This window comes from Hemitrygon akajei, chromosome 12 (genome assembly GCF_048418815.1).
Source record: "Hemitrygon akajei chromosome 12, sHemAka1.3, whole genome shotgun sequence".
In the NCBI taxonomy this organism is placed as follows: Eukaryota; Metazoa; Chordata; class Chondrichthyes; order Myliobatiformes; family Dasyatidae; genus Hemitrygon; species Hemitrygon akajei.
Genome location: NC_133135.1, coordinates 45,824,045 through 45,952,418, shown reverse-complemented (window position 1 = coordinate 45,952,418; position 128,374 = coordinate 45,824,045). Strand labels below are relative to the sequence as shown.

Sequence of the window (128,374 nt, the reverse complement as noted above, 5' to 3'; positions counted from 1 at the left end):
AAGACTTTTACAGACTGAGTTAAAAGTTAGAAGATACATCTGTAATTAAGGTTGAAAGTGAAAGGGCAAATATGTATAAAATATTTTAAATCATCTAAAGATGCACTCAATTTGTGAATATTTGATTTACAAAAATGTTCGCCGTAACATCATCATCTCTTTGATAGGGTAACTATTTCTGATTTACCAAGGTAATTTTTTCACTCTCCCTATAGAAGTATGTTGTACCAAAATTCCCAATAGGCACTTCAACCAATCTTTGATTCAGAAAATTAACAGATTATTTCCAGGAATTAGTCACTTGTGTAAATTAAGAAATAACTGTATTTTGAATTGTTTATTTAAGGAATTATAATCAATGAGTGGAATAAATCGCATTAGCTGTGGCCCAGCAAGTGGACAGGGAATGCAGGATCTGGGGCTTTGGTAAGTGAATGGGGAAATGTAATAATCACATGGTAAGCCAGATACCCACTCATCAGAATATCCCTATGGTCAGATAGCAAGAGATCAGAATTTACTACACATAGTAATTCTAAAATTTTACGTAATTGTACCACAACACCTGTATTTTAAAATTAAACGTTAAATCTGAACCAGCAGAACAAAGCAACATTTCAAGTATGTAATACAATCATATACTGTGCTGTGATGATTTGACAGCAAAATGGACTTGTTTAGGAAAGTAATGATATCCAGCATTATTTGACACAATAAATTATAGTAATCACAAGATTTGTGGCAAGTCACCTCAGTAATTGAAAACCAGCAGATGCTGGAAATCTGAAATAAAAACAGAAAATGATTGAAGCACTTGGTGACAATCTTCTGCCAAACGGTCTTTGACATGAAATATTAATAATTCTCTTTCTCTTCCTGCTCAATCTGCATTTATTGTTTTCATTTACAGTTTATCGTTTGCCATGCTTATGATAATGTTAACCACAGAAGAAACCACAAAGATGTCTAGGAAAATAATCTCACAGATACACACTTGGAATAACTGAAAGTTTTAATTAAAAAAAACAGTACTCCAATTTGTTCACAGCTGGGAGCTCTAAAAATAAACCACGATTGGAATATAAATGTGATACTGAGTACCTTTCACTGCTTCAGCGTGTTCAGTAGAAAAAATGCAGCCAATAAGAGAGTGAGTTTAAAAAAATATTCTGGCAGCACCTAATTTCTGTTTAGCAAACTCTAGCAAACAGAATAATGATCAAATAATCTATTCAAGTGCTGTTAGTTGATAAATATTGGCCCAAGGCACTGAAGAATTACTCTACTGCTCTTCTTTAAAACAGGTGACTGGATCCCCAACAGAACACTCCCATTGTGTTATACAGAATTGTTAGTCCAAACAATTTTGCTCAAGTATCTGAAGTGGAGATTTAACCCACAAACTCACTGCAGATTGATTTCACTGATCTACAGTTGATGTCCCATTGCTCCTCATAGCTTTGCATAACATTACCTGCACTGTTGAATTATTTTATAAAATGATTTATAAACACTTCAGCAACAGCTATTGATACTTTTTGAAACTCCTTTTTCTAAATTAACCATTTTTATGATTTCCAGTAGTTCCTGAATGTCACTCAGTTTTGTTAGAAATTGATTATCAAGAATTTAGGAATATATGCAATATCAGTCTTTACTATATAGCATGGCATATGGAAAAATGATACATTATCAAGTGATAAATTATCAAATTAAAAGTTGACATTGCAAAAATACTCCAATGACTACAATTTAGAAATAACAAATTAAAACACATTGTATGGCAATTATTTCAAAGTTACTTGCTTAATACTTAATTTGGAAATCTGATATAACTTCACTGACTTAAATAAATCCATTAACTTTTAATTGCATTTTATTTCCTTCTCATTACTCTTTAGAATGGAAAACTATAATACAACAAATTTATAATTGGTCCACAGTGGCGTGTTGAGCTTTTCAGTGAACTATGGTTTCATAAATCTGCAAACAAACATAGGCTGAATTGTAAACACGAGGAAATCTGCAGATGCTGGAAATTCAAGCAACACACACAAAATGCTGGTGGAATGCAGCAGGCCAGGCAGCATCTATAGGAAGAAGTACTGTCAACGTTTCGGGCCGAGACCCTTCATCAGGACTAACTGAAAGAAGAGATAGTAAGAGATTTGAAAGGGGGAGGGGGAAATCCGAAATGATATAGGAGAAGACAGAAGGGGGAGGGATAAAGCTAAGAGCTGGAAAGTTGATTGGCAAAAGGGATACAGAGCTGGAGGAGGGAAAGGATCATGGGACGGGAGGCCTAGGGAGAAAGAAAGGGGGAGGGGAGCACCAGAGGGAGATGGAGAACAGGCAAGGAGAAAAAAAGGGGGGTGAATAATAAATAAATAAGAGATGGGATAAGAAGGGGAGGAGGGGCATTAACAGACATTAGAGAAATCAATGTTCATGCCATCAGGTTGGTGGCTACCCAGACGGAATATCAGGTGTTGTTCCTCCAACCGGAGTTTGGATTCATTTTGACAGTAGAGGAGGCCATGAATAGACATATCAGAATGGGAGTGGGACGTGGAATTAAAATGTGTGGCCACTGGGAGATCCTGCTTTCTCTGGCGGACCGAGCATAGGTGTTCTGCGAAACGGTCTCCCAGTCTGCGTCGGGTCTCACCAATATATAAAAGGCCACACCAGGAGCACCAGACGCAGTATACCACACCAGCCGACTCACAAGTGAAGTGTCGCCTCACCTGGAAGGACTGTCTGGGGCCCTGAATGGTGGTGAGGGAGGAAGTGTAAGGGCAGATGTAGCACTTGTTCTGCTTACAAGGGTAAGTACTGGGAGGGAGATCAGTGGGAAGGGATGGGGGGGGGAAACAAATGGACAAGGGAGTCACGTAGGGAGCGATCCCTGCGGAAAGCAGAAAGGGGGAAGGGAAAGATGTGCTTGGTGGTGGGATCCTGTTGGATGTGGCGGAAGTTACGGAGAATTGAACGTTGGACCCAGAGGCTGGTAGCTGAATTGTGTTTCTCTCTTAGTAGCAAGTTTGCAGTAACCACTGTATTATTCAGCACATTTTATATTTCTGCATTCTCAGTATCAAATATAAGATGCACTTGAGTTCAAATGCAATGGCTGCTGGGCTCAGCCCAATTGCACCTTGTCTCTAGACCCACAGTTTTATTCATAACACTTGGTTGGGACTGCCAATCACAATGGGACTTTTTGTCTGCATTTTAATTAATATTTTTACCTTAATTTTCATAAGAGAAATTCTGCTGTCTGAGGATTAGTTGCTACTCATGAACCACTCCACTACACGAGACAGCCCATGAGTATTGTGTAGGGATGAACAAAACCACCAACTGTGTGAACATTGATCAGGCCTATTACAGTATTGGAAACTAAAATAAAATCTTAGATTGGTAGTGTAGAAACATACTGTCCATGCTGCCCATCCTTCCCACATTAAACCTGGGTCCCGAGCTCTAAGTTCTGCTGCCGTAAAAAAAAAGTCTCTGATCATCTATCCCATATATGCCCCACATAATTTTATAAACCTCAGTAGTGTTAACCCCCAGCCTATTATTTTTTACAGAGAATAAACCCGATCTATCCAATCTCTCATTACTACAGCGTTCTGTCCTGTATTCTTTATTGCTACCACATCTTTCCTGTACCACAGTGACCAGAACTGTATGTAATACTCTCATGTGCGGTCTAATCAATGTTTTGCAATACCACATTTTGACGTAACTCATATCCTCAGCCCAGCCAAATGCCTTCTTTCATTATCTATCCATTTGTAGTGCCACTTTCTTTACATTTCTCATGAGTGCGGTAGAACAAAGGAATCTGAGAATGTGGATCCATAATTGAAAGCAACAACACGGGTAGATAGGGTTGTAAAGAAGGCCTTTGTCATATTGGCCTTTATAAATCAAAGTACTGAGTACAGGAGATGGGATGTTATGCTGAAGTTGTATAAGACATTGGTGAGGCCTGATTTGGAGTATTGTGTGCAGTGTTGGTCATCTGTCTACAGGAAGGATGTTAATAAGGTTGAAAGAGTATAGGGAAAATTTACAAGGATGTTGCTGGGTGTGGAGGTTTAAGTTTAGGGAAAGATTGAATAGGCTAAGACTTTATTTGTTGGAATGTAGAAGACTGAGAAGCGATTTGATAGAGGTCTACAAAATTATAAGGGGAATAGATACAGTAAATGCGAGCAAGCTTTTTCCAACGAGGTTGAGTGGGACTACAACCAGAGGTCATGGGTTAAGTGTGAAAGGTGAAAAGTTTTAAGAGGAACAAGAAGGGAAACTTCTTCACTCAGAGGGTGGTGAGAGTGTGGAATGAGCTGCCAGCCCAAGTGGTGCATGTGAACTCAATTTCAGCATTAAAGTTTGGATAGTTACATGGGATGGTAAGGGTATGGAAGGCAGTGGACCTGGTGCAAGAGGATGGGAGTAGGCAGTTTAAATCTATTGACACAGACGAGATGAGCGAAAGGGCCTGTTTCTGTGCAGTACTTCTCTATGACTCTATATCTAAATAGATTTCAATTATTGAAACTGAATAAAAATTCAATTAATTTGGGATTTTGTTTTTTTTTCAAAGAAGCTTTCAATTGTTAACTTAAAGTAAGTAAGGGTGGCCAGATGGCATAAAGCATCAGATTCTGAGCAACTCAACTGCAGCTAATTGCATTCAATCTTTTCTTAAATGTCAAATTGATGATCTCATTTGAGTTGTTAGGAAGCAGGATCTGGCAAAGAAGAACAGTCTCTCCAAAAAAGGAAAATTTGGCAGGATTTCATTCTGAATTTTTCTGCCCTGTTACAATGTGGTACTGCAAAAAATGCAGGTAAAAAGAACAGAAATAATCTCTTAAACTGAATGCCATTTGGGAGCATCCATATCTAAGAATAAGGATGACTAACATAAAACAAACATACCAATTCGCATACTGTATTAAATTATATCAGTGCAGTTAGAGCTGTATTGCACACAGGACTGATTTTCACACAAGAGGAAAGATAGTGCTGAGCTGATGCTCAGTGTAAGCTATATGTACCAACGCCAGACTTCTTGATGGAAAAACTCTCTATAATTTGAAGAGGTCACTCTCCCAGACTAATTGCTACATTAGATTACCAAGAAACAAGTTATCTCCATTAAAAAATTGAAATATAAAGTTTAACATGTAGTTAACCCTCAGCAAGTGGACTAAAAATTGACAAAATTCTCTAATCCAGTGTATTGTATGAAAGTAGGGGACTCCAACAAAATTTTCAAACCGCTGTGAGCTGACAGGAAGTGCTGAGGAAACTATTAAATAAACTCAAGAGGGGCTACAGGTAGAATGTAATTATATTCTCTGAATCTCTCTGGTGTTACTGTCATTAAGGATTCACAAAAACAAATACCATACATTTCATAAATTATAAAGATGGTGTCGTCATGTCTGATTCTAAAGCCAGCCTTTGGAAATGATAAACATTTATCACTAGTGTAAAATTCATTCAACAACTTTCCTGAATGCTGATAAGCTCAGATATATGAAATTTTAAGAAAAGAAAATTCTAATAATAGTTTGCAGGTTAGATATTCTAAAGTTAAATCGATATTTAATGTATAGCTTGTAAGTTAACCATAGTTTGGGATAATTTGTTATGCAAATGAGGAAACTTCCTTTGAGTGAAATTTGGAATGCGTTGCATTCAGAATTCATGATATCTGTACTCACCATGACACCAAGTTAAAATAACCCATCTGTCTGCATATGATCAATTTCCCTCAATGCTCTGCCTGTTCATGTGCCTGGTTAATGCCTGTTTTTTGTTGCTATCATACATCCTTCATGGAAGTGCATTTCTGCTGCATAACATTCGCTGTGTGAGAAACTTTGCCTCACAAATCTCAGTTAAACTTTCCACTTCTCACCTCAAATCTGTGTCCTCTAGTATCTTACCATTTCCATGTTGGAATAAACGTGGACTAAATACCCCATTTATGCACCTAATTATTATATATACCCTATCAGGTCGCTGCTCAGCCTCTGACACTCCACAGAAAATTGAATCAGAATTTGACCAAACTCTCCCTATAGCTAAAATTGTCTAATCCAGGCTAAGTGCTGGTGAACCTCTTTTTCACTCTCTCCAAAGCCTCTATATCCTTCCTGAAAATATGGCAACCAGAAATATTCAAATTGCGGCCTAACCAAAGTTTTATACAGCTGCAAAATGATCGCCCAGTTTTTCAAATCACTGCCCCAACCAGTAAAGATGAATTTACCATACACCTTCTCTACCACCGTATCTACAATTTTCAGGGAGCTTTAGACTTGCATCTCAAGGTTCCTCTGTTGGAACCTATTGGATGGGGTGGTAAATTGGATTAGTAAGTATGCAGATGATACTAAGGTTGGTAGCATTGTGGATAATGAAGTAGGTTTTCAAAGCTTGCAGAGAGATTTAGGCCAGTTAGAAGAGTGGGCTGAACGATGGCAGATGGAGTTTAATACTGATAAGTGTAAGGTGCCACATTTTGGTAGGAATAATCCAAATAGGACATACATGGTAAATGGTAGATAATTGAAGAATGCAGTAGAACAGAGTGATCTAGGAATAATGGTGCATAGTTCCCTGAAGGTGGAATCTCATGTGGATAGGGTGGTGAAGAAAGCTTTTGGTATGCTGACCTTTATAAATCAGAGCATTGAGTAGAGGAGTTGGGATGTAATGTTAAAATTGTACAAGGCATTGGTAAGGCTAAATTTAGAGTATTGTGTACAGTTCTGGTCACCAAATTATAGGAAAGATGTCAACAAAATAGAGAGAGTACAGAGAAGATTTACTAGAATGTTACCTGGGTTTCAGCACCTAAGTTACAGGGAAAGGTTGAACAAGTTAGGTCTTTATTCATTGGAGCATAGAAGGTTGAGGGGGGACTTGATAGAGGTATTTAAAATTACGAGGGGGATAGATAGAGTTGACATGGATAGGCTTTTTCCATTGAGAGTAAGGGAGATTCAAACAAGAGGACATGAGTTGAGAGGGGGCAAAAGTTTAAGGGTAACACGAGGGGGAATTTGTTTACTCAGAGAGTGGTAGCTGTGTGGAACGAGCTTCCAGTAGAAGTGGTAGAGGCAGGTTCGGTATTGTCATTTAAAGTAAAATTGGATAGGTATATGGACAGGAAAGGAATGGAGGGTTATGGGCTGAGTGCAGGCCAGTGGGACTAGGTGAGAGTAAGCATTCGGCACGGACTAGAATAGCCGAGATGGCCTGTTTCCGTGCTGTAATTGTTATATGGTTATATTATTGGTGAAGCTTGACTTGCTTCAGCACGTTTGGCAGGTTCAGGCAAACCCCAGAAGCCAGGAAGATGCTTGGAAAAATGCATTACCTACTAGGATCTCCTCACAGACTGTACCTGCGGCATTTGTTATTGTTGTTAAAACATTATAATTTATTGTATTACCTTGTACTACCTCAGTACTCTGTTGTAATGAATTGATCTATATGAACAAGACAAGCTTTTCACTGGACCAATTTACCATTTAAAGCCTGAGCTTAGGAAAGCTAATTGATAAGAGTTGCCACTGTGCCAACTTAATTTGATAGCCCTCACAGCAATTTCACGCATATTCTGAATTTCCAGCTTCTGAATTGAATCTCCTGCAGAAACAAACCCTGTATATTTTGCACCAATCAGTCCAACTTCCAAGTATTTCAGATTCAGTTTCTACCAAATAGAATTTGATCACTATATCTACATGGTTAGTACAAGCATAATCATTACCATCTTTACATTGAAGCATTTGAGACAATTATCTAATGTTGTTGCTGGTAAAAAAAGAATGATTTTCCTTCCTAAAAGAAGAATGCATTTTAGATTCAGAATAATACTTCATTAGTTTACATATATAGAGCCTTAGTTATGTATTTTTATTTTGTGCATAGCCTCAATAATATAAATTTGATTGGAATGATTGTGAACATCATTTTAAGTAAACGTACTGCTTTCTTTCGTTAATGGTCTCATCCTTTATTGTAGCTTTTCCTTCTTGAGTATGTCTATTAATCTTTGTTAACATTTACAACAGTTTCTTTTGTCGATTAAATCTTGGGCTTTTTTTAATAGATCACTGAAAAGTATATGACCGATGCTGGCATGTATCACTGGGTACGAGACTATTTTGAGCCTTGCGATGTCAAGGCATTTATATGCTATGGACCAAGTACTGGTAAATAGGACCAAGAGAAAATCTGCAGATGCTGGAAGACCGAGCAACACACATAAAATGCTGGAGGAACTCAGCAGGCCAGACAGTATCTATGTAAAAAAAGTACAGTTGACATTTCAGGCCGAAACCCTTAGGCAGGACTGGAGAAAAAAAAAAGTTGAGGAGTAGATTTGAAAGGTGGAGGGAGGGGAGAGAGAAACACCAGCAATAGGTGAAACTTTGGGGGGGGGGGAGGATAAAGCAAAGTGCTAGGAAGTTGATTGGTGAAAGAGACAGAAGGCCATGGAAGAAAGAAAAAGGGAGGGGTGAAGAAATACCAGAGGGAGGCAATGGGTGGACAAGGAGATAACATGAGAGATGGACAAGGGGATGGGAAATGGTGAAGGGGTGGGAGGAGGCATTACTGGAAGTTTGAGAAATTGAGGGTAGATAGGATTAGTATAGATAGGATTTAATGCCAACATGGATATGGTTACTGTTACTGTGCTGTGATTCTTAGTTTGATAAGAATGAATGGGAGCCAGAAAGCTGGAGCTAGGAATGGGGCTGGGGGAGCTGATCTTGGCTGGAGGCTGAGGGAAGGTAGAGAGGGAGATGATACTGAATTTAGACGTAGGGCTGGCAGAAGGCAGTGGCAGCTGGAAGAGGATAAAAGGTTAACATCTGTGTATACCCATGGGAGAATAGATCAAAGTCTGAGCATACGCAGCATGAGAACAAAAAGGATAAGTTTAGTTGAGGTAGAAATTATTTATGTAAAAGTAGCTGAAGTGTGGTATGGACAGAATTAAGGCAGAATCAGAGTAGACACTGAATGTGACTAGTTCCCCACAATAAACAACAATTACAAGCTTAAAAACAGAAGAATATAACTGAAATCAGAGTCAAGATACCCACACGGGAAAAATTGTTGGAAGAATTTATGTCAACTCTGTGACTTTTTGTCCACTAAACACTTACTTCCTGTGATTTATTTTCTGTTCTGATAATTATTTACCATATAGCTCCAGAAGTAAAATTTCAAACATTAATTGACACATGCCTGTCAATTAAAAAATGTGAGTAGTTTAGGAAATTTGCTGGTTGCTGTTTTGGTAATTATTAAGGACACACAAGGGACTGCAGATGCTGGGGAGAGAGTGGCATGGCAATCATTAACTTTTCTGTTCATGGTTTTTTAAATGAATGCAAAAACTGACATTAATTATTGTTTTTTAAGTAGCTGAGGCTGTTCCCTCCCTTTATATCTAGAAAGATCTGGGTTTTTTTTAAATTAGAGCTATTTATTTCATATACATGCTGGACAATAATTTGTAATTAGAATTGCTTAAGATAAAATAGATTACTGAGAATAGGAATGGCCTGACTGAATCTCATCTTAAGTTTAAGTAGTTCAAAATTCCAAGTAAATTTATGACCAAAGTACATATATGTCATCATATATACCCCTGAAATTCATTTTCTTGCAAGCATGCACCTTAAATACAAGAAACACAAATGAACTAATGAAAGACGCACCCAGCAGGATGGACAAACAGCAATTGTGCTAAAGACAACAAACTGTGCAAATACAAGAATAATAATAATAAATAAGCAATAGATATCAAGAATATGAGAAAGAGAGTCCAAAGGTTGTGGGAACAGTTCAGTGAAGGGGCAAGTGAAGTTATCCTCTCTGGTTCAAGTACCTGACGGTTGAGGGGTAATAAATGTTCTTGAATTTGGTGGCGTGGATCTTAAGGTTCTTGTACCCTCTCTGTGATGGCAGCAACAAAGAAGAAAGCCTGGCCTAGATGATGGGGGTTCTTAATGGTGGATCTGCTTTCCTGCAACAGTGCCCTATTTAGATGTGCTCAGTGGTGGGGAGGGCTTTACCTGTGTTGGACTAGGCCAAATCAACCACTTTTTGTAAGCTTTTCCATTCAAGGGCATTGGTGTGTAAGCCCTAAAATAAATCCTGGTTTGATAAATGAAGAAAATTATTAAGTATATTTGTATATAGATTGCTTAGCAAGGTCAAGTATTTCACATGAAGGATATAACATTTATAGATAATTATTAAAATACCAAAGTCTGATGAAGCCAAAGGAAACAACGGAGGACAGTAGGGACTGATACATTTATGCTAAGTAATAAGACATGTATAATACTGTTGCAGTAGGTGCCAATCTTACCCATTCATTGAAAGCGGTGCTAGCTCGGGATTGGCCCATTTAAGAAGCTTTTCAGCCCTTCCACTGGTTACCATTTGTCACCACAGTGCCAGTAGAGAATAAATCTAGCATACGGAAAACACATGGTCTCTTTTGCTTAAGGGGGCTCAGTCGATGGGCTGGAGGTCACAACCAGTGCCTCAGGAACAGTGGGAGTGTGCTGCAGTGAGAGAAGGCCTGAATGCACATTTTAGGTAAGTATTTAGTCAGAGGGTGGCAAATCTGTGGAATTTGTTACCACAAGCGGCTGTGGAGGCCAAGTCATTGGGTGTATTTAAGGCAGAGATAGATAGGTACTTGATTAGCCAGGGCATCAAAGGGTATGAGGAGAAGGCAGGGAAGTGAAGATGACTGGAAGTATTGGATCAGCCCATGATTGAATGGTGGAGCAGACTCAATGGGCTGAATGGCCTACTTCTGCTCCTATAGCTTATGGTCTTATTTGTAACTGGGTGTAACTTGAAGGGTTTACTGAATGTTTAGTGTCTGTCTTGTCCTGTAAAAAGATAATTAACTAACTTACTGATAGTGTCCTCAGTCCCCACTCAGCCAGTGGGTGGAGACTACCGCTTAACCCGTGCAGCCCTCTTGACCCATAAGGAAATGTTTTTGGCGTTGCTCAGATCCAGATTTCCAAGGAAGCAGGGAGATGAGGTTCCCAAAGAGAGGCAAGGGGGTTTGGTCTTCAGCAGGATTTTGCGCATTCCCTATATTCCTCGTTAGAGACTGCAAAAGGCTCTGGCAGACTTTCAGTGGCAGTAGAGATCAGGTGCTGGGTGGCACCCTCCCACCCCACTCACGTAGGGATGGGGCCCCGGCTCCAGACAGTGGCCCTTTCCCAGCGGGGAACTTAAACCTTGCATACCTATCGCAGTACACTGGGGGAAGGGGAACGTGCAGTGAAGGATGGCATTGTTGGATATCAGTGCCGAGCACACCATCATTCTGGGTAACCCCGACAGCTGGTAGGGTCCCAGGGCTACCATAGAGAAGTTAGGGGGCTCACTTCTCCCTGCTTGGCAGGCTACCTTGCAGCTGGCTGCCTGACCAGGACAACACAGAATCATAAATGTCCTGGCGGCGGCCTCTCCTGAGTACATTCTGGGCATGAATGTGCTGAGGCATAGGTCCCAGCAGACGAGTAGGGATCGTTTTACATTCAGAATGGCCCAGGCAAAGGTACTGGTGGGAGCCTTGTGTGATCCTGCCCATCAAGTTAGTTAACACCCTACAATAGCTTGTGCGGGAGGCATGGTGGCACGTGACCATCATCTATAGACAGGCGCACCGCCCCTCACAGCGGCTGTCCCAGATATGGTGACCCGTATTGAGGACCTGGGGATAGGGAGGGGAAGCCTTGGTATGTGGTAGCAGTCCTTGACATTGCCTTCTTCTCAACACCCCTGAGCCTGGAGTCACAGGACCTGTTTACCTGCGAGAGTAGGCAGTACAGCTTTTGCCCCACCCACGGTGATATGTCCACAGTCCCACCTTGTGCCGTGGTACGATTGCCCGAGACCTGCAGGGAGTACAGTTCGACCCCACTGAGTCTTAATCCCACTACACAGACAATGTGCTGCTACAGGGACTCGAGCAGGAGGTAGTGAGGCAGGCGCTGATGAAGTGGTCATTTCTCTGTGGGAACAGGGTTGATCCAGCAACCCCAGTAAGTCCCCAGCCAGAATGTCATATTCCTTGGCCGTACCATGGCATTCTGGGCAAGAGAAGATACCAGTACTGCAGTCCCTACCTTCAAAAGAGGGGACATGATGCTTTGTGGGGCTCCTGGGGTATAGGCATCAGCACATCCTCCACCTGATGATGAAGCTGCACCCCTTGTACCATGTCCCCCAGAAAAAGACTGCTTTACATGAGGTCCTGAGCACGTGGCCTTTGAAGCCACCAAGCAAGCCTCCTTGGCCCCTAGACAGAGTATCGTGCTGTTGAGCTACCCCCAAGGTTTCTGAGTGGATCATGTGGCATGCGATGAAGGGGCGTTGCGTTCCTTTGGGATTTGGGACAAAATCCCTTCTCACCGATGCACTCCACTCAGGAGCCAGCTGTTGGCCTACTACTGGGCTCTCTTGGCCACAGGTCATCAGACAGCCTCTGAATCAGTCACACCTCCCTATTGGGCAGTGGGTAAAGTCTAACAGTGTAACCCACAGAGAAATTCGTCTTCCATTGTCAAGTGGAAGTGGTAAATTGCACTCAGGGCAAAGAAGAGTTTTGATGAGGCGAGCCAGCTCCATGGCTCTCCCTGATAATGACCACTGCACCCTCAATGAGGTTCCCACCATCGCCCATACAGTGGGATAAGCTCTGCGATGACCCGACCACCAGCCAGATTCAGGAAGTCTGGTGGAGATGTGAACACCAGTGAAAGGCTGCCACTCTCCACCCTGCTCCAGGGAGGGTCGTTACCCAGGAACGCAAGGGAGGAGTCTGGTCAATTGGCTGAGCAGGTGGCTGCAACCCTGCCCCTCTAGGCAGGGAACTCCTGCTGGGAACACATCTGGGAGGATGCACATCAACATCCAGTCACAGTCTACCATGTCGATACCCACCCCTCTCAGGACACTGAGGAGGCCAGACATTATGCCAAGGTCGATCAAGCGGCACAGATTATGATGGCCACAGTGATTTCTGAGAAGGACCACGGGTGCCTGGCGGTATGGGCAGACAAGAAGAGCGGGCACCTGTGGGGTGGGGGGGTAATGGAGCAAGGAAATATGCAAAAGTTCGAGGGGTGGTGTTGATGTTTGATGAGGACTGGACAGCAGCTGCAAGTGCCCTACCTACCAGCAGATTAAGCCCAAAGAGTGGAAGACAGGCCCCATTGGACACATCCGAAGGGGTGCTGGAGCTGGTAAGGTTTAGCAAGTAGATTATGTGAGGCCTCTGCCAACACAGAACGAGAAACAGTATGTGCTCACAATGGTGGACACATATTCAGGGGTCTTGGTGGCAACCAGAAAAACGCAATAAAAGGTATGCAGCAGTTGTCACCCATGTATGGGATCTGCTGAGAGATCCAATCAAATAATGGCTCACATTTTCCAGGAGCCGAAGTCCAGGCGTGAGTTGCTGAGTCCGCCATTTTGTGAGAGTTCCACATCCCATACTACCTACAGGCAGCAGGACTGATTGACTGTATGAACGGCCTGTTGAAACAGCAAATTAACTTATTAACTCCTACTCACACCTTTTAGGGTGGCTGAGTGTGCTACACAGGTAGAGGACAATCTGAACTCTCGGGTTGGTGGGCATCTGGGGATCCCTGATGTCTCAGCACTTGATGGTGTTAGATCCTCCAAAATTGGGGAAGAGATGGAGTTGGAAGAGAAATTTGGGAAGGTTTAGGTGCAGCACCCACTGAGGCCACAAGAGCGGAGGGACACTGTGGCATGGTGTCCGGAGAATACCTGATGGGTGGTGTTACTGGAGGTACAGGGGGTAGTCTGTTTAAAACAGACACCCAGTGACTAACCAGGAGAGTGAGTGTGTGTCTCCCAAAGTGTTGGCAGGGCCGATGGTCGGTGTGAGATCCTACATTACTTTCCTATGGATGACATATGGGTTTGAGAACCACACTAGCACTTCAGACTACCGGATCTGCATGAGGTCGCCAACACTTGCTGCAGAAGGGGTGCCCCGACATTAATCCCCTTTAACAACGAAGAACAGGACACCTTTGGCAGTCTGATTTGGAGAAGGTGAACGAATAGTCCATTCCAGCCAACCTCGTCCCATCGTATGGGATAGCCTTAAAGAACTTGAGTCTCTGTATCCTCTGGCAGAGAAAGTGTTTTAAGGGCTGGTACTTCCCTACTTATATGAACACAATGCTGGAAGAACTCAGCAGGTCAGGCAGCATCTGTGAGAAAAGAGTAGCCAACGTTTCGGGCCAAGACCCTTCATCAGGAATGGGGGGGGGGAAGAAAGGACCGAAGCCCAGTAATAGAGATAGGGGAGGGGGAAGGGCTAGAGGCGCCAGGTGGAGAACCAATCAGAGGAAGGATAAAGGGGGGAGGGGATAAGCATGAAAGAACTGTAGAGATAAAGAAGCAGGAAGTTGAAAGGGGAGAGAGGCAGAGGGGGACCTGGGATAGGGGAAGGGGGAGGGGGAGGGAATTACCAGAAATTGGAGAATTCAATGTTCATACCACCAGGCTGGAGGCTACCCAGACGGTAGATGAGGTGTTGCTCCTCCAACCTGAGTTTGGCCTCATCATGGCAGTAGAGGAGGCCATGTATGGACATATCTAGATGGGATTGAGAGGCAGAGTTGAAGTGGGTGGCAACCAGGAGATCCTGTCTATTGTGACGGATGGAGCATAGGTGCTCGACGAAGCGGTCCCCCAATCTGCGTCGGGTCTCGCTGATGTAGAGGAGGCCGCACCGGGAGCACCTACGCTCCGTCCATCACAATAGACAGGACCTCCCGGTTGCCACCCACTTCAACTCTGCCTCTCAATCCCATCTAGATATGTCCATACATGACCTCCTCTACTGCCATGATGAGGCCAAACTCAGGTTGGAGGAGCAACACCTCATCTACCGTCTGGGTAGCCTCCAGCCTGGTGGTATGAACATTGAATTCTCCAATTTCTGGTAATTCCCTCCCCCTCCCCCTTCCCCTATCCCAGGTCCCCCTCTGCCTCTCTCCCCTTTCAACTTCCTGCTTCTTTATCTCTACAGTTCTTTCATGCTTATCCCCTCCCCCTGCCCCTTTATCTTTCCTCTGATTGGTTTTCTACCTGGTGCCTCTAGGCCCTACCCCCTCCCCTATCTCTATTACTGGGCTTCAGTCCTCTCTTCCCCCCCGTTCCTGATGAAGGGTCTTGGCCCGAAACATTGGCTACTCTTTTCTCACGGAAGCTGCCTGACCTGCTGAGTTCTTCCAGCGTTGTGTTCGTATTCTTTGATCCACAGCATCTGCAGTTGTATTTTTGTGTTTTGACTTCCCTACTTATGACTTGTCTAATCCCAAGGCCCTGACTCAGAGTAATCTGCCTGCCAACAGGGAAGGCCAAGGTGTTGGTGCAGACGGCATGATGAGCAGAGATCCAATCAGTCAGTGGAGCACAGCAAGTCTGAAGAGAAGCAGTCATCTGTGTTGTGAAGGTGGGCCCTCCATAGATGCTAAATGGTATGTACTGGATATGCGACTTTGGACCTACCAATGGCTCCCTACAGGATGGTACAACTGCTGCTGTCAGGAGTACATGATACTGTACATCACCCTAATAGCCTGGATGAGCACCCTACCCCTAAGGGTCAACGCAGTAAGAGGCCTATCGCAGAGGCAGAAAGGTTCTGGACGACTGCCCTTCCCTTGTATGGTGAGGCCAGGCTGCCCTGGGAACTGATTTGTACGGCATCTGTGTTGGAGACACAGACCAACCGGACTGTTGCTGCACTCAAACACACAGAGGGTGCAGTAACTAGAGCATTAGTTGAGGTGATGGCTTTTCGGATGGTGGCCTCACAAAATCGAATGGCCTTGGACTACCTGTTCACAGAGAAAGGTGGCAGCTTACTGTGATTGGTCCGGAATGCAGCACTGACACCCTTGACGAGTCTGAGCATATTATTCACCTGGCTGATCCTGTCCATTAGTCAGTAACTAGGATCAGGAAAGTAGGGGGTCAGCTCCATAATTACTATACCCCAGGGTATGTTGGTGGCCTTTTGGGGCATTAGGAAGTTGGTGGACTAATGTAGCACACTAGGCAGCAACTGGTGGGCTGAGAATTCTGGGTATTGTAGCGTTACATGTGTGTAGTATGGAGGTGCATCTGTGGGGGTTATACTTGCCTGCAGGACAAATGTCACGGCGTTGTGTCTTTCAAGGGGTGGATGCTATAGTAAGTGTCTTATCTTACCTGTTCATTGAAAGCCACTCCCTGTGCTAGCTAGGGACTGGCCTGTTTAAGAAGTATTACAACCCTTCCACAGGTTGCCATTTGACACCACAGCACCGGCTGATGATGTCACGGTGCCAATAGAGTAAAATCTAGCATGCTGAAAGCACCGTCTCTTTTGCTTTGGTGGGCTGGGGGTCATGACCAGTGTCCTGGGAACAGTGGAAGTGTGCTGCAGTGAGAGAAACCCTGAGTATACATTTAGATAAGCATTCGGAACTGGGTGTAACTTGACGTGTTTACTGATGTTTATTGTCTGTCTTGTCCTGTAAATAAATAGTTAGCTTACTTACCGTTAAATCATTGAAGTCACTTTCAATGAAAATCATTGAAAGTGAAGTTGAGATAAATCTGAAAATATCAAAAGATTCAGAGGTAAGCATCAACAAAGTGGCAAGCGAATGATCAGACACATTCTAGAAAAAACAAACTAAAAAATAATAAATGATAGCTGTCAGTATGTTAAGACTGTTGCTGCCCTTATACTTCAAACAAATGTACTTTGCTGACATATTTCCAGAATTATGTTCCCAATGAAGGGTCTCGGCCCGGAACATCAACTGTACCCTTTTCCATTGATGCGGCTTGGCCTCCTGAGTTCCTCCAGCATTTTGTGTGTGTTGCTCGGATTTCCAGCATCTGCAGCTCTTCTCTTGTTTGTGATTATGTTCCATTGTTATTTTTGTCAAAATATGCTCACCATTGTTCCAATGAGCTAAAGTCTGTAATAATCCGTCTTTGTATGCATGCGCAATATCCTAAGATAGGATTTTTGCAGTCAGTAAAACTTTAATAATCTGAAATATTTCTCCAAATTACAGTTCATCATATGTGATGGTCAGTTCAGCTGCAGCTCTTACCTGTATTTCATACCTTTTTGTTGTTCTCTGTCCGTCCTCAATAATCTATAAACCAGATAGCTCTGGGCTCAGGAGATATGGTTTGTAAAGTGAAGTTACCATGAGACGTTGTGATATGCATCAGCCAAACATAAGACAATGGGGCTGTCAATTCGCAAACCACCAGTGACTCAGATCACAGTCCTCACCCAATCTCACTGCAGCCCAGATCGAGAGTTACAAGAGTTTTACAGCACAGATATGCTGACTATTTACACTAATGCAATGTGCTTGCATTAAGCCCAATTTGTTCTACACCAATCCAATCCTAGTACCAAATCCAGTGCCTTTTAAACATTGTAATTGTACCTGTCTCTACCACTTCTCTAGAAGCTGGATCACATAAACAACCATCCTCTTACGTGAAAACCTTAGGCATTAAATTTCTCCCTTCACACCTAAATCCTATGCCCTTAGCTTTAGATTCCCCCACTCTAGGAAAATAGACTTGCTCTACCCCACTTATGCCCCTGATAATTCTATAAACCTCTATATGATCAGCCCTCTATGTTCTATTGAGAATAAACCTATCAAATCATTACTTATAAGTAAAGCCCTCCATTACAAGCAATGAATCTCTTCTGCACTATGTATAATGTTTCCTGTAATGTGGAGACCACAAATGTTCACAATATGACCACACCAATCCTTTATACAGCTGCAGCAAGGCATCCAACCCACTACCCACTCCATCTGCAAATCCACTTTCAGGGAGCTAGGAGCTTAGGCCCAAGGGTCCTCTGTATAACTCTACTCTTGAAATCTCTGACATTTACTGTCCCAAAATGGATTACTTAACACTTGTCTAGATTAAATCCCACCTGCCACTGTTCTGTCTAACTTTTTGTGTCTCTCTGTATCTTTTCACTACTTTCTTCACAATGTACTCGATCAATGTGTGTGTGTGTGTGTGTGTGTTGTCAGTAAGCTTATATTCAGTCACCTTCATTCCCATCCATGTCATTTATATATATATGATAAACAACGAGGACCTCAGTACCAATCCCTGTGGTGTACCGCTAGTTTCAAACATCCAGTGAGGAAAGTGCCCTGACCATCAGCTTCTGCCTCCCATCACCAAACTAGCTCTGGATTTAGCTTGCCAACGTACCTTGGATCCCTTGTGCCTTAACCTTCTGGACCATGTGGTATTCAGTCAAAGGCCTTGTGAAAATCCACATAAACCATGTCTACTGTCCTGCTTTCATTGGTTTTCTTTCATCGCTCTTGGAAATAAAAATAAATAAAGTTGCTATATTGTTTTCTAAAGGCTGTCTGTCACTTTATCTGATGCTTACATAACCGGCTTAGAAGTGGTGGTTTCACAAAGAGATAGTTCATGCAATAGTTTGGTCTGCAAGACTTAGAATAGGTCAGTCCACAGGTAAAGACTTGAAGTCATACTTGGAGCCTTATCAAGCCTACACAAAATCTATAGTAGATTCTAGATCCAACCTAGTGCAGAGTATGACCCAGAATCATTTCCAGAATGGAAGTGGTAATCAGCTCCATAAAAACATGAAAGAATTCAACCATATTGCAGCATCTGATGAGGTTTTAATCGACCTTACGTGTTTTTGGTTTTCAATAGTCTTAACAAGGTTGTTGAACTGATTCTATATATGTTACCTGCTACTATATTTCATTATATATCTGTTTAGAAACTAATCATTCACCGAATAATGACTAGAAAAAAATTCTTGTTTGTTGATTTATAGATCATCCCTTAATGCATCAAATAGAACACATTTATTGCGGTTATGCACACTGTCAAAAGTAAGGAGTCATCAAAAACAGTACAGTTGCAAACTAATATTTGACTTGCATCATTCAATAAATTGACATTTTTTTCTAAGTTCTTCCCTGTTTTTCAAACTCATTAAATCTCCATTTGTTTAGATTGAAATCTGAATAATCCATACTTTGTGTGAGATAACATGAAAAGGTTATTAGTAATAGATAATGTTTCTAGATTTAATTTAAAGGCATTGAGTTAAAATGTTTGCCTTTCAGGTAGAATAAAGGCTTCTTTTAAAACTTCTAGCAGCATTTAAGGAAATTCAAAAACTATCATAGTATTCATGGAATTGGTGACTAAAGTTCCCATTTGACTGAATTAGTTAGACCTTGAGCAGATAGAAGAAAACCAGTGATGAACCTGCCAAAGGGCGGATGAACAAAGCAAACTTCACCTGTCAAGAGTAAGTGACGCACCCACCACTGAATGAGGAGCAAGTTGTGAGGAGGTTGCACTTCAGCCAAGAGCTTGTGACAACTGCACATCATCAATCTTGGCAACTTCTTCATTGTTGCTTCCAAAAGCTTGGGTATCCTAATTTATATAATTTGCTTTGAATGATTAGACCACAGAATCTGACCAGAAAAACTTATGTACTTGCTTAAAGAAATTCAAGTTTATTTTTAATAAATGGTGGGGATACTGGAAATAGGAGATACTATCAGAGACTAACATCTGATGACAACTCACCAAAAAGTTTGCAATGACACCTGACCATCAGAATAATTTGTACCTCAACAGCTAAAGGTGTTGTCTAGTGAAGGTGGCCATGTGCCATCGAGCATTAGCACCAAACTGACCACAGGGAAATGAACCCAACGTGCAAAACAAGATAGATCGTGTAATTCGGAAGGATGGTTTCAAATGTACGTCTAAATGGTTTGGGTTAGAGTTCTCCATCTGCACAGCTGGAAGGCAAGTACACATGTAGAAAAATATTGCTTATTGAAAACTGAACTGCAGAAAGTGAAAACTTGCTAACTTGTTACTTTGTAACATTTGTCAAACTAAATGCAGATTAAACTTTGCACAACCATTAGTTACAGATTCCTGAAATAACAATAATAGATCATATCATCAAACTATATCTTCACTACATATCAAACTAGAAAATAATTAAATGCTGTCAATTAACTTAAATGATAGCATGGAACTTGTGTTAATTTATGTTTATTCATATACCATATAATATTTTCACCTAAATGAAATATTAAATAAACAGCATTTATGTGGTACGGTATTAAAGTTATAATGATTGAAGAAAAAAATAGTAGAAAACAAGAAACAAATTTTCAACAATAAAACTTAACAATTTCCTCACTAATGGACTCTTAACAAAGAACATTGTAGACACACTATGCAAAAATATTTAAGGCAGATAGTGAGAAAAATAGAGCATTTTTGTGAAATACGCACATAAATTAAAGTGTTGTACACATGAACAGTCTCAAGATTCAATGCTGGAGTATCTGAAGTACACAAGTGCCAATAGAACTGTAGGCAATTAAAATCAAATACTTATATAAATCCTCAATGGCTATTACAAGCTACCAAGGGAATAACAGTGCATTTTGTGCTGCCTATTTTATTGCCTGGATGTAAAATACATTAGATTTGGGTAGATTTGCATTAGTGTTGATGCATTTATCGTGTGTCTGCTCTGTCTGCACTCAGAATGACAAGGAGAATAAATGCTACAAGAATATATTTTACAGGCTTTTCTACCAACCTAAAACTTCACTTGTCAAGAGGCTAGAATGGAGAATTAATGTATTAGTGCAGGCATTTATTATTGTTGTCATTCTGACAGCTGGCATATTGGGAGTCTTGAAAAATTTATGTTGTATTAAATTCATCAACCATCTAGAACAAAACAGCACACTTGATTGGCACCCTATCCTCGACTTTAAACACTGAAACCCTCCAACTAGCACAATATCATTGCAATATCTACCGTCTTAAAGACATACCACAGTAATGCCTCATGACTTCTTCAATTGCACCTTGCAACCTACAATCTCTATCAACTAGAAGAGCACTGGCAGCTGCTATACAAGAATACTACCACCTACATGTTTCCCTCCATACCTGGTTCAATTGGACCAAAATCCCCATTCTGTCAGAGTTATTGGATAAAAAATCTGGAATGCCTCCATGATAGTGGCATGGGACACATTTATTTTACAGCCTTTAGTAGAGTATGAAGATGACTCACCACCACATTCCCTCAGAACAAATGATGGCCATATCTAAGGATGAATGAAAAATGTTCTAAGGAGCAAATAAAACTAATTTAGAATTATTGTGTATTTAATACTTAAGTGATGTTTGAGTGATTATATATATAGTTTGATTAAATATTCTTTTTAAGTAATTCATTATGGTTTATACATTAAAATGTTAATTATTATGCTATCACGTGAAACACGCATGTTTCACTTAAAGTAAACAGACTACACCCATATTTTCGGACTTCCATGTTTCCTTGAATTAATTTAATGTTTTGAAGTTACAAAACATAACATTGGCAATGAGGTGTTTTTTAAATGAGTACAAGACGGCTACCAACCTGTTAAAGTGGAGCGAGACATAAGAACTGTAAAAAACGTGCAAGGAGCAGTCGAATTTAAAAGAAACAGCCCAGCACCTGGAGAGCCAGCCTTCAGAAGAGAAGACATAATTGAGTTTTTTTTTTAAATAAAGGCCATAAATGGAAGAAGTCAGGGTCCATAAAGAGTGAGTACTGGGTGATTAAAATCATTTAAAAAATCAGAAATGGCTGGCTACATCAGAAAAGTTGATGAGTTTGATTACACAACAAGTAATTGGCTCATGTATACTGAGCTATTGGAACAGTTTTTGAAGCAAATGAAATAACCAATGAGAAGGGAGTGCCAATTTTGCTAAGTGCATTAGGTTTAAAGGCATACAGTTTGCTTTGAAGTTTGACTGCTCCAACCAAACCATTAGAAATAATCTATGCAGAAGCACTTAGAACTGAAGACATTGCTGATTGCAGAACACTTTAGGTTTCATGAGCAGAACCAAAAAGGGTGTGGAGTCCATTTTGCTGAATTGAAAAGATTGTCTGAGCACTGTCAGTTTGGTAATGGGCTTAACGATACACTGAGAGATTCTTTAGTTTGTGGAATCTTAAAAGGAAGTATTCAAACATGGCACCTAACTGAAGCACAGCTTACTTTCAAAAGAGCAGTAGAAATCACTGTTTCAATGGAAACCGCAGACAGGCAATTGAGTGACAGTCAGGAATGAAAGTGAGTGTGAATAAAGTTGTAATGTCTAAACAGAAATCCCCCTGTGGAAGTTATTGTGGTACTGTGTGGCAGGGGCTCACATTTATCAAACAAATACAGATTTAAAGGTGAAACTTGCAGAAAATGCAACAAAGTAAGTCACATATGAAGATCATGTCAGGCAGACAAAAATAAATGGACTGCATAAAGTAAAGAAAAAGATAGAAAGTCAAGATTCAGTTTTAAAAAGAGCACTAATCTGCACGCTGTTGATTAAAAATCGGATCACGGTGAGTACGACACAGGACTGCGTACTCTAACTAGACAACTCTGGGATGTGGGAAGAAGCTAGAGCACCCAGGTGAAACCCATGAGGTGACAGGGAGGACATACAAACTCTTTACTGACTGAAGTGGGAATCGAACCCTCAATCGTACAGCTGGTGCTGTAAAGCTTTGCTCTAACTGCTACATAATCAGAAATTTGGCAAAAGCAACAATTAGTATTTAATAAAAGTGATCACAAAAATGTAATAAAAACTTATCAGCATCCTTCAGAGGAGGAAATTTGCAATCCTTATCTAGTCTGGCACACGTGTTACTTGAGACCTACCCAATCTGGTCGACTTTTCAATGCCCTGTGAAATGACTCACTCAGCTATACAATCACCATTACATTAACTCAGAGCTAAAATAAAATCAGATATTCCACCTGGCATTGAACTGGACACCAACCTCAGACAGGAAAAAAATAATTCCCTATCCTGTCAACATTGCAATAATCTCACAAACTCCGGGGCTTGGTATTTAAATTGGAAGAACAGTCCCATAGAGTGGTCAAGCAATAGCCCGACGTAATTGTTCTCAAGGAATCACATCTAATAATATGCCACACTCCTCCATCACAATATCTAGAAGCAACTTCCTCTTTTGCAGACCAGATCCTCCGGAGGTGACAGCTTTGGTGGAAGGGATCGCTTGGGATCCTTAATATAGACTCCAGGCCCCAAGATACAATGTGCATCAGGCAAATCTGGGTGTCACCCTATCACAGATATTCTTTATAGCCTATCCATCTCTCCACATCTTAAAAAGAATTTGTTTTCTCACGTTTCTGGTTATAATTAAAGGTCTTTGACTTGGAAGATTATCTCTGTTTCTCTTGCCACAGATGCTGCCTAAACTGCTGACTGTTTTTAGTATTCATTTTTTCCTCGAGGCTTTCAACATTTGCAGTTTTTTAAAAAATATTTAGCATTCATATCATGGTGTGCTGAGTGTAAGCTGCAAGAGTTTTCCAGCACTAGGAAAGGGGAATTTTGTGTAGAAGAGGCCAAAGAAATCAGGTACTTTTCAATCTTTTAATTTTCAGTTTGTGCTAGAAGTGGGAAGATTGTTCCTCTGAGCTCTAGAAGATAAACTTGGCACTTTCCTGTCATCATCTTGTCTCACTTCCCAATTCCAAGACCTCAGTAGAGCAGTGGGAACCAATCCAACTATCATCTTAAGGCAACACAAGTGAATCTGCAGATGCTGGAAATAAATAAAAAAACACGAAATGCTGGCAGAACTCAACAGGCCAGACAGCATCTATTGGAGGAGGCAATAACGACGTTTCGGCCCGAAACATCGTTATTGCCTCCTCCAATAGATGCTGTCTGGCCTGTTGAGTTCTGCCAGCATTTCGTGTTTATTTATCAACTATCATCTCATGTGATTTTGTTTTCAGTTTCTTCCTGATCAGAATAGCTGTGCCTTGGGCATCAGGGGTTTAATAAGACCCGCAATTTGAAATAACTTGGATCACATTTTCAGGTAAGTTTCATGGTTTCTAATACATTCCATATTTATTAAATGAAGAATTGGTTCAAGGTTTAACTGGCTGCATGTTGGATTCACTGTATAGTTGACCCCCTTCATAGGGAGGGTTTGTTATTAGGAAACAATTTATATTGTGACTTTCTGTAATATACTCACATATGTGCCAAGAAGTGTAAGTTGATAAGAAATAAATAAACGTCCCTTTTCTCATTATTCAGGAGGCGAGTTCTAAGTGAAAGCGAATGCTCATCTTCAGCTTGAACTACAAATTGCAGTAGGAACACAGGAACAAACAGGTTTAGCTTGCATATCCTCTATTATTTTACAGTGATGGTTTACTTAAGTGATACAAAAATATATAAATTATACAATGATTCAGTGAGAAGGCGTATTGCGGAATCACAATTTACCGTAAGCATTGATATATTTATAGTAGAACAGTTGAGATTTCCTGTCTGACTTCAAACATGAGCATTGCAGAAACAATTTTTCAGGACAATCTTGTTAGAACAAGGAAAAGATTTTTTGTAGCAGGCTGCCGCAGACTAGATTGAATGGAATGTTCTATATATACACATTCTTCTTAACACATCTAAAATTAACCATCTGATCGAGCTCCAGCGGAACATGGCCATGTAACTGACTTTGTAATAAAGTATAATCATTGAATTAAAGTGTTTGTTTTGCCTTAATAAGAGCTAATCATAACACTCTTCTGCTAATACTTAATTCTATATAGTTGGAAATATTTAAAACATTTAAAATATGTAAATCATCTGGAAGACATTCTGGGCCAGACTTTGTGGTCAGTGGCAATCTGCTTGCTTCCTCTTTGAAAACATCACACTTACCTTAAATGTATTCCCTGCCAGTAACTTCTTGCAAAGCATCAAATGAAGATCTCTTGAGGACAGCATACTGGATGAATGGCTGTAACAGAGCCTACAGAAGCATAGAAACATAGAAAACCTAAAGCACAATACAAGCCATTCGTCCCACAATGCTGTGCGGAACAAATACTTACTTTAGAAATTACTTGGGGTTACCCATAGCCCTCTATTTTTCTAAGCTCCATGTACCGATCCAGGAGTCTCTTAAAAGACCCTATTGTATCCGCCTCCACCACCGTCACCGGCAGCCCATTCCACACACTCACCACTCTCAGCATAAAATCTTACCCCTGACATCTCCTCTGTACCTACTTCCAAGCACCTTAAAACTGTGCACTCTCGTATTAGCCATTTCAGCCCTGAGAAAAAGCCTCTGCCTATCAACACAATCAATGCCTCTCATCATCTTATACCTCTCTATCAACTGTGTAAGTTCCCTCATGTAAAACTGTGTGACTAAAGCCATCCCTCCTGGTTTAGTGGACTAACTAAGCTGTCAAGACAATGATTTTGAATAGTTCTAACTTGCAGGAACATTCAAAAATATTGAAATCTATTTAAAACCTTACAATTCCTGAAAAATTATTTGAATAATTAGAAATTTTGAAAAATTAAACATTACAGGCTAAATAATCTTACGTGTAAATTAAGAGTAGTATGTTTCATATTTCAGTAATATTGCTGTGTGCATACATCTACTGATGCTTCTGGACACATCATCAGTGATGTTCCTGGAATCATCGGGTGTTTCGGGTCTTTCAACATCATACACCCTTCTCCAGGTGACCGAGTTGGGGCTGATCAGACCCCAGCTTGTGTCCCGATGGCTAGCTACACATGACTCCATGGCTCCCCTCTCTTGAGCCACAGCCACCTTGAGGCCCTCTCTGCCGCATCGGTGGTACTGCGGATGGCTCTCCTCTTCCTCTCTCCCTCGATTCCCAAGTTGCTGTAGGCTCTGGCTAAGGAACGGGCCGCGAATCCCCTACAACCAACCTCTACTGGGAGACACCTCGCTCTCCATCCAGCCTGCTGGCAGTTGCTGACCAGTCCTGCATACTTAGATAGCTTCCTTTCAAAGGCCTCTTCCAAGTGATCTTCCCATGGGACTGTCAGCTTCAGCATCACCACCTGCCTCGTAGACTCAGACACAAGGACAATGTCTGGTCGCAGGGTGGTGGCTGCGATATGGTCGGGGAACCTCAGCTGCCTTTCGAGGTCCACCAACAGCTGCATTCATTGCTTGTTCACATAACTCTTTATGGGTTATATATAAGTACGTGAATGGCATACATCATTATGCCACCATGTCATATGTGAGCGCCTCACTGAAGACAAACTGAATATATGTATCCCCACCTCCTGTGTTTTTCTTTGATTAGTTTCTGGGGTTACATTGGTGGCAATGAGGTAGTTGTAAAATGAACCTGAGGTGACTATCTACCTGTTGAAGCACAGCATGTTTTTATTCAAAAGGGACAGATTGTCCTGACGAAGGGTCTCGACCCGAAACTTCGACAGCGCTTCTCCCTATAGATGCTGCCTGGCCTGCTGTGTTCCACCAGCATTTTGTGTGTGTTGTTGTTTGAATTTCCAGCATCTGCAGATTTCCTCGTGATTGTCTAGACTGTCAGGTAGGGCAGGCAGATGATAGGGCAAAATTGTAGCCAGCAGGGTGAGTATCAGTGCATTAGGGATGCAAAATCAGATAGGGTAGAAAGTACAGCACTCAAAGTGTTAGATCTCAATGCACAAAGTGTAAGAAATAAGGTGGATGATCTTGTTGCACTATTACAGATTGTCAGGTATGATGTTGTGGCCATCACTGAATCGTGGCTGAAGGATGGTTGTAGTTGGGAGCTAAATGTCCGAGGTTCCACATTGTATAGGAGGGATAGGAAGGTAGGCAGAGGGGGTGGCGTGGCTCTGCTGGGAAAGAATGGCATCAAATCAGTGGAAAGATGTGATATAGGATTGGAAGATGGTGAATCCTTGTAGGTTGAGTTAAGAAATTGCAAGAGTAAAAGGACTCTGATAGCAGTTATATACAGGCCTCACTACAGTAGTTGGGATGTGGGCCACAGATTACAACAGGAAATAGAAAAGGCATATTAAAAGGGCAATGTTATGATAGTCATGGGAGATTTTAACACGCAGGTCAATTAGCAAAATTGGGTTGGTAATGGATCTCAAGAGAATGAGTTTGTTGAATGTATATCAGATGGTTTTTTAGAACAGTTTGTCGTTGAGCCTACTAGGGATCAACTATACTGGACTGGGTGTTATGTACTGTACCGGAGGCAGCAAGGGAGCTGAAGGTAAAAGAGCCCTTAGGAGCCAGTGATCACAATATGATTGAGTTCAACTTGAAATTTGATAGGGAGAAAGTAAAGTCTGACGTAGCAGTATTTCAGTGGAGTAAAGGAAATTACAGTGGTATGAGAGAGGAGTTGGTCAAAGTAAATTGGAAGGAGCTGCTGGCAGGGATGTCAGCAGAGCAGCAATGGTGTGAGTTTCTGGGAAGAATGAGGAAGGTGCAAGATAGATGTATTCCAAAAATGAAAAAATATTCAAATGTAAAAAATAAAAGAGAGCTGGGAGTGGATACAGGAATGCTAGAAAATGAGGCCAGAGAAATAATAATGGGGGACTGGAGATGGCAGATTAACTAAGTGAGTATTTTGCATTAGTCTTTACTGCAGAGGACACCAGCAGTGTGCCAGATGTTGTCGTGTGTGAAGGAAGAGAAGTGAGTGCAGTTACTATTACAAGGGAGAAGGTGTTCAGAAAGCTGAAAGACCTAAGGGTACACAAGTCACCCGGGTCAGATGAACTGCACCCTAGGGTTCTGAAAGTGGAAGCGTTAGAGATTGTGGAGGTATTAGCAATGATCTTTCAAAAATCATTGGACGCTGACATGTTGCCAGAGGACTGGAAAACTGCAAATGTCACTCCACTCTTTAAGAAAAGAGGAAGGCAGCAGAAAGAAATTTATAGACCAGTTTGACCTCAGTGGTTGGGAAGATGTTGGAGTCAATTGTTAAGGATGAGGTGATGGAGTACTTGGTGACACAGGACAAGATAGAACAAAATCAGCATGGTTTCCTCAAGGAAAACTTGCCTGATGAACCTGCTGGAATTCTTTGAGGACATTACAAGTAGGATAGATAAAGAGGATGCAATGGATGTTGTATATTTGGGCTTTCAGAAGGCCTTTGACAAGGTATCACACACGAGGCTGCTTACCAAAGTAAGAGTCCATGGTATTACAGGAAATTTACTGGCATGGCTAGAGCATTGGCTGATTGGTAGGAGGCAGCAAGTGGGAATAAAAGGATTCTTTTCTGGTTGCCTGCCAGTGACTAGTGGTGTTCCGCAGTAGTCAGTGTTGAGACCATTTTTTTTTTAAATGCTGTATATCAATGATTTCAATGATGGAATAGGTGGCTTTGTTGCCAAGTTTGCTGATGTTACAAACATTGGTGGAGTGGCAGGGTAGCGTTAATGAAACAGGTAGGCTGCAGAAGGACTTAGACAAATTAGGCGAATGAGTTAGAAAGTGGCATATGAAATACAATGTAGGAAAATGCATAGTCATGCATTCTGGTAATAGAAATAAATGTGCAGGCTATTTTCCAAATGGAGAGAAAATCCAAAAATCTGAATGCAAAAGGACTTGGAATTCTTGTGTAGAACGCTCTAAAGGTTAACCCGCAGGTTGAATCAGTAGTGAGGAAGACAAATGCAATGTTAGCATTCATTTCAAGGGGTCTTGAATACAAGAGCAAGGATGTGATGCTGAGGCTTTATAAGGCACTGGTGAGGCTGCAGCTTGAGTATTGTGAACAGTTTTGGTTTCCTCATCTAGGAAAATAATGTGTTGGCATTGGAGAGGGTCCAGAGGCAGTTCTCAAGGATGATTCTGGGAATGAAAGGGTTATCATACAAGGAACATTTGATGGCTCTGGGTCTGTACTTGCTGGAATTTAGAAGGATGAGGGGGGATCTCATTGAATCCTTTCGAATGTTGAAAGGCCTCAAAAGAGTAGATGTGGGAAGGATGTTTCCCATGGTGGGATAGTCTAGGACAAAATGGCACAGCCTCAGAATAGAGGGGTGTCCATTTAACACAGAGATGCAGTGAGATTTCTTTAGACAGAGTGTGGTGAATTTGTGGAATTTATTATCATGGGCAGCTGTGGAAGTTAGGTTGTTGGATTTATTTAAGGCAAAGATTGATAGGTTCTTGATTTGACACAGCATCAAAGGTTACAGAGAGAAGGCCAGGGAATGGGGTTGAGGAGGGGAAAAAAGGACCAGCCATGATTGAATGGCAGAGCAGACTCGATAGGGCAAATGGCATAAATCTACTCCTATGTCTTAATATCTTATATTCTAATGTTTCCGGTTTTTTTTTTAAAGTGCAGCACATATTTCTTTGGAAAGGGAAATATACATGTGAGTTAAAAAAAACAGGCAGAAAATGGACAAAATTCAAGGGTTCATGAACAGTACTGGGTGATAATTAAATTGAATTTGTAAAAGCAGAAATGGCTGGATACATCAGAAAGATAGACATGTTTGATTCCACAACAGATAACTGGATGATGTACACTGAGCAAATAAAGCAGTATTTTGAAGAATACAAAATAGCCAATGAGAAACAAGTGCCAGTTTTGCATAGATGGAAGAGCATGCAGTTTGTTTAGTTTTGTCTGCTCCAACCAAACCATCCAAAATGAGCTTTACTAATATTGCGGATATAATGAAGAAACATTTAGAGCCAAAAGCACTGTTGCATTTCATAAGTGGAATCAAAAAGAAGGGAAGTCTATTACTGCTTATACGGCAGACTTGAAGAAGTTGCCTGAGCATTGTCAGTTCAGTGATGGGCTTAATGATGCAGTGAGAGATCTTTTAGTTTGTGGACTCTTACAAGAAAGCATTCAAAAATGTCTCCTAACTGAAGTGCAACTCACATTTAAAAGAGCAGTTGAAATCTCTGTATCAGCAGCCAGAGATGCAAGTGAGTTGCAGTCTGGAATGAATGTGAGCATGAACAAAATTGCTGTATCCAGATAGAGACCTGCCTGGCCCAACAAATTGTGTTACCATTGTGGCAGTGTCTCACATACACCAGACCAATGCAGGTTTAAAGGTAAAACTTGCAGAAAATACAACAAAGCAGGACCCATACAAAGAACATGTTGGGCAGACAAATGTAAATGGACTCCACAGAGAAGAAAAATAGTAGTAACAGCAAGAGTAAGAAGAGTAGTACGGTGAACGTGAATGGCAAGGAGAGGGAGAATGAGGTGCATTTGGCAGTGGACAGGAATGCAGCAGTAGATTACAGGCTGATGCCGAGCCCAAGGAGAAAGGTCAGTGCTGACAGGGGCAACAGGGCTCACAGCTCGATAACTTGCCTACCTCCACTATCACTTGAAATGTGGACAAGGGGGTGTTCATGGATGCCCTGTATCAGGATGACTTTGAGACATTCAGGGTCTAGACAAGAATGTGATGTTTAACTTCAGCAATCACATTGCTGCAACAGAGGCCATAACTGAGTTTAATGGGAAGAAAATTAAACTGTACAGATCCAGATCAAAGTTTTCAGTAAAGGTAACCCACACCTGACTCCACCCCATCCAGTTCCTCATTTTCCCACCAGCATCTCCACATGTTGGATGGATGCCATTGGTTGGATGGATGCCATTCCTGGAATAAACTATGACCATGTAATTTCCAAGCTGGGACCAGGGCAGAAATAGGAATTGCATGCGGGCCCTGATGTTGTTGTTCATGTCTGTGGAAGTGACCCAGAATTGGAAGAGGAGTAAAAGAGGAAGGATCAACCCAAATCACAAATCATCAAACTATATGTGCAGATTGTACTGCCAGTCATTTGAAGTGAAATTGTACTTATCTACTTCTTTCCATTAGGATTTTTCATACAGTCGATGACCACACTACTACTAATGAGGATACTGGACTGCAGTATAACTTGTGGAAAAGACGAAATTCCAAAATCCATAACTGTGCATGTGCTGATAGGCAGAAATAATGTGGCATAGTTGTTCTGTATCAATGATTTAGTGTTATTTTCTGCTGTAACTGTACTTTAAACTGCAAAGGTATGAAATGGGGACAGCTAGATCAGTTGAATAAGCAGCAGTAGTAATAGCAAGCATTACAATGTAGAGCAAGTGGCTCGCACTGATCTTTTGTTGTTTATCTTATCATCTTGGTGTCTCCCATCTTCTTGCTATTGTACTTTATTTGCATATTGTTGCAAAATTGCAGTTACTTATGGTGTTTAGAGTAGCCAGAAGTGTTCCCAGTAGCCTCAAACAATGCCCACTGTTGATGTATTGAGAAGGACTGGTGTTCCAGGTCACATAGTCAGTAACAATGGATCACAGATTTGTCATTCATGAAAAGGAATGGAATAAGACATATTACTGATCGAGCAGCTTGCCATGCACCATTTGGGATGTCAACACATCCAGAAGATGCCAAGAGCAGTGCCTCTCCATCCCTGGGAATAGCCTAGTAGCAGAGGATTCATGTGGATTTTGCTGAACCATTCATGGGCACAAATTTCTTGGTAGTAGTATATGCAGCTACAAAGTGGCCAGAAGTGTTCCCAATAGCCTCCACTACACCTTGCTCACTGTTGATATGTTCAGAAGCCTTTTCTCAAAGACTGGTGTTCCAGAACACTCAGTCAGTGACAATGGACCAGAGTTTGTTGCAGAACAGTTTCAGACTTTCCTGGAAATGAATGGAATAAGACACATTACATCTGCACCGTTCAACCCAGCTACCAGTCGCTTAGTGGAAAGGTTTGTGGGGAGTCGGAAGAATGCATTGTAAGCAATGTCAGCAGAACACACTACACTGACACTGAATCAGAAGCTCTCCTATTTCCTCCTTGCATATCGCAATGCAGCCCCTCCACAAACAACTCACCATTTATACTGTTCCTGGGTTGTTTCTTGTGCTTACGCTTGGATCTCCTCAATCTCAGACAGAGTATGCAGGACAAACAGCTGAGACAAATTGAGGGCTCCTCAAACTAGGAGGTTTGATGTTTCACTCCTGGACAAGCAGTCTTGGCGAGGGACGACAGAGGTGATCAAAAAGTGGGTGCTTGGAAAGATTAAGGGCAGAACTGGACCACTCTCCTACACAGTGGAGATTGCGTCTGATGTCTTCTGGAGATGACATATCGATCAGCTGAGGACAGCAGAGTCAATTGACAGAGAAGAAAGGTATTCAGAGCTGTCAGAACCACATCTTGCAGTCCCAGAGTCAATTCCTACAGCCACCATGGAGGAGGCCCCAGAACTTGAGATTGTTTCACAGCCACAAGTCTCAACGGCAAAGCAGAGTGATCCCCTTGTCAGGGTAGACATTATCCCACAAGAGCAAAAAAATCCCCACAGCGATGAAATCTTTAGACCTGAATGGGACAATTTAAAACTTACTGTGCTGTGGATGTCTATATAGTAGTTGCACATATAAGATGACTGGAGAGCAACATGTTACATATGTGAGTCTGAGATGCATTCTATATTGAGTTGGAGTTTATAGCTAAGCAGGGAGAGTGTATTTAAAGTACACTCTATGTACTTTAATACTCTATGTATTAAAGTATTTAATATTTTAGTAATATTTGAGTAATATTGTAAATATATTGTTTAATTAAGCATTCTATGTATATTTGCATAATTCATTACAGGTTATATGTCAGAAGTACAAGATTGGCATACGTCATATTGAGTGCCTCACTAAAGAGAAACTGATTATATGCATCCCTGGGCTCCTGTGTTTTTCTTTCAATTAGTTTCTGGAGTTTAAAAATATAAAGTAACCACAAGTCAAAACCATAATAACTAAAACTTACCTTATTTTCTCAATGCTGTGTGAATGGCATTGCTAGTCTAACTTGGTACAGACTGGTCAAGCAGATTTGCTACTGTACATAGTGGTAAGCTGCTGCAATTTTCTCTTCTGTCACGAGGAATCAAACAGCAGAGTCTGGTCCTGAATATACTGTGGAACACTGGCCAGGAAATTCATAACAACCATATTCAAATCTGCATATGAAGGAATCCTGAACTTGCTAAACAGCAGGCTGGAATGGAAAAGAAGACAATTGCTTGAGGCTATTTTAAACAGAATAATGTTTTTTTTTGCAAATTAAAATCATCAACTGCATAGAATTTCCCCACTGTTTATTTCTTAGATAGTAATCTTTCTCACATGAACCCCACCCAACGTCACATAATACCCCCACCTACCGCTAACACCCAAATATTATTCTTTTTAATAAATACACCACTTCTATCTGCCTTCATATTTAATTCATCTTATTATAGCAAAGTAAGTCCTTTTGGATACCAATTAACATTTAGTACTGCTGTTTTCTCTCTGATGAAAACTCAAACGAGCTGACAAAGCAGTACCTGTCAACGGGGCAATGAAAGTCAGCCATCTGTTCTAATTCAAATTTCAAAATCCTCTTAAATATACTCTAGTCACCTATTAATCTGAACCAAGAGTAGGGCAATTTCAAGGAGGTTTTCTTTTTCTTTCACTTAAGGTGAATTATTTGTTGTATCAGCAAGTTTTAATTTCAAATTACATTTATATATGTAGGTGATAACTTTCATTTGATCAAATCTAGTAATAAACAATTTACTAAACCTAGAAATCAGTAATAAGTACAGAACTCGTATGTGCAAGGAATTGAATTTATTCACATTATCAATGACCAGCCCTTTCAGCCCTACATATCTGCACTGACCACGATGCCAGGTTAAACTAATCCTACTGTGATAGAATCAGAGGGACAAGAGGGGGATGTGTTGCATTGCTTGTCAGAGAAAATATTACAGTCGTCCTCTGGCAGGATAGATTAGAGGGGTCATCTAGGGAGACTATTTGGGTGGAATTGAGGAATGGGAAAGGTGTAGTAACACTTATAGGGGTGTATTATAGACCATCTAATGGGGAGTGAGAATTGGAGAAACAAATTTGCAAGGAGATGGCAGATATTTGTAGTAAGCATAGGGTTGTGATTGTGGGAGATTTTAAGCCCATACTGTAAAAGGGACGGATGGTTTGGAGTTTGTAAAATGTGTGCAGGATAGTTTTTTGTAGCAATACATAAAGGTACCAACTGGAGAAGGGGCAGTGTTGGATCTCCATTAGGGAATGAAATAGGTCATGTAACAGAGGTATGTGTTGGGGAGCACTTCGGGTCCAGTGAACACAATGCCATTAGTTTCAATATAATTATGAAAAAGGATAGGACTGGATCCAGGGTTGAGATTTTTGATTGGAGAAAGGCTAACTTTGAGGCGATGCAAAAGGATTTAGAAGGAGTGGATTGGGACAATTTGTTTTATGGGAAGGATGTAATAGAGAAATGGCGGTCATTTAAAGGTGACATTTTGAGGGTACAGAATCTTTATGTTCCTGTTAGGTTGAAAGGAAAGGTTAAAGTTTGAGAGAGCCATGGTTTTCAAGGGATATTGGAAATTTGGTTAGGAAAAAGAGAGATATCTACAATAAATATAGGCAGCATGGAGTAAATGAGGTGCTCGAGGAATATAAAGAATGTAAGAGAAATCTTAGGAAAGAAATTAGAAAAGCTAAAAGAAGATACGAGGTTGCTTTGGCAAGTAAGGTGAAAATTAATCCAAAGGGTTTCTACAGTTATATTAATAGCAAAAGGATAGTGAGGGATAAAATTGGTCCCTTAGAGAATCAGAGTGGACAGCTATGTGTGGAGCCGAAAGAGATGGGGGAGATTTTGAACAATTTCTTTTCTTCGGTATTCACTAAGGAGAAGGATATTGAATTGTGTAAGGTAAGGGAAACAAGTAGGGAAGTTATGGAAACTATGACAATTAAAGAGGAGAAAGTACTGGCACTTTTAAGGAATATAAAAGTGGATAAATCACTGGGTCCTGACAGGAATTCCCTTGGACCTTGAGGGAGGTTAGTGTAGAAATAGCAGGGACTCTGACAGAAATATTTCAAATATCATTAGAAACGCAGGTAGTGCCGGAGGATTAGCATATTGCTCATGTGGTTCCATTGTTTAAAAAGGGTTCTAAGAGTAAACCTAGCAATTATAGGCCTGTCAGTTTGACGTCAGTGGTGGGTAAATTAATGGAAAGTATTCTTAGAGATGGTATATATAATTATCTGGATAGACAGGGTCTGATTAGGAACAGTCAACATGGATTTGTGTGTGGAAGGTCATGTTTGACAAATCTTATTGAATTTTTTGAAGAAGTTACGAGGAAAGTTGACGAGGGTAAAGCAGTGGATGTTGTCTATATGGACTTCAGTAAGGCCTTTGACAAGGTTCCGCATGGAAGGTTAGTTAGGAAGGTTCAATCGTCAGGTATTAATATTGAAGTAGTAAAATGGATTCAACAGTGGCTGGATGGGAGATGCCAGACCGTAGTGGTGGATAACTGTTTGTCAGGTTGGAGGCCGGTGACTAGTGGTGTGCCTCAGGGATCTGTACTGGGTCCAATGTTGTTTGTCATATACATTAATATTCTGGATGACAGGGTGGTAAATTGGATTAGTAAGTATGCAGATGATACTAAGGTAGGTGGTGTTGTGGATAATGAAGTAGGTTTTCAAAGTTTGCAGAGAGATTTAGGCCAGTTAGAAGAGTGGGCTGAGCAATGGCAGATGGAGTTTAATGCTGATAAGTGTGAGGTGCTACATTTTGGTAGGAATAATTCAAATAGGACATTCATGGTAAATAGTAGATAATTGAAGAATGCAGTAGAACAGAGTGATCTAGGAATAATGGTGCATAGTTCCCTGAAGGTGGAATCTCACGTGGATAGGGTGGTGAAGAAAGCTTTTGGTATGTTGGCCTTTATAAATCAGAGCATTGAGTATAGGAGTTGGGATGTAATGTTAAAATTGTACAAGGCATTGGTAAGGCCAAATTTGGAGTATTGTGTACAGTTCTGGTCACCGAATTATAGGAAAGATGTCAACAAAATAGAGAGAGTACAGAGAAGATTTACTAGAATGTTACCTGGGTTTCAGCACCTAAGTTACAGGGAAAGATTGAACAAGTTAGGTCTTTATTCTTTGGAGCGTAGAAGGTTGAGGGGGGACTTGATAGAGGTATTTAAAATTGCTAGGGCGATAGATAGAGTTGACGCAGATAGGCTTTTTCCATTAAAAGTAGGGGAGATTCAAACAAGAGGACATGTTAAGAGTTAGGGGGCAAAAGTTTAAGGGTAACACGAGGGGGAATTTCTTTACTCAGAGAGTGGTAGCTGTGTGGAATGAGCTTCCAGTAGAAGTGGTAGAGGCAGGTTCGGTATTGTCATTTAAAGCAAAATTAGATAGGTATATGGACAGGAAAGGAATGGATGTTTATGGGCAGAGTGCGGGTCAGTGGGATTAGGTGAGAGTAAGCGTTCAGCACGGAATAGAAGGGCCAAGGTGACCTGTTTCCGTGCTGTAATTGTTATATGGTTATATGGTTACTTGCCTGCACATTCTCTGTATCCCTCTTGTCTGTCCATGAGCTTCCATAAATGCCTCTTAAATGTTGGCATTGTATCTGTGTCTACCTATGTGCCATTTCTCTTCCTCTCTATGTTAGCATGCCACCTCCTGCTCTCTATGTAAAAAAAAATTGCCTCACAAATCTCCTTCAAACCCACGCCCACTAGTATTTGGTATTTCCACCCTGAGAAAAATATCTCTATCTATCTTATATCTGCTTCTCATAATCTTACATTTTTCTTTCAGGTTGCCTCTCAGCCTCTGACACTCCAGAGAGAACAATCCAATCTTATACAACCTCTTCTAATAGCTAAAATGCTCCAATCTAGACAACATGCTGGTGAACTTCATCTGCACTCTCTCCAGAGACCCAACATCCTTCCTTTAGTACGGCAACCAGAATTGCATGCAATACACTAAATGTGGCCTAACCACTGTTTTATTCTGCTGTACACTGTTTTATACACAATGCACTGGCAGATGAAGACAAGCATACCATGCACCTTCTTTACTATCCTGTCCATTTGTGTCGCCTCTTTCAGGGAGCAATGGACCTGCACCCAAGATTCCAAGGTGTATATTAAAATCTGAATGGTACTACCATTTACTGTAAACTTTCTGCCTGCATTCAACATCCCAAAATGCATCACCTCATGCTGGTCTGGATTAAACTCTATCTGCTATTTCTCTTCCCAGCTTTCCAACTGATCATTATCCTTCTGTTCCCTTTGACAACTTTCCTCACTATCCATAACTCCTCCGATATGTCTTGTTTTCTTTTTGTTGCCTTTGTTACACTTTCTACCTCACAATCTGTGCAAATCATTTCAGAAAGCATCAACAAATCAGTTCTTTATTCACTTATAGCAAACTGGGTGTTGCTGGTAAAGATAGCATTCATTACTCATCCCTAATTGCTCTTAACCTCCTGTGGTGAACTAGATATACCTGTCTGACTGCTCCTGTGGCTCCTCCCAAGACCCTGCTGACTACCCCTGTGGCTCCTCCCACAGACCCCTGTATAAAGGCGACTGTGGCCTGCTGCTCTCCCTCATTTTCCCCAGGATGTAGTGTTGTTCTTCTGTCAATAAAAGCCGATATCTCACTTCCTAAGTCTTGGCGTGAGTTATTGATGGTGCATCAATTTTATTGACTGAAAGTTACAACATGGAAACCGCTTTACGCCCAGAACGCCTAGACTTGGACCCCCGAGACCCTGGAGCAGCTCTTGCCTTTGAACACTGGCTGGTGTGCTTCCAATCGTACTTAGAGGAGGTTCGTGCCACCGACTCGGCTGTTCGGCACAAACTTCTCTTCTCGAGGGTCGCCCCAAAAGTTTATTCGTTCATCAGGGACATATCCACCTACGAGGAGGCGCTTGCCGCCCTCCGAAGACAGTACCTGCGGCCAGTAAATCCAGTTTATGCACGGCACCGCTTGGCAACGCGAAAACAGCGGCCTACGGAGTCGACTGCTGAATTTCTTCGCGAGTTACAGACACTCGCGCGGGCCTGTGACTGCCAAGCGCTCACAGCGGAACAGCATAAGGAACTCTTGGTCCGAGACGCTTTTGTGACTGGGGTTCGGTCAGTGTGTATCCGCCAGCGACTGCTGGAAAAAGCTGATCTTACCTTACGCTCCGCGATAGAGACGGCCGATTCGATAGAGGCTGCGCAGTTGTACGCCGAAGAAGTCCAGCCGAGCGATTCCCCGGTTCCGAGCGAATTCGCCAACGCCGCTGCCAGTCGCGGTATCTCAAACCCCACGAATTCGCCAGGTATGAAACTCTGTTACTTTTGTGGGCTTCGGAAACATGCCAGGGACAGCTGCCCGGCGCGCGAAGCGACGTGTTCCAGCTGCGGGAAGAAGGGCCATTTCGCCAAGGTCTGTAAATCTAAACCACGCCCGGGGTCGAGCAGCGCTGCGTCTGAGACCTGGGGGCCGCCATTTTGCATGACCGGATGTGGACAACCATCTTTGCCGGCGTCACCAGGCCCCGCCCCCGCCTCGCCATCTTGCATGCCCGGATGTGAGCGGCCAACTTTGCCAGCGTCACCAGGCCCCGCCCCCGACACGCCCCGTTCAACGCTGGCTTCCGTGACCCTCGATCAAAGCGCTCCGCACCAGCTCGCAAGGTCGATGATGGACATCCTGGTGGAGGGGCACAGGACTAGCTGCCTGTTTGACACGGGCAGCACTGAGAGTTTTATTGACCCGGCCACAGTGAAACGCTGCGGACTCGTTACACGGCTGGTCCGTCAGAAGATCACCTTGGCTTCAGGGTCGCATTCCACAGACATCCGGGTGGGTTGTGTAGCGACATTGGTGGTGCAGGGCACAGAGTATCGGAACTTTGCGTTCCTGGTCATGCCTCGGCTGTGCGCACCTGTGCTATTGGGGCTGGACTTCCAGAGCCATCTCGAAAGTGTGACTATGGCATATGACGGGCCCCACCCACCACTCACTGTCAGGAATCCTCAGTTTGGTGGGACTTCGCCATATACTCCGTTACCACACGCACATACACCCCGAACCCCACATCCCGCCCAGCACCATGTCGATAGCTGTGCTGCTGACACTATTTGCAACCTCTCCACCCTCAAGATCCCTCCCCCATCGCTGTTCACCAACCTGACCCCCGACTGTAAACCTGTGGCAACTAAAAGTCGGAGGTACAGTGCGGGGGACAGGGCCTTTATTCATTCAGAGGTGCAGCGGCTGCTCAGGGAGGGGATCATTGAGCCAAGCACAAGCCCATGGCGGTCCCAGGTGGTCGTTGTTCGGACTGGACAGAAAAATAGGATGGTTGTGGACTACAGCCAGACCATCAATAGATTCACGCAGCTTGACGCGTACCCCCTACCCCGCATCGCGGATATGGTCAACCAGATAGCTCAGTACAAGGTGTACTCGACAATTGATCTGAAATCCGCTTATCACCAGCTCCCCATCCGCCCAGAGGACCGCCCCTACACCGCCTTCGAGGCGGGTGGCAGGCTCTATCACTTTCTGCGCGTCCCGTTTGGTGTCACAAATGGGGTCTCGGTCTTCCAGAGGGAGATGGACCGGATGGTGGACCAGTACAAACTGACGGCCACATTTCCCTATCTAGATAACATCACCATCTGTGGTCGCGACGGGTCGGACCATGACGCCAACCTCCAACGTTTTTTCCAGGTGGCCGATGCTTTGAACCTCACTTATAACAAGGACAAGTGTGTGTTCAGAACCACACGGCTCGCTATCCTTGGGTATGTCGTGGAGAACGGGGTCATTGGCCCTGACCCCGACCGTATGCGCCCCCTGTTAGAACTCCCTCTTCCCACTACTCTCAAGGCCCTCCGGCGGTGCCTGGGTTTTTTTTCCTATTACGCCCAATGGGTTCCCCATTACGCAGACAAGGCCCGCCCCCTGGTCAAGTCTACCACCTTTCCCCTCTCTGCCGAGGCCCGCGCGGCCTTCAGCTGCATTAAAGGGGACATTGCCAAAGCAACGATGCATGCGGTAGACGAGACCATTCCCTTCCAAGTAGAGAGTGACGCCTCTGACGTCGCGCTGGCTGCTACCCTCAATCAGGAAGGCAGGCCAGTGGCGTTTTTTTCTCGTACCCTTCAAGGCTCTGAACTTCGGCACTCCACGGTGGAGAAAGAAGCCCAAGCCATAGTGGAAGCTATTCGGCACTGGAGGCACTATCTCGCCGGCAGAAGGTTCACCTTGCTGACCGACCAGCGCTCGGTTGCGTTCATGTTCAGCAGCCAACAGCGGGGCAAAATCAAAAATGATAAAATTTTGCGATGGAGAATGGAACTCTCCACCTATACTTACGATATCCTGTACCGTCCTGGCAGGCTCAATGAACCGTCTGATGCCCTATCCCGGGGACCGTGTGCTAGTGCCCAGCTCGACCAGCTGTATGCCCTTCATGCCCAACTTTGCCACCCGGGGGTCACCCGGTTTTATCACTTCATTAAAGCCCGGAACCTGCCGTACTCCCTGGAGGACATCAGGACGATGACCAGGGACTGCCAGATCTGCGCTGAGTGCAAACCGCACTTCTACCGTCCTGACACTGCGCAGCTTGTCAAGGCCACCCACCCTTTTGAGCGACTGAGTATTGACTTAAAGGGCCCCCTTCCCTCCACCGACCGCAATGTCTACTTTCTCAGTATTATTGACGAGTACTCGCGATTCCCCTTTGCCGTTCCCTGCCCCGACACTACTACCACGTCGGTCATCAAAGTCCTGCGCCAGCTCTTCACACTGTTCGGATATCCCTGCTATGTCCACAGTGATAGAGGGTCCTCCTTTATGAGTGACGAGTTGCGCCGGTTCCTGCTTGCTAGGGGCATAGCTACTAGTCGCACCACGAGTTATAATCCCCGGGGGAATGGCCAGGTGGAGAGGGAGAATGCCACAGTGTGGAAGGCCATACTTTTAGCCCTTAAGTCACAAGGGTTGCCGGTCTCCCGATGGCAGGAGGTCCTCCCTGAGGCACTCCACTCTATCCGCTCCCTGTTGTGTACGTCCACTAATGCCACCCCTCACGAACGCTTATTCTCTTTTCCCAGGAAGTCTGTCACTGGGACCACCCTGCCAGTTTGGCTGACGTCCCCGGGGCCAGTGCTGCTGCGTAAACATGCGAGGAGTAATAAGTACTCACCACTGGTCGAGAAGGTTCACCTCCTGCATGCTAATCCCCAGTATGCCTACGTGGTCTTGCCTGATGGGCGGGAGGACACGGTCTCTGTCCGCGACCTGGCACCCACCGGAGCAGCAGACCACTACCCCGAGCACTCCACGGTAACTTTGCACCCTGTACCCGAAGTGACTCCGCGCGCACCGTGCCCCACACAGACTCCGTATGCGTCTGTTCCAGGGCCCTCGCTCACACGCGAGGGATCCCTGACACCTCCTGTTGGGACAGAATTAACCCACTCTCCGCCTTCGGAGCACACACCACCTCCGGCACCTGTGCCGTCATCACCTCCGGCTCCTGTGCAATTGCAGCCGGAGCTACGTAGATCGCAGCGAACGATTCGACCACCTGATCGACTTAACCTGTAAATATGCTTGGGAATTTTTTTAAACAAAGGGGGGGTGAATGTGGTGAACTAGATATACCTGTCTGACTGCTCCTGTGGCTCCTCCCAAGACCCTGCTGACTACCCCTGTGGCTCCTCCCACAGACCCCTGTATAAAGGTGACTGTGGCCTGCTGCTCTCCCTCATTTTCCCCAGGATGTAGTGTTGTTCTTCAGTCAATAAAAGCCGATATCTCACTTCCTAAGTCTCGGCGTGAGTTATTGATGGTGCATCACCTCCATTACCTGGATCAGCACGTTAAACCTGCGTGCTTCAAGGACTCCATCGGGTGATACCAACACAGGGTCGTCCGTGTTGGAATGGCTGTGGACGAGATGCCAGACGAAGATCGATCCAGCCCCGGCTGCAGAAGGGACAGATTTGCATCTGCTCTCCCAGGCCATGGCATACAAAACAACAATTGCTGTTAAGATGGTCATAATGAGCTGCCTTCTTGAACCGCTGGAGTCCTTCTACCAATACATTAGGAATTCCAGATTTTAGAGTCCATTACAATGAGGGAATAGGGTATTATTTTTGTCAGGATGGACACAGATAGGTGACGACTTTCCATGTATCTAAAGCCCTTCCACTTCTTAATGCTGGAGATCATGAGTTAAGGGGGTGCCTAGAATAGCCTAGACATGTAACTGTAATGTACTTTGTACATGGCATGTGCTGCTGTCACTGTGGAAGGAATGTATGTTGAGGGTAGTAGATGGGGTACAAATCAAGCAGAGTGACTTGCCTTGGATGACATCTGCTTCTCGAAAGTTGTTGAAGCTGCACACATCCAGATTCCTGGAGAGTATTTATGATACTCCTTTGTGGATGCATGGACACTGTTTGGAGTATCTGAAAGTGAGTCACCTATTGCAGAATGCTCAACATTTGATCCGCTCATGTAACAATAGTATTTAATAGAGCTTGTATAAAAGTAGAACAAGAAAACACTAACAAGTGGACCATCCTACCTTTGTCACAATTCCATAAGACCATGGCTAATCTACCTCAGATCTCAATTTCTCATCTGTGCCAGATCTCCAGAACCTCGATCTCCTTACCTTTCAAAAGTTGATCTCCCTTTACTTTAACTACTTCAAATTAACTAGCCTCCATAATCCCCAGGGCAGTGAATTCCAGAGATTTACCATCCTTTGTGAGAATATCCAGCTTATTTCTGGACAATGCTAAATCTTAGGATGCTGATGGTGGGAGATGGGATGATCTTAATGCCATTCAATGTCAAGAGTAGATGGTGAGATTCTTTCTCATTGCAGTTGGTCACATCTTGTCTTTGTGGCATGAATGGTGCTTGTTACTTAGTCTCCCATGCCTGAATATTTTAATGGTCTTGCTGCATGTAGACATGGACTGCTTCATTGGTGAGAAGTTGCAATTGGAACATCTGTTCCACTTGTTCATCACATACAGAGGCAAAAACAAAGATTAAACGGAGAAAAGCGGGGGGGGGGACATCACTTGATGACGTAGGATCAAGACATGGAAATCCAGTTCTCCCGTAAAAAACCAGTAAAATAATGTTTAAGTGAAGAAAAGTTAGTAAATACTTTTTAAAAATTACTTATAAACTATTCAGGATTGTCTTAAGATATGTCTCCTAAACAGAAGCAGAAGAAAACTACTACTTTGAAGACAACACAAGTTGGAAACGAATCAAGGCCGGCCGCCATGAAAGAGCCTCGGGCTCAAGTGCAATTTACCTCCGGCAATACAGAACAGGAAACTGCAGCAACATCAATCATTTCCAAACAAAAAGAGCAACAGGAATTGCACATGTGTGAAGGAAGGGGCATGCGCAAACACGAGCAACCCAAACTACAAATCCCAGCTATGATCGGAACTGAAAGTGAAAGTGAATATGAGGTGGAATCAGATTCTCTGGATAAATCAGACGAAGATGAAGAGAAAAACAAAGAAGAGCAACAGGAAGAGGTTGGAGGTGATATTGGAGACATTAAAAAATCTTTGGTGCAAATAATGCATGAATTAAAAGGATTAAAAGTAATAAAAAAGATATTAAAAATATTAAGATTATGTTTGATAAAATGATGAAAAGCCAAGACAAAATGGACAAGAAAATTAAAAACTTGGAAGAAACAACGGGAGACACCATTGATAGAGTGAATAAAATGGAAGATAATATTTCTGCCTGGACATCAGAAAGAAAACGGTTGTTGGAAAAAGTGGATGTACTCGAAAATTTTAGCAGACAAAATAATATTAAGATTGTTGGACTTAAAGAAGGTATAGAGGGAGAGGATCCAATAATTTTTTTTCAAAAATGGATTCCAGAAATTTTGGAAATGGAAGAAGGAACTCAGTTAATTGAAATTGAAAGGGCTCACAGAGCCTTAAGATCAAGACCTCAAGTTGATCAAAACCCACGCTCAATCTTGATAAAATGCTTAAGATATCAAGATAAAGAAAAGATCCTGAAGGCGGCTGCCCAACGTGCCAGAAAGAGAAACAGGCCATTGATGATAGAAGGGAAAACAGTTCTTTTCTATCCTGATATAAGTTATGACCTTTTGAAGAGAAAGAAGGAATTTAACCCAGCGAAAAAAGTTTTATGGGAAAAGGGTTATAAATTTATATTGCGCCACCCGGCAACCCTGATAATCTTTTTGGATGATGGAAAAAGAAGATTTCTTACTGATTATTGGGATGCGGAAGAATTTGCACAAGAACTCCCAAATATTCGCTAACCACAGCCAAAGATTTAAAAGTGAAACAGATTAAAGATGAAGACAGGGACAGTGAATGGAGTTGATGAATGTTTAAGGACAGAAGAATATTTAAATATATTCTTAATTATATGATAGAGTGGGAGAAAGGTAAAAATTTGAGAAATATTAATCGAGAGTAGTGATATTATTTTGTCTTTTCATATATACTTTTTTATGTTACGGGGGAACTGGGGGAACTTCGGTTCGATTGCTACGGGATTCACGTGTGTAATCATGGCGATTGCCATGACCCGTACAATGGAGGGGGGTCATGGTGTGTTTTTTTTTATTTACAACATTAGTAGGGGGGTATTTTGTTATTTTTTTCTTTATAATCTATTTTTCTTTAATCTTTCTTTCTTTGCCTGGACAATCAGGGGGGAGACACATAGCAACACGGAGAATTTTAAAAAGATTCCCCAAGGTACTACGAAAGTTGAAAAGTTAGGTATTACTATAGACTGGAGTAACCCTGTTAAAAATAATGACTAATTTACTGAATTTTTAAAGTTTTAATATTAATGGGCTTAATGGACCGGTGAAAAGAAAAAGAATTTTAACATACATTAAGAAAATGAAAATAGATATAGCTTTTTTACAAGAAACACACTTAACAGATAGAACATCAGGAATTAAAGAGAGATTGGGTCGGAAATGTTATTGCATCTTCATTTAACTCAAAGGCGAGGGGAGTTGCAATTTTGGTTAATAATACTTTACCAATTAAAATACAAAATGTATTAATTGATTCTGCGGGGAGATATGTAATTATACATTGTCAAATTTTTTCAGAACTATGGACTCTTATGAATATTTATGCACCAAATGAAAATGATGTAAAATTTATACAAGAGGCCTTTTTGAATTTGGCTGACGCACATGACAAAATATTAACAGGTGGAGATTTTAATTTTTGTCTAGACCCAGTTTTAGATAGATCAACAAATGTTGTTACAAAATCAGAAGTAGCAAAATTAACTTTATCATTGATGAAAGATTTAAATTTGATTGATATATGGAGAAAAATTAATCCAATAGAAAGAGATTACTCATTTCATTCAAATAGACATAAAACTTATTCAAGGATAGATTTTTTCCTATTATCAACGAATATTCAAGACAGAGTGAAAAATATGGAATATAAAGCAAGAATATTGTCAGATCATTCCCCCTTGACAATGATAATTATGGATAAAGAGGAATTGATTTACAGATGATTTAATTCATTATTAAAACATCAAGATTTTTGTGATTCCATGAAAAAGCAGATTCAGTTTTTTTTAGATACAAACTTACATTCAGTTGATGATAAATTTATAGTATGGGAAGCAATGAAGGCATATTTGAGAGGCCAGATAATAAGTTATAATTCTAAAATTAAGAAAGAATATATGGTAGAAATAGATCAATTGGAAAAAGAGATTACAAAATTAGAAAAAGAATCTCAAAGATATATGACAGAAGAAAAACAAAGACAACTTGTTAACAAGAAGTTACAAATATAATACACTTCAGACATACCGAACAGAAAAAGCAATTATGAGAACTAAACAGAGATATTATGAACTAGGTGAAAGATCACACAAGATTCTTGCTTGGCAGTTAAAAACAGACCGGATTTCCAAAACGATAAATGCAATTAGAATAAGTGTAAATAAAATTACTTATAAACCTTTAGAAATTAATGAAACTTTTAAGAATTTTTATTCTGAACTGTATCAATCAGAATCACAAAATGATAATGTCGAGATAGAAAGGTTTTTATCACAAATAACTCTTACAAAATTGAATTCAGAAGAACAGAAGGGATTAGATATGCCTTTTACATTAAAAGAGGTTGAAGAAGCTCTAGGATCACTTCAGAGTAATAAATCCCGAGGAGAAGATGGTTTTCCGCCCGAATTTTATATAAAGTTTAAAGATTTACTGATTCCTCCTTTTATGGAGTTAATATACCAAGCGGAAAGAACGCATAAACTTCCAGAATCTTTTTCGACAGCTATTTTAATAGTATTGCCAAAAAAAGATAGAGATCTTTTAAAGCCAACATCATATAGACCTATTTCTTTGTTGAATACCGACTATAAAATAATAGCAAAAATTTTATCTAATAGATTATCTAAATACTTACCAAAATTAATACATATGGATCAAACAGGATTTATCAAAAATAGACAATCGGCAGATAATGTAACTCGGTTACTTAGCATAATTCATTTGGCACAAAAGAGGGAGGAAATGAGTGTGGCAGTTGCCTTAGATGCAGAAAAAGCATTTGATAGATTGGAATGGGATTTTTTATTTAAGGTATTGGAAAAATATGGATTAGGAGTATCTTTTATAAAATGGATTAAAACCTTAAATATTAATCCCAAAGCTAAAGTAGTGACAAATGGTCAAATTTCAACATCATTTCAGTTAACAAGGTCAACTAGACAAGGTTGTCCATTATCACCTGCTTTATTTGTGTTGGCGATAGAACAGTGGTTCCCAACCTTTTTTTGGCCATGCCCCACCTGATCACCTCTAAAATCCTGATGCCCCCTGTGGTGATATATAATTCTTATTATTCAAAAAGTGAACTCCTGTTCACCTGGAGGAAGCCTAAAAGACCATTAACTTGGTTTAAACAAGCTTCCAAAGAACATGGCATTCATGAAAGAGAAAAATAAAAGAACCAAAGGACTGTTAAAGTTCTGAGGAAGAAATTACTAAGAAATTGTAAAAAAAAAAGAACATTAAGTGATATTAAAATAATAATAATAAATAAATAAAACAATGCCGAATCATTTCTACAGCATACAAAGACAGATACACCGTTTAAAAGAGATGACGCAATGTACACACCTTCACACCACCAAGAACCGAAAGCTACTGCAAAAAGCAGCATTGGCGCGACCTCATACGAGTTTCTTACGCGTTTGGACTTGTTCATTCGTTCCTTCCTACATCAGTCAATTCATTAATTTAATTATGAAAGCCATTTGATGGTTGTAATGATGGTGATACACTATATATACAGTACATACGCAATTACACATGTACATACACACAAGTATTTTTACGTATGCATACTGTATATACACATATGTATTAACTCGCACACACACTCATACTCACACAGACTTACTAGAAAAAATTCACTGTTAATAATTCATTCCCGAATTGCCCCCCTTAAAAATCAAATTACCCCCCGTGGGGTGTACGCCCCAAGTTGGGAACCACTGCGATAGAACCATTAGCTGAATTAATTAGAACGGACCCAGATATTATGGGTTTCAGAGTTAACCAGGAGGAATACAAGATTAATTTATTTGCTGACGATGTTTTGCTTTATTTAACAAACCCATTGTATTCGCTGCGTAAATTATCTTCTAGATTGGAAGAATATGGGAAAATATCAGGCTACAAAATAAATTGGGATAAAAGTGAAATTCTGCCCCTTACTAAAGGAGATTACAGTCAATGTCGACTAATAACTCAAATTAGATGGCCGATAAATGGTATAAAATATTTAGGTATAAGAGTTGATAATGATATAAAGAATTTATATAAATTAAATTATTTTAACTTATAAAATAAAAAAATAAAAAAATTCAAGAAGATCTTGTTAAATGGATTACATTACCAATAACAGTAAGCAGAGTAAATGCTGTAAAAATGAATATATTCCCTAGATTACAATATTTATTCCAAACACCACCAATACAATTACCGTAGAAGTTTTTTCAAGAGTTAAATAAATGTGTGAGGAAGTTCCTTTGGAAAGGCAAGATGTCAAGAATATCGTTGGAAAAATTGACATGGAAATTTGACCTAGGAGGGTTACAACTTCCAAACTTTAAGAATTATTATAAAGCAAATCAACTTAGATTTATTGCATCTCTTTTTGATGAAGATAAACCGGCATGGATTAGAATAGAATTAGATAAAATAGGAGAAAATATACCAGAAGATTTTATATATAAGTGGGAATCTAAATGGATACGGGGAAAAAAAGAATCTCCTATATTAAAACATTTGATTGAATTATGGGATAAGATAAATGTTGATGATGAGATAAAGAAATCTTTATTAGCAAAGAGACCTTTAATTCAAAATAAACTTATTCCTTTTACAATGGATAACCAACTTTTATACAATTGGTTTCAAAAAAGGATTAGATATATAGGAGATTGTAGGTATATTAATGTCATTTGATCAATTAAAGAATAAATACAAAATATCAAACAACAGTGTTTTTTGTTATTTCCAATTAAAGGCTTATTTAAGAGATAAATTGGGTCAAACAATGTTATTGCCAAAACCTAATGAAATAGAAACTTTAATTCAAAAAGAATTTTTTTTTAATTTATTTCTTGTATGTATAGTTTGATTCAAAAACAGGCAATTAAACAAGGAATTCATAAGTCAAGACAAAAATGGGAAAGTGATTTGAATATTAAAATTGAAGAAACAAGTTGGTCAAGACTATGTCTTGACAGTATGACAAATACAACAAATGTCCGGTTAAGATTAGTGCAATATAATTTTTTACATCAATTATATATTACAACACAAAAAATAAATAAATTAAACCCAAATTTATCTGATCAATGTTTCTGATGTAATCAAGAAATTGGTACTTTTTTTACACTCTACTTGGTCTTGTTTTAAAATTCAACCTTTTTGGACAAATTTAAGAGTTTTATTGGAACAAATTATTGGAATACAACTTCCACATAATCCAACATTATTTTTACTAGGCGATATTGAAGGGATAAAACCAAAATCCAAACTGAATAAATATCAGAAAGAATTCATAAAAATTGCATTGGCAGTAGCCAAAAAGGCTATTGCAGTTACTTGGATATCGGATTCATATTTAAGTATAGATCGTTGGAAGAATGAAATTTTCAGCTGCATTCCACTTGAAAAAATTACTTATAATTTAAGAGATAAATATGAAATATTTCATAAATTTGGCACCCTTATTTAAAAAGATAGGATTAAATATATAGGTGCTCTGAATATAAAATTATTGGTTATTTGGGGAAAGAAATAAATATATTTACTAAAGCTATTATGCACTCAGTGGAGCATGTGGGGATCTTCCGATATCCAGGCATTCTTTCTTTCTTTCTTTTTTCTTCTCTCTTTTTTTTCTCTTTCTACAGGGATATGTTGGGGGGAGGGGTTAAGGGAAGTGGGGAAGGGTTGATTTTTTTTTAATATGTGTTTAATTACTTAAACATCCCTAACTATCCCAAAGAGTAATTTGCAATATTAATCCTTATACATGAAGTAATGAACTACATTAGTAAGACAGGAATACATTGTTATTTCAAGCACATTTACATTCAAGTCTTATGAAATGTGGAAGCGTTGGAATTCTGGAAAAAAATATTAAAATGATAAAAATTAAAATTCAATCAACTGGGAGAAAAGTGACATCCCATAGGTGGGAGTCATTGAGAGGTGAACTTATCGCCTCTCAGGAGAAAGCTGTGTGAGGGTTGAGTAATTTATATTCATAAAAAAGTTTAAAACTTGGTTCTGAGGCCACATGTTTTGTTGGTTGAGAATGTTGCTGCAAAGTTTGGATGGCAATACTTTTTTCCATAGGTTGCTACAAATTTTCATTTATGCAAGATACCAATGTGAATTTTAGTTCTATCATTCTATATTTACTCACATTTTTTAATACGTAGTAGGTAGGCTTTGAAATGCCTTAAAAAAAAATCGCTGAACTGCTTAATTGAATCATTTACTTCACTTCATTCAAAAATTTTATTTTTTTCTTCAATGTGGTACACTAAAATTCGATGGTACGTATTGTTAGACACAATTGATGTTATTATTAATTGTCACATAATGCTACACTCAAAACAATCCAACCAGACTTTGTAGCTTTAAATTTTGGAGATAGCCTTTCATTTAAACACTTGATACAGATGCATAGATGATATATTTCTTGTGTAGTCACTAATGGAAAAAGTTATGCAAGGTGCATTCATTAGTTCTGCATGTACTGTTACATTGGATTAAGGGAGCATTTACCAAATGTACAAATGAACTCATCTAAATCTTCTTGTCTAAAAATGGAAAGGCTTTTACACAAAGTAAAATAATTCAAGCTTGCAAAAAAAAGCAATGTGCAACACTTTTTTAATGTGCATGTATGTTTTTCATGCACCCATGCTGAGCTTGTCAGTTTTATCAACTTTGCCTCTAACTTCCATCCTGTCCTTAAATTCACTTCAGCCATTCCTGATACCTCCCACCTCTTTTTCAATCTCTCTGTCTCCATCTCTGGAGACAAACTGTCAACCGTCATCTTTTATAAACCTACTGAGTCCCATGTTTATCTTGACTATACCTCTTCCCACCTGTTCTCTTGCAAAAATGCTTTTCCCGTTTCTCATGTTTCTTTGCCTCTGCCACATCTGTTTCCAGGACATGGCTTTCTATTGCCTTCATTTCCCATGCATCTGCACTCACCCCATCTTCCTGCTGCTTTAATAGTGATAGAGTTCCTCTTGTCTTTACCCCCTCAGCCTCCACATCCAACACATTATCCTCTGCAACTTCTGCTATCTCCAAAGGGATCCTACCACTAAACATCTCCCCATCTCCCCCCCCCCCCCCCACCCTCACTAATCTCCCTTCTGGCACTTATCCCTGCAAACAGCTTAAGTACTACATTTGCCCAAACACCTCCTCCCTCACCTCAATTCAGGGCCCCGAACAGTCCTTCCAGATGAGGCAACACTTCACCTGCGAATCTGCTGGGGTCATCTATTGTGTTCGGTGCTCCTGAAATGGCCTGCTCTACATTGGTGATATCCGTTGTAAATTGGAGGCCTGCTTCGTCGAGTACCTCTGCACCATCCCCCACAATGGCAATTCCCAATGGCCAGACATTTTAATTCCAATTCCCATTCCCCATTCCAATGTGTTAATCCTTTTGTACCAAGATGAGGCGACCCGCAGGGTGGAGAAGCAACACCTTATATTCTATCTGGGTAGCCTCCAACCTGATGGCATGAATATCGATTTTCCTACCGGAGAACATATTCCCCTGCTTGCACCCTTTGCCCGATCCACTACTTCCTCTATTCCCCAATCTGACCTTTTACTTCTTCTCACCTGCCTGTTACTTCACCCTGGGTCCCCTCCTCCTTCCCTTTCTCCTATAGTCCACTCTCTTCTCCTATCAGATTCCTTCCTCTCCAGCCCTTTACCTTTCCCACCCACCTGGCTTCACCTATCACCTTCCAGCTAGACTCTTTCCTCGCCTCCCACCTCTTTATGTTGGAATCTTACCCCTTCCTTCCCAATCCTGAAGAAGAATCTCAGCCCAAAACGTTGACTGTTTATTTATTTCCATTGATGCTGCCTGAGCTGCTGAGTTACCCAAGCATTTGTGTGTGTTGCTTTGGATTTCCAGCGTCTGTAGGCTTTCATCATATTACGTTTTTTCTAGATAACAATACCCAAACTTTCCTATCCGCTCTTCCTAGCATCCAAGGACCAGAAGAGTCTAAAGGAGAAGCAGTGAGATTCACTTACTTTTCTGACAACCTAGTGTAATGTACCTGATGTTCACAAAGAACCCAAACATAGACTGGATGATAGTTTTATGGAATGCCTGCAAATACAGGAATGACCAGAGCTTCCTGCCACATTCATTGGCCTCCTGATCTGTCTGTAGTCTCCTGCAATGTTACCACAAGGCCCAATACAACTTTGGAACCAAATCTGTCCATATCAGAATTGGTCATTTCTGCAAGTTATCCATTTATGACTTTTCCCTCTCCATTAGTACAATATGGTCTGCTCGGAAAAACAAAGAAACATAATCTGATTCCAATTTCCACATTAGCTAATTTGATATTGCCTTATTTGAGATATTCTCTCTTTTCTAACCATCCCACTCCCTTCTTTGCTTCTAAAATGATTTTTGTTCTTTCTCTTGGCAAAGTTCTCATGAGAAGTATTGGGCTGAAAATGTTAACTCTTTTTCTCTTGCCTCAAGTACTGCCTGATCTGCTTTAGTGTTTCCAACATCTTCTCCTTTATTTCAGATTTCCAGCATATGTAGATTTCTTTTTTTAATTCATTTTATCCTGCAAGGCATTTTGAACAATGATGATTATTGTTTAACATCTTTAATAGGTAAAATAAGCAATTTAATATAGATAATACAGATGAAGCCCTATGTTATGTGAAGGGGGATTACATTCCTAGAAAATTCCCGAATCACAAAGGCACATCATCTGTAAATACATCCAAAATTTTTGAAAATTTTGTGTTCATTTATTTATTTACTTTTTAATCAAGTGAATTCTGTAGGAGTGCATTTTATTCCATATCACAAATTGGTGGTTAGTGAATTGTGAATTCTATAAACATAAATTTCCATAACTCTGCAACTTGTTTGAAAATAGACTTCTTATTTAGTTTATTTTTCCATTATTACCTTTGGGCTGACATTTCTATTTTATTAGGGATTTTTTTAAAGCTGGTTAAAAAAGAAAAACAAAACAATGAGGGTATTTCTAATTTAATTAGCTTTAGAATATGCAGAAATTTTTTTAATCTATGTTCTTAATCTGTTATTTGAATGCTGCCAAACAAATCCAATTAAGGACAGTTGATATTAACAATGGGAACTCAAGACAGTTATCTATTTAATTCTTGAAACAGCCATGTAAGAATTTCTTCTCGCCAAGGATGGGGAAATCTCTACAAGAAGAAATTACTACATAGCTCAGTTTCAAATCTTGAGAAGTACAAAGCAATGTACTTGGGATTGCAGGTCACTGGAGATACTGAAACAGGAAGGAGATCAGGAAATTTAGAGCTATGGGAACTGGCATAGTGGAGGAGTTGAAGCCTTCACAGACATATTGAATGTTGGAGCAGGTGTGAGAGAATAGGACATTCGGCCCAAGATGTTGTGCCAACCTTGATGTTAATTTATGTTAAAGGTCTTCCTCCCATACTGTTTCACTCTTTACATACTTGGAAGGTGCTTGGAGGCAGGTACAGAAGGGATGTCAGGGGTAAGTTTTTTTTACCCAGCAAGTGGTGAGTGCGTGGAATGAGCTGCCAGCAACTGTGGGGGGGGGGGGGGGGATGGATACAATAGGGTATTTTAAGAGACTCTGGATAGGTACTTAAAGCTTAGAAAAATGGAGGGCTATGGGTAACACTAGGTAATTTCTAAAGTACATATTCAGCACAGTATTGTGGGCTGAAGGGCCTGTATAGTGCTATAGGTTTTCTATGTTTCTATACAGTTTCAAGAACCCCTCTTGGATGCAGTGATGAAATGCTGCCCCAACTAATCTTTTTGAATTAAGGTAGTTCCAATCAATACAGGCAAATTAAAGTCCTCCACCATGATAGTTCTGTTGTTTCTGCACCTTTCTATAATCTGTCATATTCCTTCACCTCTCAGATGCTGTTGAGTGTAATCCCCTCAGGCTAATTCTGAACTCCACCCAAATTACCTCTGTCAATGCCACACCAGATTGGCGAGGTGGCCTATTCCAGTTTCTGTTTACCCATGTGCTTATGAAGTACACTTGCCCCTTTTCTACCTATCCATTTCATCTTCACTGTCAGCCACAAGGCCACATTCATATCCATAAACCTCTTCATCATGCCGCTACTTTTAAACTAAGACTACTGTTATGAGTGATGAACAGACCTGATGGAAATGGGGTGCAGAGTTAACCATTCCCCCCCCCCCCAAGAACTATGAACTATTGCTGTTGCTAAGCTGCTACTGAGAGAGAGAGATGCTGTCCAGGCAAGAACATCTGCTGCAGATAAGAGGGAGAGAGAGACTGGTGATTTATTGTATTTTGACTCTTCCTGGATTATTTACCTTTCACTACAAGGACTTTACTTTGCTTGTTAACATTCCTCAGGAGACAGCAGGAGTGGCCTGATTTGATGGACACAGTCATTCAGAGTTGATGGATAGCTGAGACCCCGTGAGTGGGGATAAAAGACAGGTCTGGAGAGACACCCTTCAGACACACCAGTGGACACTGACTGAGTGTTGTGGACCCACAAGAAAGGTGGGAGCTTCGGAGACCGAATCAGGAGATCGGTCAATAAAGCTCACAGTGTTATGGCAGGGCCGGTGGGGACTTGTGTGTGTGTCCACTCATGCCAGAGTGATGAGTCCACCACAGAAGAACGGTCTAGCTGAAGAACAGAGGGGTCATAACTGAATGACCACAACGATACGACGGAATCAGAAAGCAATAGAAGGTTTGCCTGCTGCAGCTACCTAATCTCTCGCTCTCTCTTTCTCCAACGATTACAACACAACAACCATAACTACCTCAGCACACATGAACTGAACTTTATACTTTTCTATGACAATTCATTTACCCCCTAGACATCAATAGAGCTTGTTTATTATTGCTCCTACACTTTTAGGTTTATTATTGCTAACGTGTTTTATATGTATATTTGCATTTTTGATACTGTATTGTGTAGTTTACTAATAAACATCTTTAGTTTTGGTACCACCAGACTCCAACGGATACTTCTGTCTTTGCTGGTCTGACACCCAGTTAGGGGGTACGTAACACTACAAACACCAAAGAACCAAGTACTGAGCTTTCTGGAATCCTACAATAGCAGCCATCGCATGCTACATACAACCACTCAACTTCATACTTTGTTTACCTGCAATAAATTTGATGCCTTTAGCAATATTGAATAAAAGATATATCTTTGCAATATTAAAATACTAAGCAATTAAAACTTGATCAGGAGCTGAAAACAGAAAGATAGCAGGGAATCCTGTGGATGGAACATTAAACTATCATGAACACCCAAGAGAATTACATGTAATAGTTTGCAAATTTCATGCAATTTTCACCAAATATTCTTAAATTTTCTTTAACCTAATTTGAATTTGACTCCATAGACACTATAGAAACTGAGTTCTAGCACAGCAACATTCTTATTTCTACACTCCAGACACATTTACAATTGACTAGAGAAAATCTGTTTGCATTCAGTATCACTGCTGACAAGGAACTGACCTGTATCTCTCATTTCCAATCTCTCTAAAATCAAATCAAAAAACTCCAGTTAAATAAAAGCACTTAAAGTCATGGTTTACAAGAACAGAGGAATGGGAGGAACTCATTCAGTCCCTTGCATCTTTACTATTCATCAATTTTCTTATGATTGATCTCAGCAAATCCATTCACCCCTTTCCATTTATCTGCTGATGCACTCACCTAAAACATCTATTGATCCTAATTCATATTCAGTTGACTCAGCATCCATAGCAGAGAATGCTAGGCGTTCACAATCCTTTATGTAAGAAAATAATCTCTGATCCCTTTCTGGGATGCCCTAGTGCTGGTTATATTTAGAAGTCTTATTCAGGATTTCTCTGTTGAAATAAATTGATTCTTTACATCAATGTGACCAAATCACCCCAATAGCTTGAGTCTTCTCTGCCATTCATTATGATAGAGGCTGCATGGAATTTAGTCCCAAATCCACTTTTGAGCCGGATCTCTACTATTCCCCTAATATCTAAAAGCTTGGATTTGAAAATACTTCAATGATTTAAGGAGCTGTAAATACTTAACATCAAAGATAGGAATGAGCCTAATAGAACTAGCATTGAGTTGATGGGTTGAATGGCTGTCTTCTGTGCTGCAACCCTTAAAGACATTAAATCATCTATCCTTCATCCTTATAAAGTAAAGTAAATATAAGCTAAGTCTATGAAATATGTACTCTCATTTTAATTCCAAGGCCTGGTTTAACTCTGATTAAACTGGAAAAGACAAAATCTCCTTTGTGAGCTGCAGAACATCAATATAGTACACCTACGAACAAGAGAAAATCTGCAGGTACTGGAAATTCAAGCAACACACACAAAATGCTGGAGGAACTCAGCAGGCCAGGCAGCATCTTTGGAAAAAAGAACAGTCGACGTTTCGGGCCAAGATCCTTCGGCAGGACTGTACAGCAAACATTGAATTGAATTGATGTTATTACTTACATCCGTCATATACATCAGGAGTGAAACTCTCTACGTTATGTCTCTGTCTAACTGTGCAATGTGCAATTTATAGTAAGTTATAATAAACAGCATGTACAACAGGACAGTCAATATAACATAGGAATAAAATTGTATCAACATGAATTAATCAGTCTGATGGCCTGGTGGAAGAAGCTGTCCTAGAGTCTGTTGGTCCTGACTTTTATGCTGCGGTACCATTTTCCCAGATGGTAGCAGGTTGAATAGATTGTGACTCAGGTCCCCAATGACCCTTCGGGCCCTTTTTACAAACCTGTCTTTGTAAATGTCCTGAATAATGGGAAGTTCAGACCTACAGATGTGCTGGGCTGTCCGCACCACTCTCTGCGGAGACCTGCAATTGAGGAAAGTACAGTTCCCATACCAGGCAGTGATACAGCCAGTCAGGATGCTCTCAACTGTGCCCTTGTAGAAAGTCCTTAGGATCTGGGGGCCCATACCAAACTTCATCAACTGTCTGAGGTGAAAGAGGAGCTAATGTGCCTTTCTCACCACACAGCTGGTGTGTACAGACCACCTGAGATCCTCAGTGATGTGGATACTGAGGAAACTTAAAATTGTTCACCCTCTCAACTCCAGATCCATTGATGTCAATAGGGGTTAGCCTATCTCCATTCCTCCTGTATTCAACAATCATCTCCTTTGTTTTTGCAATGTTGAGGGAGAATTTGTTTTCTTGAGACCACTGTGTCAGGGTGATGACTTCTTCTCTGTAGGCTGCCTCATTATTATTTGAGATTAGGCCAATCAGTGTAGTATCGTCAGCAAATTTAATTAGCAGATTGGAGCTGTGGATGACGACATATTCATGGGTATACAGAGAGTAAAGGAGGGGGCTTAGGAGGGGCACCTGTGTTGAGGGTCGGGGGGTGGAGGTGAGGGAGCCCAATTTTACCACCTGCCTGTGATTTGACAGGAAGCCCACAAGGCAGGGTGAAGGCTGAGGTCTCTGAGCTTCTTGCTGAGCCTGGAGGGGATTATGGTGTTCAACGCTGAACAGTAGTCCAAGAACAGCATTCTCACATAAGCATCCTTCTTCTCCAAGATGTGTAAGGACAGTATGTAGAGCTGTGGCCATTGTGTCATCTGTCGATCGGTTGTGTCTGTAGGCAAATTGTAGGGGGTCCAGTTTGGGTAGTAGCAAGCTGCAGATGTAGTCCTTGACCAGCCTCTCAAAGCATTTGCTTATTATTGAGGTGAGTGCAACAGGATGCCAGTCGTTCAGACATGTTACCTTGGTCTTGTTCAAGCCATGTCATCTTGTTCAAGCAAGACCGTATAACTGAAACACAAACTCTTCTTCTGTTTATACCAAGCTGTTTAAAAGATCACCTTCTATGTGACATTATTTGTGAATTACTCCCCTGGACACAGAAGTTTCTTTGCTTCCCTCTATTTATAATTAGATTTGCCTTGTGTGACCTGTAAATGGCTATGCAGCATATAAAGTGAAACAATCCGCAAATCTATGTTGCTGTGCAAGAAGTTTGTGTCCTCCAAATCTAAAAATAAATTGCCCAGCCAGACAGTGATTTGGAACAAACTACTAGGCCCGATGGCTTGGATGACCAGCATTAGTATCTGTGATGCTGTGGCTCAATTCATGAAGCTGACCACTATGTGCATCAGGAAATAACTTGCTGAGCTGGCAGTCAGAGATGAGTGAGGTGTCAGGCAACAGCATTTTCCAACTGAGAAGAGAGAAGACTGTCTGAGATATAGAGGCACAGAGAAATCTCTCTTAAATCTGTCAGAGACAGACTGACTCCAGCCTGCAGTGCTAATTCACAAGATCTTCAAAAGGAAAATATATGGGGTCAACTAGTCTAGAGAAAAAGTTGGTTTGTTTGTGAATTCAGTTTAGAAAGTGCCAAAGTTGCATATTTTATAACATTTACATGTAGAGAGGATTAGTACCGTGCATATAATTCGAATACTGTATCCTGTTTATTCATGTGCTTAATCTAAAAAAACGTATGTTAATTTACAATTAGGCTTGTCTCACAAGAGTGCTTTTCCAACCATCTTCCAAAGAAACAGGGCATGATTTGTGCAGTTAAATCAGAACATGGAAACATTCCATTTCAGCTCAATCAGGTCATTTACCCTCCATGCTAATGAATAGGTCTAACCATATTTACCCATTTTTTCATTATCACTTTAACACTTTCTTTTCATTCAGTTCTTTAAATTAACCCAAGAAAGTTCTCAATACAATAATTATATCACTTTATTTCTTCTGCCTTAGGTTCTAAAGTTTCCACATTTAAAGGGGATCAGCTTAGACCGTGGATCAGTACTTGGAGCTATGATGTTGTGGTCATTACAGAGACTTGAATGCCTCAGGGGCATGAATGGTTACTTAGAGTGCCAGGCTTTAGATGTTTCAGAAAGGACAGAGAGGGAGGTAAAAGAGGTGGGGACGTGGCACTGCTGATCAGGGTAGGGTCACGGCTGCAGAAAAGGAGGAAGTCACGGAGGGATCGTCTGCTGAGTCTCTGGGGGTGGAAGTTACAAACAGAAAAGGGTCAATAATTCTACTGGGAGTTTTTAAATAGACCATCCAATAGTAACAGGGACACAGAGGAGCAGATAGCGAGACAGATTCTGGAACGATGCAGTAATAACAGGGTTGTTGTGATGGGGGATTTTACTTTCCCCAATATTGATTAGCATCTCCCTAGAGCGAGGGGTTTAGATGGGGTAGAGATGGTTAGGTGTGTTCAGGATACAAGAGGAGAGCCTGTACTTGATCTGGTATTGGGAAATGAACCTGGTCAGGTGTCAGACTCTCAGTGGGAGAGCATTTTGGAGATAGTGATCATAATTCTACCTCCTTTACCATAGAATTGGAGAGGGATAGGAACAGACAAGTTTGTGTTTAACTGGAGTAAGGGGAAATATGAAACTATCAGGCAAGAACTTGGAAGCATAAATTGGGAACAGATGTTCTCAGGGAAATATATGGCAGAAAACTGGCAAATGTTCAGGGGATATCTGCATGGTGTTCTGCACAGGTACGTTCCAATGAGGCAGGGAACAGACAGTAGGGTACAGGAACTGTGGTGTACAAAGAGTTAAAATTCTAGACAAGAAGAAAAGAAAAGCTTACAAAAGGTTCAAAAAACTAAGTAATGATAGAGATCTAGAAAATTATGGCAAGCAAGAAGGAGCTTAAGAATGAAATTAAGAGAGCCAGAAGGGGCCATGAGAAGGCCTTGGCGAGCAGGATTAAGGAAAACCCCAAGGCATTCTACAAGTATGTGAAGAGCAAGAGGATAAAACATGAGAGAATAGGACCAATCAAGTGCGACAGTGGAAAAGTGTGTTTGGAACTGGAGAAGGTAGCGGAGGTACTTAATGAATACTTTGCTTCAGTATTCACTACAGAAAAGAACCTTAGCAATTGTAGGATTGATGTACAGCAGACTGAAAAGCTTGAGCATATAGACATTAAAAAAGAGGATGTGCTGGAGCTTTTGGAAAGCATCAAGTTGGATAAGTCACCGGGACTGGAGGGGATATACCCTCGGCTACTGTGGGAGCAAGAGAGGAGATCGCAATGATCTTTGCATCATCAAAAGGGACAGGAGAGGTTCCGAAGGATTGTAGGGTTGCAGATGTTGTTCTCTTGTTCAAGAAAGGGGGTAGAGATAGCCCAGGAAATTATAGACCAGTGAGTCTTACTTCAGTGATTGGTAAGTTGATGGAGAAGATCCTGAGAGGCAGGATTTATTAACATTTGGAGAGGCATAATATGATTAGGAATAGTCAGTATGGCTTTGTCAAGGGCAGGTCATGCCTTACGAGCCTGATTGAATTTTTTGAGGATGTGACGAAACACATTGATGAAGGTAGAGCAGTAGATGTAGTGTATATGGATTTCAGCAAGGCATTTGATAAGGTACCCCATGCAAGGCTTATTGAGAAAGTAAGGAGGCATGGGATCCAAGGGGACATTGCTCTGTGGATCCAGAACTGGCTTGCACACAGAGGGCAAAGAGTGGTTGTAGACAGGTCGTAGTCTGCATGGAGGTTGGTGACCAGTGGTGTGCCTCAGGGATTTGTTCTGGGACCCCTTCTCTTCGTGATTTTTATGTGACCTGGATGAAGAAGTGGAGGGATGGGTTAGTATATTTGCTGATGACACAAAGTTTGGGGGTGTCGTGGATAGTATGGAGGGCTGTCAGAGGTTACAGCGGGACATCAATAGGATGCAAAACTGGGTTGAGAAGTGGCAGATGGAGTTCAACCCAGGTAAGTGTGAGGTGGTTCATTTTAGTAGCTTAAATATGATGGCAGAACATAGTATTAATGGTAAGACTCTTGGCAGTGTGGGGGATCTTAGGGTCCGAGTCCACAGGACACTCAAAGCTGCTGTGCTGGTTGACTGTGTGGTTATGAAGGCATACGGCGTATTGGCCTTCATCAATCATGGGATTGAGTTCAAGTGCAGAGAGGTAATGTTACAGCTATATAGGGCCTTGGTCAAACCCCACTTGGAGTACTGTGCTCAGCTCTGGTTACCTCACTACAGGAAGGATGTGGAAACTATAGAAAGGGCGCAGAGGAGATTTACAAAGATGTTGTCTGAATTGGGGAGCATGCCTTATGAGAATAGGTTGAGTGAACTTGGCTTTTTCTCCTTGGAGCAACCAAGAATGAGATGTAACCTGATAGAGATATATAAGGTGATGAGATGTATTGATCATGTGGATAGTCAAAGGCTTTTTCCCAGGGTTGAAATGGCTAACACGAGAGGGCACAGTTTTAAGGTGCTTGGAAGTAGATACAGAGGAGATGTCAAGGGATAAGTTTTTTTTACGCAGAGTGGTGAGTGCATGGAATGGGCTGCCGGCAACGGTGGTGGGGGCAGATAAAATAGGGTATTTTAGGAGGCTCCTGGATAGGTACATGGAGCTTAGAAAAATAGAGGGCTTTGGGTAACCCTAGGTAATTTCTAAAGTAAGTACCTGTCCGACACGGCATTGTGGGCTGAAGGGCCTGTATTATGCTGTAGGTCTTCTATGTTTCTATGTTTCTAATTTAATAGCCATAGCTATTCTTTACCTTTACTGGAATAAATCAAATTTCAACATCATATTAAACATGTTTATATTGCGTAATAATCTTCTTGGTTATTATAAAGAAAACCCACATTTTTAATATCCAGTCCTGATGAAGAGTCCTGGCTCGAAACGTTGCCTGTGTACTCTTTTCGATAGATGCTGCCTGGCCTGCTGATTTCCTCCAGCATTTTGTGTGTGCTGCTTGGATTGCCAGCATCTGCAGATTTTCCCTTGTTTGTGATTGTACCACATTTTTAAAGCCTATTTTGATTATTATAATAATCTTCAGTATATATAAGGACTTCATAGTTTTGATCTGCAGACCAAAACATGTTGGAAGTGGATATTGAATGATAAAGATGTATCAGACTTTTTGGTGGGCATAATTTCTTCTTTAGTGACCAGAGGTAGTAAACTAGTCAACAATGAAGATCAATGTAACCTGTCACAATGAGTCCAAAGAGACAACAGAAGCAAACATTCTCAACTAATTAGAAAAGAAGGCAAATCTTGAAATATGAAAGCACAGATAGATATTGAAATAGTAAAGGTTCCATGTATAGAGGCACTACATAGTTCAGCGTGGACTAGATGAGCTGAGAGGCCTGATACCGTACTGTAGTGCTCTATGACTCTAAGTATATTAGCAAGAATTTAAGTTAATTTTATACATGACACTGACAAGTTCTCAATTGAGGCATTGCATGCACGATCATTGAAACCTTCAAAGAATATTCTTAATACAGGATGCTTTTAACCCTGTAAATCCATTATCACCAGAAGGAGTTGTTCCAGAGCATGGACTTCGTGTCGTGGCCCCGGGCCCTGCCGCCGATCTCTTTATTGCTAATTGCCGACGGGACATTAACCATCTCGACTTCACCACACCCTGTTCCAATTCCAACCTAACTCCTTCTGAACACTCTGCTCTCCGCTCCCTCCGCACCAATCCCAACCTCACTATAAAACCCGCTGATAAGGGGGGAGCTGTTGTTGTCTGGCATACTGACCTCTATGTGGCCAAGGCACAGCGACAACTCTCTGATACCTCCTCTTATTTACCCCTTGATCATGACCCCACTAAGGAGCACCAGGCCATTGTCTCCTATACCATCACCAACCTTATCAGCTCTGGGGATCTCCCATATACTGCCACCAACCTCATAGTTCCCACACCCCACACTTCCCGTTTCTACCTCCTACTTAAGATCCACAAACCTACCTGTCCAGGTAGACCTATTGTCTCAGCTTGCTCCTGCCCCACTGAACTCATTTCTGCATACCTTGACACTGTCTTATCCCCCCTTGTTCAATCTCTTCCCACCTATGTTCGTGACACTTCTCACACTTTGAATTTTTTCAATGATTTTAAGTTCCCTGGCCCCCACCGTCTTATTTTCACCATGGATGTCCAGTCCCTATATACCTCCATCCCCCACTGAGATGGTCTCAAAGCTCTTCGCTTCTTTTTGGATTCCAGACCTCACCAATTCCCTTCTACCACCACTCTCCTCCGTCTAGCGGAATTAGTTCTTACTCTCAATAATTTCTCCTTTGGCTCCTCCCACTTCCTCCAAACCAAGGGTGTAGCCATGGGCACCCGCATGGGTCCCAGTTATGCCTGCCTTTTTGTTGGCTTTGTGGAACAGTCCATGTTCCAAGTCTATACGGGTATCCATCCCCCTCTTTTCCTTCGCTACATCGACGACTGCATTGGTGCTGCCTCCTGCATGCATGCTGAGCTCGTCGACTTCATTAACTTTGCCTCCGACTTTCACCTTGCCCTCAAATTTACCTGGTCCATTTCCAACACCTCCCTCCCCTTTCTTGATCTTTCTGTCTCCATCTCAGGAGACAGCTTATCTACTGATATCTACTATAAGCCTACAGACTCTCACAGCTACCTGGACTATTCCTCTTCCCACCCTGTCTCTTGCAAAAATGCTATCCCCTTCTCACAATTCCTCCGTCTCCACTGCATCTGCTCTCAGGATGAGGCTTTTCATTCCAGGATGAAGGAGATGTCTTCCTTTTTTAAACAAAGGGGCTTCCCTTCTTCCACCATCAACTCTGCTCTCAAACACATCTCTCCCATTTCCCACACATCTGCCCTCACCCCATCCGTCTGCCACCCCACTCAGGATACGGTTCCCCTTGTCCTCACCTACCACCCCACCAGCCTCCAGGTCCAACGTATAATTCTCCGTAACTTCCACCACCTCCAACGGGATCCCACTACCAAGCACATCTTTCCCTCCCCCCCTTTCTGCTTTCTGCAGGGATCGCTCCCTATGTGACTCTCTTGTCCACTCGTCCCCCCCCATCCCTTCCCACTGATTTCCCTCCTGGCACTTATCCTTGTAAGCGGAACAAGTGCTACACCTGCCCTTACACTTCCTCCCTCACCACCATTCAGGGCCCCAGACAGTCCTTCCAGGTGAGGCGACACTTCACCTGTGAGTCGGCTGGTGCGGTATACTGCGTCTGGTGCTCCCGGTGTGGCCTTTTATATATTGGTGAGACCCGACACAGACTGGGAGACTGTTTCACTGAACACCTACGCTCTGTCTGCCAGAGAAAGCAGGATCTCCCAGTGGCCACACATTTTAATTCCACGTCCCATTCCCATTCTGATATGTCTATCCATGGCCTCCTCTACTGTCAAGATGAATCCAAACTCAGGTTGGAGGAACAACACCTTATATACCATCTGGGTAGCCTCCAACCTGATGGCATGAACATTGACTTCTCTAACTTCTGTTAATGCCCCTCCTCCCCTTCTTACCCCATCTTTGACATATTTAGTTGTTTTTTTTCTCTCTCTCTGCCCATCACTCTGCCTGTTCTCCATCTCCCTCTGGTGCTTTCCCCCGCTCCCCCTTTCTTTCTCCCGAGGCCTCCCATCCCATGATCCTTCCCCTTCTCCAGCTCTGTACACTTTCGCCAATCACCTTTCCAGCTCTTAGCTTCATCCCACCCCCTCCGGTCTTCTCCTATCATTTCGCATTTCCTCCTCCCCCCACTACTTTCAAATCTCTTACTATCTTTCCTTTCAGTTAGTCCTGACGAAGGGTCTCAGCCCGAAACGTCGACAGTGCTTCTCCTTATAGATGCTACCTGGCCTGCTGTGTTCCACCAGCATTTTGTGAGTGTTGTCCCATTTGGCAAGAGTTAATGTATCTGACGGTCAGAGCTTTTATCTGTGACTTATGTATGCAGTCCTGGTGTTAATCAGAAAAACTGACTTTTGAGTTCCTGACATGGAAATTGTTGACATTTGTAAGACAAATGCTATCAGTAGGAGTGAGGATAAAAAAAAGACGAATTATATGGCAATTATTCCATATATTCTATGGCACTTTTGTCCCTTTAACAGAAATGTCAATCTTGTATTGAACGTAATTAGAAAGATGAAACAAAATTGAACTATTTTCAATATGGTAACCTTGGTGTTGAGCAGCTTGCATTGAGTTCAATTGTTTGAATCTATTGAATTCTTGTTTGAATCGTAAACTTTGCAATAATTGCTTTGATGTTTCATGAATTATTTTTATGTTCCTGCAATGGTTTTGCATAATCTTTGTTCATATTGCTTAAATCATGGCACTGGATAGTTTGAATATTTCAAGTGAGGAACAATATTAATTTAGGGAGTAGTCTGTGAAAAGGTATGGAGAAAGGGCAATGGAATGTGAATAGAATTGTTGATCTTGTTAATGAGCTGGTAATGCCAGTATAGTGAATCAGACATTTTCTATCTGCTGCAGATATTCTAATTTTAAAAAAACTGATATTACAGTTATGGAACATTGCCAGCACTACGTTTTTAAAGAAATCAAAAAAATCCTGTTGGCAATCCTTACCCTTCTTGTTTAGAAGCTGCAACACAAAAGCATTTTAAGTGTTCTAGCAAACACAGGCAAATGGAGAATCCCTCTGGAGAATTCAGGAAGCCTTTTATTCAGCTAAGCTTTTTCATTGGCAAGGCTCAGATGCCTGAAAATACTGTATGCAGTAAAGCTCACTCTGAGAGGCAAGGCCTTGCTCACAGAATATCCTTGAAGGTACCTTAAATATACGATCCTGCCTTGAAGTTTAACTGTTTAATTATTTTTGCTTCAACAGATAAACATCAATCTGCATTCAACTGGATACTAAAAACTCAACCCGGAGACTTAAAATGATCTGAAAAATTAAATGAACAATGTTTGATTGTTTTTTGCACCCACTAACGCTAAGGGAAAAATAAACCATTTAATTTGAGATTCATAACAATTGAGCAGTCTAGATGGTAACAGACTACATTATGGACTACAGAATTTAGAAAATTTGAGCTTGAAAGTAAGATTAAAAGTAGAAGGTTTAATGACTGTAGTATATGGGGTTCTTCTTAACTAGTCTCCGGAGCAGACCACCACTGTGACCTACTTACTCACCGAGACATCAAGTTTCAAGTAAGCACAGCTTTTACTTGTGGCAAATGGTCTTTAACTGAACTGTAAGCACGGTACAACCATGTAACAATATGCTTGAACTATCAGATCATCTCTTATGGTCACAGCAATCCTTAAAATAGCACTTAGCTTACCACATACAACGCAGCAAAGAAGACAGGAGAACAATTTGTATGTAAACAAGAACTCAAGAAAGTAGCAAGAAATGGTCATTTGGCATCTCAAATATGCCTTCCATTCAATATCATCAAGGCTGATATGCCCCTGATCTCAGCTCCTTTGCTGTGCCAACTGCCTGATCCTTCAGAAATGAATCTCTTTCCCTTTAAAACATCTCCAGTGTTGTCATCTCCACAACTCTCTGGGATAGAGAATTCCAGAGATACACCAAATTCTGTGAGAAGAAATTTTCTACACACTTCAATTTGAATTGATCACCATCTTGTAACATCTCCTCTTCCACGAGTGGAAACACTCAAACATCTCCCACCCAATCCCCAAAATCTTCAATAAGATCCTATACTCTGTTATCCTAAACTCAAAGAATACAGATTCAATTGTGGTACAGTAGCTGCCCGTGACAGACAGGAATTACGTTAGCATATCTTCTCTGCCTGATATCTCCAGTAGTTTCAGGAGACCAAAGCTTTGTACAGATGCAGCCTTAGTAATACCTGTAAAATTATAATAAAACTGGTCTACCTCAGCCCTCAATTTACCATTTCCCTTCCTAACTACTTGCTATACCTTTTATGCTAATTTTGTGTGTCCATGTACAAGAACAGCTAGGTCCCTCTATACTACACTCTTCTGCACTTTCTCTCTCTATTTAGAGAAAAGTCTGTCCTCCTGGTAAAGTGCATGACCTCAAATTTCCCTACATTAAACTTCATTTGACAAGTTTTCACCCACTCATTCAACCCATCTATCAGCAAGTGGGGATATTTCTGCAATGATTCACCGCTTCTGACCCTTCCACATGGGAGAAGTATCTGCTCTGGCTGAGCTGACCCACAATTTACACATCTGTGATGAGTATGTCACCCTTTGAAGTGTTTCATGGCTACCAGCCCCCATTGTTCCCCGAAAAGGAACAATTGGTGACGTTTCCGGCCACCAGAGCCACTGCCAGAATACTTGGAAGAGGGCAAGGAGGGCCATCCCAGCTACCAACTGTGGTTGATGCTCAACCTGACAACTTCGGCCTGGGAACCGGGCCTGGCTGTCCACCCGAGTTCTGCCCCTGCACGACAACTCCTGCAAACTCTCACCCCAGTTTACTGGCCTCTTCAAGATCGCCCATCACATCAATCCAGTCGCTTACCATCTGCAGCTGCCGCCAGCCCTCAGGATCACACCCTCCTTCCAAATGTCCTGCCTCAAGCCCATTGTCCATCCAACACACCTGAGACTGCACCTCTGGATCCCAGGATGGTGGAACGTGGCCCAGTGCACACGGTTCACTGGTTGATGGATTCACGATGTTTTGGACAAAGTAAGCAGTACCTGGTTGACTGGAAGGAGTACGGCCCAGAGGAGAGATCTTGGGAGTCGTCCAGTTACATCTTGGACCCATCGCTCATCAAGGAGTGCCACTGGACCCATTGAGATCATCCTGGGCCAGTGTGAAGTGGGGGAGGGTCCCTGTTGGGCCTACACATGCAGGCTCCTCCCAGTCTTCACCCAGCTAACAGAAATCACCTGCACTCATTTCCAAATCATCACCTGAAGCCATTTAAACCCACAGTCTCTCATCCACCATCCTTGTCCACTCATATGAACCGGCCAGCCTCAACCAGATGCTCCTAACCTTCAGTTATCTTGTTGTCTGTGAGTTTCGCATTTGTTCTCTCTTGTTTTGTGGCCCTCATGGCTTGTTATTTTGCCGTAGTTTATTCAAGTTATTGCTCCCTGCTAAATCATCTCTGCTGCTCTGTTTTTGGGCCAAGCTTCCTCCCCATTTCCTGACAGAATGAGTGACCCATCAATTGACACAGCAGAGTATGCTCGCCTAAAGGAAGTCATCTGTCAACAAGAGCACATGATCCAGAAGCAGCAAAAAACCATTTAACATCTACTCACAACTCTCTGCCTCAAAACAGCAACCCCCATGGTAATCAGCCTCCTCCCTCTTGGGGCTCAGCAGTGCCCAAAGTCTTCAATTCATCCTAACCCAATGCCACGACTTCTTGTCCCAGTGTGTCTTACACTTTCAGCTCCAACCATCTCTGTATTCTATGGACCAAGCCAAGATTATCTTTGTCATCTCTCTCCTGATTGGGCAAGCTCTGACCGGGGCCGCTAGTAACTGGGACGATAAAACCACCATTTGCGATAAATGTGAGGAATTCACCATTGAGACGCACTGGGCTTTCAACCATCCGGGACGTAGTGCGGGGGCAGTGGATCACATACTTCGTTTCCGTCGAGTTTTCAGTCAGTGCTGGATTACACCATGGAATTCAGGACCCTAATGGCAGAGTGCATCTGGAAAGCAGAAGCAATGCTGGCCCATTACCATCAAGGTGGAAAGGCAAGCTGTCTATCCAGGAGATCCCCACTGATCTCAAAAGACTCATCACTTCGGTCCTCCGAATTGACAAGGGTCTTACGGATCAGCCCTCCAGATCAACAGCCAGAACCCTAGCTCCTTTCCCAGAACTATTTCAGGCTGCAGGACCCTCATCGGCAATGCCTCTGGAGATCATGCAATTTCCCTTAACCCCTTAAGAGTGTGAGTGTCGGTGGAGAAACAACTTTTGCTTTTACTGCAAAGCTGCCTATCACCTACACATAAAATGCCCCTTGCATCCAGGAAGTAGCAGCACCAGGTAGAAACGGAAGGCCTTCTACCTGGTAAGTTCCCCCAGCCCCTCATTCCAGCACCATGGCCCGACTCACTCTCTCAGTCCTCCCACACCCCATGGCTCTGTGCATACAGGAGATTCTGCTGGATTCCGGTGCAGAAGGTAACTTTCTGAACTGGGCTCTGCATGCAGCTTGAAATCCCTACTGAGCCTATCTCTCTTCCCTTCTGCCTCAGGTCCATTGACAGATATCCCTTGGTGTCCGAGATAGTCAGAGCGTGCATAAGGCCAGTGCACGTGAACATCAGAGAGTACCACTAATCCATCCAATTCCCCATGATTGCCTCACCCACAACTCTTCTCATTAGCCCTGTCTCTCCACTCATGACCCTTACTTCACCTGGTCATTTGGTTCACTGCTGAGTTGGGGGCCCACCTGCTGCACCACCTCCATTGACTTCACCACCAAAATCCGTGGAGGTGGAAAAAACCCTTGACCTCACCAAACTCCCACAGTAATACCGCAACTTAGCCATCGCCTTTATCAAAATGGAAGCCAGCGGCTTGCCACCTCGAAGACTACACAAGTACATGATTGACCTCCTCCTGTGCACGAACCCTCCTCGAGGTCATCTAGCCTCCCCTTCCCCTCCTAGGAACCAATGATGAATGATTCCATTGCTGAAGCACAATAGCATAGCTTCATTCAATATCCCAATCCCCAGATGGTGCAGGATTCTTCCTTCTCAAGAAGAAAGATGGGGAGCTTCATCCCTCATTGACTACTGTAAACACAACAGAATAGGGCCATAAGACATAGGAGCAGAATTAGGCTATCTGGCCCAGCAAGTCTGCTCCGCCATTCAATCATGGCTGATCCTTTCTTTCCTATCCTCCTCAAACCCAGTTTTCCGCCTTCTCCACGTAACCTTTGATGCCATATCCATTCAAGAACCTATCAATCTCTGCTTTAAGTACACCCAATGACCTGGCCTCCACAGCTGCACGTGGCAACAAATTACACAAATTCACCACCCTTTGGCCAAAGAAATTTCTCCGCATCTCTGTTTTGAAAGGGTGCCCTTCTATCCTGAGGCTGTGCTCTCTTGTCCTAGACTCTCCCACCATGGGAAACATCCTTTTCACTCTGTCTAGGCCAGGGGTTCCCAACCTGGGGTGCCTGCACCCCCTGGGAGTGCAACAAAGAGTGGCTTGTATCCTTGAGTGACGAGTCACAAGTCATCACTCAGCCAGCTGCCAGTGTGCCTTGAGAAGTGGTAGTAACGTTTGTCCCAAGCACACTCCAGTCTCCTGCTACCCGAGTTGAGAGATACGTAAACTCACTCCAGTCTCCCGCTGCCCGAGTCAGCGTTGAGGATTCTCATCAGTGTTACCTGGGAGTTACACCTCAGAGTTGAGGAGTCTCATCAATGTTAGCTAGAAGGTTACATCTCAGAGTTAAAAATCATCTCATAATGCCAAAATCTTTATACATCCTGAATCAACCATTGAGTTAATGACAGTAGGTAAATTATTCAATTATAAAAATTTTTAAAGCCGCATTTTGATAAAAAGCAACTGAAGTCATTCATTCGTACTTGTCTCAATGCATTAAAGAATTTTTTGAATTTTGAAAGGTTTTTTTTCTCTTAAAAGGTTTTTTTCGTGAATCGTTGATAATTTTGAATTGTGTTAGTTGAGGAGGTATCATGGTTAGCATGGAGGACTTTGAATCGTGTGATGGGAGTTCATATCTCTGGTGGTCATCGGAAATAGGTGTATAAATTCAGTACAGAGTAGCCTAATAAGTTGTGTTGCGTCCCTGTAGCATTTCCACCTGACGATTTATCTTGGTGTAACCGCAGATAATATCGTAATATAATATTCGAAAGCGTATTTCTTGCGATACTTTGCTATAGGCGTGTCTGGTTGAGTAAAGCGGCCATCTCTGACTTAGATAGTTTTTCTCATATTAGCTTGTATTTTTCTCTTTACCCTTAACCCTTCATTAACCCTCCATCATGTCAAAAAGAAGGAAATGGAATGATGACTATGTGTGCTTTGGTTTCACTTGCACAACAGGAAACAATGGCTTGCAAAAACCCCAGTGCATTCTTTGTAGTGTTGTGTTTTCCAACTCAAATCTGAAGCCATCCAAGCTTCAAGAGCACTTCATGAACAAGCATGGTGGAGCTGATGTTGAAGGACATGACGTTGGGTCATTGAAAATCAAAAGAGCTCATTTGGATTCACAAGGAACTCTTCCAAAATTAGGTTTCATTTCTGTTGAAAAACCACTACTTCTTCCTTCATACCAAGTGGCATATAAAGTGGCCAAATCCAAGAAGCCCCATACAATTGCGGAAGGTCTCATCAAGACATGTGCACTGGAAATGGCAACAATTATCCTGGGCAAAGAAACAAGAAAAAAATTTGAACAGGTGCCCCTATCAAATAATGTCACTCACAACCGAATCAGTGATTTGAGTGAAGATATTTTGGACCAAGTCATCTCAGATGTCAGAGCTAGTCCTCTTAAAATCTCTATTCAGTTGGATGAGTCAACTGATGTCTCCAGTTGTAGTCAACTCATCACATTAGTGAGGTATGTCAACAAGGGATAAACATATTGAAGGCTTGTGAAAAATTGAATGCCTTCAAAGAAAAGTTACATCTTTGGCGTCGAAGGATGGAAAGAGGCAGTCTCTCAAATTTTCCTTCACTAGAAGAGATGGTTGATGATGCTGGATCCATATCTCCTACTGTGCGTGAAGAAATTGTGGCTCATTTGGAAATGCTGTCAGAATCGTCTGATAGATATTTTGCTGCTGGAGACCTGAAGATTTCAGAAGAATGGATCATGAATCCATATTCCTACAATTTGGAGAAAATGTCAGGTGATGAAGAGCTGAAGGAAGATCTTATTGATTTGCGGACAAATTGAGCTCTTGAAATGCAATTTGAAAGCAACACTTTAGAGGAGTTTTGGTGTGCAGCACTGGATATGTTCCCAAGACTTGATGGAAAAGCACTCCATGTCCTCATTCCATTTGCAACAACGTACTTGCGTAAATCTGGATTCAGTTCTCTTTTGTCAATCAAGACAAAATCTAGGAATCGCCTGAATCCACAGGCAGACCTGCGGACCGCAGTCAGCAAGAAAGTTCCACGTTTTGACAAAATCATGAATGAGAAGCAGGAGCAAAGAAGTCATTGAATTTTATGTTCACAATAGGGATTGATTTTACTGTTTACAATTTTTTCTGAATAAATTAGAATCTAATTGCTCAAATTATATTTGCATTTTATGCATTGAGTTAAAAGCTTCTTTTTTTAAGTTCAATTTGTTCACCCGTAGTATTGTATGTGGTTCAAAAATTAGAAATTAGACTTCTTCATCTTCAAATGTGATATTACTTTTGTAGGGGGTGTGAACATTAATCAAACATTTCCTAGGGGTGTGGGGCATAGAAAAGGTTAGGAACCACTGGTCTAGGCCTTTCAACATCTGAAAGGTTTTAATGAGATCCACCCTCATCCTTCTGAATTCCAGCGAGTAGATTTCTAGAGCCATCAAGCATTCCTTGTATGATAACCCTTTTGTTCCTGGAGTCATCCTTGTGAACCTTCTCTGGAGCCTCTCCAATATCAGCATATCTTTTCTAAGATGAGGGGCCCAAAACTGTTCACAATACTCAAGGTGAGGCCTCACCAGTGCCTTATAAAGCCTCAGCACCACATCCTTGCTTTTGTATTCCGGTGGGAAAGCTGTTGGAAAAGATTCTTGGAGATAGGATCTATGGGCATTTAGAGAATCATGGTCTGATCAGGGACAGTCAACATGGCTTTGTGAAGGGCAGATTGTGTCTAACAAGCCTGATAGATTTCTTTGAGGGGGTGACCAGGCATATAGATGAGGGTAGTGCAGTGGATGTGATCGACATGGATTTTAGTAAGGCATTTGATAAGGTAGACTTATTAAGAAAGTCAGAGGCATGGGATCCAAGGAAGCTTGGCCAGGTGGATTCAGAATTGGCTTGCCTGCAGAAAGCAGAGGGTCGTGGTGGAAGGAGTACATTCAGATTGGAGGGTTGTGACTAGTGCTGTCCCACAAGGATCGGTTCTGGGACCTCTACTTTTTGTGATTTTTATTAATGACCTGGATGTGGGGGTAGAAGGGTGGGTTGGCAAGTTTGCAGACGACACAAACATTGGTGGTGTTGCGGATAGTGTAGAGGATTGTCGAAGATTGCAGAGAGACATTGATAGGATGCAGAAGTGGGCTGAGAAGTGGAAGATGGAGTTCAACCCGGAGAAGTGTGAGGTGGTACACTTTGGAAGGACAAACTCCAAGGCAGAGTACAAAGTAAATGGCAGGATACTTGGGAGTGCGGAGGAGCAGAGGAATCTGTGGGTACATGTCCACAGATCGCTGAAAGTTGCCTCACAGGTAGATAGGGTAGTTAAGAAAGCTTATGGGGTGTTAGCTTTCATAAGTCGAGGGATAGAGTTTAAGAGTCGCGAGGTAAAACTCTGGTTAGGCTACACTTGGAGTACTGTGTCCAGTTCTAGTCGCCTCACTGTAGGAAGGATGTGGAAGCACTGGAAAGGGTACAGTGGAGATTTACCAGGATGCTGTCTGGTTTAGAGAGTATGCATTATGATCAGAGATTAAGGGAGCTAGGGCTTTACTCTTTGGAGAGAAGGAGGATGAGAGGAGACATGATAGAGGTATACAAGGTATTAAGAGGAATAGATAGAGTGGACAGCCAATGCCTCTTCCCCAGGGCACCACTGCTCAGTACAAGAGGACATGGCTTTAAGATAAGGGATGGGAAGTTCAAGGGGGATACTAGAGGAAGGTTTTTTACTCAGAGAGTGGTTGGTGCGTGGAATGCACTGCCTGAGTCAGTGGTGGAGGCAGATACACTAGTGAAATTTAAGAGTCTACTAGACAGGTATATGGAGGAATTTAAGGTGGGGGGATATATGGGAGGCAGGGTTTAAGGGTCGGCACAACATTGTGGGCCAAAGGGCCTGTATTGTGTTGTACCACTCATAGTTCTATGTTCTATGTATTCCTGTCTATTCCTGACCTCTTGAAATGAATACTAACATGATATTTGCCTTCCTCACTACTGACTCAGCCTGCAAGTTAACCTTCAGGGTGTTCTGCCCAAGGACTCCCAAGTCCCTCTGCATCTCAGATTCCTGGATTTTCTCCCCGTTTAGAAAACAGTCCGCACATTTATTTCTACTACCAAAGTTCATGACAATGGATTTTCCAACATTGTATTTTATTTGCCATTTTCTTGCCTATTCTCCTAATCTGTCTAAGTCCTTCTGCATCCTGCCTGTTTCCTCAACACCACCTGCCCCTCCACCAATCTTCATATTATCTGTGAACTTGGCAACAAAGCCATCTATTCCATTATCTAAATCATTTATATACAGCATTAAAAGAAGCGGTCCCAACACCGATCCCTGCGGACACCACTAGTCACTGGCAGTCAACCAGACAACGATCCTTTTATTCTCACTCGCTGTCTCCTACCAATCAGCCAATGCTCTAACCATGTTCCTGTAATACCATGGGCTCTTAATCACCATTAAGAACTGCTACACCTCTCCCCTTGATGGATAGCTCATTTTAAACACTCCGTGAGGCCCAGATCTTCACCAGATTGGATCTATGAAGCACATACAATCTAATCCGTGTTCACTAAGGGGATGTGTGGGAGATGGTAACACCCACTAGCCACTACAAATACTTGCTGATGCATTTTAGACTTCAAGCCATTTTCCAAGCCTTCATCAACGAGACCCTCTGAGACATGTTACACAAGTATGTATTCTTCTACCTTGACAACATCCTCACCTTCTCCAAAGACCCGCAAGACAACAGCTGTCATGTCCGATCAGTCCTTCAGCGTCACCTCAAAAACTAACTGTACTGCAAGTTAGGAAAATGCCATTTCCACACCGCAGTCATTTCCTTCCAGGGTCACCTTTTCCATGAGGTTGTGACCAAAGCAGCCGGCATGGAGCCCAGGAAGCCAGGAGATGGGGCGCAGACCCATCTCTCACTGATCTCACCAATTAAAGTGCCGAAGAAGATTGAAAGCATGGAGGCGGGTGCAGAGGGTGAGTCAGCGCTGTCTAACAGCCTCTCGCTCGCTGCTGTCGGAGAAGGTGTCTCATTCTCACGCTCGCTGCTCCTGAGGTTCAGGTGACCTCTCTCTCCCTCAGTGCTGTCAGCAGAAGGTCACTGGAGCAAGGTTTAATCGATGTGGGTTGTAGATTTGGACTCTAAATCGGAATTACGATGTGTTCTAGTTCTAGTGCTGGTCACTCATCTTTTGTTACCACTTTTGGGCAACTTTCAAATCGGGCACCCTGTAGATAATACACCCTGAGCTGAACTCAGCTGAAGTCTGCCTTTTGATTTTGATATTCTGTGATTTTGGTCTTGTTGCCGTTTGCGTGTCCTTTTGCACGTGGGAGGGGGGTGGATTTGACATTTAATGTTTTTCTTTGAGCGGGTTGGTTCCATGGTTCTTTGTTTCATGACTGTCTGTGGAGAAGTCGAATTTCAGTGTAGCTCCCTGCATACATGCTCTGATAATAACTGTACTTTGAATCTTTGAATGTTCTTTCACCCCAAGGCATAACCATTGATCCAGAGAATTTGTGCGCTATCATTGAATATCCACGACCACACTCTCTACAATAGCTACAGCGCCTGTTGGGGCTTTCCAACTTCTACCGCCAGTTCATCAGAAACTACAACTCCTCCAACCTCCCTCACCAAGTCGCCTACCTTATAGATAACATGGACTGCTGCCACGGACCATACTTTCGAGCAGCTCAAAATACACTTCACCACAAGTCCCATTCTCCACCATCCGAACCCTTCCAGTCCTTTAGTGGCAGAGGTGGGCATACCTGCCGTTAGCACTGGGGTCATCCTCTCCCAGTGAGAACCAGATGGGAGGACATACCTTTGAGTCTTCTTCTCTCTAATGTTCAACACTACACAGTGCCATTATGGAGTAGTAGATAAGGAGCTACTTGACATCCAATGGACATTGGAGACATGGAGGCATTGACTGATGAGAAATATTGAGCCATTTCTGATCTGGACTAACCAGCAGAACCTCGTATCCGTTCAACAGACCTGCCAACTCATCCCATGTCAGGCTTGCTGGGCCCTCTTCTTCGAGCAATTCAACTTCACCATTTTCTACCTAAATGGCTCCAAAAACACTAAGGCAGATGCCCTGTCATGACAGCTTGACCCAGCTGAAACTGGAGATCGACTCTCAGCCCATAACTCCATCCACACAGGTCCCTACCCTGATTGTCAGGGACCTTGAGAACCAGATCCGTCAGGCCCTACAGCATGAGGCTGCTCCAGCCAATGCACCTGATAGCCGTATGTACATGTCGGTGGCCACGTGCTCTGAGGCATTCCTGTGGGCCCACTCCTCACCCCCCTTCAGCCATACTGGCGCATGACAGAGTCCGGATTTTCTCCTCAAGTTTCCATCAGCTGCCGAGGCGACGGACCTGGTCCTCCCACATGTAGTTCGCCTCCACGGTTCACTCCGGGACGTTGTGTTGGACCAGGGCCCACAATTCATTTCATTTCCTGGTGAGCCTTCTGCTCCCTCCTCCACATCTCAGTGAGTTTGTCCAATGGCTGTTATCCACAAACCAATGGACAGTCATAAGGAGCCAATCAGCAAGTGGAGATATTTCTGCAGTGGTCTGCCACTTCTAACCCTTCCAAATGGGAGAAGCATCTGCTCTGGGCTGAGCTGTCCCACAATCTCCATACTTCCTCTGCGATGGAGTACTTTGAAGTGCATCATGGCTACCAGCTCCCGTTGTTCTCTGAAAAGAATCGGTGGAGGTCCCATTCACCAGGCCCACCACAGCCAGAGTGCTTGGAAGAGGACACAGAGGGTCACCCTAGTAGCCAACGGTGCCTATTGCCAGCAGGTTATCTGGAATTATGCCCAGCCAAATGACTCTGGCCTGGGGACCGTGTCTGACTGTCCACACGAGTTCTGCCCCTGTACACCAACTCCCATAACCTCTCACTCCAGGTCACTGGGCCTCTTGAAGATGACCCATCACATCAATCCAGTCATTTACCGTCTCCAACTGCCACCATCCTTCGGGATCACACTTAATTTCCATATGTCCTGTCTCAAGCCCGTTGTTCCATGGGCTGTCCAAACTACCTGAATCCAGAATCTAGGATGGTGGAAGGTGATCCCGTACACGCGGGTTAGCTGGTCGATAGACGCATGTCATTTTGAACATGGTAAGCAGAATCTGGTTGACTGGGAGGGGTACAGCCCAGGGGAGAGATCTTTGGTGCTGTCCAGTTACATTTTGATCCATGCCTCATCAAGGAGTTCCATCGAGATCGTCCTGGGCCATCAGGGCCAGGGTAAAAGGGGGGGGAACCTGTAAGGCCTGCACCTGCAGGTTCTTTCCAGTCTCCACCCAGCTCACCTGCAGCACACACCACACACAAGATGCAGGAGGAACTCAGCAGACCAGGTAGCATCTATCGAAAAAAGTACAGTTGACGTTTCGGGCCGAAACCCTTCAGCAGGACTGGAGAAAAAAAGATGAGGAGTAGATTTAAAAGGTGGGGGAGGGGAGAGAGAAACACAAGGTGACAGGTGAAACCCGGAGGGGAAGGGATGAAGTAAAGAGCTGGGAAGTTGATTGGTGAAAGAGATACAGGGCTGAAAAAGGCGGAGTCTGATAGGAGAGGACAGAAGGCCGTGGAAGAAAGAAAAGTGGGGAGGGAGGCAATGGCCAGGCAAGGAGCTAAGGTGAGAGAGGGAAAGGAGATGGGGAATAGTGAAGGGGGCAGTGGTATTACCAGAAGTTTGAGAAATTAATATTCATGCCATCATATTGGAGGCTACCCAGACGGAATATAAGGTGTTGCTCCTTCAACCTGAGCATAGTCCCATCGCAACAGTAGAGGAGGTCATGCATTGACATTTCCGTATGCGAATGGGAAGTAGAATTAAAATGGATGGCCACTAGGAGATACTGCTTTTTCTAGCAGACGGAGCATAGGTGCTCAGCGAAACGGAGTCACCTGCACACATTTTCTACTCATCACCTGCAGCCTATTTAAACCCAGCTCTCATCCACAATTCTTGTTCACTCATACGAACCAGCCAGCCTCAAAAAGTTGCTCCTAGTCTTCTGTTCCTTTGTTGCTCGTGAGTTTTGTATCTTGTTTTGTGGCCAGTGGTGGCTAGTTATTTTGCAGTTTATTGTTAGAGTTATCATTCACCACCAAATAGTCTCCATTGCTCTGTTTTTGGATCAAGCCTCCTCTACACTTCCTGACATCCATATCCTGTTGCTGTGTCTAAATATCCTCATTGAACTAACCCCCACATTGGTATTTGTGTCATCAAAATAATTACCTATTTGCTTCGATGATTAAGTTGACATCTGTTTTTAAACAGAAATGATAAAATCATAACTTGTACTTAAAGTGTCTCTTATTTAATTATTGATTTCTTATAATGCCAGAGTAAACTGGTTGATTAATTTGCACAAATAATGCAAGATTCAAATTAAGCATCACCCATATAAACAAATCTGATTTTTTTGTGTTTCTTCATTAACACAATCAAGGGCTTAAATCATTGGAATGAATCATTTATTTACTGAATGACAATAAGCAACCAAATGAAAAATATTCTACACGGTGCTGTCTATACTGAAAAGTATTTTCTCATGTTCATTCATCAAAGTCAGGGATCGTTTTACTGATGAGCATTACAGTACAAGGATTGGCAGACAGGGAGACTTCCAAAGCTGCAACGTGATGTTCCTGCACAGCCTCCAACTCAAGGACAAAGTGAAGACATTACTCTCAACAAACAGCAACCTTATACCACTGCAGCTCAGCCAAGAGTTGATAAAATAATCTACAGCCGGACTGAAAAGCCACCCTATACATTGAATGAATGTATGAACAGTAAACAGACATAAAAATAATATTTTTTTAAAATTCTAATGCCTACTCCAGAAACTCCAAGATATCTTTATCTCAACAGTAACGTTCAGTGTTATGCTGAAGAAACACAGCAAAAAAAAGACGACATTTAGCAGTCCGAAGTATTTTTTTAGCATCTAACACAAATCCATACAGGGAGGTAGGGAAACATTAGAATGTTAATTGAGGGATAGTTTTAAGGAGTGCCTTAAATGTGAAGAGATGGCAAGTTTAGGAAAGGAAATTAGAACATCTGGTCTAGACAGCTGAAGACAGGGTCTTCTATAAGAATAATAAAAAACGGGAATGCCTTGAATTGCCTTGTTTACTTAAGGGCGGAGATTTGAAACAAAGGAATAATGAATCAGTCAGACCATAACATACAATGCAATATCACACAACTTTCTTCTGACAATGAAGATTTAAAGTCTTTGCCTACTTTTTTGTGTTACTGGGTGATTTGTGGAGCCGTAAATGTAAAAAGCTATTCTGTAGATATAGCTTCTCTAATTTAATCAAATGTGATATGCCATGAGATTCCAAGGCGATGTTCAATATCTACACTTCATGATATTAATCCTGTTATTAGACTGTTTTAAATTTAATTTCTGTTCATTTTCTTTAAACATGTTCAGGTCAAATTGCAGGGAACGGTGGAATAAAGCAAAAATACGTATGAATCTGCATTTCTATTAGGACTGAAACCAAATTCCCCCAGACAAACTCAAATAATGAATAAAATTGGAACAAAATAATTAAAATTAGTCAAATTCAATCTACTGTTTTCTATAAACATGTGCCCATCTTATTTTTCATTTTGACAAATTCAAAATGAGGTAGGCTACAGCATATACCTATATTTTAAAACTGGAAAAAGCTCTATTTGTTCTGCATAGCTACAGTACCGCTGCATTCAATCACCCAGAAGCTGCAAGCCATAAACTTCTTCCACTGCTTTATTAGAAAGGCAGACCCATAAAAATTCATCAGGATAATGTAGAGATGAAGCTCTTTTGAACTGCCATCCAGCAATCAACCAATCACTCATAGCATGGCATTTACAGCACATCTCATTCCGCTGTTCCTTAAGGACAATTGATTTTCCTGATTCCATTAGCATAACAGCAACGAAAATGACTGCAGTGCAATATTTTTGAGAAAGTTCGAGAAGTATGCAGAGCATCAGAGTGTAACCATGATAATAGCAAGTGCATTGCAGTAACACTGCAGAAAATAAGAGCTCAAGTAAGCAATTTAAAATACAAATAGACAGAGAAAAAGGGGGAACTTTTTAGAAAATAAATGTAATTTCTAAAGAGCCTAATTAGGTGGCATTTGGGAACCCATCAGCAATTCTACATTCTGCAGATTTCTTATTTCACGGACAGGGCTGTTTGATGGTATTTTTATTTTAAAAAAAGATGATTGCCCTTAGGGTTGGAAAAAAGATATGAATATTCTAAATATCCTCATCTTACACTGAAGAGAAAATACATTTAGTTACTGTATGTTCATTATAAAGATCTGACAAGTTACATTAAGGAGATGATTTTTTTTATTTGACAGACATTCTTTCCTTCATGAAAGTATGGACTAGAATTCAGTAGATGAATGCAAGATCACCAGAAACAGATAATTAACAAAATTACTTCTAACTGCTAAAAATTAATATTTAATGAAACAAACGCAGTAAAGTCTGGAAAGACTCAGCAGGTCAGACAGCAATTGTGGAAGGAGGAATGATAACATTTCGGGATGAAGACATTTTGTCAGATTTGGGAAAGGGGAAAAAAACGAGTAAATATTGCAGAAGGGTAGGAGGGGGATAGATAGTGCAAGGGAATATCTCTGAACGTATGGTGTAAGTATCCTGACTGGTTGCATCATGGTCTAGCAATCCTCGGGAAGCTGCAGGGAGTAGTGGCCTCTGCCCACACATAGATGCTCCCAATACTGAGGAGGGTCACTTCCTTCCTCATTATTGGGAGCGTCTATAAGTTTGCTGTCTCAAAAAGGCAAAATCTATCATTAAGTATCCCCATCATCTGGACCATGCCATCTTTTTGCACCTACCATCAGGCAGGAAGTACAGAAACCTGAATTCCCTCACCGCCAGATTCAAGAACAGCTATTCTCTTCAACTATTCAGATATTGAACCCGACTGGCAGACCCCTAATCACTACAGCTTAACAACACTATGAACTCTTCAATCATTTTGCACTAAAATGGACTTTGTGTTTTTTTTGTCCTGATTGTGCTTTCTTGTCAAACAAGTTGTATATAATTTATGTTTGTTTGCTTGTGAATGCTGCTTATATGATTCTATGTACCTGTGATGTTGCTGTGATCAATTTGTTCACTGGCAATCACTTTGTCGAGCACCTTCACTCTATCCACAAAAAGCAGGATTTCCCAGTGGCTGACCATTTTAATTCCTATCCCCATTCCCATTCTGACATGTCACTCCATGGCCTCCTCTACTGTCACGATGAGGTTGGAGGAGAAACATCTCAGATTCCATTTGGGTAGCCTCCAACCTGATGGCATGTACATTGATTTCTCCAATTTCTGGTAATATTTTCCCCTCCCCCTCCACTCCTCTTCAATTCCACACTCTGGCCCCCATCGTACCTCTTCTCTTCTCCTCACCTGCCTTTCACCTCTCCCTGATGTCCCTCCTCCTTTCCTTTCTCTCCTATCAGAATCCTTCTTCTTCAGCCCTTTACCTTTCCCACCGATCACCTCCCCCACCCATATGGCTTCACCTATCATTTTCCACCTCGTACATTTTCCCCTCCCCCACCTTTTTATTCTGGTGCCTTCTCCCTTCCTTTTCGGTCCTGAAGAAGGGTCTCAGCCCGAACCATTAATTTTGCATTAATTTCCATAGATGCTGCCTGATCTGTTGAGTTCCTCCAGTATTTTGTGTGTGTGTATGTGCCTGTGTGCGTGCGTGCGTGTGTGGCTCTGGACTTAATGCATCTGCAGAATCTCTTGTGTTTAAGCTTTTTGTTGCACCTGTACATAGATGTACATACTAATGCATACACCAATAAATCTGACTGTAACTGAGTTAGCCCGGTGTTGCCACAATGATAAACTGGCTGATAGATTAGTGAAGACAGTTGCAAAGGGAAAAAACAAAGGGACACATAAAAGGTGTGAATTGCAGGCCAGCACTTGTGGAAATGCCCAGCAGAATGTTAATGGAAAGAGGAAAGTACATCTATGGTCTTGCTCCAAGAACAATTGAAAACTTTTTTTAAAATGAACATATTTCAAACTTTAGTATTGTCATTCACCCAGTTCATTTGAATCAACCAGGCAATTTTGTTTATTTTTTAATCTGGGTTTTGAGATCATTAATTACAAAGGCATGAGGAATTAGTTTTGGTTAACAGTTCCACATAGGTGATGGTGAGTAAATCAGCAATATATTGTTCACTCTGACTAATTTTGATTGCTGTTGTCTTCATTCTTGGATTTTTTGGTTTTAATGGAGCAGAGCTGTTTTCTGCCAGTCCACTGCAAGGCTGCGAGCAACCTCAGATTTTTGCACATAGTAGGACCGGTTAACAGAAATTGTTCTCAATGATTCAGTGCTCCTCAAAAGGACACACTGCTTTGTAACTTCCTGCACAGAAACAAGACAAATCAGAGAACTGAAAAAAGATTACAGGTACTCATGAATTATTCTTGAGAATAAAAATGTACTGTGAAAATGTGTGTTTTATAGGTAATGCATATTTTAATGTCATAATAAGCTATGATTTTTCTGAACATTTCTCGGGGACTGAGGAGGATTTGCTTCAACCCCAGTTCTGTGGTTTTGAGGTGATCAATGTGACACCCAAAATTAATTTGCAGGTTGAGCAAAAGGACAGGTGACAACCACTCATGGCTCCTGTGTACTCCAGCTAAATGTTGTCACGAGCCAGTGATTCAAAGCATTCAAAGAATATTTATTATCAAAGGATGCATAAATCAAACAACCCTAAGATTTGTTCGCTTACAGGCAGCCACACAGCAAGAAACCTGAAAGAATCCAATTTTAAAAAATAAAGACCAACACCCAATGCACAGAGAAAAGGGGGAAAAAACACAAATCGTGCAAACAATAGAAGGGAGCAACAACATTCCAAACCACAGGGAGTCCTTAGATCCAAACTCCGGGGAGTAGGCCCAAGCCTTGGCATCAGGGAGTAGGCCCAAGCCTTGGCATCAGTCCATCACGTTAGCAGCAAGGAGCACAGCAGCCTGTGCAGTTTTCATAGCCTCAGTGCCGTAGAGAGGAGTGAACATCACCAGAGAGAAAGCGGTCAGCTCTCACCTCCGATCCCAAATCTCTCTTTCCAGTATATAACTTAAGCTGTCCAAACAGTGTATTGTACCTCACACTAGGACCCAGGCACCTCTGCAGCAGAAGGCTCCAGGCCTAGAACAGGCCGCCCAGTGACTCTCTCCAGGCCCAAATTTCACTATAAAGCCCGAAGCCGCTCTTGATTTCTCCAAATCGCCTCAGCACCCACAGTAATCCAACCTTGCACCCAGGCCAGATGTACATGCATCAGAACTCCTCTGCCCTGACTTCTATTCTCCAAATGGCTCACTCCATCTGTGTCGATTCTACAATATACCAGCATAGTTCATCCCTCAAATTCACTTCCCACCAAATACTGATAACATCTTTGAACTGTTTCTCCTGACTGCATGGTAATCATTTATTTACTGTAACAGAGCTTGGAATTGAAAGTCTGGGCTTTAGGAATCTAATGGTGGATATGCACGTGCGTGGTCTGCCTTTTGGAGCTGACTGCATGCTACCAGGGACTCAGTGCTGGGCAGGTTTGCCTGGCAGAGGATGCCAATGTTGGTTCACTTATCTTGCTTGTGGATTTGGAGGGTTTTGCAGTAAAAACAGTAATGGTACTGCTCTACCTACTGCAAGTACAAGAGAACAGGGATGGTTGCCTGCCCAGTAGAGTTTTGATCCTTTTTGAGGTCTTGATCCTAAGTCACACTTTTCCTCAGGTTGACAAAGCCTGTGATGGCGTATTGAGGTAGATTTGCATGTCGGACTTTGCCTTCATGCAGAAGTGACTCTCGGCAGAGAGAAAATTGTTACTGTACCCAGGACCCCCTCTTGAACATTTATTGTCAGGGGAAGTGCTGCAGAATGAGGATGGGTTGGTCAAGGACCTTTGTTTTGAAGATGTTGATTGTGTCACCCATTCTTTGTAGGCATCAGTGAACAAATCCATGATGATTTAGGCCAGTTAGAAGAGTGGGCTGAATGATGGCAGATGGAGTTTAATGCTGATAAGTGTGAGGTGCTACATTTGGGTAGGAATAATCCAAATAGGACATACATGGTAAATGATAGGGCATTGAAGAATGCAGTAGAACAGAGTGATCTAGGAATAATGGTGCACAGTTCCCTGAAGGTGGAATCTCATGTGGATAGGGTGGTGAAGAAAGCTTTTGGTATGCTGGCCTTTATAAATCAGAGCATTGAGTATAGGAGTTGGGATGTAATGTTAAAATTGTACAAGGCATTGGTAAGGCTGAATTTGGAGTATTGTGTACAGTTCTGGTCACCGAATTATAGGAAAGATGTCAACAAAATAGAGAGAGTACAGAGAAGATTTACTAGAATGTTACCTGGGTTTCAGCACCTAAGTTACAGGGAAAGGTTGAACAAGTTAGGTCTTTATTCATTGGAGCGTAGAAGGTTGAGGGGGGACTTGATAGAGGTATTTAAAATTATGAGGGGGATAGATAGAGTTGACGTGGATAGGCTTTTTCCATTGAGAGTAGGGGAGATTCAAACAAGAGGACATGAGTTGAGAGTTAGGGGGCAAAAGTTTAAGGGTAACACGAGGGGGAATTTGTTTACTAAGAGAGTGGTAGCTGTGTGGAACGAGCTTCCAGTAGAAGTGGTAGAGGCAGGTTCGGTATTGTCATTTAAAGTAAAATTGGATAGGTATATGGACAGGAAAGGAATGGAGGGTTATGGGCTGAGTGCAGGCCAGTGGGACTAGGTGAGAGTAAGCAATCAGCATGGACTAGAAGGGCCGAGATGTCCTATTTCTGTCCTGTAATTGTTATATGGTTATATGATTGGAGGTTGATATCTAAACATGTGCATATACCAGCATCATCTGTGTATGTCACTGAAGCTGGTCCTGGAATAGAGGTGATATAAATTGAACAGTCCTCCATTCTCAAAGGGTCACAAAGAGTCAGACTTGACTTGATGACTGAACAACACCTCTATTTATCATGTGACTTAGTTCCACTCTAGTGGGATTCTAATTGGAAGAGTGCATCATTTCAACAAGAACAATTGAGAGAAGTGGTGGGCCTGCCTTGATACCAATTTACACAGAGACTGGCTTTGTTTCATAGAAACACAGAATGACAGTGTCATAGAACACTACTGCACTCCTCAGTGTTCTACCACTCGCCGTGTAAGACCTACTCTGGCTGCATTAAATTCCATCTGCTATTTATCAACCCATTTCGCCATTGATCCAGGTCCTGCGGCGAGCTTTGATAGTCTTCTTCACTTTCAAATCATGGTTTGCATGCTATCATAGGGGAGATTAAAAAGATGAAGATGGAAATTTGCAGTGCCCTAAGGTTGAGAAGCAGGTTGCCTCTCCACAATCACGGAGGAGGCCGAGGAGAGCCTGAGAATGACATTCTCTTTGGTAGACAGCAGAGATCCCTCCCCGGTTACAACAATGATATTGGTCTCATTATCCGAGATGATTCAGGATGATCGTGTCTCTGAGAACCCTGACATGTCCCTTTGTTTCCAATAGTTGAAGATGAGGCTGTGAACTGAAGTTTCCCTCTACCAGGCTTTACAACTTCAACAGGGACAATATCTGCTCCTAAGGCCTTGCTGTTTTTAGGCTGACACCTGGTCTTTACTTGTTCTTGTTGGTCAGGAATGACAACAAGGTAGGACTGGAGAGTTTCCTATGGGATGGAGTCAATGTGCTCGTTGAAAGAAGAGAGTTACAGTGGAAGTCTTATTCAAAGTGATCCTTCCAGAGCTCCAGCTGTGTCTCTTTCTCTTAATAGAATCAGCATGTCTTGGTTGTGAACAACTTCTTCGGCACTCAAGCTTTCTATTGAAACTCAGCCTCGAGATCTCTGCAGAGATTGTTCCTTTTCCTTGGAGCCTGGTGGAGTTTCCATTCCTGAATTAGCTCGAAAATCATTCTCCTAAATGGCCATTCTCATCAAACCATTGCCGGTGGTTTCTAGTTGAAGAGCAAAGAGTCTCTGCATGGGATAATAATGGTGGATTTAAAGAACCATGAACACTCTATGGATCCCTTTGCATGAGGGTTGTCAGATCACCTTTGAAATACTGTATGAGGGCAGCTGTCTTTGCAGGATCATTGAGAATGACGGGGCAGGACCTTGTATTTGTCTTTCTGGCAAGTGGTTAGGATTAGACAAGCATTTTGTCTGGAGAGTACACTGTTAAAATTAGCTTTCCCTATTTTCTCCTTGCTAGAGAGCAAAGTCCCTTCGGACACTGACACTAAAGTCATATTTTCTCCAACTGGGAATGCAACCCAAGGTTTTTTTTAAGACTGGAAAAGAAGTTGTTGGCCACATTCACAGCGTAGCAGGTTAAAAAGTATGTGTTGATGACCATAGTGTGCAGTTATGTGCGCCACAGAGATATCAGCAGAGATGCCAGACTACCTATTTTTGAATCGGAGCTTACTCCCAGAATCAGAAGCAGAGTTCCTTCTCTTACAAAAGAAGATGTTAGCCATTGCTTCATTCTTTGAGCTGCACGTCTCTCACCAGATGTGTCTGACTCAGGGCAGTGAAATCAATGTTGGGGCAAGGCTATGATAGCACAGAAATGATCCAGTCTGTCACTGTGGGGGCTGCCCATGAGGCTCCTGAGGAGAGCAAATTGCCTGCACGTGATTCCCTTAAATGTGACAGGGCCATTGCTGGGACCTGAATCCATCTCCACACGCCTGAACCTGCATCCTGCTCGTAATCACTGTTTGGAAAACACTCTAGCTCTGTAGAATTAATCCAAGGAATTGTAACTCCTTCATGATTTTCAGATTATAATGGGCTTTTTTAAAATGTGGTTATGATGTTTGAGTTTCTTTCTTATGTTCCAAACTTTATTTCTCACTTTGTAAAATCTTTTTCTTTCCTAGTTTGCTTTTTGATTTTTTCTTTGAATGTGGTGATTTGGTAAATCAGATTAATGACATGTTGCTGGAAGCCAGAGTTCTCCTTGAATTGACCCTGACAGAAATCAATGAGGGAAGAAAGGAAGTTCATGCCATATTGATCTGTAAGCAGCTGCTGTAACGAGGTGCACAGCAAGTACTGTCAATTCCCCACTGACTGTGATGGGAATTTCAGTCCACAAGGGAGTCAGTGTCTACAAGGAACAGGCAGAAAAGCCGAGATCAGCCATGATCTTGCTGGATGACAGTGTAAGGTTGAGGGGTTGCACGGTCTGCTCTGCTTTTCCATTCTCACCACTGACTACATATGGGCTGGACATTCATTATGGCTTATTTTGCAGTTCTGCCAAAGCAAGTCGGAGATGTGTTTCAGCGAGGGAGCAAAAAGAAGGGTGAATGAGAAATGGAAGGGTTTAAGAAAGGGGTTGGAAATTCAGCAGCAAAGAAGTAGAAAGGAAGGAAATATAGAGGAAGGAAAAGAACGTGAGTAGACAGAGGAAAAAAGATAGAAGTAGAATAGTAGATGAAGGGGAGGAACCGGGGATTATGTGAAATAGAAATGTGATATATTTCACTATTGTATTGCTCCAGAGTACTTTGCTTTTAAATAAATTAAGAGTTAGAAAGAGAAATTACTATTTATAGTTAAGTATTTATACAAAATGGTTCTGATGTCTGGCCAGTATAGCAACCTTTAATACAATCTTGTTTATAATACAATCTGGTTTATGGAGCATATATCAGAGGGGTCTCAGTATTAGTTGGAAGAAATTATTTTGAAATACATTTATTTTGCATGTGCATGTAATTTATTTTTGATGGTGGCTTCTGGTCTATGCTGAAAGAATGAAAGAGAGCTCTGAAGTGTAATTGAGTTGAATCAGGAAACGAGCAAGCTGAAGACGTTGGATAATTTAGTTCAGTACTCCATTTATTAAATTGGCCTGGAATGTGAAAGGAATCAAGATCCAATCAAGCGCTTTAAAAGATGGTGTTGGACAACATTTGATTAAAGAGTGATATCACCTTGCTACGGTGACCTTGCCTAAATGGAATCTGCCAACCTTATAAAAACGATTTGGCTTATGTATACTGTGTATCATTAATATTGGATAGCTCATACTTTCCAGCTAATTAAACAGTTTCTTTTAATGTGTAATCAATGCAGTAATTCACGAAAGAAAATCAGAAAATTTATCTAGAGCAAAGAGATAAAGGATCCGATAATTTGTTCTAGTTTTGATTAAAATATATATTAGTCAGTACTCAAGGAGAAGACCGTAGTTTTTCATTGAGAGCTATGGACTGCAGGTTAGTACTGCATCAGACAGAAACAAGTTATTGACAAGGGTAATAAGCTTATTGTATAGCAATTGACTGTAACAATAGATAGCAATATTAATATGCAAATTTGTTCTAATCACTATAATACAAAATCAGGATATGTACTGTACATTTTAGTGATGTTTCCATGGTTAATTTATTCAGCTTAATATGCAATCCTTTTAATGATGAGAATCAATAATTCTTGCAGGTAGTTCCTGTAGTAGAATAACTACTCAATTTTTCAATTGGAAATAATACAGATATCAGTGAACTTTTTCACACAGTGGATTGAGCTTAATAGATATGTGAAATGAAGGCCACCCCATCCATGAAGAAGTTAATCTATTTCTTTCCACAAATTGAACTGGGAGGTTATAATGAGAATAAAACTGATAAAATAACTACATTCCAATCATTAATTCTAATTCCTTATTATGAAAACAAAAGTCTAGATGAAAAATAAAACAGTTCAACTCCTCTGTCATTAATGTATTGTAGGTAGTAATTAATAAGTAGTGATGTCATGGACCGTATCCAGATTAGAGAAGGGGAGGTGTTTGCTGTCTTCAGGCTAATTAGGGTGGTCAAGTACCCAGGGCCTGACAAGGTGTCTCTTCACACCTTGTGGGAGGCAAATGCAGGAAATACAAGGGCCCTGCTAGAGGTATCTAAAACATCCTTACCCACAGGTAAGGTGCCCAAGGACTGGACAATAGCTAATTTTGTTCCATTGATCAAGAAAGGCTCAAAGAATAAGGAAAATTATGGGCCAGTTAGCCTGATGATATTAGTGGGTAAATTATCGGAAGGTATTCTGAGGGACAGGATATACTGTAGAAGTATCTGGGTAGACAGGGCCTGATTAGGGATAGCCAAAGTAATATATTTCTCTTAGAGCAATGACTGAATGACTGCCCCTCCCCCACCTTAGCACTACGTATTGATCTGTTGTCTGTGCATGTGCATTGTTCTCTCTCTCACTGGAATACACCAGCTAAAGTCATCTCCTGCATGCATGCTTTTATTTAATATATATGTAGTTGTGCACAGACGCCACGAATTGCTGATGAGTATAAACCTAAATGTCAGAAAATATCACGAACTGCACCAACAGTTACAGGGTGAACCAGCAGGAGTTAAACAGCATGAGAAAGCTATCACGGACACCAACAAAGGCGTGAGTACCGCATAGTACACAGAAACATACACTGAATTTAACGTGGCGATGACTTCAGTCAGGAAAGTTGACAAATTTGATAGCACCAATGAAGACCGGGAGTTGTATATTGAGAGGATTGAACTGTATTGTAATGTGAACAATGTGGAGAAGCAAAATAAATCCCCATCACTTCTTAGCTTAATTGGTGCAAGGACGTACAGTCCCTTACACAACCCTGAAAAACCAGCAAGCAAGACGTTTGATAAAATTGTTACACTTTTAGAAAATCACTTGAGCCCTAAACTGCTGGCAATAGCTGAGAGATTTAGATTTTACAAAATGAACCAGTCAAAAGATGAAAACATCTCTGAATACACTGCAGAACTGTGCAAACTTTCCCAGTGCTGTGAATTTAGAGATGGACTTTCTAATGCATTAAGGGACATTAATGCATGAATGTTGTGTGCATAGTCAAGGCACTCAAAAGGAGGCTACTGTCTGAAAACGCAAACATGAGGAAATCTGCAGATGCTGGAAATTCAAGCAACACACACAAAATGCTGGTGGAACACAGCAGACCAGGCAGCATCTATAGGAAGAAGTACAATCACTGTTTCGGGCCGAGACCCTTCATCAGGACTAACTGAAAGAAAAGATCTTTCTCAAGAAGGGTCTCGGTCTGAAATGTTGACTATACTTCTTCCTATAGATTCTGCCTGGCCTGCTGTGTTCCACCAGCATTTTGTCTGTGTTACTGTCTGAAAAAATGGGCATTGACCAGTGGAATATCATTAGAGACTGCAGCAAAGGATGCAGCACAACTACAGAAAGGGAGGTTAGAATGTGAAATGCACAAATTGTCCCTGAATTGTGCAAAAAGCCAAAAATGTTATGGATGTGGCAAATCCTCCCATGATAACAATGCCTGTTGGTTCAAGAAAAAAGTATGCAGAAAGTGTCACGGACAAGATCACATAGAGAGAGTGCACAAGTCAGACAAAAAGCACAACTAAAGATTAAAAACTACACAAAGAGTTTCACACACAAAACTAAGTAAATGTATAAAATTACCGAGTGTAAAACAGAATCAGACAATATAAAGTCTGACAAAGGTGAATTATCATGCCTAGAACTACATAGTATAACTGAAGCAGATCACAAAATCATTTGGATCACAATAGATCTGTCCGGTGTAAAACTTAAAATGGAGATGGAAACAGGGTCAGCTTTGTCTATAATGCCAGAGGCTGACTACAACAGACTGTTTTCTAAGATACCATTAGAGAAGACTTCAGTGATGCTAAAGACATATATAAGCAAAAAGTGTCTCCCAAAGGTGAACTGAAAGTAAATGTGATGTATGGAGGCCAAACAGAACAGTTAGAGCTTTATGTATCAAAAAGTGGAGGTCCAGTACTTTGCAGGCATGATTGGTTGAGAAAAATCCGACTAAAATGGCATTCAATCAAAGTTCTCAGAGTGACATCAACAGACAATGGCAGCCCAAATGGTAGCACTAACCAGAGACTGGCACAGCTGTTTAATACTAATGAGAAGGTATTTGAGAAGGGGAATGGTAAACTCAAAGGCATGAATGTCAGAATTGAACTGGATGAAGCATCAACACCAAGATTCCATAAAGCATGTCCAGTGCCTTATGCACTATGTCCTAAGCTGAACTGCGGAGCCTGGAGGCATCTAGAATTCTCTCCAAGTTTGAGTGGAGCTATTAGGCTATGCCCATGGTCCTGGTAATCAAGAAAGGGAAGTCTGCAGCCGTGTGCATATATGGAGAGTTCAAAGTGAGCATCAACATTGTGCTGCATACTGTGCAGTATATCCTGCCATGAATAGAATACACTTTTGCATCTTTAGCAGGCAGAACGTGGTTTTCAAAGATTGACTTGTCATAAGCCTATCTACAAATGGAGATTGAGGAGTCAAGCAGCAAGTTCCTTACAATTAACACTCACAAGGGACTATTCCAGTATAATTGTCTTGTCTTTGACATCACATCATCTCCAGCAAAGAGCAATGGACCAGGTACTCCAAGGTATCCCAGGAACACAATGTTACTTTGATGATATCACCGTGACAAGCAAAAATGATGAAGAGCACCTCCAGAACCTTGGTAAAGTGCTTACCAGGCTGAGTGAGTCTTACAGTCTGCATGCAAAGAAAGAGAAATGTGAGTATTTTAAGAATGAAATCTCATACTGTGGACATGCCATTGACAAGCACGGCTTACATAAGTCACAAGACAAGATTGAAGTAGTGCTATACGCAAACAAACCAGAAAAAGTGTCACAACTCAGGTCAAACTTGGGCCTTGTATACTATTACTTCTGGTTTCTCCCAAACATTGTCTCAGTGCTGTACCCATTGAATGCACTGTTACAGACAGGAGCAAAGTGGGAATGGTCAGAAAGATGTGGAAAAGCATTCAAGGAAACAAAGAGACTACTAACATCTGACAAACTGCTCACTCGTTATTACTCATCTCTGTCCATCAGACTGGCATGCGAAGCATTCCCTTATGGCGTTAGAACTGTTTTGTCACACATTATGAAAGATGGATCTGAATGCACGATTGCATTTGATTCAAGGTCACTGACAAGAACAGAACACCACTGTACACAGATCGATCGAGAGGCCCTTAGTCTAGAATGGGCAATAAAGAAGTTTTGCCACTACCTCTACGGACAAAAGTTTACACTAGATAGATAGATAGATAGATAGTGACAGATCACCAGCCCCTTGTGTCCATTTTCAATCAGAGGAAGGGAATTCCAGTGCTACCCGGTTACAACATTGGGCACTATTCCTAGGAGCCAAATCGTGTGACATAGAGTTCAAGGGTACCAAATAACACAACCATGCTGATAGTTTGTCATATCTTCCACTATTGGCAACTGAAGAAAGATTTTCATTCTGTGACCCAGCAGAAGTGTTCCACACTGCACTGGTGAACCAGTTGCTGGTAACAAATTCTGAAATACAAAGGGAAACAAGGAATGACTTGTCAAAAGTCTGTGAAATCACCATTCAAGGATGGGCAGCTCATGATAACCTCTGCACCAGAGTGTTAGAGAATCTGCATGAAGATATCTTGTACAGTCAAGATGAAGAGTCTCGCCCAAAGCTACAGTGGTGGCCAGGAGTAGATAAACAGATTGAAAACTTGGCCAAAAGCCGTTCAGGATACCAAAGATTTCAAAGTGCACTCCTACAGGCACCATTACACCCATGGAGAGTGGCCATCGTCACCATGGCAATGAGTACATATTGACTTTGCTGGGCCATTCACAGACTCCAAGTTTCTGACTGCTGTGGATGCTCATTCAAAGTGCCCGGAGGTTGTAACAATGAAGTCAACCATCTCAGCAAAGACTGTCTCCGCTCTGAAGACCATCTTCGTTAGAAACAGCTTTCTTGAACAAAGTGTGAGTGACAATGGACCACAATACATACTAGAAGAGTTCCAACTATTCATGAAGAAAACTGGCATCAGACATTTCAAGTCAGCTCCTCGCCACCCAGCAATGAATGGGTTAGCTGAAAGGTTTATCCAAACTTTCTCAAAGTCCGTTAAAGTAATGGACAAGGAGGACATTTCTTTACAGCACAATGTGGACAACTTCCTTACTGTGTATCAGAGCTCTGTCTGTGCAACAACAAATCAAACACCTGCAATGCAGCTCATGAGCAGGAATCTGAGATCTCGCATAGACCTTCTGAAACCAGACCCAGAGGGCAGTACAAAATAAACAGTCAGCCAGGTGCCAAGTGAAACACTAAGAGCTTCGAGATTGGACCGGAAGTCCTAACACTTGATTACCGAGAAGAAAAGTGAAAACCCAGTAGGATAGCTACAAAAACTGGACTACTGATGTACACGGTGGATGTTGGAGATCATTTATGGAGATGTCATGCAGACCAGATACTGAACACTCAATGAAGAACACACCTGAGTCAATTGCATCCAACAAGACAGTCACCGGAGTGACATCATCATTGTCAGTGACAATGATGATGTCACTGACAACTACGTGACACCAGAAACCGAGCATGTCGTCTTGGACAAAGCACCTACCAAACCTGATGCCACTCCACAGGTCCAGAGGTGCTATCCTGAAAGAAGCAGGGCACCATCCAGAAGACTGAATCTTTAGAACTGTGAAGTTAGTTACAGTTATGGACTGTTATTGTGAAAGTATGTTTATTTGGAACATGGGTTTATGAAAGAGAACTGGAATGTGTTGTACATATACAGTTTTATGTTGCATTAATCTAAAGGGGGAGGAAGTGTAATGCATGGATCTATTTCTTTTAGAGCCATGACCCACCCCACCGATCTATTGTCTACCCATGCACGTTATTCTCTCTCTCTCTCTCTCTCTCTCTCTCTCTGTAATGTGAATACACCAGTTAAAGCTATCTCCCGTGTGCGTGCTTTTATTTAATATATATGTAGTCAGCATGGCTTTGTGTGTGGTAGGTCGTGTCTAATCAATCTTATAGAGATTTTCGAACAGGTTACCAGGAAAGTTGATGATGCAAAGGCAGTCTTTGTGGACCTTAGAATGGCCTTTGATAAAATGTTACATGGGGGACTGGTACAGAAAGGTCAATCATTTAGAATTCAGGATGCAGCAGTAAATTAGATTCAACACCAGCTTCGCGAGAGAAGATAGAGTGTGGCGGTAGGTGGATACCTCCCTGAAAGGTGTGCTGCAGAGACTGGTGCTGGGTCTGTTGTTTTTCATCTACATTAATGATGTAAATGTAATGTGGTAAATTGGATCAGCAAATTTGCAAATGACACTAAGATTGGGTGCATAGTGGACAGCGATGCAGCAGGACTGGGACCAGCTGAAAAATGGCAGATGAAATTTAATGCAGGTTAGTGTGAGGTGTTGTATTTGGGGAGGACAAACCACAGTAGGATTTACACAGTGAACGATAGGGCACTGAGGAGTGCGGTATAACAGAAGGATTTGGGAATACAGAATTTCTTGTAAGTGGCATCTCAGGAAGAAGGGGTCGCTAAGAGAGCTTTCAGAGTATTGAGTACAGAAGTTGGATGTAATGTTAAAGTTGTGTAAGATGTTGGTGAGACCAAATTTTGAGTATTTTGTGCAGTTCTGGTCACCAACCTACAGGAAGTATATCAATAAGACCGAAAAAGTGCAGAGAAAACTTACAATGGTTTGAGGACCTGAGTTATAGCGTTCAATAAGTTAGGACTTGTTTTCCTGAAGCATAGGAGAATGCAGGGTTCAAAAGAATGATTCTGGGAACGGAACGGTTAATGTATGAGGAGCATTTGATGGTGCTATGTTTGGTAAGCCATAAAGAATTATGTAAACAAAGAATGCTTAATCTAACAATATATTTACAATATTACTCAAATATTGAATGCACTACACTTCTCTGTTTAGCTATAAACTCCAATTCAATGTAGAATGCATCTCAACTCAAATATGTAACATATTACTCTTTAGTCATTATATACACACACACAGTATACTATAAAATGCAACAACTAAATGGCCATCCACAGTGAATTTGAAATTGGCCCATTCAAGCCTGTGGAGGATGTCTTAATCTTGTGGGATAATGTCCTTCCTAACAAGAGGGGTCACTCTGCCTTGCGGGTGAGACATTTGGCTGTGAAACAATCTCAGGTTGTAGGGCCTTCTCCGTGGTGGTTATCTGGGAATGCAGGAAGTGTCTCTGACAGCTCTGGACACATTTCTTCTCTAACAATTAACTCTGCTCTCCTCTACTGTTCAATGTGTTGTCTTCAGATGACACCAGACACAATCTCCACTGCGTTAGAAGAGTGATCCAGTTCTGTCCTTAATCTTTCTAAGTACCCACTCCTTAGTCGCTCGCCAGGGCTGCTTGTCCAGGAGTGAAACATCTAACCTCCTTGTTTGCAGTGCGCTCAATTTATCTCGGCTGTTTGTCCTGCATACTCTTTCTGAGATTGGGTTTGAGGAGATCCAATTATGAGCACAAGGAACAACTGAGGTACAAGATAGCTGTTGGGGCGTTGGCTGTGGAGTGTGCTGCAATGTGATATGCACGGAGGAAATTGGCGAGCTTCTGATTCACAGTATTGTGTTCTGCTGACATTGGTCACAGTGCGTTCTTTAGACCTTGGACAAACTTTTCTGCCAAGCCATTTGTAGCTGCGTGGCATGGTGCAGGAGTGAAATGTCTTATTCTTTTCCTTTTCAGGAATGGCTGAAACTGTTTTGTAACAAACTGTGATCCATTGTCACTGACTAAGTGTTCTGGAGAACCACTCCTTGAGCAGAGGCTTCTCAACTCATCAACAATAATGGAGGCTATTGGGAACACTTCTGGCCACTTTGTAGCTGCATCCACTACCACCAAGAAATCTGTGACCATTAATGGTCCAGCAAAATCCACATGAATCATCAAACAGTGCATGCCAATCTGCTCGATCTGCTGATCTATCCCAGGCCACTAGACATAGCTTCAAGCCAATGCTTATGTTTTGACCACGCCTAGATGACCTGGGAGCTCCTCCAACACTTTAGCTCTCAGCTTGGATGGTACAACTCTCAAATTCCACATAAGGCAACCTCCATTAAGTGCAAGCTCATCCCAGCACTGGTAGAAATGGGGAACTGGAATTTCTGCTGTACATTCCGGTCATTTTGGGTTGCCATGTAAATCTGAGACAGTGTGGGATCTTTTCTGGTTTTTTGTTTGGAACAGCTCTGCTGTAATAGAGAGACTTTCAATTTGCATTAGGGAGAATACATCATGAGGCGTGTGTTCCTTTGTAAAATTTCCAGGTATTTCCTTTTCCAAAGGTAAAAAGGACAACCATTAGCATTCCCATGAATTCGACCTTGTACTTGTGCCCTCCAAAAAACAGTTGTGCTGCTGCTGTTAATGGAGCACCCTTCTGTGGTTTGAAAATGGACACCAGAGGTTGATGATCAGTAATCAGGGTAAACTCTTTCCCATACAGGTACCGGTTAAAATGTTTAACACCCCAAACCAGACTAACAGCCTTTCCGTCAACCTGTGCCTATCTTTTCTCCGCAGCAGTAAGAGAAAATGATGAAAAGGTGATGCACCATCAGTAACTCTCTCTGAGACGTAAAGGTGAGATATCGGCTTTTATTGACTGGAAGAAAGAACAAGCAGTAGTTGACCACCATACTACATCCTGGAGAATGAGGGCCGGGCTCAGGCCTCAATCACCTTTATACCGGGGTCTGTGGGAGGAGCCACAGGAGCAGTCAGCAGGGGGCGTGTCCAGACAGGTATATGTAGTTCACCACAAAAGGCTATGGGGCTTTCACTTCCATCACTCATAATAGACAATAGACAATAGGTGCAGAAGTAGACCATTTGGCCCTTCGAGCCTGCACTGCCATTTTGAGATCATGGCTGATCAATTACTATCAATACCCGGTTCCTGCCTCGTCCCCATATCCCTTGATTCCCCTATACATAAGATACCTATCTAGCTCCTTCTTGAAAGCATCCAGAGAATTGGCCTCCACTACCTTCCGAGGCAGTGCATTCCAGACCCCCACAACTCTCTGGGAGAAGAAGTTTTTCCTTAACTCTGTCCTAAATGACCTACCCCATATTCTCAAACCATGCCCTATTCTCAAACCATGCCCTCAAACCAAACATATACCATAAGGCAGAATACTTCACTGGATAATGTGGATCATAATGTGTGAGTACAGTGTCTGACGTCACTACTTCCTTTAAATTCTTGAAATCCACCTCACACTGCTTTGTCTGCTGCCATTTCTTATCGGTCTGTAGGAATGAGTTCAAGTGGTGGAGCGCAGTAGCCAGGTCTGACAGGAACCTGGTGTAGTAATTGACAAATCCTTAAAAGGACAGCAACTAGAACATATCCTTCGGCCTTGGGGCATCCACCACCACTTGAATTTTTTCAGCCCTCTTGTGTAATGCTTGTGCGTCAATGTTGTGACCACTGTTAACGATGTAGCAGAGTGGGGAATCTGTGGAATGCTTTGCCACAGACAGCTGTGGAGGCCAAGTCTTAATGTATACAAGACAGAGGCTGATAGATTCTTGATTGCTTATGGCATGAGGGGATATGGGGAGAAGGCAGGAGATTAGGGCTGAGAGGAAAATTGGGTCAGTTATGACGAAATGGTAGAGCAGACTCGATGGGCCAAATGGCCTAAATTTGCTCCTATGTCTTTTGGTCTTATGGTCTAAGTGATGCTTGGTTTCGAGAATTCAGACTTGCATCATGCTCTGAGCCCACAATCGGCTAATTATTTTAACACTGTCTTGAGATTTTGGAAATGTTCCTTGTTACCCCCACTGATAACAATGGTGTCGTGCAGGTAATGCTGAGTACCTGGACAGCTTTGCAGCACCTGGTCCATAGCCTTCTGCTGGAGTGCAGGTGCAAAAAAAAACGGCCCATTATAGCAAAAAAGCACTTTGTGAGTGTTTGTGGTGAGAAACACTTTGCAATCTTCTTCCATCTCCATCTGTAGGTAGGCTTCAATTAAGTTCACTTTGCTGAAAGTGTTCTCTTCAGAAATGTTTGCAAAGATGTCCTCTTATCCTGGGCAGAGGGTATTGACCTACTTTCAGTACTGTGTTGATGGTGACTTTAAAATCACCACAGGTCCTGACAGACACATCTTTTTTGGCTACTGGGACCACCGACATTACCCATGGGCTCCACTCAATCTTGGAAAGAATTCTTTCAGCCTCCAAGCAATCAACTCACTGGCTATTTTATCACTTGGTATAAAGAACCAGGCGAGCTTTGTAAAACTTGGATGAGGTAGTTTCATTTAACGTTATTTTACCCTTGATATGCTTGAGTTTTCCAATGCCATCCTTGATCACTGCTGTGGCATCATCTATTACCATTCTTAATTCGCTTTTAGTTGACTCTGTTGCAGGTGATGTGACATACAAATAGTGGATGAATTTCCAATCAAGTTGTCGTTGTCTCAGGCAATCACAGCCCCGCAAAGCTGACCCTCCTGTTTTTACCACAGACAAGCCTATTGTGGCTTGTTGGTTGTTGTATTTCACTACTACGAATGTCATTTGCACAGGTGTTATCTTTTCATCAGTATAACTTCTTAATTGGATATCTGCAGGTTTCAGTTCAATATCTTTGAAGGGCCATGCAAACTAATTTTGTGGAGTGACTGAAACAGCTGAGCCAGTGTCCAATTCAATTTTAATTAATTTGCCATTCACTTCTGGTGTAAGCCATTTTGCTTGTCTCTTGTTAATTTTCACATTATAAATCTCAAGACTACCCAGTCCCAACATGTTCTTTATTGCATTTTCTGCAAGTTTTGCCCTTAAACTTGCATGAGTCTGTTGTATGCAAGCTCCTGCCACAATGATAACTCTATTTGTTCAGCCAGGCAGCTTTCAGTTTAGAGGTTGCAATTTTTTCATGCTCACTTTCATTCCTGACTACATTTCAATTACATTTCTATCTGTTGTTTCCATTGATACAACAATTTCAACTGCTCTTGTAAATGTGAATTGTGCTTCGGTTAAAAACCATTTTTGAATGCTCTTTTGCAAGATTCCACAAACTAAACGATCTCTCAGAGCATCTTTAAGCACATCACTGAACTGACAATGCTCAGACAGCTCTACAATTCAGCCATGTAAGCTGAAATGGACTCCCATTCCTTTTGATTCTGCTTATGAAACCTAGTGTTCTGCAATCAACAATGGTTTTGGTTCTAATTATTCCTGCATTACGTTCATGATATTAGCAAAGCTCATTTTGACTGGTTTAGTTGGAACAGTCAAACTTCTAAGTACAAACAAGAGAAAATCTGCAGATGCTGGAAATCCAAGCAACACACACAAAATGTTGGAGGAGCTCAGCTGGTCAGGTAGCATCGATGGAAAAGAGTAAACAGTCAATGCTTTGGACTGAGACACTTCATCAGGACTGGAGAAAAAAGATGAGGTCAGAGTGAGAAGGTGGAGGGAGGGAGGAAGAAATGCAAGGTAATAGGTGATAGATGAAACTCAGGCAGGGAGAGAGGTGAAGTAAAGTGCTGGGAAGTCAATGGTGAAAGAGATAAAAGGTTGGAGAAGGGGGAATCTGATAGGAGAAGACAGAAGGCCATGGAAGAAAGAAGATGGGGAGAAGAACCAGAGGGAGGTGATGGGCAGGTAAGGAGATTATGTGACAGAGGGAAATGGAAAGGGGGAATGTTGAAGGGGAGGGCATTACTGGAAGTTCAAGAAATCGATGTTCATACCATCTGGTTGGAGGCTACCCAGACAGAATATATGGTGTTGCCCAAGTGTGGCCTCATCACGGCAGTAGAGGAGGCCATGGACTGACATGTTGGAATGGGAAGGGGAAGTGGAATTAAAATGGGTAGCCACTGGGAGATCCCGCTTTTTACTGGTGAGCAGAGCAGTCTCCCAATCTGCATTGGGTCTCATCGATATACAGGAGGCCACACTGAGAGCACTGGATACAGTAAATGACCCCAACAAACTCACAGGTGAAATACAACCTCACCTGGAAGGACTATTTGGGGCCCTGAATGTTAGTGAGAGAGTAGGTGTAGGGGCAGGTGTAGTACTTGTTCCGCTTGCAAGGATAAGTGCCAGGAGGAAGCACCGACTGTTCACTCTTTTCCATTGATGCTGCCTGGCCTGCTGAGTTCCTCCAACATTTTGTGTGTGTTGCTTAAACTTCTAAGCAAGCTGAACATCTTTCCATCTATTGCACTCAGTAACTCTGGCACCTGCTTTTCATTGGCCATTTCATTTGCTTCAATCCGTTCAGTGCACATCATCGCAATGTATGTGCAATCTCCCCGATGTAGGCCACCGTTTCTGCCTTTTAGAAATTTATTTTTATCACCCAGTACTCACTGTTTATAAACCCGTGGCCACGTCCATTGCTTATTAACTCCATCTGTTTTCTGCCTTATTTTTCACTTGAACCTCTCTCCCACCTTCTGAAGAGAAAGCGTGTTGACCTTCATTTCATAACTACCTTGTTGCCACTGTTATATTTTGTAACTCCAGAGACAATTGAAGGAAAAATACAGGAGCTGGGATATAGTTTTCTACTCCTGTTTTTTAGTGAAGCGCTCACACATGACATGGTGGTATAATGATGAATTCCATTCATGTACTTCTACATATAACCCACAATGAATTATGCCAACAAAGAATGTTTTTCAAACAATATACTTACAATATTACTCAAATATTGAATATACTACAGAAGGCTCTGGGCCTGTACTCACTGGATTTTAGAAGAATCTCATTGAAACCTATTGAACGTTGAAAGGCCTAGACAGAGTGGATGTGAAGAGGATGTTTCCTATAGTGCGTGAGCCTAGGACCAGAGGGACATCCATTTAGAACAGGAATGATAAGGGATTTCTTTAGCCAGAGGGCAGTGAATCTGTGGAAATCATTGCCACAGAAGGCTGTGGAGATCACATTACTCAGTTTATTTAAAGCAGAGATTGATAGGTTCTTGGGTAGTCAGGGTGTCAAATTTTACAGGGAAATGGCAGGAAAATGGGTTTGAGAGGGGTAATGGGGGAGCAGACTCGATGGACTTAGTGGCCTAATTCTGCTCCTATGTCTTAAAATCTTATGGAAGCTTCTGCTGCAAGTCATCCATCTGTGATATTGTGCTCACTTTTTCTTCTCACCATCACTATGGTGCGGTCTGCTTGACCCATCCCACAGGCCTGAATTTTGCACTGTTCAACATTCCTTTGTTTGGATCCTGAAACTCCGACGGCCCTTGTTTCATACTATTTATTCTTTTCTTTATTTCAAACCACTGGCATTACCTCTGACTGAATGCCCTCACTAAATTAGGCCTGTGATATCCCAGACTCAAAATTTCAGAGAGAGTCTCTTCTCCCTGCCCATTCCATCCACCCTTGCCCACAACCTTTGCTCTTCTCTGCTACTTAAAACTTCCTGAAGAAGGGTCTCGGCCCAAAATGTCAACTGTTTATTCATTTCCATTGATGCTGACTGACCTGCTGAGCTCCCCCAGCATTTTGTGTGTGTTGCTTTGGAGTTCCAGCATCTACAGACTTTCTCGCGTTTATAATTTAAAACCAACTTGTTCCCCCTCGTTCTCAGTTCTGATAAAGAGTCTTCAGCCTGAAACAATAACTGTTTCTTTTCTCATTGAAGCTGTGGGATCTGCTGATGGTTTTCAGTATTTTCTATTGTTTTTATAAGAGATCCCAGTTATTTATTCACATGTTTGACATTTTTCTAGCTTTTGTATATATAGTGGATTAGTTGGAAAAGAGAATAGAGGCCCAGAAAGTGGAGCTCACTCCCTTTTGATATGCTAAATATGTTCTGTATATAGCATTAACATCCACTTTGATCTCCCAAAAGGATTTGCAAAATTGGGCAATCATTTGTGAAAAGTAGCAACACTGCATTTATCACTTAAATTCGTGGATACGATCAAAACTCTAAGCGAAGCTTGCCGTTGCTATGTCATTGCCTCCCTGAGCACTGGCAAGTCAGATCTTTACAAACATTCTCCACAGTAAACCAGCAGATGGACAGGGAGGGAGGACGCAGTGCTCTCCTGCAGGCCCGAGACCACAACCTCTGGCACAGTGTGAACTAGTCTGATCGAATCTCATGCCTTAAGGTATGCCAGGAGCTGCGGACTGATCTCTGCAAGCAGGTCTCATGTGACTGTTAAACAAAGGCTGCGATCGTTGAAGGATGCTCTGGTGAATAATTCATGCTGGCCACACAGCTGGGGGATGCTGTGCGGGAAATTGATGTTACTCACTATCCTTCTAATTGCTGAACCCTGCCCGACGTGCTGAGTTTTTTCTGAGTTAATGACAAAGGTCGCAGATTTTCTGCCGATATTGGTGGGCATGTGCATAGCCTTTTTGATGATGTCATTAACTGAGTGAATACACTGGGCAAACATCAGCCACAACATCCACAGCTGATGGATCTGTGAACTATACATGGAGGTGCCCTGGCCAATTCTAATCAAAATTCAAAGTAAATTTATTAACAAAGTACATATATGAAACCATATACAACCCTGAGATTCATTTTCTGGTGAGCATACTTAATAAATCCATAACAGAGCCATAAGACCATAAGATATAGGAGCAGAATTAACCTATTTGGCCCATCAAGTCTGCTCCACCATTTCATCATGGCTAATCCAATTCTCTTCTCAGCCCCAATCTCCTGCCTTCTCCCCGTATCCCATCATGTCATGACCAGTCAAGAATCTATCAACCTCTGCCTTAAATCTACATAAAGACATGGCCTCCACAGCTGCCTGTGGCAAAGATTTCCACAGATTCATCACTCTCTGGCTAAAGAAATTCCTCCTCATCTCCATTTTAAAAGGACGCCCCTCTAATTTGAGGCTGTGTCCTCTGGTCTTAGACTCTCCCACCATAGGAAACATTCTCTCCACATCCACTCTCTCAAGGCCTTTCACCATTCAATAGGTTTCAATGAGGTCGCCCCTCATTCTTCTGAATTCTAGTGAACACGGGCCCAGAGCCATCAAACACTTTTCATCTAGAAAATAGTCAACCTTTTCATTTCTTCTACCCAAAGTGCATTACCATACACTTCCCAATGGTCATTTTCCATCTGCCATTTCTTTGCCCATTCTCCTAATCTAAGTCCTTCCGTAGCCTCTCTACTTCCTCAAAGCTACCTGCTCCTCCACCCATCTTCATACTGTCTGCAAACAAACCCATCAATTCCATCATCCAAATCATTGACGTGTAATGTAAAAAGAATCAGTCCCAACACAGACCCCTGTGGGACACACTACTCACTGGCAGCCAGTTAGAAAAGGCTCTAATTATTCCCACTCTTTGCCTCCTACTAATCAGCCACTGCTTTGTCCATGCCAGAACCTTTCCTGTAATACCATGGGCTCGTAGCTTGTTAAGCAGCCTCATGTTAAGCAGCCTCATGTGTGGCACCTTGTCAAAGGCCTTCGGAATATCCAAGCACACAACAACAACGAATTCACCCTTGTCTATCCTGCTTATTTCTTCAAAGAATTCCAATAGATTTGTCAGGCAAGATTTTCCCTGCAGAAACCTGGATTGGAGAGCATTGCTTATGAGAATAGGTTGAGTGAACTTGGTCTTTTCTCCCTGGAGTGACGGAGGATGAGAGGTGACCTGATAGAGGTGTATAAGATGATGAGGGGCATCGATTGTGTGGATAGTCAGAGGCTTTTTCCTAGGGCTGAAATGGCTAACACGAGGGGATGTAGTTTTAAGGTGCTTGGGAGTAGATACGAGGGGGATGTCAGGGGTAAGTTTCTCACACAGAGAGTGGTGTGAGTGTGGAATGCACTGCCAGTGACGGTGGTAGAGGTGGATACAATAGGATCTTTTAAGAGACTCTTAGATAGGTATGTGGAGTTTAGAAAAATATAAGGTTATGCAGTAGGGAAATTCTAGGCAGCTCCTAAAGTAGGTTACATGGTCGGCTCAACATTGTGGGCCAAGGAGCCTGTGGTGGGCTGTAGATTTTCTATGTTCTATGTTCTATGAAACCATGCTGACTATATCCTATTTTATCATGTGCCTCCAAGTCCCCTGGGATCTCATTCTGAATAGTCAACTCCCAACATCTTCCCAACCACTGTGGTCAGACTAATTGGCCTATAGTTTCCTTTCTTCTACCTCCCTCCCTTCTTGAAGAGTGGATTGACATTGGCAATTTTTCAGTTTTCCAGAACTATTGCAGAATCTAGTGATTCTTGAAATGTCATTGATAATGCCTCCATGATCTCTTCAGCCACCTCTTTCGAACTCTAGGGTGTACACCATCTGGTCCAAGTGACTTGTCTACCTTCAGACCTTTCAATTTCCCAAGAACCTTCTCTCTAGCAATGGTAACTTCAAACACTTCAAGCCCGCTGACACCTGGAATCTCCACCATTCTACTAGTATCCTCCACAGTGCAAAATACTTATTCAGTTCAACCGCCATTTCCTTCTCCCCCATTACCAGCTCTCCAGCAGCATTTTCTAATGGTCCGATATCCACACTTGCCTCTCTTTTACACTTTATGTATCTGAAGAAACTTTTGGTATCCTCTTTAATGTTATTGGCTAACTTATTCTTATGTTCTATCTTTACTGTCTTAAAGACTTTTTTGTTGCCTCTGTTGGTATTTCAAAGCTTCCCAAGCCTCTAAGTTTCCACTAATTTTTGCTCTACTATTACCAATTTACCACCCCATCATCCAGATCATTAATGTATATGACAAACAACATTGGACCCAGTACAGATCCCTGAGGCACACCACTAGTCACCGGCCTCCAACCTGACAAACAGTTATCCACCACCACTCTCTGGCATCTCCCATCCAGCCACTGTTGAATCCATTTTACTACTTCAATATTAATACCTAATGATTGAACCTTGCGTGTAGAACCTTGTCAAACCTTTAACAAACCTTCCCACGAGGATATTTGTTCCCCTCCAGTTCAGGTGCAAGCCGTTCCTACTGAGTGAAGTCTCTCTTTGCAGAGGACTCGAAAGCGTTAGGATCAGCACTCTGATTATGTCCACTCAGACTATGGCCGCTGCACCTTCCCCTGCCCTGCTCATACTTATCAATCCCAGATTCCGATTAGCTGAGGGTCAAAGTTCCAATACGCTAATAGAGTCAGTGAAAGACAGCACCGACTTGTGTGCTCAACCTGTATAAAGAAGACAACCAACTGTGCCGTATCCATTTCTTTTTGTAAGGCATTGGTGTTTCCATACCAGGCAGTGATGCAGCCAGTCAGTAACCTCTCCACTACACATCTGTAGAAGTCTGTCGAAGTGTTAGTTGTCATGCTGTCGCAAACTCCTAAGGAAGTGGAGGCACTGCCATACTTCCTTTGTAATTGCACTTATGTACTGGGCTCAAGGCAGATCCTCTGAAATGATAACTTTGAGGAATTTAAAGTTGCTGACCCTCTCCACCTCTGATCCCCCGATGAGAACTGGCTCATGGGCCTCTGGGTTCCTCCTCCTGAGGTCAATAACCAACTCCTTGTCTTGCTGACATTGAGTGAGAGATTGTAATGGTGATGCCACTCGGCCAGATTTTCAATCTCCCTCCCATAAGCTGATTCATCCCCCCTTTGATTCAGCCTTTGCTTTCAGTTGTTGATATTGTACCGCTGGGTGAATATCAGATGCCATTAATTTTCTGCACTTATTGCAGCATCTCATTCAATACAAGAAACCGATTCAAGTATGGTTTCAGGTGTTTTAAAGAGAAATTAAATTAATGTGAATTGATTTGTAAATCTATTTTCAGATGAAGCAAAGTGAATATTAGCAAGTGGCTTTAAAATTTTCAATTAGATATTATCTTCCAAAAAAAACTACACTAAAACTTAAACCAGCAATACGTGCACCTGCTTTAGTATTCACTCTATGGAATATACTGACTAATACACTTAATTAGATACATTACAAACAACATGAGAAAGTTGGCTTTTTTAAACATACTTAGGACATAGCAATTGATAATATTAATACATTTCCAGGTTACTGGAACTGGCTTGATCCTACCAATCTACACTGGACTTCTCTCTTTCTGTCTCCGTCTCAATGATCCTCCACATCTTGAAGACTGGAATTTAATAACATTGAGTACAAGAGGAATGGGTAAAATTGGAAGGAGGTGAAGTAGGAAGAAGGTGGCAGAATTAATCAATGCAATTAAGTTAACTTTGAAGGCAGGATCCGTTGTTTACGATAAGGACTGCCACAATGCTTCAGATATAGTACAGGATTGCACAGTAGAAACAAGACAGAGTAGCAAATCTGAAAGCAAGCTAAAGAAACTATAAAAGGAAATGTTCAATTACTATCATGTACAGCAGTAGGTAAAAGAAAACATGTTAAAGAATTCTTGCGGAAAAGAGAACATTCTTGCTCATTATGATTCTCAAGGACAAAGGAACAAGTACGGAAATAATCAGAGGTAAGTGGAGCATATTTCCAAAGAAAGCCATCAATGAAGGTTAACTGGTAAATATCACTTTTAGAATTAGAAATTGTAATGTATAAGCAAACATAAAGTAATTACATGGTGGAGGGAATTGAAAAGATATCTGGAAGTGTAATGAAAACTGAACTATACAACTAAAACATGTGACCTGCGCCATCACAGAAGACAAGGCCAATGGTGCATGTTCGATTCCAACACAGTTTATCATAACCTTTCTTCTGCCCTGGAACTCCTTTCCCTCACATATTGAAAGTACTTAACCAGTGGTTCAAGAAAATAGCTTATTACTGCTTAGGGATGGGATGAGAATTTCAGTTGTAGAAGAGGAGTACATCATTCAACTTGCTTGCTTTGCAATTCATAAAGATCAGTGCCACCTTCTGCACTGACCCCAAATCCCTTGATTTCCTTAATATATAAAATTTCATTGACCTCAGTCCTGAGCTTCCACGGCCCTCCACCGCAGAGAAATTCAAATATTGAAAACCTGCTGGGCGGATATTTCTTCTCATCTGTCCTGAACCATTATTTTGAGAGTCTAATCCCTGGTTCTAGATACCTCAGCTATGGGAAACATTAACTCCATATCCAACCTGTCAAGTAATAACTGGTGGGCTCACCATTAATCAATAAATGAACACAAAGTTGTAAAACCTGCCTTGTCAATACAGATAGCTACATCAATCAATGATGTTTGTTGCAGCTTTTATCCGAAAATCACAAAGTAGAAATAAAATTACACAGTCTGGACAGCACAGTAGACACAAGTTTTAAAGGATTGAAGGCAGCTGATGACACTACTTTTGTTAGACGAATCACAAGTGGTGATGAGTCAGCCTATCGGAGTGTGATAGGGCTCTTGGTTGAGTGGTGCACAGTATTTAAATATTCAATGATATTCAGTGATCTGTCTTGGCAATTTGAATACATCCTCACTGCTCCCTCTGCTGGCTGGTGCTCTGATGTTTTTTTAAAAAACGGGTACATTAATAACAGAACTAACTTCCAGCTGAACTAACATCCTAAATCTATCGATTCCCACAATTACTTCAGAGAGAGAAATCACTACTTTCAATATTGTGCAGTGTCATAAAGGAGTTTCTACAACTAATTTAAGCATTTTAAAAAATTTATTAGCATGACATGGGTATCAGGAGCGAGCATGCACTCCATGTATGAATTGCCATTTACCAAGCCGTACTAGAATAATGTGCAGGAGTTTCTGTCCGGAGAGGAACTGCTTTATTATCTGATGAGTTGCAAGTGGGCCCAGGGTCATCAGTGAATGTTCCCATTTCTGACCTTCAAATGAAAGGAAGGATACGGATGAAGCAGCTAAAGATGGCTGGCCAATGAAACAGACCTCGAGAATTCCTGCTCTGTTGAAGGAGGAAAAGAAGGGAGGTGGGAAGGCATCGGAGGGAAGGAGTAAGGGGAAGAAGACTGGCATGTGATATAGCTGGTAGAGCTGCTCCCTATACTCTCCACAAGCCCAGACTCAACCATGACCCCTGGTGTTTGTGTGGAGGTGGCGCACTCTCCCTGTAACTGCACCGGTTTTCAGCTTCCCACCAGATCCCAAAGCAGATTGTTTAGACCATAAGACTCGGGAGCAGAATTAGTCCATTCAGCCCATTAAGTCTGTTCTGCCATTTGGTCATGGCTGATTTATTTTCAGCTCAACTCCAGTCTCCTGGCTTCACCCATGACCTTTGACACGCTTACTAATCAAGGCCTATCAACCTCTGCTCTAAAAATACCCAATGAGTTGGCCTCCACAACCATCTATGGCAGTGAATTCCACAGATTCACTATCTAAAGAAATTCCGACTCTTCTCTGTTCTAAACCTCATCCGGTTCTAGATGTTCCGGAGTTGGGAGTTCTATTCCGATGCCATCTGTAAGGAGTTTGTACGTTTTCCCCGTGACCATGCGGGTTTCTTCTGGGTGCTCCAATTGCTTCCCGTAATCCAACGAGATACCAGTTAGCAGGTTAATTGATCATTGTAAATTGTCCTGCAATTAGGCTGGTGTTAAATGTGGTGGGTTGCTGGGTGGTGTGACTTGTTGGGCTGAAAATGTCTGTTCTGAACTGCATCTATAAATAAGTAAAAATAAGTAAGGGGCTATCCTGCTATTCTGAGGCTGTGCCCTCTGGTCCTGGACTTCCTACTATTGAAAACATTCTCTCCACATCTACTCTATCCTAAGCCTTTCAAGATAAGTTTCAATGAGATCCACCCCCACCCCCCCCCCCCCATTATTCTAAACTCCAGCGAGTACAGGATAAGAGATATCAAACACTTCTCATATGTTAACCCTTTCATTCCTGGGATCATTCTCGTGAACCTCCGCTGAACCCTCTCCAATGTCAGCACTTCTCTCTCATGCACAGTAAGCAGCAGAATATCAATTAATTATTTACAATTGATCAGTTAACCTACTAACCAGTACACGTTCGGATTGTGTGAGGAAACTGGAGCACCCAGAGAAAAACCACGCATTCGCTGGAGAAGACATACAAACTCCTTACAGGGGGCGCCGGGATTGAACTACAAACTCCAACGCTCTGAGCTGTAATAGTGTCGTGCTACCACAATGTTACTATGGCACTCTGAGGGAAATTGATGAAAATATAGAGAGTAAATTTCACAGAAAACTAGCTGGGGAATAGGATTGTCTATTGAACAAGCATTGAAATGATAGGCCAAATAGAGTCCTTCTACGTCATTAAGAAATACTAAAACACAAATAAACTATATGGAGGACAGGTAAAGGAAGAGAAAGAAAATCAGGAGGAGAAAATAAGAATGTTTTTTTTCACAGAAATAATTAGAGAACTATTTGAAGTGTAGAAGGACATAACACAGAGTACTGACGATGAGTTAAATAATCTTCAGCTCTACAAGTCGGTATTCTCGGATAAATGAAATAAGAAAAATCGATTAAAGTATAAAAGAGCACAAGCAGGTCGGGCAGAAGTGAAGATGAAGGGCGAATAGGAAATCAAGATGAAAATTAAATAAATAAAAGAGTCTTTGGTTAGAGAACAGGAAAGAATAAAACTATTACAATGTATAATTCAGTAAGTTGGCAGTAATAGTCTGAACCAGGATTTTTAAAGTAAATAAGTTTGATAGCAAATTAGCTTGTTGAAGTACTTCCAGTTTAGTGACAAGGTTTTCTGTTCTCTGCTTTTTAATCAATGAATGGTTGCCCCAGTAGGAGAGGGCTGATCTTCAGAAAGCCATGCTGGTATATGACAGAATCAGAATCAGATTTAGTATCACCGGCATATGTCATGAAATTTGTTAACTTTATGGCAGCAGTACAATGAAATACATGATAAATAAATATACAGAAAAAACTGAGTTACATTAAGTATATATATGTCTATTAAATAGTTAAGTTAAAAAGTAGTGCAAGTTACTGCAACTCATTTCGATAGTACCCATACCAGACGATGATGCAGCCAGTCAGAATGCTCTCCATGGTACATTTGTAGAGGTTTTTGAGTGTTTTAGTTGACAACCCAAATCTCCTCAAACTCCTAATAAAATATTGCCACTGTCCTGCCTTCTTTATAGCTTATTAATATGTTGTGTCCAAACTACGTCCTCAGAGATATTGACACCCAGGAACTTGAAACTGCTCATTCTCTCCTCTTCTGATCCCTCTATGAGGGTGGGTTTGTGTTCCCTTGTCTTACCCTTCCTGAAGTCCACATTCAGCAGGGAATGGGGATTGGAATTAAAATGATTGGCCACCAAGAAATCCTGCTTCTTGCAGATGGAGCAAAGGTGCTTGACAAAGAGGTCCCCCAATCCTTGCCAAATCTCACCAATGTAGAGCAGTCCACAATGAGAGAACCGTATACAGTAGACAACCCTAACAGACTCACAGGTGAAGTGTACCTCACCTAGAAGGATTGCTTAGGGCCATGAGTGGAGGTGAATGGGTCAGTATAGCATTTCTTCTGATTACAGGGCTAAGTATCAGGAGGGAGATTAGTGGAGAGGGATGAATGGACAAGGGAATCACAGAGAGAAATCCCTGGGGAAAGCAGAGAGTTGGGGGGGGGGGTGGGGGAAGGTAAAGGTGAACAGATCCTGGTGAAGATGCCAGAAGTTGCAGACAATGATGTGCTGGATATGGACGCAAGGACAAGAGGAACTCTATTCCTGTCAAAATGGCGGGACAATGGGGTGAGGGCAAAATGGAGATGAGAAATGGAGGAGATGTGGCTAGAGGCAGCCTCAGTGGTGGAGGAAAGGAACTCCCATTTTTTGAAGGAGGAGGACATCACTATTGTTCAGGAAAGGAAAGCTTCTTCCTGGTTAGGAGCGTAACCCAGTGAAGGCTTGGAATATGGACTGGGGCCCATTGCTATACCTTGGGTTTGGAGAAAATGGGAGGAACCAAAAGAGAAGTTGTTCAGTGTGAGGACCAGTTCTGCCAAAGAGAGGAGAGAGGTGGTAGAGTGGAATTGGTTGGATCTGTGTTTGAAAAAAAAGTGGAGAGCTTTAAGACCGTCTTGAAAAGGGATAGAAGTGTATAGGGACTGGACATCCATGGTGAAAATGAGGTGATCAAGGCCAGGGAACTGAAAGCTGTTGAAGAGATTGAGAGCACGTGAAGTGTCACAGATGTAGGTGCGAAGGGACTGAACCAAGGAGGATAAAATGGAATTTTAACCCCAGAATGATCTCTAACAATCACAAAACCATTTTTACATCCAATTAGCCAGTCCATATTGGATCCAATGTGCCTTAACATTCTGGAGCAGCCTACCATACAGGACCTTGTCAAATGCCTTACTAAAGTCTATGTAGACAATGTCTGTTGCCCTCCCTTCATTATTCTTCTTACTTACCTTCTCACAAACTCATACCAAATACTGAGGTAGGATTTTGCCCACACAAAGTCATACTGACTATCCCTGATCAGCCTCTACCATTCCTTTCTGCCTTGTTGTTGCATCATAAGGGTGAGAAGTTATTCTGATGCAGCTGTAAAAATGAGAGCTGATATTTCTTATATCAAGCAAGTTGCATTGCACCAGATGTTCCTGTAAATGATTGCTCAACCCAAACAAACCATGGTCATATAGATTTTCTAGGTCCATTAATAGGAAAATAATAGTGACCATTATGGATGTACATTCCAAGCAGACTGTTCCTACAGATACATCTACTGCACAAGCTACAACGTAAGAACCATCCCAGGGATAAAAATTGGCCAGATTAAAGAAAAATCTACTTTTAATAGTGTTGTGAGTGCGTTTATGTCAAATAAGAGGTTAAAAGCAAAACTACCCCTCTGACACTGCAGCACTACATCAGCATAGACATTAGATTTCAAAGATTTGACTGCAATGTGAATTCAGACTCAGATACAAGTGCTCCAAAATCTGTTCCTCTCTCGTGATGTCTGGTACTCTAAAGTGCAGCCTTTAGATTCAGAAGCTATTGGATCTAATTGGATACTTAACAGTATTACAACAATTCTCAGATCATCCTCATCCCACAGATATCTAACTAGTATACTTCCAGAATCAGATAGCTAGGGATATTGAGAACCACTGAGTTAACATTGTAATGCCATTTCTGTCACCATGGTTATCATCTGACCTATTAAGAGTTTCCAGCATTTTCTATTTCAACTCCAGGCTTTCATCATGAGATTTAGCTTTTATATGAGAGTATATTCATGAGATTGAGATAGAAACTTCAATCAGACTTTGAAAACTATATAAAACAATTCTAAATCTAAAATATTTTGTATTATTAATCTGCAGGAATTATAATCCACATACATAAAATTGGTTTTTCAAGGCCATGCTGCTAGGTAATAATTATGGCTCAGGGTGCCATTACACTTCATGTAACAAAGCACACTCTGAGACAGGGCCATAATATGACAAGCTCACAGATTTCTCAATATCATATTAGAGAAAACTGCAAAACAACTCACCCTGTAGGGGAGCAAAGTGACAGTGACAAGAATTTCTGAATTTCTAAAATGCAAATTGGTACTTCAGAGGTGGTTGTCAGCTTAAATGGTGAAATGATCGTAAATGTTTTCAATCCATCCCTGACAATTACATCAATTTTAGTTTATTTGAATAAATACATTTAAAATTGATATTTTAATATACTTACTGGAACAAAAATATGCAAAAATTAAAAACAAAAATATGCAAGCAGAACCTCTTTGAGCAGGCTATATTGAAAAATATCAAGGCAATTTCCTTTGCAAAATAGAAATGCTCCCATTTGAGAATAAATATATGAATTATTTGCAAACACAGCCTTTTTATTTTTTAACTTCCTTGCATGTGTCAGTTTCTACCAATCACACACCTAAAAACTAAATGAGAGTAAGTATTCATAAAGATATCTGGGGCTTCGATCTTATCTTTCATGATATTTTCTTGCATTAAGAAATCAAAAAGCACACAATTATATTGAATGAAATGCACATCTTCCACTCAATGTGGAAGTCAATAGTCATGATAACTGTACCTCAATCTGATACTTTCATTCATATTTAGCTTTATGACAAACACAATTTATCAATATCATTAACAATTATTATAAAGCAGTGTTTGCTCAAGTTCACTCTCCTGAAAGTATTTAACTCCTAGATATCACACATAGCGCGATAATTGTAGTTACCTTTTGAGAATCAACTTATTTTACAATATATTTACCTGGAAATTGGTTACCCTCATATATTTGATAGCAAATGGATCTGCAAAATAACAGGCATTTATAGGCATTTCACATTATTCTTCAATTAAAACAACATATTTCCTCACATTCAAAATGTGAAATACTAAAAATGAATAGAGCAATTAATTTGATTTTAAACCATAAATGAATTCTGCAGGCTTATGAAGAATTTTGACAAGCAGAGATAAACAACAGACATTCCTTAGCACGGTCCTTTTCATTAGAATCTATTTTACAAATATTCTTAGATTTCAAGGCACTCCAATAATGAAACAAATAAATTAACATTCTGTTTAGTCCACTTCAAATACACCATTTATTTTCCTGCCCGTATGAACAGCTACTCTTTGTTAAACCTTCCGCTATTCAAATCAGCTTTCACCTATCATCATTGTGCATGATCTCGGATGTTGTATTTCTCTCTCAGTATGTAACTCTGCTGGTCATGAAAAGCAACAAGAATAGACTAAATCACATCTTTTCATACACACTAAGTGCTTAGTGTAAGATCAAAACAAACACAAGTCAAAGAAGTAAGCTACCAGAAGGCATACTAAGTAAATTTGGAGCAAGTATAATTAATGTGGACCTTTGGTATTTGTGCCTATGAATATGTTTTTACTTAATTATGTTACTTAATTCCAAGTTAATCTACTTTATCCCTGAAATTATCAATATTTCTGTCACAGCAGTTGTTCCCTTAAAATTGCTTTAAACAACTCATTTATTACAGAATATTTAACAAATCAAAAGCTGCATTAATAAGAGTAAATTGCAGTCATTGTCTAAATGAATTACCTGGTTCAGCTGTATTTAAAGCTTATGTTCCAAATAATTCAAAACAACTAATGCCCTGTTTAGGGCAAATATTTATCAGCTTTGCTCAGCTGGTAACACGCTAGGAGATGTGTTACAGCTACACAAGTACAATTCAATCCATATGTGAACTGACACACAATCAATTGTTAGAATTGCTTCTGTCAGGCAAAACAGTAAAATTTTGTGTATCTTCTGAAAGAAAAGCAACAAGATGTCTGCATTAAACATAGAAGAGGCCCAAGCATCACAATGCCCATGCTAACCAAGATGTGGATTTAAACTGCACACATGATCTGTATCTCTGCCTAAAAATAAAGATTAGCTTTATTTGTCACATGTACATTGAAACAGCGAAGGACACGGTGAAATGAGTCATTTGTGTCAAATCAAATCAGCAAGAATTCTGCTAGGGAGAGCTTGCAAGTGTTGTCATGCTTCCCAGCACCATCATAGCACACCCACAACTCACTAACCCTAACTCATACGTCTTTGGTACGTGGGAGGAAACCGGAGCACCTGGAGGAAACCCACATGGTTATGGAGAGAGTGTAGCAACTCCTTACAGACAATGGTAGGAATCGGACTTTGATCAGTGATTTCTGCCACTGTGAAGTGATTGCACCAATTGCTACGCTACCTTGTCTCCATGCCGATGTCCCTGTCTAAATGCCTTTTAAACATTGCTGTCGTATCTGCTTCCATCACTTCCCTGGTAGCACTCTCTGGGCACATTTCACTCTGTGAAAAACTTACCAAGTAAATCTCTTTTAAACTTCCTCCTCTCTCCTTAAAGTTATACTCGCCAGTATTTGACATTTCCATCTTGAGTAAAACACTTTGGCTATCTACCAATGCCAATGCCTCTCATAATTTTATGTAATTTGATAAGGTGATCACGCGGCCTAAAGAAAGCAATCCAAGTTGTCCAGCTCCCCTGTTAACTACTGAAATCTTGGGCAGCTGTCTACCAACATCACCAAAACTCAAGATTACTGGGTTACTTGGCTCATTATCATCTCCATGCAATAATGTTCATCCTATTTTAACATGTAAATCTGTAAGTTTTGATGCATCAACAATTCTAAAACAATTGAAGTTAAATTATTAATACTGGTGAAATTAAACATAGCTTCTTATTAACCTAAGAAATAAACTTGTAATTTTACAATTACCATAATCAAAGTATCATTTACTCCTTTGCAGAATTTTATACAGATGATTGTTTACTGGAGATATTAAACATATTCAAGCGGTAAATTGTATATGTGACCTATAGTAAAATTTATTGGTAAATAACAACCATGGGTTATAACAAAATATTTTTTTCTCTCCAGCATGACTCATCCTGGGTGTCCTGTAATCATCACCAATTTCCCAGTCCAATCATTCTTTCTGACATTTAATTATTACATTACATTCCAGTCCATTCCGTCTCCTCGGCATTATTTAAGCCTCTTTCCATTTTCCAATTTTTGATCAAAGGTCATCAACTTTATTTTCCTTTCCATAGGCAGTCCAAGTTGACAGCAACATCCCAAGCTCCATCGCGCCGAGCACTGGTGCCCCCCAGGGTTGTGTGCTCAGTCCGCTGCTGTTCACGACTGAGCTGCTAAATTCAGCTCAAACCACATCATCGCGTTCACTGTTGATCCTTGGTGGTCAGCATACAAGAGGAGGTAGAGAAGCTTCAAATGGTGTGAAAACAACAACTTGAGTCTCAACATAGACTAGACCAAAGATAGGATTGTGGACCATTCTCCCTTGCATGTCAATAGAGTGCAGAGCACAAAGTTCCTTGGTGTGCACGTAATGGACAATCTAACCTGGATCCACAACATCTCCTCACTAGTCAATGTTGTGTATTCAATACTTGAGTAATATTGTAAATACATTATTTGATTAAGCTTTCTTTATTTGTTTCCATAATTTATTATGTGTTATATGAAAGAAGTAGTGAATGACACACTCTATTACGCCACCACATCACAAGCAAGTGCCTCACTAAGAAAAAGCAAAATGAAAAACTAAGTAGACAAAACGTATCCTAGCTCCTGTGTTTTTCATTCAATTAGTTTCTGGAGTTAGAAAACGTAACAGTCAAGAAGACACAGCAGTGTCTACACTTTTGAGGAGATTGAGGCATGCAAGGTTCACCAGCCCCATTCTAACGACTTTCTACAGGAGCACCATCAAGAGCGACCTGCCTGGCTGCATCACTGTGTGCAAAGCATCGGACCATAAGGCCCTACAGAGGGTAGTGAAAACTGCTGAGAGGATCACCGGAGTCTCTGGCCCCTCTATTAGTGATGTTTACTGGGAGCACTGCAGACAAGTAACTGTGGAGGATCCCTACCACCCATCCCACAATCTCGTTGACCCACTACTGTCAGGAAGGAGGCATAGGAGCATCAGGAATAGGACTGCTACACTGGGTAACAGCTTCTTTCCCCTGGCTGTGAGACTAATGAATACCCTGAGGTCTTGTCACCAGGGCAGTAACTTATTTACCGTACTGTTTACCTGTGCTATGCACTACATATATTTTTGAATTATATTTTATAACTTATTTATGGTAATATTTTGGCTTATGTGCTGTGTGTGATACATGTTTTGTGGAAGCACTGTGGTCCAGAGGAACATTGTTTCGTTTGGTTGTATACCGTATATGTACAGTTAGATGACAATAAACCTGAACCTAAACTTGAACTGACCTGATAAGTATTTCCCCCCCTTTTCTGTTTTTAGTTCAGATTACTTAGATTCTTTGCTACTTTGCTGACAACTTTTTCTTTTCTCTCTTGCATCATTCATGTAGTGATTAAGGAGTTTGGCCCAGTAGCTGAGCATAGAGGGAATTTAAGAATCATTAAATATTACTAGGAACAACAATTTTCATTGAATATAAACAGATCCCTGAAATTGTTTTCCTAATTGCCATTAGAGGTTAGATTTTGAATTAGAAAGGGAGAATTAGATCAAACCTGATTGAATTTTAAGAGGGGTTTTAAACACTCATGTGGTTTAATGAGATGGATCAGGTGGATGTGACATCAGAAGATGAGGGTACAAATTATGTAAATGCAGTTAAAATAAAAGCAGTAAATAAATTATAGCCTAATCAAATGCAAAGGGTAAAGACCACAGATCTAGACTAAATGCATTTAAAAGATCTAGGAAAGACAGAGTAGAGGCACTTCAACATGCTTAATAATTTGAAAACAAAATAGCAGATCATCAGAAGACATCCAGGTGCCAACATAATAATCAAATTTACAACAGGAGAGAAAGTATGACCAGGACATACAGCAATCGGTTTAACATCAGTCTTAGCAAAAATACTAAAATTATGTTGAAATCATTTGAAAGTAAAATATCATAATGAAAAGTCGGCAGTCTTCGAAAAGAAATTTTTTGTTTGTCCACTCTCAATTAACTAACTAATAAAGTAACAGAGTGTAGTCAATGGTAATGCTGTAGACATAATTTATCTATATTTTCCAAAAGTCCGTCAGTATGGTGCCAGATAATATGCTAAGGAGTTGTCATAGAGTGTGAGTAGTCAGAAGATGAACAGTTGCCTTTAAATAAAACAGTGAATGGAGGAAAGTTAATGGAGTTTTCAGATTTTCTTTTTAGGAGGCAGTAAGTGAATTTGTATGAGAACCACTATTATTTACAATTTTATGAAAATTTTGGAATCAAAACTACTATTTCTAAATTTACTGAGGGGCTATTTAGTAGCAAAAAGGACTACTACAAACAACGAAAAGGACAATGGCCCATGCTTGTCCCAGCAGCTGCCTTGCTTGCTTTATGGCCATGGCAGCCCTTTGAGGCTGCTCCACCTTTCTGCAGCCACTTGGCTCCCAATTACCCTGCGATCTCTCTGCCAGAGCATTCTGCAAAACAAATAGACTGAGAGAGGCCAGGCCTTGGGTACTGAAGACCAAGGCCACACCTATTCTTCAAGCTCACTGTTCACTGGGCCTCCTCACTGATTATTAAAGACATTTAGAAGCAGAAGAATAAAATACATGAACACTGCAGCCACCTGATGGCTTTCTGTGGAAAGAACACTGTGAGATTCATCCCAATAATGAGTTTGCAGTTGTTGCAACGGCAGAAGAATTTCAATGATAAGAAAAAAACAAGCATGTTTTACTTGAATAATAACCTCAATTTGGTTTTAAAAGGCATCCCACAGAATAAATCCACAAAACAATAGAAGTTTAAAAATATTTAAATCAAGCTCAAAGGTTTATTTCTATAAAGACAGTGATGAAAAAGAGGGAATTCATGTTAAATCCTTACTAAAACATCAGGCTTGTAATATTGTAATATTGATTCTAATTTGGTTGTGTTATATAAAAAATGGAGATAAGGGGCCACTTAAGGTGATTTTCTAGGGCCATTCCTACTCGCACCACAGAAATTGGATCCTACCCTACTACCTCCAAGCTCTGCTTCAGACAAGGAGATGCTTTGTCCTTGGCAATAAATATGGAAAGTCTTTGCAGATTCAAAAGCTACCCCCCTCCCCCAGCTGAGCAGCAACTGTCTCCAACAGCAGCAGGCTTGAGAAGGACTCTGCAGACAATCAACCCCTTTGAGGCAGCAGACCAGACAACATCCCAGGGCAAGTACTCAGGGAATGTGCACACCAGCTCATTGACAGCTTAATGGACATCTTCAACATATCACTCATCCAGGCTGCTGACCCCGCATGCTTCAAACCAGCCACCATCATCCCTGTACCAAAGAACTCTACACCTTCAGAACTAAACGACTCCTGCCCAGTGGCACTGATGTCCATCATCAAGAAGTACTTTGAACAGCTGATAATGGCACATATCAAAAACTCCATCCCTGCCACACTGGACAGTCACCAATATGCTTACCAACAGAACCGCTCTACGACAGATGTATCTGTCATGCACCTGGTCCTGACACACCTAGAAAACAAAGACAGAATGCAGGTTCTCGATTTCAGTTTGGCATTCATTACCATTGTTCCACTGACCTTGGTGAACGCACTGCTGCTCCTCAGTCTAAATACACCACTGTATAACTGGGTTTTAGTCTTCCTAACCAACAGACCTCAAGTAGTCAGGATGCACAACCGCTTCTCCCTCTCCATCATCCTCAACATGGGCTGTGTAAAGAGCCTATTGCTGTTCACACATGATTGAGTAGCCAAACACCCGAGTATTCACACCGTCAAGTTCACCAATGACACGGCAGTGACGATGCGACGGCCGACAGTGAAACAACCTCTTTTTTAACGTTGACAGTTACTAACTTCAGGAGAACTCACACCACTCATTACATCGGCAGCACAGCAATGGAAACTATGAGCAGGCCCAAACTCCTGCGGTGCACATCTCACACAAGGTCTTGTGGTCCCTGAGCATGTTCTGCGCAATCAGGAAGGCTCCCCACTGCCTCTACTTTCCGAGGATGCTAAAGAGAGTTGGATTATGCACATCTTTACATGCATCACTCTACAGATATGCAATGAAGAGCATCCTAATTAGCTGCATCACTGCACAGTGTGGAAAATGCACTGCAGCAGACTGGAAGATTCTACAATGGGCAGTCAAACTGCACCAGCCTACCCGCCATCAAGGGTATATATGCAGAGAGGAGCCAGAAAAGGACCAGTAAACTCATGAAGGATCCCATCCACCCAGCTCCTGGAATGTTTGTCCCAGTCTCATTAAGGAGGAGTCTACATGGCATCCTCGTCAAAACCACAGACTCATAAACACCTAATCTCCTCAAGCAGTAAGACTGACCAACACCTCCACACCCCTAATCACCACTACTTTATCATTTCCTGTCAGCCATTTTACCGGCAGATACTCCTATGCCTAGCATCACTTTATAGTTATACAATCATACAATCAATTTATGTATATAATCTATCTTATGTGCTTATATTTATTGTTTCATTAATTATTATTGTGTTCTTTATCGCGTAGTGATTTTTTGTGCTGTATTGAATCCAGAGTACCAATTATTTCATTCTCCTTTATGCCTGTGAAAAGGAAATGACATCAACCAATCTTGAATGTTAAAACTTGAAAATTTGAGTAATGAATATTGTTGCAGAAAGAATATCTGCTCCCTACATACATGTCCATCACCACTACCTCTTTCTTTTACACTCCACCCTCATGAATAGTCTTTTCTACCACAAGTCGGATTTCAATCATTTCCCCCTCAGCTTCTTATGTTTTAAAAAAAAACATCCTGGCTTATGTTAAGCTCAGGGGCAAATTTAACCATTAAAGCTGAAATGATCTACAACAGGGAATAGAGAAAACAATAAGACTTTTCTTTCCCACCCTGCACCTTATTTATATGTTCACTAAATTCTTAATTTTCAACGTATGTTTAAAGCCACATTCTCTGCCCTCAGCGTGATATACCAACTAGTGGAGTGGTGTCACCGCAACAACCTGGCACTCAACGTCAGTAAGACAAAAGAGTGAATTTTAGTTTTCAGGAAGGGTAAGACAAAGGAACACGTACCAGTGCTCAGAGGGATCAGAAGTGCAGAGAGAGTGAGCAGTTTCATGTTGCTGGGTGTCAAGATCTCTGAGGACCTAACTGGTCCCAACATATCGATGTAGTTATAAAGAAGGCAAGACAGTGGCCATACTTCATTACGAGTTAGAAGAGTTTTGGTATGTCAACAAAAACACTCAAAAACTTCTACAGATGTATCGTGGAGAGCATTCTGACAGGCTGCACCACTGCCTGGTATGGGGGGTGGGGATGATGCTACTGCACAGGGTCAAAGGAAGCTGCAGATGGTCGTAAATCTATTCAATATACATATATTATAATTGATCTTTTTTCTTCTATATTATGTATTGCATTGAACTGCAGCTACTAAGTTAACAAATTTCATGACACATGCCTGTTATAATAAACCTGTTCTGATATTTCACATTTACGAGTTACTCTTTTTCACATTTTCTTAATCTGTGTGTTGCTTAACATTCAGTCAGATCTACTTTAGTAAGTCCCAGACTCCTTTCTCCTTCTAGTTTGTCTCAGATTTTCCTTCAGTATGTTAGTTCCAGTTTGCCTATACTAAATTGGTTTTCATTCTCGTAAGACTGACCTAACCAAATTGAGATCTTCCATTCCTGCTCTTTTTTCCCTTTTTTCATTCTCACATAAATGGAATCTGACTCACTCATGATATCTTCCACCAAAATTTTATCCAAATTAGTTCCATTGTGTCAGGCAGCAACTACGGAGAGGAATAAACAGTCGATACAGGCTGAGATCTTTCGAAGACTGGAAAGGGGAGGGGGAGCCAGAATAAGAAGGTGGTGAGAGGGGAAGGAGTACAAGCTGGCAAGTGATAGATGTAGCCAGGTGAGGGGGGTGGGAAATGAAGTGAGAAGTTGGGAGGTGATAGGTGAAGAGGAAGGAATCTGATAGGAGAGGAGAGTGGATCATGGGAGAAAAGGAAGGAAGAGGGGCACCAGAGGGAGGAGATAGGTAAATAGGCAGAAGGGAAGGAGTAAGAGCAAAGCAGACTGGGGAATAGGAAAAGAGAGGAGGGGGAGGGGAAAATTACAGAATTAATGAGAAATCAGTATTCATTCTGTCAGGTTGGAGGCCACCCAGACGGAATATGAGGAGTTCTTCCCTCCAGGCTGAGTGTGATCTCATCACGACAGTAGAGGATGCCATGGATTAACATGTCAGAATAGGAATAGGGAGTAGAATTTAAATGGTTAGCCACCTGGAAATCCTGTCTGCTGTGCATGGAGCAAAGTTGCTCGACAAAGACGTCCATCTGTAAGACGTGGGCTTTGCTGGTGTCCGTCCGCAGCAAGTAGGATTTCTAGCATCTGCAGAACCTCTTGTGTTTTTTTCCCATTCTGTGTCTCCAGGCTCATTGACTGTAACTGAATCCAGAACTCTTCCCATCACAAACAAGAGAGAATCTGCAGATGCTGGAAATCCAAGCAACACATACAAAATGCTGGAGGGACTCAGCAGGCCAGGCAGCATCTAAGGAAAAAAGTACAGTCGACATTTCTGGCTGAGACCCTTCGGCAGGACTCCCTTGCTTCTGATTAGAATCCAAATTACAGATTGAGAATTCTGTTCTTATGTAAACATTTTACACTATTTGTTCACACTAATTGTTAAGTTGCTTGAAAATTCCCTGACACTACTTATCTATTGCTTTGCAGTTTTCCAAAATTTGTTTACATATTGTCCCTTTCATCTCCTTTGGCTGCCATAAAGTCTAACTATGCTCTGAACTGTGTAAGTGCCATACATTTGTTCCTCAGTTCACCCCAGTAAGTCTCATTTGTTGATCATCCCAGCCTTTCATCCTTTTGCCCCATTTTGCACAATGTTTTATTTCTATTAATTTCTGTTTTTACCCACTAACAATCTTGTCTGGAAACCCTGTGGTAGAAGCCACAAAAAAAAACATAATTTAAAACAATCAAACCAGTCTAATAAAATCAAGTAAAAAGTCTTACATCTATTTCTGCTGAGTTCCTCCAAGGCCTTGAGGGTATTGCCTGTTTTGTATTTAATATTTCAGTAATATTTGAGTAATACTGTAAATATATTGTTTGATTAAGCATTCTTTCTTTGTTTTCAGAATTCATTGCATGTAAAATGTAAGAAGTACGTAAATGGCATACATCATTATGCCACCATGTCATATGTGAGTGCCTCACTGAAAAAATGGGAAAAAACTAAATAGATTAATATCCTGGCTCCCATGTTTTTTCTTTTAATCAGTTTCTAGAGTTACAAATGTAACAGTAGCAATGAGGAAGTTCTAAAGTGAACCAGAGATGAATGCCTACCTGTTGAAGTGTCACATATTTTTCTTTCAAAGTGGAAAGAATGATATTCAAGTTTAAAAATAGGCAGAAAATGGACAAAATTAACAAGCAATGAGTACAGCCTTGTGTTCATAATAGAAAGTACCAGGTGATAACATAAATAAATAAACAGACAAACAAACAGATAGGTAAATAAATAAAGCAGAAGTGGCTGGCTGCATTGGAAAGATAGATGCATTCGATTGCACAACAGATAACTAGAGTATATATACTGAACGAATTGAACCGTGTTTTGAAGAAAGTGAAATAGCCAATTAAAAATGAGTGCCAGTGTTGCTGAGTGCAATGGGTGGGAAAGCATACGGTTTGCTTAGAAGCTTAGGTCCTCCAACCAAACTAGCCAAAATGAGCTTCAATGATATTATGAAGGAAATGCAGGAACACTTAGAACCAAAACAATTGTTGATTGCAGAACACATTGGATTTCATAAGCAGAATCAAAAGAAAGGGGCGTCTATTATATGTGGCTGAATTGAAGAGATTGTCCAAGCATTGTCAGTTCAGTGATGGTCTTAATGATTCACTGAGAACTCAATGTGGAATCTTACATAAAGCATTCAAAAACGGCTCCTAATGGAAGCATAACTCACGTTTAAAAGAGCAGTTGAAATCACTGCGTCAAAGGAAAAGGCAGCCGCAGACACAATTGAGTTGCAGTTACAAATGAAAGTGAGTGTGCGACATCTAAACAAAAATATGCCTGGTCAAACAAATTGTGTTACCATTGAGGCAGGGGCTCACATACACCAGACCTGTGCAGGTTTAAAGACAAAACTTGCAGAAAATGCAACAAAGTAGGACACATACAAAAAGAATGCTGGGCAGACAAAAATGAATAGATTACACAGGGAAGAGAAGATGATAAAAACACAAGTTGCAGTTTCAAGAAGAACACCAATCTGCATATTATTGATTAAAAAAACTGATAATGATTAGAGGGACACAGGACTGTGTAGCCTTGAGACTTAAAATGTGAAAATTAACAAGCAAGATGGCTTACACCAGAAGTAAATGACAAATTAATTAAAATTGAATTGAATACTGGCTCAGCTGTTTCAGTCATTCCACAAAATGAGTTTGAACAGCATTTCAAAGATACTGAACTGAAGCCTGCAGATATCCAACAAAGAACTTATACTGGAGAAAAGTTAACTCCTGTGGGAGTGACATTTGTAACAATGAAATGCAACAACAAACAAGCCACATTCAGCTTGTATGTGGTAACAACAGGAGGACCAGCAATGTGTGGATATGATTGGTTAAGACAACTACAACTTGATTGGGGGTCCATTCACAATTTGCATGCTAAATTCCCTACAGAAGACTCAAGTGAAAAGGAATTAAGAAAGACCATAAAACCATGAGATTTTGGAGCAGAATTAGGCCATTTGGCCCTTTGAGTCTGCTCTGCCATTTCATCATAGCTAATCCAATTCCCTCTCAGGCCCAATCTTCTGCCCTCTACCCATTACCCTTTATTCCCTCACTAACCAAGAACTTATCAACCTCTGCCTTAAATATATCCAATGACTTGGTCTTCACAGCCACCTGTAGCAACAAATTCTACAGATTCACCACCCTCTTGCTAAAGAAATTCCTCCTCATCTCTGTTCTAGATGAACATGCTTCTATTTTGAGGCTGTGCCCTCTGGACCTAGACAGTCCTACCACAGGAAACAACCTCTTCATATCCACTCTATCTAAGCCTTTCAACATTCAATAGGTTTCACTGAGATCCTCCTTATTCTTCTGAATTCCATTGAGAACATGACCAGATCTTCATATGTTAACCCTTTCATTCCCAGAATCATTCTGGTGACCCTCCTTTGAACCCTCTCCAATGTCAGCACATCCTTTCTAGATAAGGGGCCCAAAAGTGTTCACAATACTCCAAATGAGTTCTTACCAATTCCATTAAGCCTCAACATTACATACTTGCTTTTATATTTTAATCCTCTTGAAATGAATGCTAACATCACATTTGCCTTCCTCATCACCAACTCAACGTGCAAATTAACCTTTAGGGAATCCTGCATGAGAACTCCTAAGCCCCTTTGCACCTCAGATTTTTAAATTTTTTTCTCCATTTAGAAAATGGTTGATACTTTCATTTCTTCTATCAAAGTGCATGACCATACACTTCCCAACACTATATTCCATCTGCCACTTCTTTGCCTTTTCTCCTAATCCGTCTAAGTCCTTCTGTAGCCTCTCTACTTCCTCAAAACTATATGCCCCTCCACTTATCTTCATATCATCTGCAAACTTGGCCATAAAGTCATCAATTCCACTATACAAATCATTGACATATATCATAAAAAGAATCAGTCCCAACACAGTACTCTGTGGAACACTAGTAGTCACTGACAGCCAGGCAGAAAAGGTTCCTTTTATTCCCACTCTTTGCCTCCTGGCAATCAGCCACTGCTTTATCTATGCTAGAATCTTTCCTTTAATACCATGGATTCGTAGCTTGTTAAGCAGCCTCATGTGTGGCATCTTGTCAAAGTCCTTCTGAAAATTCAAGTGCACAACATCAACCAATTCTCCTTTGTCTATCCCGATTGTTATTTCTACAAAGAATTCCAACAGATTTGTCAGGCAAGATTTTCCCTTGAGGAGACCATGCTGACTATGTCCTATTTTATCAAGTGCCTCCAAGTATCAAGAAACCACATCCTCAACAATTGACTCCAACATCTTCCAAACCACTGAGGTTAGATTAACTGGCTGATTATTTCATTTCTTCTGCCTCTCTCCTTTCTTGAAGAGTGGAATGATATTTGCAATTTTCCAATCCTCTGGAGACATGCAGAATCTATTGATTCTTGAAAGATCATTACTAATGCCTCCACTATGTCTTCTGCCATCTCTTTCAGAACCTGGCTGTGTAGACCATGTGGTCCAGGTGATTCATTTATCTTCAGACCTTTTAATTTCTCAAGCACCTTCTCTCTAATAGAGGTAACATCATTCACTTTTGCCCCCTGACGCTCTTGAACTTCTAGCATACTGCTACTGTTTTCCACAGTGAAGACTGATGCAAAATACTTATCGAGTTCACCTACCATCTCCTTGTCTCCCATTACTACCTCTCTAGTATGATTTTCCAGTGTATATTTGACAAAACTTTGGTATTTCCTTTAATGTTATTAGCTAGCTTACTTTTGTATTCCCTCTTTTCCCTCTTTATGATTTTTTTAGTTGCCTTCTGTTGGTTTTTAAAAGCCTCCCAATCCTCTAATGTCCAACTAAATTTTTCTCTATTATATGCTCTCTCTTTAGCTTTCACGTTGGCTTTGACTCCCTTGTCAGACATGATTGCGTCATCCTGCCTTTAGAATACTTCCTCTTCGTTGGGACGTATCTACAGTATATTGAGCCTTTCAAATGCCTCCCAGAAATTCCAGCCATTGGTGCTCTGTGGTCATCCCTGTCAGTGTCCCCTTCCAGTGAACTTGGGCCAGCTCCTTCTTCATGCCTCTGTAATTCCCTGCCTGTTCTTTGGATACAATGTGCATCCTCAGATGTTAAGCTTCCAGTCATAGTCTGGGAGGCACTGGATGATGCCACAGCAATGTTTAAGGACGGTATAGGAAAACTCAAACATATCAGAGGTAAAATAGTGTTAAATGAAAATGCCAAGCCTGAAGTTTACAAAGCCCATCTCGTTCCTTATACCATCTGTGATAAAGTAGCCAGTGAGCTAGATTAGGTGAAGGCTGAAGGAATTCTTTCCAAGATTCAGTGGAGCCCAGGGCCAACACCAGTGGTCTCAGTAGTCAAGAAGAATGAATCTGGCAGGATTTGTAGTAATTTTAAGCTCACTATTAACATTGTACTGAAAGTAGATCAATAACCACTGCTCAGGATAGAAGATATCTTTGCAAACCTTTCTGGAGAGAAGGGAAAGGTCTTAGCTGAGGCCTACCTACAGATGGAGATAGACAAAGATTCCAAAGATTCCAAACATTAACACTATCAGAATGGTTTTATGGCTGTAATAGGCTTTTTTTTTTGCACGTGCACTCTGACAAAAAGCTATAGACCAGGTGCTGCAGGGCTGTCCAGGCACTCAGCGTTACCTGGATGACATCATTGTCACCAGTGGGGATGAGTTAAAAAGATTAGAAGCTTATGGGCTCAAGCATGACACAAGTGTGAATTCTTTAAACCGAGCATCGCTTACTGCGGTATCATTGACGCACAAGGATTACACTATGTGTTGAGAGAATTCAAGCAGTGCTGGATGCCCTAAAACCAAAGGATGTGTTAGAGTTCCTGTCCTTTTTAGGATTTGTCACTTACTATAAGAAGTTCCTGCCAAACCTGGCAACTGTGCCCCACCCCTTGAATTCATTACTACAGATTGGGAAGAAATGGCAATGGATAAAGCAGCGGGAGGAGGCTTTCCAAAAGACAAAGGAAATTATGTCAGACACTGTACTCACATATTATGAAACACATTGTCCGGTGAAGCCTGCCTCGCCTTATGATATAGGTGCAGCCATGTCTCATGCTTGGAGTGATGGAAGTGAAAGCCCATAGCTTTTGCACCACATTCCCCTACTGCTGCAGAGAAAAATTATGCGCAGGTTGACAGAGAGGCCTTGAGTCTGGTTTGGGATGTAAAACGTATCAACCAGTACCTGTATAGGAGAGAGTTTACCCTTATTATTGATCATCAACCACTGGTATCCATTTTCAATCCACAGAAGGGTGTTACACTGACAGCAACAACATGAATGCAGAGATGGGCTCTGTCTCTTGGAGAACACATTTACAAGATTGAACTCAAGAGGACATAGAAATCATAGAAATGCTAATCAATTGCACCATTTTCCCTTGGAAAAGGAAATACCAGAAAAATTTACGAAAGAGGACACTCCTCTTGATGTGTTCTCCCTAATGCCAATTGCAAGTCTCCGTTTTATGGCAGAGATGATCCAAAAGGAAACCAGAAAAGACCCCACACTGTCTCAGATCTACATGGCAACCCAGAATAGCTGGAATGTGCAGCAGAAATTCCAGTTCTACCATTTACCAGTGCTGGGATGAACTTGCCCTTGACAGGGGTTGCCTTATATGGGGATTGAGAGTCTATAGAATGCACACTACACTGACTCTGAATCAGAAGATCACCAATTTCCTCCTTGCATACCACAATGCAGCACACTCTACACCCAACAACTCACCAGCAAAGCTGGTCCTCAGACGTTTCTTGC

The 128,374-nt window shown here is 41.5% G+C and overlaps 1 long non-coding RNA gene across 1 annotated transcript; it reads left to right on the top strand.

Moving 5' to 3' along the window:
• Positions 1–24,019: 24,019 nt before the first annotated feature.
• LOC140736576 (uncharacterized) lies at positions 24,020–116,740 on the top strand. Its single transcript, XR_012100977.1, has 3 exons — positions 24,020–24,157; positions 24,382–24,459; positions 115,763–116,740. It is a non-coding gene; the product is annotated as an uncharacterized lncRNA (long non-coding RNA).
• Positions 116,741–128,374: the final 11,634 nt, after the last annotated feature.